General features: G+C 36.3%; 3 protein-coding genes across 4 annotated transcripts; 2 read left to right on the top strand and 1 right to left on the bottom strand.

Moving 5' to 3' along the window:
• The first annotated feature begins 36,837 nt into the window (after window positions 1-36,837).
• On the top strand, window positions 36,838-68,446 carry LOC123666702 (protein hu-li tai shao). The gene is made up of 18 exons (XM_045600765.1): window positions 36,838-36,936; window positions 38,523-38,696; window positions 40,805-40,937; window positions 41,333-41,503; window positions 41,905-42,072; window positions 43,627-43,847; window positions 44,530-44,667; window positions 45,433-45,527; window positions 45,852-45,972; window positions 49,358-49,468; window positions 50,340-50,471; window positions 50,943-51,102; window positions 51,828-51,926; window positions 52,466-52,537; window positions 53,617-53,670; window positions 62,406-62,473; window positions 62,815-62,957; window positions 68,357-68,446. The coding sequence occupies exons 1-17, from the start codon at window positions 36,838-36,840 to the stop codon at window positions 62,953-62,955; spliced, it is 2,157 nt and encodes a 718-aa protein (XP_045456721.1). The 3' UTR covers window positions 62,956-62,957; window positions 68,357-68,446.
• Window positions 68,447-71,169: 2,723 nt separating this feature from the next.
• LOC123666871 (zinc finger protein 182-like) lies at window positions 71,170-87,711 on the bottom strand. The gene is made up of 11 exons (XM_045600895.1): window positions 87,640-87,711; window positions 81,786-82,652; window positions 79,894-80,023; window positions 78,618-78,685; window positions 77,786-78,143; window positions 77,056-77,336; window positions 76,346-76,418; window positions 74,527-74,662; window positions 73,737-73,904; window positions 72,961-73,172; window positions 71,170-72,483 (listed from the first exon to the last, which is right to left on the bottom strand). Exons 1-11 carry the CDS (start codon window positions 87,674-87,676, stop codon window positions 71,928-71,930), a joined length of 2,886 nt encoding a protein of 961 aa, XP_045456851.1. The 5' UTR covers window positions 87,677-87,711; the 3' UTR covers window positions 71,170-71,927.
• Window positions 87,712-92,847: 5,136 nt separating this feature from the next.
• LOC123667057 lies at window positions 92,848-140,674 on the top strand. 2 transcript variants are annotated; one of them, XM_045601056.1, is made up of 10 exons: window positions 92,848-92,890; window positions 100,991-101,076; window positions 122,893-122,975; window positions 123,825-123,953; window positions 131,225-131,738; window positions 132,098-132,225; window positions 132,753-133,037; window positions 138,649-138,792; window positions 139,188-139,328; window positions 140,511-140,674. In XM_045601056.1, exons 2-10 carry the CDS (start codon window positions 101,015-101,017, stop codon window positions 140,666-140,668), a joined length of 1,644 nt encoding a protein of 547 aa, XP_045457012.1. In that variant the 5' UTR covers window positions 92,848-92,890; window positions 100,991-101,014; the 3' UTR covers window positions 140,669-140,674. The 2 variants fall into 2 exon arrangements, 1 of the variants encoding a protein (XP_045457012.1); XR_006745369.1 differs by lacking the exons at window positions 92,848-92,890; window positions 100,991-101,076; window positions 122,893-122,975; ... (4 more) ...; window positions 138,649-138,792; window positions 139,188-139,328 and adding an exon at window positions 139,775-140,112 and having other exon boundaries at window positions 140,511-140,668.
• The last annotated feature ends 3,505 nt before the right edge of the window (window positions 140,675-144,179 follow it).

Here is a 144,179-nt window from a genome sequence, read left to right as displayed (position 1 = left end):
TTGGTTTTTAATAGGAACTAAGCGGAACTAAACGATAAAATACGTACAAACTATTACATCATCACGCAAAGACCCTCATTACAATCGAAATGAACACGTTAAAGAGCAATTGTTGTGTCATTAAACGCGTCCGCTCCCGTTGAACGTCGGGCGTGGAATGAGCAATGAGCGAGCGAGCGTACAATTTTTGAATATTTTAAATTTCTAATAGGGTTACTGAGAATAAAATGAGCAATAATTGAGGGTAATTTTAGGTTTGTATATTTTTTTTTAAGTATAATAGAATAAAAAATCATTATTTACATATTAGATGTCACTCATGTTTTCACCCTTTTATTTTGGTACTTTTTGAAGTGATTGGGTTGGTGTTGTAATTCCCGTGTCGTAGTGGGATTTTATATGACCTGTAGCTATACAAGTGTATCTTTCAAACAGCGAATAATATCTTGAACAGGTGCTTGCTGCGAGTTCCTTTCCTGAATTTCGAATATTATTTTCCACAAACACAGTAAACATTTTTTTCTTTGCACACTATTGTTATGGTAAAAATAATTCTGGAAAAAAGGAAAATTGCAGGAAAACTGTCTAAATATGCATTATAAAATAAAATACATGTAGTAGGTTTCCAACCGTGTGTGTGTATGTTAAATATATTCGGGTAAAACTAAATTCTATGAGTCTACTACAAAACCTCGTTATTCGATGACGGTTAGGAACACAGTTCACCTGACGGAACCACGCCGCCGTCGTTCCGGATACGGACGCGGCCAATTGGGGACGGGAAGTCGCAAGATGGCGGCGAATATTTAATATTAGCGCGTCGATTACTGTGATTTATTTGATGTTATTACGTTAAATGATTAAATATCTTTAAATAGAAATTTTTCTTTGTCAATTGATGATTTTTTTTTTATCAGTAGCAATAATTAGTCCAGAAAAACATACAAGCCCATTATCATAAACGCTCAGGTGACAAATAATATTAGTGTAAACAATTATGATGGACGAGGTTGAAACCATTTAATGTTTTCGATAAAGTTTTATTTAAAAGGTCTTATTAAATTGATTTCGGTATGTTAAAGTCGGTTTTTATTTTATTTTATTAATAAACGCTTCACACTCAACGGATCCCCCAGTAGGATTTTTTCTTGTGGTTGGGGGTCCGGAAACACACACAATCACAAACACTACGCCCAAACCACGACTAACATCTATATGTCCGATACAAATGTCTGTCGTGAGTGGGAATCGAACCAGCGTAACAGCCAGTGCTACGACCGCTGCGCCAACGCGTCGTCGGTTTTCAAATTGATATCTAGATGTGTTCATCAGTCGAACTCAATGCGTAATTTTATATATTATATACTTTATTACGCTGTGTGATTACGGCATTAAGAATATAGCCACCCCCTCCCTTCCTGTGAGTGTAGTAAGAGGCGACTAAGGGATAACACAGTTCCACTACCACCTTGGAACTTAAAAAACCGACCGATGGCGGGATAACCATCCAACTGCTAGCTTTGAAATACACAGGTCGAAGACGGACAGCAGCGTCTTCGGCGCGACAAAGCCAGCCCTGCGGTCACCGACCCGCCTGCCCAGCGTGGTGACTATGGGCAACACACATGATTTCACGTTATTTTTGGCGTAATAATACTTTATTACACTAAAAATAATGTCCAAAAAATTACACAAAGTTGATGGCAAAGGTGGTGATATATAGATATACATACACACATGGTCGTCAATTCCTACGGTAAGCAATTTAATTTAACACTTGTTAATGCTTGTATTATAGGTAACAGCCGTCTTGATATAGCTAACACTTTTTTTTATAAATATTCATAGATATAATACATAAATAAATATACTACACCCAGACTCAGGTGGGAATCAAACTCATAACCCGCGGAGCAGAAAGCAGGGCCACTACAAGCTGCGCCAACAGGCTAGCCTAACATTAGCTTAAATGTAAAGCTCACAGACAAACAAATATACACCGTCACACATACTCTCTCACACTCCCACACATTGAAGTTATATAAGCCTTGACACATAAAAGTATTATTACATGAAACGGAAGCGAGGTGAAGGTTTCCGAGTAAAGGATGTTGCTAATTTGTAATGGGATGCTGTGATCTCGGAATGTGGATCATCTGCATGTACGGATTTGGTTTCAGTTCTATTTTATTTCTTTTAGTTTAATTTTTTATTTTATACCAAGGAATCATTTTATTCAGCCATGTTATAAAAATTAAGGCTAAAAGAACAAAAGAAAAAAAAAAACTGGCAGCAGATTTAAAAAAACTGAGGAAGATAAATGAAACTTTTTAAACCATTCTTAAAAAACTAAATTTTTTTTAATTTTTTTTTTTAAATTAAACCTTAACTGAATGCTATAATCGCATTCGACGATAAGCTTATTAGGTATTCAGACATGATTTATCCGTGACGTACCGCGAATAACCGCTCTGGTGTAGTAATGCCTAGTACTAGTCGCCTAAAACACCGACGGTTTGCGGGTTCGATTTCCGCTTGGGATGGATATTTGTATTTGTACAAATATTTCTTTCCGGTTTGGATGTCTGTCCTTGTGGGTCTTCCCACCGTGCCTCGGAGAGCACGTTAAGCCGTCGGTCCCGGTTGCAATCATAAAAACCTGATAGCGATCGTTACTCATAGTATATCTCATATCATAAACATATCATAAACATATCTGCCAACCCGCAATGGAGCAGCGTGGTGGGTTAAGCTCCAATCCTTCACCTACATCGAGAAAGAGGCCTATGCACAGTAGTGGGGATTATATGGGGATATTACAGGCTGAATTGTCTATCCGTGACGCAAGTAAACAGCTCCACCCAGACTGCGGGCGGGATTCAAACCTATGTTCTGGAGCGGAGGGTAGGGTCACTGTCGGCTACGAGTTTCTTTGCTTATCATATAGGTATATGTAAATACTAGCTGTGCGGGACAAAAATAACCGACATCCGTCCTTTGAGTGACGAGTCACTCATCATTATCATCATCATCATCACTTCAGCATATCGCAGTTCACTGCTGGAAATAGGCCCCCACAAGCTAGCGTCAAAAAATGGCGTGAACTCATGTGTGTTGCCCATAATCACTACGCTGGGCGCCTGACCAGGGTTGGTGATCGCAGGGCTGGCTTTGTCGCACCAGAGCCAACAGTTGGATGGTTATCCCACTATCGGTCGGCTTTATAAGTTCCAAGGTGGTAGTGGAACTATTTTATCCCTTAGTGGCCTCTTTACTGCCGTAACCACACAGCAGCCTTTCTCGATAAATGAGAAATAATAATACAAAAATAATTTTTCAATTCGAACCAGTAGCATCCTGAAATTAGCACGTTTAAACAAACAAACAATCTTATCGGCTTTATTAACCGACTTAAAATAAGAAGAAGTAGCGCTCATGTGCTACTCAATATAATGATAGTAAAAAGATATTCGATTTCCGAATCGAATCTACTATAAATATAGTGTTTCTGTATCACTATGAGTCAGTTTAAAAGTTTCTTTTTAGATGATAATTCTCTGCGAAGGCCGTACACATTAGCGGCTTAATGTATCGAGTATTTCTGGCATTGATTGTGATGTATAGGAAATAATAATACGTGTGTTTTCTTATGTAAATTGATGTGTGGACTAAGTGACGCTATATTTCGTAAAATATATTACTGATTTTGTACTAAAACACAGTTTATATATTATTTTCAAAAGAGTAACTGCGGAGTTTCTTTTTTTGCGATTCTTCTCTGCAGAATCTACATTGCGAATCGGTGGTAGCGTAACTATTAAAAATAATATTCACTTTAAAATTTTAATTTGTAAAATCAAGATTCGAACGTGTGAAGTCTATTTGAATAGTTATTTTTCATTTTGATTTTGACATTTCTAGATAATTAAGTTGTTAGGTATTGTGTTCGATGCTTTAATTGGGGCTATGGTCGACAGTGAGAAAAAATGGATTGCAGTTTCCTCCTTCTGCAATTCCATTATGCTGCAGGAGGTAGCGGCAGAACGGGAGCGAGAACTAGATCCAAACTCGCTTCTGATTCGTCGCGGAAGGCGCGGTCGGCGACGCAGGCTTGACCTGACCTGGTCAATTTGCCGCCGTAACGCCGGACCAGCGGGCGATAGATCGGGGGTTGTATCGTCCTCATTGCATGGTCCTGAGAAGGGAGGCGACCTTTGTGTTCGAGGGAGCCTCTCAGGAGTTACGAACCGCGTCGAGCTTTTAAGGCAACCGCTAGCGGTATCGAGGAAGAGCAACTGCGTCCCCGTGATTCCGCTCAGGCGTGTTGAAGGAACACCCCAGAGGTTTTAGTCCGTTCGAATTGGACATACCCTCCAGCTCCCCCGGGATATTAGGTATTATATAAGGTATTGTGTTCGATATGAAACGAAAATAACTTCTACCACATCAATAACCATCTTCCCACCTCAATCCAAAACGTCGATCGAACCTATCTACTTCAATACACATCGATAAGTAATAAAACATTATTACGTTGATGTCAATGTCGACGTCAATTAAATACGCATTATTACATATACGACATTATTACATAGAGGCCGCGTTGGCGCAACGGTTACAGCCATGGATTGTACCTGTTGCGCTGGCGCTTGCGTGTTCGATCCCCGCACATGACAAACATTTGTATTGGCAATACAGGTGTTTGCCGTGGTCTGGGTGTTTGTGTAGTCCTTGTGGGTCCCACCGTGCCTCGGAGAGTACGTTAAGCCGTCGGTCCCGGTTGTTATCATGCACACCTGATAGCGATCGTTACTCATAGTAGGGAATATATCCGCCAAACCGCATTGGAGCAGCGTGGTGGATTAAGCTCTGATCCTTCTCCTATATGGGGAAAGAGGCCTATGCCCAGTAGTGGGATATTACGGGCTGAACCGTATTACATATAACTCGTAAAAAGTATTCGTCAGATCTCAATAAATTAAAATAGGACATGACAAGCACCAATTTTCGAATATAAAAAGAATCATCAAAATCGGTGTACCCAGTAAAACAATTATTTTTAAATATAACAAACACGCGGTCGTCTTTTCATACGGTAAGCAACTTGATGCTTGTGTTATAGATAGCTTGCTAGATAGCTGTGTTTATGTCTCTAATGCATATACCTGACTACCTCCTGACTTTAACTGAGGTAGGGCACAGCAGGAATTTCCTGCTCAAAATATGGAGCAGCCCGACTGGGGTAGTAACCTCGACCTTATAGAAGATCACAGCTAAATAATACTGTTTTCAAGCAGTATTGTGTTCCTGTTGGTGAGTAAGGTGACCAAAGCTCCTGGGGGGATTGGGGATCGGGTCGGCAACGCGCTTGCGATGCTTCTGGTGTTGCAGGCGTCTATAAGCTACGGTAATCGCTTACCATCAGGTGAGCCGTAAGCTTGTTTGCCGACCTAGTGACATAAAAAAAAACCTATATGAAAATTTTTTGAGTACGAAATGGATTCTATCGCCAGTACAGTTAGTTGTCTTATGACTTCTGCGTCAACCCTTGAATAATACGCAAAAACAAAAAAAAATGAAAAAAAAATCTACCGTATAGTACAAGTACATGGTAAAGAACGTGAATAAATAAGAAACGTCATACAGCGCAATAGAAAGCTTAAGTAAATGGTGTTTTATTTTCTATCTGTTTGTATGTATGTATGTATGACTTTCGTATTTTCTACTGTGAGAACTTTACGGTAATTTGTTGAGTACATATAAATCTTGTACTTGTCCAATTCTTGGTAAAATTATTACTTTTTGTGTATTAGTTTTTCTGTGTGTGTTTTATTTTTGTAGTGTGTTAATGTGTTTAGCTAGATATGTATGAATGTGTGATGGATTCAGTATTTTGTTATAAGATATGGCAAGGTAGGAAACATCTTTCTCAAAATCTGGAGCAGCCCTGACTGGGAAAATACCCCCAACTTTATACGGTCGCAGACTAAACTGAGGTAGGGCACAGCAGGAATTTCCTGCTCAAAATATGGAGCAGGCCGACTAGGGTAGTACCTCGACCTTACAGAAGACCACAGCTAAATAATACTGTTTTCAAGCAGTATTGTGTTCCTGTTGGTGAGTAAGGTGACCAGAGCTCCTGGGGTGGATTGGGGATTGGGTTGGCAACGCGCTTTCGATGCTTCTGGTATTGTAGGCGTCTATAAGCTACGGTAATCTCTTACCATCAGGTGAGCCTAACGCTTGTTTGCCGACCTAGTGACATAAAAAAAAGTGTTGTGTTCCTGTGGTGTGTGAGGTGGCCAGATCTCTGGAGGATCAGGGTAGGGTAGCGGTGAACTCCTGGTTTTACAGGCGTCCATAGGCTATAGTAATTGCGTACCATCAGGTCATCCTATACTTACTATAATTATTGCCATTATCAAAGTATAAATAATGTATGTGTTTACTTATGTACGCACGTAAGGTGTTATACTTAATTGACTAGCTAATTTCACATTGCTAACTTCAGGGTGTCGGGTTTTTTTCGTGACGGTGTGCGCGCGCATTTCTCATAATTTTTCCCTAGAAGATATAACTTCAAAAAGGTTTAATGTAACAAATGTTAAAGCGTGATTATTTTTAAAGTCTAAATCGGTAAGCGTACGGCAACCTAATGGTAAGCGGTTACCGTAGTCTTTTTTTTTTTATTTATTTACACCTCCGACATGGGGATCGGAGTCCTTACTTCAGCTACTCGTTCATACCAGTTCTCGCATTTATTCTTCTCGCACTTTCATCCTGCATACTAATTTTCTTTCTTTCATTCTTCCACATTCAAACACTGGGTGGGTTCCCATCTACGCTAGTCCTAATTTCTAATTTTGTTTCTTATTTTTTTAACACGGTACCGTAGTCTTGCAACGGCAGAAGCATCGAAAGCGTGCTACCGACCCTAATATCAAACCTCCCTAGATTGTTTAGAACGTACAAAAAAAAAAACATCAAATTTCTAATACCATAATTACAGATGTTATCGCAAAAAAAACAATCTTTAACGATATCAGAGTACCAGTAAGACCAGTGGTAACGAATCTCGAACGCCCACGCAATCCGTACCTTGTAGGGCCGTGAGTCACCGGGTCGACGGCCTGCGCGCGCGCAGCCTAAAGCTACGACCCGATTTACGAGTATCGATGTAGGCTTCGAGTGCTAAATGCGTTAGTTGGGTTTGGGAGTTACTTGGTTTTTTTTTTAGTTGAAAAGGAGGGTGTTGGAGGGGCTAGAAATAGGCATTTTTGCGTACTTTGTAAATTTTACGCAGTAATCACTGATGCAACGATGATTTTTTTTGTTTTAATTTTTTATTTGCGTATAATGTCTGTTATGGACCATAGAAGTGTAAGGAGGTGGTATCGTGTGAGTCATCTGGTCTTGTAAAAGTTGACCTTGTCCTCGTTGAACTAAATCATATATTGTTTATTAAAAAACACCAAAAACAAAAAATGTTTTAGGCATCATTTTGCTAAGTATAGACAGTGTATCGCCTTGACATTAACGTCAACCAGTCAAGCGTGACACTCGATACGCTAAACAATCTCAACGTGACCTAGATCGTGTTACACTAGTTGCTACAATACCAGACGATATTTGCTATCGTATTGCACAATCGGGATGCAAAAATTTTGCAATTTTGTTTTACAAGTCAAATGATTTTTATGCTATAAACATTACTTATAATTTTAGTTGCGTTTGTTTCTTAGAAAAAAATTTTTTTTTTCGGAAATTATCTGTTTTTGATTGTATTGGCGTAGTTTTTTTTTTCTTTGAATAAATTTATTTCGCAAAATATCCGTTTTCAATTGTTATGACGAGCAAAAGATTAGTGTGGATTCTTCTAGGGTATAAAATATGATATGATCTCTTAATAAACATATTTGGGATTTCAATTTGATGGCTATAAAATCGCGAGAAACCTATGAGAAAGTTACACGAATATAAAACCTGCCTTAATTAGTCAGTCTTAATTCATAGTTCATTAAACTATAAAGCCTCGGGTCAGTACAAAGATAGGCTTATTAGCGTCTGAGTCAGTGCGGGTTCGGTTCTCGGCCGTTAATTGTCGTAATGAGGTCAAAACTGGCCGAATGCCAGCGAATCAATGGCTCACTGTGGAGGTGAGCCAAGTGTGAATGGATTATAAACTTAATAAAAAGGAGAAATAGTGAGTGCGTGTGTTTCGTTCTGACTTTATTACGGCCATCGTTGTAGATGTAATTAAACAATTTGCGATTATCGCGCTGTCATTGCGCTGTCATCGCGCTGTCATCGCACTATTGATCGCTATATGTCAACACTAACTTTATTAGGTTACTTACAAATTGCTGGACGGTCCTTTTTCATATGGGGTAATGAAACCTGCTGAATATCCCGTTTTTGAACATAAAACATTTTACATATGCACCTAGTTTTATTTGTAATACGATTAATATTGTGTATGCGTGTTCTATTTTATTAAAATTAGACAGACAAAAAATACTATTGAATCACACGTTAAACGTCAAGTAGTTAGAGATGGCGGCCGTCATTTGACTTTGGCATTGTGACACGGCGTCAGACCATGGGGGTAGAGGGTCATTGAACTGTATCGATTTTTTTATGGTGCTGTGTGCTTAGGCGTTATTACGTGCCTGCCTCATTACGATCATTACGTTTCTTATGCATAGTAATTTTATTATAATTTTGTGTAATTTTAGTTAGGCAGTAGTTTTGTTTGTAATTTTTACCGACGTTAGAAATAAGGTGGTTCGTTATTATGGTTGTATGTTCTTTCTTTTTTTTAATGTATTTTATTTATTTTCATATGTATGTATGTATGTATGTATCTATTGCTTTTGTTAAAATATGTTACGTGTATTTTATAGTTTAACTAGCTTTAAAATATTTTAAATATATGTCACGAGTTTTGATAAATATTCGGGTCACGATAAAACCTAGACGGTCTATGCAAATGTTTGTCTTGAGTAAAAATGGAACCTGATTCCTTCAGGCTGGCGCCAACTTGTCAAAAACCGCATAGTAAATGTAACAGATTATTCATTGAATTGGCAGAATTCTGTACCAGATTGGTTGACTGTGGTGATATCTATTGCAAAGCTTAAGAAATTATAGCGAAATTTTTTTTAGCAAAAATCTGGTAACTTGTAACTTAATCGATATCATTCATATTTATATATATTATGATAAGGTTTTTCTAGACTATAAGTAACTGATATAGTATCAGAGACTTTATCAGCAAGTTGTAAAACACTCTTTGGGCTTGGTTCGCTTCTACAAATGAATTACAACTTTTATTTTCACAGATTGTGGAAAGAAATATCTGTCAGATAAAGAGAAGTTTGATGATGAGAAATAAAAATATATCATGTCTAAAACAAATCATAAAATTTTATCTGTTGGATAATGTTTCTATATTTAACACTTTAAAATAATCTTTTAAAAGGGTATATATCAGCGGTTGCCGATAAAGCTATCTGACGTATAATTGTATGTGACGAAAAAGATCTATAAGCCTTACATCCAACGTGTTGCTAGCAGAGTATGAGACTAATACAGTTATCTTAGAATCTTTTCTTTACGGAACCCTAAAATTACCCCCCTTTTCTTTTCAAGTAAAGAACAAGTTAAACACGAGACAAGTTTCGTACGATTTTCTTTTGTGCGCCATTTTGTTTGTCTCTTTGTGGCAAGCAAATGGCGGGGTGCAATTTCAGGATCTCGGCGAAACTCCGTCTCGAGGAGTGTCCTTTTGTAAGATGTTAAGCTGTAGGTACTTGAAGGATTTCTTTATAAAAAATGTATATGTATAGCTATATCTCTTGTCTATCTTTGGTTCAATATCGATAGTATATTTTGTTTATATATGTTATTTATTTTACAGTGTATTCGTAAAGATATATTGAGCGAAGATATTATCGGCGCACCCAAAAAAAAATGACCACACGAAAATATAAAGCTTAAAATAAGTTAAATTAGGGTTCAATCAACATTGCCTTAAAAAGCTATTTTAAAATATTGTTTATATAATACACAAAAACATATACATAAAAAGGTTCGGAGGCTTATGTACATTGTTTAGCTTCGCAGGTAAAACCGGGTCATTTATCTAGTATTTTGAGGTAGAGAAAAATCGGTAGGCAATGTTTGAGACTACAATAGTTGACTATAACTGATCTAATTAATATAAACATTTTGTATGAATAATCTTTCTGTGCTGTGTGGCTACGGCACTAAAGAATTTAGCCACCCCCTCTCTTCCCGTGGGTGTCGTAAGAGGCGACTAAGGGATAACAAGGTTCCACAACCATCTTGGAACTTAAGAAGCCGACCGATGGCGGGATAACCATCCAACTGCTGGCTTTGAAATACACAGGCCGAAGACGGGCAGCAGCGTCTTTGGTGCGACAAAGCCAGTACTGCGGTCACCAACCCGCCTGCCCAGCGTGGTGACTATGGGCAAAACACACGAGTTCACGTTATTTTTGGCGTAAACTTGTGGAGGCCTATGTCCAGCAGTGGACTGCATAGGCTGTAATGTAATGTAATCTTTCTGTTAAGTTTGTAGGCTGTGAAACATCTTGCTATCATTAAAATTAGCCGTATCTAATAATTATAACTAATGTACATATTAAAAGCGGCAGACGAAGCTTAAGAAAGATAAAGGAGGATAAGACAAAGGCGCGGAACGTTTAGCAAACTACATTAAAAGTACTAGGGAAGTATAAAACAGGAGGAGCTTATAGCGCAGTAGTTGGAATCGAACGTAGTGTTCGGAATGCACCCGTATTCACAGAACATAAAAATTGTTAAAGTGACATTACCAACGACGAACACTATAGCCATTCACACGAACCAACTTTAAGCCGGGAAAAAAAAAAATTAATTCCAGTCTGAAGGACACTGAAACGTCTACGTATTCATGTTTTTTAATTTACTCTCAAAACAGCCCTCACCAAAGCAAACCGATGCAAATGTTGAACTACCCTACAGTAATTAAGAGATTTCAAGTGCGATCTTGTGGTTTCGTAATAAAGATCATATTTGTACAGCAACGCGATTCTATTGAGTTTTTTTTTTTTTTCGTATAAATTATTCTAGAATGTTCTGTAGTTGAGGTTTTACAGGATTCTGAGTTCTGTTTTCAATGCATAGGGTTTGTATTTTCCATGTAAATTGGTAATGAATAGTTGGATTTTTAATCTTATACATTTGTATTAAGTTTTTTTTTTTTTTTTTTTTTTATATAATAGTAATATTAATCTAATTATAAAATATATTTGCTTTTATTGTTATCTTGCTACTTAAGCATTATTCGTTATTATAGCCTTTGGCCGCGGTTCTAAATGAGTTGTTTTCCATTTTTTTATTTTATTAATTTATTATGATGAGATTAATTAAATTAATCGTATTTTGAATATTCATTATAAAGTAAACAAATAATTTCTCTACCAGATGACATACGCATTTTGTGTGAACTATTTTTTACAGTATTATGAATAAAGTACCCTCAAGTAAGTCCCTGTTAGGGCGCCATGATGTCGGATCGATGTCCTTACAGTACTCTAGTATCTCGAGGAAATGTAACAAAGGGTGACGTATGATGGTTTCGGAGAATATAAATTTAGCGTGTAATTAGTTTTGGGGGTAGTTGAAAATTGTTGTTCAGTAATATGATATCGTATGATAGATCGGGCGTTTGAAATTGCGTGTTTGGCGCATTCGAAATGGTGATTTTTTTTGGGGATGGCTTGTTTCGTGGTATTTGGTTAAATTTGATGGTGGTATTAAAAAATTAGGGTTGATATTTTTCGTCAGGTAATGTCTAATTCAATTTTTCATTAGTAAAAATTTTGAGGGAATTACCCGGCTTTGATTTATGGATAATTCATGTTTCTTGGTATTAAGTTAAATTTGGTAGAAAAAAAAAATGTTATGGTGTTATATTTTAATTGGGTTTTTTGTTTTTTTGACTTGGTTAAATTTAAATATATATATATACATTTGAGTTTTACTCAACGAAAATTATAGTGTACGTACATTAAAAAAATATATCTCCTTATCACGTGTATGACTACAAATAGTAACTATTTCATTTAATTCCAAAAAATCACGAACTATGTATGGTATATAAATAGTAATGAGACACAATTATTATATCAGCGTCGGCATTTGAAATATTTTTGTCTGGACGTGTATCGACGCGACATGCTGGCGCCCGACGCGGGACCGGCGGGTGTTATTATGACTGTAACTTTGTTAAAGGTATTTGTGTTTTATTGTGTTATTTTATTGTATGAGACATTGTCACATTTACTTTCATATACATTACTAGGGTTGAAGTTGTCTCGTTTAGTGAACTGTCAAACGTGTATAGTTTAATTAATTGTTACGTTTTCTCATTTTTTTTTTTTTTTTAATTTACTGACAATTTTATTAATTTTATCCCATTAATTTAATTGTGAATATAAGTATACAAAAATGTTATCAGTTTAAATACAGTCACAAGTTACGAGCTCATCCATACGAAATTTCTACTGTTCGAATTTTTTTTAAAAGTAATGTTTTCGAGTTTTGAGCTTAACAAGGTGCAGTGTTAAAGCAAATATTTACAGCGCAATATTTAAAAAAAAGGTGCAAGACTATTTTATGTATAATAGTAGACGTATGATATAAAGTCTAATTTCATTAGGTTTTTTTTACGTTATCATCCCCAATTCTAAACCTATCTGTATTTACATCTTATTTTTTGCGGTACAGATTTGTTTTCCATTTCATTAATAGATCTACTGTGTACATGTTATAAATACTTTTATTTTGACTGCAAATTAATGTTCATTATTCAACTTTTCAATAAAGTTTTAACATAAAAATCTGTATTTGTGGCATCTTTTCAACGATACCGCATTGCAGTACGACAGGATAGTTACGTGGCTAAATTAAATTTTGCCACAGAATTGTTATAGCTTCAAAGAAATTTGTCGTGCGTGCGAACTTTCGTGTGATAGCGAAATATGGATTTAATGCGGTGATAAAAAAACGATTTCGTTGTTTTCTAGAGCTTAAATTATTGATGGGTATATTTATATATTATATATTCTTTATTGCATGTAAAAGTATGTAAATAAAAATACCGTTTTTGTAATTTACAATATTATAAAGCTTACTAAATAAACGATCTTTTTTTGACTTAAGGGAGATTTAGAGAGGGTTAGATCATTGAAACTGGCCGTTAACAGACATATGACATAAAAAAGAATATAGCGAAGCAATATAAGGTACAAAGGACGACATTGTCTCTGAAAAGCAATCTTTTCCAGACAACTTTTGGGCAGAGGAATTTCGAAATACGTGGACAAATCTTTATTTATTTATAGTAATTATAAAACATCTGTGAAAATTGTCTGTTACCTAAAAGACAGGTATTAATTTTCCTACCTTAGGACTATGTTAAAGATATTTATTTATACATTATCAACACTAACATTGTTATAACAATATGGCGCAGTTTAGTAGTTTGTAGCCCTCGTTTCCTTTGGAGATTGTGGGTTTGATTCCCTATTTAGTCTGGGTTTAATATATATTTATATATGTTTTCTTTAATGTATAATTATTATAAATAAACTAGCTAACCCCGCAAACGTTTCTTTGCCATATATGTTATTAACCCGCTTAATCCCCCCCTTATAAGTTAGGGGTATGAAAAATAGATGTTGGCCGATTCTCAGACCTACCCGATATGCCCAAAAAATTTTATTAAAATCGGTCGAGCCGTTTCGGAGGACTTCAATATTTAACACCATGACACGAGAATTTTATATATTAGAGATAAATAAATAAATAAATAAATCAATAAATCAATATTAAAGATATTTAAAGATTTAAAATACGAGCATATAAACTGTATACACAAAGCTAATACATAAATAGTACATATCCAGTACAAAGTACATAGTGATATCCTTCAAACAATGACCTGAACCAAGCGAGAATGTTTGACGTGGCGTATCGATCCGCAGTTGCTAGGGCAGGTGGCGCCCGACGTGGGACGGATTTTTTACTACCTCCCGAGTGATGGAATGGGATATTGAATTTATATTGTTCATTATGGGGTAGTGTAGGAGTATTTTGTTTTATTTTATGGTTTCTTGATAATTGAGTTGGATAAGTTTTTCTTTGGTAATGTTTGTCATTTTTAACCGACTTCCAAAAAAGGAGGAGGTCCTCAATTCGATTAAATATAGACTGGCGTTGCTTGCGTTTTTATTTTTGCCATAGATAGGTATGTCTATTATTTTTTTATTGTTGTGTGATGGTTTGTAGTGTGTTTTATAGCGTTTCTCAGATATAGGTCTTATTTATTTATTTTATTTTACCACCAATAAGTTTACATTAATCATCATTATCGTCATCACAGCCTATACAGTCCACTGCTGGACATAGGCTTCCACAAGTGTACGCCAAAAATAACGTGAACTCATGTGTGTTGTCATAGTCACCACGCTGGGCAGGCGGGTTGGGTAAATTAATACATGCAAAAAACACATTCTTAATATAAACTATTTAGAGTTAAGCTTAGTTACAGGTGACAGTATCATGTATTCATAAAACAGATATAAGTCTTATAAAATTTTCGTTAAATTTTGTAATTTTTAAAATAGTAAGTATAGAAATCACGTGGTACCACCACTCTTGTATAAAAGCATTCAAGGGATTGACTGCTTATGCCCAATTTGTACTCTTATACCGAGGTTAAGTATAAAGCTATGCTGACTCCTAATCTGACGCTGCTTTGTCAATGTCAGGTGTAATATATCCACCTTTAAAATATTAAACTTTGTTATGTTCAGTATTTTTCGAATCTTTTTATACGACTTCCAAAAAAGGAGTTTCTCAATTCGATTGTACTTTTTTATGTAATGTTACGTCGGAAATTGACTGGGTGGATCGATTTCGTTGATTTTCTTTAATTGAAAGGTGTTGCGTGTCATGTGATCTCCTTTAAATTTGATCGAGATCTGATGATTACTTTTTGAGTAATCTTTGATAACGCGTATTTACTTGACTATTTTTTCGTTTACTTTGTAATTGAAATACGTTTAGGTAAGCCCCCGTGGTTTCACATGAGTAATTTGTGATTCCGTGGGAATGTCGGTATATGAAATACCTTACGTGTTATACTGGCTCTCCAGCTACCTACCTACCGAGTTTCATTACAATCATTCAAGTAGTTTTTGTGTGAAAGAGTGACAAACTTCACTTAACATTTACCTTAGGAACATATAGCCGTGTGTTTGTTGTATGTATGTTCACTTACGAACGTTTTTATATGTTAAAAAATGAATTAACTTATTCATCATGAGTGATGGATCCACATAAAATGCATGAAATAATCGTAAAATTTTTACGTTATCGTTCCAATAGCTATTAATAGTTCGATATAGGTTTATAGCTTGCGTTCGTTTGTTTGTGTTACGTTAAAAGCTGTTAATTTTAACTTGGTAAAAATGTTTTCTATTCCGCGAACGCCGTCCCAGAGCCGTACGCGGATATTACGCATGGGAATGAGATGGTAATTCGATTGGTATGAGAGGTTTGTTTGTATGTCTGTATATTGAACTGTTGTTTATGATATAGTGGAGTCATTGTATAATAAAATGCCTCGCACCCAACGTAACTCAAGTACCCAATTTGGATAACACTTTACCGACACTTACCATACTTCGCCGATCAGGCCGGCGGGAGTGTGTAGTACATAAACCCAGCGGTCCCGTCATCGTCATAGTGGAGTGCCACGGGATCGCTTTCGCATGATACCGTGTAACAGTTGGTTGTGCGGGCCGCTTTTACCTATAGCCTATATGCCCGCAAGCGCTCTATTACCCTGGTTGCCAATGGGAGGACCCAACTTGAGCAACACCTACCTAATAAGAGCCTACTTGGATTCACTCCTGTCGGTGGTCCGGAAACACATAGTAAATGTGAATGACTGATCAGAAATGCGCTCGTCCGTACGATTCAGCCTGCAACATCTAACTGTTGGGCATAGGCCTCTTTCTCCATTTAGAAGAAGGATCGGAGCTTAATCAACCATGCTGCACCATTGCGAATTGGTGGATATATTCTCTTCTATCAGTAAGATTGTTTATTATGTAAACCGGGACCGAACGCTAAACTTCTTCTCCGAAGCACGGTGGGGAGACCCACGCGGACAGACAACCAGACCGGAAACAAATATTTGTATAAATACAAATATCCATCCCAAGAAGAATTCGAACTCGTAATCGCCGGTGTTACGGTACCGAGGTGAATGAAACATGGTAATCTCACCACTATACGACTTTGCTCGTACTTTTGCAAATTATGTTTGAAAGTAAAATCCCGTCATTGCAAATAAACGTTTGAACGATTGTAGATAAATCGAAGGTGCGTTAAATAAGTATCGTATCGTAAAAACTTTAAAAGCTCACAGCTAAAGACGAAGCGAATTGTTGCAAAGACCGTTGCGTAATTTTAGCGTTACAAGTTACAGGCGTTTGACTTGAACTTTTTTTTTTTTTTTTTTTGATTCTTCACGTGACAATTTTTCTTAAATTACTTAAATAAATATAACATAATTTTCATCCACTGAGCAGATGTGTGAGGTTCGTCTTCAGTTCGGATCTCCTAATATATATTTTAGGGTTGATTGATGTGTTACCGATAAAAGCTATCTGACGAAAAGCGATATCCAACGGAGTCCAGTGTATGATATTTTTTACCTTCAGACGTCACTTTATCTGTCAGTTACAGGCAACCATAACATGCGACTCAAATGTTTTTAATTTATTAGTTGATTGTGTAAAGAATGCTTAAAAGGTTATCATTGTATTTTTTATTTAAAAATCAGAAAATTGTAAATGAGAATGCGGTACAATCTGATGGTTAGAAAGTTAAAATACCCATATAAATGATAGCACTAGAGTACTGACTTAGTAATGATATCGATTTAAATACGAAACGTAGCTAAACATTATGCAAATTTTCTTTGAGTCTTTAGTACACACACACATCAGCCTATCGCAGTCCAGGACGTAGGCTTCGCCAGGTTCGCGCCAAACGAGTTTTTAGTATAATATACGTATATTTTGATCAAATTATATGTATACGAACCGTTGTCAACTATCGACAGCTACATAAAGTCTAACCACGTTTAAATTAAATGATTGATATATGGCTAATCATAATTTACTTTTGAAGCCTACTTAAACAATAAATTTTTGATTAAATAAAAATAAAAATCGCTACAGCTTATGAATGGCACCACACAATCCGAGTTAAATGATTCCCCGAGACGTTCGCTGCATTAAGTAACCGAAGTGAAACTTGTTTCGACGTGACATCATCGGTCACAGATATGGAATGACCTTACGAAGTAAATTAGCCCGTTCGAACAAGTATATAATATGGCATAGGTATCTGGTAACTTTTAAAGATTAATTTTTCATAATCGTTAGTGTAGTGTTCGAATCGACTTAACGTCGGTGATTGCGGGTTCTGCTTCCGTTACAAGATATGTCGCTCATGACTTAAAAACGTCGGATGTGAAAAACAGCAACTTTACAGGAGAGCGATTCAAAGTGTAAATTGCGTGTATCTTGTTACTTATTTTAAGCAGGATCATGAAATTTTAAAGTAATGCTGTACAGGCTATTTATGTTGAATATTATTACTAGCCGGTATTTAATGTGTAAATATTAGAAAAGTCACTTGTTACATTTTTAACAGATTAAGACTAATAGGTACTGATTTGTCAGAAGTACCACAACTGAATAATATATGCATAAAATAAAAAAAATTCTCTTCAGCTGCTGATATTGGTTGGTTGGTTGATTGGTTATTTGGGAACGTTTTATGAAATAAACAAAAAAATGCAAATATGCAGTTCCGACGATGTTAATAGTCACTAGCGATGTGTATTTGTACGTTTTGAGTTAACGCAAGACCAGATTATTGAAGCAGCTGGAAATATCCTGCTCTAAAGCTGTAGCAGCCCTTTACGTAGACAGAGCTCTCCTTTGGCGTAAACGCTTGCCATCATATGGACTGTTAGGCTTGTTGTTTGTCAATATAATTGAATAATAATAAAAAAATAAAAAATAACGCGAAGCCACCAATCTCGGTTGCTGAAGCTGAATATTACTGTTCCGATTCAAATGTGCTTGTATACTCTTCGTACATAGAGTTTTTAATGCAAAATGATCGTGAAAATTACAATTTTTTTTATATCACTCATCATCATCATCACTTCAGCCTATCGCAGTCCACTGTGGGACACAGGCATCCCCAAGTCCTCGCAAAACATCCCGGTTTTCCGCAATCTTCATTCAGCCACCACACGATCATCTTACGTAGATCAACCTAAGGGCACTTGCAAGATCAGGAACATTGGCAAAAGCGCTGCCGACCCTACCCCCGAGGGTCCCAGGAGATCTGTACCTTACTCACCACAGGAACACCAACATTATTTCAGAGCAGTACTATTAACTGCTATCTTCTGCTAAGTTGAGGTATTTCCATGCTTCGTCAGTCGGAAATCGCCTCTATCCAAGATTAGGACCTGAAACCGAATCTCGTCAACTTTATATTCGCCAGAATCAATCTCGTTGTAAACACAATTGCGATACGTGAAGTTTTCTTGAGTGTTTCATGGTCTGTTAACGAGGTAATTGATAGTGGAATAGATGGATATATAAACATACGTCAGGGATCGTTAGAGGCACGTGTCTTAACACTTGAGACGTTATTAAGACGATTGTTTACAGGCTGACAGATTGAGACGATCAGAGGAATTAATAAAATGTATTAATCTTTTATCTATAATGATACAAACTGACCAGGCGAACTTCGTACCCCCTTATTTTTTTTTTCCTTAAATATAATAATTAATTAATTATATCAAAATATATTATAGTCTATCTTTCAAGTTGGACCAAACTGCACACGTTGCGTAAATTTGATTAAAATCGGTTACAAGTTTAGTAGTCTAGTTTAGTAGTGTAATTTATATTATATATATATATATACACATATATATATATATATATATATATATATATATATATATATATATATATATATATATATATATATATTAAGATTATAAAGCAGAAGAGTTTGTTTATTTGTTTTGTTTAAACACGCTTATCTCAGGAACTACTGGTTCGAATTGTAAAATATTTTTGTGTTTAATAGTCCATTTACTTACCGAGGAAGGCGTTCCCGACTGGGGTAGTAATAGTGGCTATTTAAAGAATAATGAAAGAAATACATTTATTTGAGACACATACACTGCTTACAGACATATAACTAATAAGACAACGAGAGCACAAATACAATAAAGAAAAGTCAAAATTAAGTACATTTTTTTCTAAGTTTAAAGTGTTTAAATTAAGAAAACGAAGTTCGCCAGTTCAGCCAGTGATAAATGCCTTGCAGTTAAAAGAATTAAAATAAAATAAAAACTGATACCCAAACATAAACTCCTCTGTGTAGCCATTGCAAATATTTGTCATAGGTGGGGACCGAACATACTACACTTACCACAGCAAGTGGTCACAACCGCATAGCCGCTACTAATCGTCATTAGAGCGGGTATTATTAAATTTACTTTAGTCGGTTAAAATTCACCAAACGTTAAGTCCATCGTGGCTAATTTTAGCTTTCTCTGATAAAGTTACTGATAGTGATCTGACATATAACTGTATTCAAACATTTAATGAAATCGTCTCGTTTCGTTGTTTTACCATCGAACTTCAGTCAGATATTTCTGTTGCAAAAAATCTTGTTAGTCTATCAGTAACTTAAGTGCCAGATAAAATAAAATTATCAGTCACATGTCAACGTTCATTTAAAACCAATTTATTCACTGAGCTTTTTCGGCTTTAGTATTGTATTCAAATTTTTTGGACGTGTATGTATGTATGTGTATTGTGTAGGCTTTAACAAGAATCGCTGCTATGATTTACCGTTATGTACAGACGATCAAAATGATTCGTAATATGTTATATTGTTTCTTTGTGTAATATGAAAGGAAGTATATTTAGATACACACCAAGCAGCGGCCATAGTGCATAGAATGTTGAGCTGGAGGTCGCGAGACCGATCCCCGTAAACGTCAATCATTTAATTTTGTATTGGCTATACAGTTAATTGCCGTGGTCTGGGCGTTTGTGCTTGTGTTATGAATATTTTCGGACACGGAAGAAATTCCTAAATTTTCCTAAAATCGTCACTTTTTTTTTATGTCACTAGGTCGGCAAACAAGCGTACGGCTCACCTGATGGTAAGCGATTACCGTAGCTTATAGACACCTGCAACACCAGAAGCATCGCAAGCGCGTTGCCGACCCAATCCCCAATCCCCCCAGGAGCTCTGGTCACCTTACTCACCAACAGGAACACAATACTGCTTGAAAACAGTATTATTTTGCTGTGATCTTCTGTAAGGTCGAGATACTACCCCAGTCGGGCTGCTCCATATTTTGAGCAGGAAATTCCTGCTGTGCCCTACCTCAGTTAGGTTAGGTTAGGTAGTCATATAAAAGACAAGTTTAAGATCCCCAAACCGTTGGTTTATTATTTGTCTCATAATCAAAAAAAAAAAAATAATAATACATTTGTGTGTATGTTTGGTCCCCACATCTTATGACGGTCGCTGCTTACGTAATAGTTGTTTGTATGTCGTGTTGTTAGTTAGTTCAGCCTATTGCAGACCACATCTGGACATCGGCTTATCCAAGTTCGCGCCAGACATCCCGGTTTTCCGCAATCCTCATCCAGCCTTCACCGGCAATCTTACGTAGATCGTCGGCAGTTCGTGTTGTGTTGAGTACAATTTGTATCCGAGACTGTCTGATGTCGAAATCGAAAAATAATATTTCTTAATTCAATAAAGACTGGTCAAAACAATCTTATTTTTATAATAACATCCTTAGTACAGAGCAGTCGAAATAAGGAAATACGCCCACGCTAATTGTTTTGTTTATGCTCTCATTTGGAATATTACAACATACATACATACATACATACAGGCATAGATGTAATGGTGTAGTAATCTTAGAACAATGGAATTTATCGTTTCTGTTATTATACAGAACATTTTGAAGGTTTTAACCGGTTCTTAAAAAACAGGATAGCTGAATATGTATGTATGTTTTTTGTGTGTTATTATATATATTTTATATGACATTGCTATCCATTTTCACGATCTATTTTGTTTCTTAGTAGCGAATTAGTTAATTTCCTAATAAACAGGGTCATAAGGTTAGTACATTTATACAAACAAACAATGTAAAAACAATTTTTTTAATGTACGCTGAAAAGTGTTACTAATATCCTACGGAACGAACTTGAATTTGAACCAGCGGCCTTTATTCCTGCGGAACAAACTTGAATTTGAACCAACGATCGTTATTGTTAAAGCTGCACGTACTATTTTCTATGGACCATCTCGTCTAAATTAAAGCGGGGATAGAATTGCACAAACAAAAACTTGATAATTTCGATTATGATCAATTATTAAAAATTTATGATCACGAAAACCCAAAATCACCAGCATCAAAGCGAAGACACGCCGTTAAAGGCGGTATTTATGAATAAAACGAAAAAAAAAAGTTGTGAAAATTTTAAAATTGGAACGACGGAAGCGCATTCCACACTCCCGCGCCGTCTATTTCGGACGTGTCTACAGCGCCGCTCCTTTAATTCTTTTTTTATTATTATTTTTATTTTTCGCCGTTAACTCGTTCGTGTATTGTGATTAGGGTGTTCGAGACAGGTGTTTAGTAGTCTGATGGATATATTAATATTTTTTTTCGTTGGTGTTTTCCGTGCGCCACGTGGCGCTCAGAATAGATTCTGAGTCACTTCTCGGTTCATTGTTGAGTTTTAGAAGTTATTGAGAAATTGCTTGTTAGTAGGGTTTTTTCTTCTAGACGCTTCTATTTTAAACGTATTTGGAGAATATTACTTTAATTTCTATTAAGCATTAATTAAAGGTTTTTTTTTTTAAATTTGAAGTAAAAAAGGAGAACAGACGAACAAGTTTGACGGTTAAGGGTTGACGGTAAACGTAAAAAAAAAATATATAAATTTTTGTTTGTATTTAAGTTTAAAAATAGTATTAAAACAAATTAATGTGATATAATAACATAATTATAACTTATATGTATATCAATCAAAAATAAATCAATAACTCAAATATTTATTGACAGATTCAAGAGAGTCTTCCGACGTTAGCCACTTACGTGTCATAATTTGCATGTTGGTACGTGTGTTCTATTGATTTTGAATGAACTGTTAGAGAGCGTTGCGCTAATCGCTTGCCGTGAGATAATCGCTTACCATCAGGTATAAGCCGTACGCGTTTTTTGCCTTCAATGTGTACTAAATATTATTTAAAAAAAAATCTGTACTGAACAAATTATCTACGTTTGCGACCTCATCATCATCGTCATCATCATCATTTCAGCCTATCACAGTCCACTGCTGGACATAGGCCTCCACAAGTTGAGCGCCAAAAATGGTGTGAACTCATGTGTGTTGCCCATAGTCATCACGCTGGGCAGGCGGGTTTGTGACCGCAGGACTAGCTTTGTCGCGCCGAAGACGCTGCTGCCCGTCTACGGCTTTTGTATTTCATTGCCAGTAGTTGGATGGTTATCCCGCCATCGGTCGGCTTTTTAAGTTCCAAGGTGATAGTGAAACCGTGTTATCCCATAGTCGCCTCTTACGACACCCACGGGAAGAGAGGGGGTGGCTATATTCTTCATTGCCGTAACCACACAGCAACCTGCGACCTAAACGAAGCGATTCCCTCAGTTGCCGAGCGCTTATATAAATAACTCCTATTGTAATTTTGAACAATACAACTTACATATGAATACCAAACAAATGATCGACTTCCTATGCACTTGGTAACTGATCTCGTGTTTGTATTTATGTGTGCGTTGTGTGTCTGTAATAGTGATGTCAGTGTGACCTAATTGTAGTGTCACGAGCCGACCCGACCCGTTTCGCGTGTGACCTAGAATACGTCGACGCGGTGTGTTTCTGACTAAGACTCTATAGGCTTGGGGGCTATATACTGGAGTCCATGGAGCCGGTTTACAAGTTAAAGAGCTTTATTTACAATATATTTATGATAAGTTTTTATTGCATTACCACACCCATTCTTAAAGATCTTACTTATTTTTCCTTACACTATATGACATATTTTTCCAAGACATATTTCATGTCATGTGGTGTCCTTGGTACAACTGTGATGTCGACTACATGGTGTCCCCATGGCCCAAACAGAAAAACTAAAGAATCAAGGCGGCGTTTGACGTGGTAAGAGTAAATTTTGAACGAGTCAAAAATGGTTGTGTGTGTACCGATAATTTGTTTCGTCTAGTGTCTTGATAGAGTAAGGAAAACAGAGAAGCTTGTCTACAGTGTACAGAATATTTTTTTTATACAAGAAATAAAATTAATTATTGAATGTATATCAAAGCGCTAAACGCGAGAAGAAGAAGCTTTCTAGTATGCTGTCGAAGGTTCTTACGGAATCAATAATTAGGAAAATTGCGCAGAAAATTGTATAATTTCATAAAACTCAATTTTTATTTAAACTTCCTGTATTTAACACTTTGCAAGATAGGGCAGCGTCTGCCAAGTCAAATTGACGATGCGATTCAGCCTGTAATATCCCACTATTGGGTATAGGCCTCTTTCTCCATGTAGCAGAAGCATCGGAGCTTCATACGCCGCGTCGCTCCACTGCTGGTTGATAGTATTTAAATATTAATTATTGATGTGGAAATTCTTTAGAGTCGTTGTGATTTGAAACTGGATGAAACGAAAAATGCCTCACGACAAAGAAAGAAACACATAAATGTATAGGAGAGAATGAGATAGAATACATAACTGCCAAAAAACCGTAAGCGCTGCGTTCAAGCATGGCGCTTACGATGTTTTTCATCGTCAATAGAACAAATCATAACGGCCTACCCTTCCTACGACTTTTCAGAAGTTTAACTTCTGCCATGTGCGAATGGCACGCACTTTTTTCGGTATAAAATATACGTGTAAAGGGTTCGATTCCCGCTATGGTTACCATGCCCCAAAGCTGACCCATGCGGTCGTTAATGGGATTACGAGGAAGTGGAGCGCGGGGCTTCATTGCGGGTGTAGTGTGTCACGACACCGCTGTGTGGGGGTTTGATGACTAAGCTATTGCGAAAATTCAGTATCAATTTTTTTTTAAGCTAGTTGATGCTCACGGCTTTGTCTATGTTGCGTATATAATATAAATAAACAGAATATTTTTCTATTGCTGATAATTTATTAGTCAGATAAGTTGCTGATATTTTTTATAGGAGGTGAAAAAGGCTTGTTGACGTTTGATTTTACGGGTTACTGATTAATAAAAATAAGTTTAATCAACAAAATCAAATATTCATGGAATTAGCGCGTTTAAAAAACCAAAATCGTAGTGTGTGTGTGTGTGTGTGTGTGTGTGTGTGTGTGTGTGTGTGTGTGTGTGTGTGTGTGTGTGTGTGTGTGTGTGTGTGTGTGTGTGTGTGTGTGTGTGTGCGCGCGCGCGCGTAGATAAAGATATCCCAATATTTTTAGATTATGTCTTATTTTGTAAAAAAAAAACTTAAAACACCTAATTGTTATATTGTATTTATTCGTAGTTATATATCATTAGGTACTAGTCTCTAGGACTTGCTCCTTTCACAAAGACAGACTTTCTAACAGTTTATTTGGCGACGCTATGGCGCAGCAATCACTGCACGCGAATAACCATCCAACTGCTGGCTTTCAAATACACAGGTCGAAGACGGGCAGCAGCGTCTTCGGTGCGTTAAAGCCAGCCCTGTGGTCATCAACCCGTCTGCCCAGCGCCAGTTCTGCGACAAAGATGACCAGCCCACTGCCACTTCAACTTGCTAATTCTGAGGGCTATGTCGGTTACTTTCGTTCTCTCGCGGATAGTCTCATTTCTAATCCTATCTTTGAGAGAAATAAATATCTCGTAGTAGATGTTGTGAAACGAAAAATATTTCTTAAATGGCTTCCGAAGTGTTCTATTTTTGATTACACCATCGTTTTATGTATTTTATTGGGATTACTCATAGTAATACTGAGCTTATTATACCTACTAATATTATAAAACCGAAAATTTTGTGTGTTCGCTAACGCTTCTTCTTCTTAAGGTGCCGTCTCCTTGCGAAGGTTGGCAGGTTGGCAATCATTAGGGCGATTTCAACTTTTGAGACCGCTGCTCTAAAAAGTGATCTTGTACTCTTCCCGAACCACTGGCGCTAGTTCTTAGCCACGATGTCCTTCTGCGGCCAGGCCTCCTGCCTGCTACTTTCCCCTGAATGATAAGTTGAAGTTCATATTTTTTGGTGTTGCACATAATCGCTAACGCTAATCGCGCTAATCTCAGGCAGTACAGGTTCGAATTGAAAAAAAATCTTATTGTGTTAGACAGCCCGTTTACCGAGGAAGGCTAGAAAGGCTATTTTTTCCAAAAAATGCGTGTCAAACCGCGGATCACAGCAACGTAATAATCTATTTTATCTATTAATTTTAATGCAATGTAATTATATTTAAGTTCCGATGGAAAGTACCAGAGTCGAACGGAAAAACAAGTCGTTTCGTTATCGGTCTATAGCAAGTTGTGACTTGTCCTATTTACTAAGATTGCATTAATCGCAAGACGTTTCCTGAAAGCCACTCTATTTGATAAAACTTGTATTGAAACCATGTTTATTCTGTTGCCGTTAAAAGTAATCCGACGTATGACGGTATACACAAATGTTTGTTTTTACAAATTAAAATATTAATTATATATTCATCATTACAGCCTATACAGTCCACTGCTGGACATAATTATCATCATTACAGCCTATACAGTCCACTGCTGGACATATCATACATCATAAATATTCGCTTAAACCGAATATAAAATCATCATATCAAAAATTTCGATCTAACGGGTACATCGTTCCATAGCTTAATTGGCTAGAGCGCCGATACGGTCAGTAAGAGATGCAGGTTCGATCCCCGCTCGAACGGTCGATTTTTGATATGATATCTAAAAAATGTTTATTAATTATATATTTAAAAGTGAAGCTACCTCCAATTAAGAATGCAGATTCTGCAGAGAAGAACCGGCAAACTAGGTAATTTTCTTGTACGAAATACAGCGTCACTAAGTCCACACATCTTTATCAACTATGTAATCCTGCACCGAATAATACGCTTTATCTATTAATTTCTTTTTAATAAAAACTTTTAAAAAAAATCTCAGACATTATTTATACCTGCGATGTAATATGATGTAACATACCTCCTTTTCCTAAAGTCGGTTAAGAACGTAAACAAGACACGGCTTACATTCAAACATTCGTTCAATGAAGATCGAATTGGAATATAAATAGAATATTTGAATATGTTACCATATTTATTATGTGACATTCTGATCTGACAGACGTGGCTACATAAAACTGCGTTAGAGTAGTGTTGCGTTCCTGTTTGAGTGAGGTACAGAGCTACTGGGGAGGCAACGTGCTTGTGATGCTTCTGGTGTTGCAGGCGTACCTCCTCAGGAAATATCTACCTTACTCACACAGGAAGATAACACTGCTTGAAAGCAGTATTATTTAGCTGTGATCTTCTGTAAGGTCGAGGTACTTCCCCAGTCGGGCTGCTCCAGATTTTGAGCAAGATATATCCTGTTGCGCCCTACCTCAGTTAACACAGACACTGATAGGCCTTATCAGTAGTAGATAAAATAATTCCCAAGATCCCTTTTCACTTTATGTAAAGACAGTTACAGAAATCGTTACATTGATAAAACATAAAGTCAATTAGTTATATATGGCAATACGAAGTTCGCCGGGTCACCTACTATTCGAGTCAAATTTTTCTTTGCAGACCTATGTACGAAATGATTTATTTTTGAAGTAAAACTTTACGCACGCTTGACTTGGGGAGCAAGATGGCGAATGCGTGACGAGAGCGTTACGAAAAGTGTGATCGGGCGAGACGAACGGAGCGAGGGAGAGAGGTGCGAGCACACATTTTCTTTCTCTCTCTCGTAGCCAGTTACGCTTCGTATATCTAAGACACAGTGCAGGCCGATTGCTAAAGAAGTCTTACTTCAGTCGTGTGGTCTAAAGCACGCTCGTGTTTTTTTTTTATATTACTTTATTTTTATAAATAATATTTAATATTCGCGTCGGTTACGCGAAGCTGTGTTGCGTTATGAATATGGCGTCGTGTCAGTTGATACGTCTATTCCGTCTTAGAACTTGACCGCGAAATGTACATATGTTGCGACTTGCGGTTGGTATGATGTTTTTATATTAATATAAATATGTCTATTTTTATCCAATGCGAGTTTATCTAATGTCAGTATGTACTTATGCGGGTATTTTTTTTTATTTATGACAAAAAAAGACGTTTTTTTTTTTTCATTCTTTCTGTATTTCTTTATCTCAGGAAGTGTCAGTTAGATATCTAGTATTTTAGCATTTGATTTTCTGTTTAAGTATGTAGTATAAAAGGATCGTTCTTAAATTTTTTTTTGCCATTGTAAGTGGCTATAGTAAAAAAAAGACTGCTTTAGACTACACGAAAGAAGTAAAGCTTTCTATCTTCACTAACTTATATCTCCCAAGTTGCCTGATCACACTTTTCGTAACGCTCTCGTCACGCATTCAACAGCTTACTCCTCAAGTCAAGCGTGCACAAAGAAGTTTTACTTGGATTGTATTTTGTGGAGAATTTTAAGTGACTACTTTGGTTATGTACTTTCATGCCGTCTAATTCTTTGTCATGTCCTTTTCATGCTTGAGGTTGTCTGGAAGAGATCGCTCTTATAGCGATGAGACCGCCTTTTGTACATGTTTATATTTTCCTTTCGATGTGAAAATTTGCCCTTTTAGTGTACAATAAGTAGTATTTGTATTTATACTTCCTCTGTCGTGCTGTTACAAAAGTCTTTCGCCCTACCTAAGTTATACGATACTTTTCACGTTCATTACAGCCTATACAGTCCACTGCTGGACATAGACCTCCACAAGTTGACGCCAAAAATAACGTGAACTCATGTGTTTTGCCCATAGTCACCACGCTGGGCAGGCGGGTTGGTGACCGCAGTACTGGCTTTGTCGCACCGAAGACGCTGCTGCCCGTCTTCGGCCTGTTATTTCAAAGCCAGCAGTTGGATGGTTATCCCGCCATCGGTCGGCTTCTTAAGTTCCAAGGTGGTTGTGGAACCTTGTTATCCCTTAGTCGCCTCTTACGACAACCACGGGAAGAGGGGGGTGGCTAAATTCTTTAGTGCCGTAGCCACACAGACACATACTTTTCACGTACGGAGCACCAAATGTGTGTTAGCTTTGCAAAACCCAATTTAATTTAAAAAAGAAGGCCTCGTATCGATCCCGTTTCCAGTTAGCCGAGCACGCGGTCAAGTTATATCGGTCATAGCGAAGCCGCATGAATTATGACTCGGAACCTCGGGTTCGATGAACTTTCATTAACTAACTTTATAGCCCGGCGATGCTTGGTTTTTATGATTCGGTTTTACTCGATAAGAAATGGTATAAGGTGGTATGAAATATATATGTATACCAACTGACCCCACAAACGTTGTTTTGTATATATGTTATTAAACCCCCTTAATACCACGCCTCTTATAACCTAGGCGTATGAAAACTAAATGTTGACCGATTCTCAGACCTACCTAATATGCACATAAAATTTCATGAAAATCGGTCCAGCCGTTTCGGAGGAGTATTGTAACTAACATTGTGAAACGAGAATTGTATACATAAAAATAGAGAGAGTGAAGTCGATTGAAATGCTCAACATTGAAGTCTGGTCTCTCTCTAGTTTAGGGGTGAGAGTAGTCGCCTAAAACACCGACGGTTTGAGGGTTCGATTCCCGCTCGGGATGGATATTTGTATTTCTACAAATATTTCTTTCCTATTTGGGTAGCACGTTAAGTTGTTGGTACCGGTTATTATCATAAATACTTGATAGCGATCGTTACTCATAGTAGGGAATACATCCGCCACGCAGTGAAGCAGCGTGATGGAGTAAATTCCGACCCTTCTCCTACATGAAGGAAGAGGCCTATGCCCAGCTGGGGGATGTTACAGGCTGAATGCGTATGCGTATTTGTATCGTCGTGTTTTCGTGTCGCGGTGTTTGTAGTTAAACTCCTCCGAAACGGCTTGACCGATTCTCATGAAATTTTGTGTGCATATTGGGTAGGTCTGAGAATCGAACAACATCTTTTTTTTTCATCCCCCTAAATGTTAAAGGTAGTCCGCCCCTATTTTTTTTATTTTTAGATAAATTATTCTTTTATTATGATTTGGCATTGGAAAATACGTACAACCCTAAATTTTCACCCGTTTTACCACCAACCCCTATTTTTAAATAGCGTTTAGCGGCAAGACAACCTTTGCTGAGTTAGCTAGTATTATATATATATAGATGTAGGATAGGTAGGGCAGAAGGAAATATTCCGCTCAAAATTTGAAGTATCCAATCTGGCGATGTATATATAAATATATTGTATATTATATTTTAAATCGGGGAAAGAGAGGATATTTTATATGGAAGTTTAGATGAATAAATTTGTGAAAATAAATTAGAGTGCATTCACCTATCAACTATCTTTAGTTAATGAGATAACTAGTTTCTATAACTTCATAAAATTCTACCATAAAAACTAAAAACATGTTTTACTTTTAAGTATCGATTATGAAATAAAACACGTATATATTATTAGTATTTTATTAAATAAAATTAGTCTCTTTCGATCAATTTTTTATCGGTCTACTCAATTCGTATCAATGTGTATAAATAAAATTGAAAATCGACGACGATGGATGGGACAGTCGCGACTGTTGCGCTGGTCGCGTGTTCGATCCCTGCACATTGAATACATTTGTATTGGCCATACAGATGTTTGCCGTGGTCTGGGCGTTTGTGCAGTCCCTTGGGGTCTCCCCACCGTGCCTCGGAGAGCACTTTAAGCTGTCGGTCTCGGTTGTTAATATGTACACCTGATAGCAATCGTTACTCATAGTAGGAAATATATCCTCCAACCCGCATTGGAGCAGCGTGGTGGATCAAGCTCTGATCCTTCTCATATATGGGGAAAAAGGCCTATGCCCAGCTTTGTGTTTGTGCTTGTCTAACGTGTGTCCGGATTCCCGACATTGGAGAGAATCGTGGAGGGCCTATGAGTGTGAACAGTTTATTTATAATTATTATTGTAAAATGACAGTTCAATCGTCGATCGGTCAGAATCGAGTCCACAATCCCTGGTAGAAGAAAGCAAGTAGTAGGTAACCCTATAAACGGCGTCAATAGGGTTGATTGATCATAGGATTGATTCAGCCTGGAACATCGCGCTACTGGTCATAGTCATAGGTCTCTATCTCGATATAGGATAAGGCAGTGGTATAGATTAGAAGATTAATAAATCTATAATTCATACCCACATCTCGTGCATAGCGTTTCAATGGGTATGTGTCAAAATGTCACGGCGTCGGTCGATGACCGCGACGTGATTGAGTAGGGCTGGCGATGATCGTGAAAAATGTTTTTTTTTTTTTTTGATGTTATTGATTTTTTTTTGCGTTTTTAAATCGAAATTAAAAACATTTTTTAATCATACAGGCTTAAAAAGCACCTTCGAGTCGTCATTTTACAAAATAAAATTTTTAATCAATTTTAAAAGTGAAGCTACCACAGGTATATTTGAGATTATTTATTGTAAATACACAAGATGGGTTGTTTATTTTATTGGTCAGTGTAAAGCATATAAATTTTCATCTAAATTAATCATTAATTAGTCAGTATATGCCTAAGTATACACTAGAAAACGATTTTTAATTACGATTTAGTTAATATGACATTTGTAGCACGTGCCAAGAAAGCTTAAATAATACTGCTTTCAAGCAGTGTTGTATTCCTGTGAGTAGGTGACCAGAGCTCCTGGGGGAGTTGGGATTGGGTCGGAAACGTGCTTGCTGTGCATCTGGTGTTGTAGGTGTCTATAGGCTACGGTAATCGCTTACCATCAGGTGAGACGTACGATTGTTTGGGGACCTAGTTGTTTATAATATATATACAACTAATACTCATAATAAAGCATTTGTCTTTTCGCTAAACAGAACAACGTCTGCTTGGACAGTAAGTTGTAAATATTTGATATTTTTAATAGACTTAAAAGGAGGTTCTTAATTCTCTATGCACTGATTTTTATAAAAAAAAAATCAATTGAAAGCTGATGCTTTTCACGCGGTCCCATTTAAATTTGAACGAGATAAGACGAGTAGTTTTTCAGTTTAATTGATTATATTTTGATCTACCCTACTTTGTATTACTTGACGATGTAAATTAAAGTCGATTTATTTTTTCGTTATCGAGTAAACACAATCACTAAAGAAAATCATCACCTAGCCGAATAAAGTCCACTGCTGGACATAGGCCACCACAAGTTAGCGCCAAAAATGGCGTGAACTCACGTGTTTTGCCCATAGTCACCGCGCTGGGCAGGCGGGTTGCTGACCGCAGGGCTGGCCTTGTCGCACCGAAGACGCTGCTGCCCGTCTTCGGCCTGTGTATTTCAAAGCCAGCAGTTGAATGGTTATCCCGCCACCGTTCGGCTTTTTAAGTTCCAAGGCTAAAAATAATAATTAAGAAGAAATTAGAAATTTGATATTGTATCATTTTTGTTTGTTTTAATTAAAATTACATAAGCATAAACATATATAACATATATACACACGGTCGTCTGTGTCTAAGGTAATCGATTTTTGCTCGTATTTTTTAAGTAACAGCCGGCCGATATATACATACATATTAATTGAGAGTGTGTGTCGTAATTAATTCATTTATCAGTTACATTAACGGCTAGTAACCGTATTTGTATAGGTTCGTTTCATACTGAGATTAAATATTAAATATCTAATCTAATATATGAAATTCTTGTGTCACAACGTTAGTTACAATACTCCTCCGAAACGGCTGGTCCGATTTTAATGAAATTTTGTGTGTATATCGGGTAGGTCTGAGAATCGGCCAACATCTATTTTCATACCCCTAAGCTATAAGGGGGGGGGATTAAGGGGGTTAATGATATACATGGCAAAACAAAGTTTACAGGGTCAGCTAGTAACATTCTAATGTGTAGATTTCATGGTTTCAAAAAAAAAAAGACTAAATTTCATCGGTTACTGTTCCGAAGTAAAACTTCCTTACGCACGCTTGACTTGGGGAGTAATTGGTGAATGCGTGATGAGAGCGTTACGAAAAGTGTAATCGAGCGAGGGGAACGAAGCAAGAGAGGTGCGAGCACATGTTTTGTTTCTCTCTTACTATCATAGCCACTTCAGTTTTTATTTGAAGAAAATCGGCTTCTAGCGCTTGATTCAAAACGCCATGTTAATAAACAGAGACCTAAACCCTCCTATACTTAAACATACAACCTTGCGGGTCAGCTTTACTGTCGCACTTGGTCTAGGACATTTAAAACTAAATGTGGATTAGCGAGCCATATTAGGGCCCATCAGAGAAATTAGTCGTGACTCCCTGGGTCGCCGTCATCGAAATCGATGACGAGGACTATACTATATGGCCAGTTACGTTTCGTATATCTAAGATAGAGTGCAGGCCTATTGTGCTGAAGTTTTACTTCAGTCGTGAGGTTTAAAGCACACTCGTTTGTTTTTTTTATACAACTCCGACATACACACAATACAGATGACTTAATATCCTAATAATAAACACAAGATGCACAACAAGGCGACAAATTATGTACATATTTATGTAACGACTAACTGTCTCGTACATAATTACACACATATGTAATAATTAGTGCTCATTATTAGAAAACGTGTACCATCTGTTTAAAAATATGAAAAGTAAAACATTTAACGCTTGTTTTACTTCCGGCTGACAAAGTACCTGGTACTATATCGAGTTGCGAATATAAATACCCGACGAATGGAGCTAAATTCGACGGTTAAAGAAATTTATCAGAGACTTATCTATCGGATATCTAAAAATTTTTATTTTTTGTAAAAATATATAATTTAAAAGGTGAATATACTACACACAGTATGACATGTATTTAATATGCTGTTAAACTGCTAGAGATATTTAGGTATTTTCTACAAATATATATATGTATAATAATATATATACATATATATATATATATATATATATATATATATATATATATATATATATATATATATATATATATGATAAAACTGATCGGCATCGTGCGACTACTGAGAAACTCTGCCAGCTGGAAGACTATAAAAACGGTTTCCTTTGTCTTATGCCAATCAATTGTAAGCTACTGTATTGAAGTGTGGGGCGCAGCGGCCAGGACATCATTAATCGCTCTGGAAAGAGCTCAGCGAGCACTACAAAAAGTGATATTAATGAAACCCTATCGTTAGTCCACCAACGATCTGAACATAGAGGCAAGAGTTCTGTGAGTGAGGCAATTATTCATTCTCCTTGTCTGTCTAAGCGCACTCAAAACAATCAGAAACTCGCCACTGTATGGTGATAGTAAGTCTAAAAGCTTCCATAAGATACCTCTACTATACATTAAAACTTTATTTGCAAAAAGATTCCCTTCTTACAGTCATCCATTCATATACAGTAACGTATCATCCAAATGCTCTCTCAGGGACTGCACCATGTTCACAGCTAAAACCAAAGTGACTAATTTTCTATTAGGCCTGGATTACATCGAGACTGAATGTTTAACCTCTAAGATCGTGCCATAGTGCTGGGATAAATATTATTACTATGTTCTGATACATTTTAGTTACCTTTATATTATTATATTATTTATATTCCTTGTGGCTGTGTGGTTACGGTACTATAGAATTTAGCCACCCCCTCTCATCCCGTGGGTGTCGTAAGAGGCGACTAAGGGATAGCAAAGTCCCAATACCACTATGGACGAAGACGGACAGCAGCGTCTTCGGTGCTACAAAACCAGCCCTGCGGTCACCAACCCGCTTGCCTAGCGTGGTGACTATGGGCAACACACATGAGTTCACGCCATTTTTTTTGGTGCGAACTTGTGGAGGCCTATATACAACAGTGGACTGCGATAGGCTGAGATATATTCCTTTCGTTTAGTTGTACCTTTATGCACGTTTAATCCACTTAATTATCAAAATGTATCCTGCATGCGTCTACTTCCGTGGTAACCTGTCGCTATTATGGCGGCCCAAGATACAAGCGTAGCTTGGTTTGGGTATATTCTATGCGAATGTAGTTTACTTGTATAAATAAATAAATAAATAAAATAAGACTAAGCCATACTGTTGCTAGTGTGCTTAGAGCCTATCGTGTCCAATCGATAGCTTATTAATAATTCAATCTCATACATATTGAGTGCGAACGCATATCTAGGAAGAAACTTCACTGGAATTGTGATACATATCTAGATTACTTGACTTACATTACAATTGTACTTTTATTATATTATTCACTAACCGACTTAAAAAAAGGACGAGGTTTTCAAATGGGGACTGTATTTTTTCGTGTTTTACTTCATAACTTTTTACTCGATGTATCGATTTTGATGATTCTCCTTTTTTAACCGAGAGCTTGTTGGTTTTGACCTATTTCTAGAAATGCGTGTTTGATAAACAATTCTTTCGACTACCTACGTTGTATTTCTTGTCGATGTAATTGAAATCGGTTATTGTTTTTCGTTTGCTAGAGACAATTATGCTATAACAGTTATTTAATTATGACAAGAAAACTGTTTTAAATTTAATCGGTGTTTTTTTCTACAACTACGGCTTAGGACATTTCTTTCATCTCCTTATAAGGTAGTAAATTAATTAGACGTCAATTTTTTTTATTCAAGTACGCGACAACCCTAATGATATTTGATTGAATACTTGACATTTGTAGGACGCGTGTGTGACAAGGACAGATGTATGTCGATATGTAAGCGTGCGAGTGAGACGGGGATGTGGTCTTGGATTTAAAAGCTATTTAGGCGTTAAATGGCTTACATGTTGAGTGCATGCCATATAAAATGGCAATGGAGGATCATACTAGGACACGTTTGTTGTTATATTAGTCTGTTTTTGTTATAAATATGCTTAGGGCCGGTTTCACAGGTTGTGATAACGCTATTTGACGGATGACGGTATCCATCGGATAAAACTTTTTAATATACAATTCTTATTTACCATCGAATTATATCTAAAAGTAGTTTCTTGTTTACCGATTTCCAAAAAAGGTTCTCCATTCGATTGTATTTTTTTTATGAATGTTAACTAATAACTAACTGGGTGGAACGTTTTCGATGATTTTTTTTTAAATCGAAAGGTACGTTTCATGTGGTCCCATTTAAATTTGATTGAGATATGACTAGTGCTTTTCGGGTTATTTCTAATAATGCGTACTTACGACATGCATTATCTACCGAAGTTGTACGGTCCAAGAAACGCTGCGTTGGCGCAACGGTCACAGCCATGGATTGTACCTGTTGCGCAGGCGGTTGCGGGTTCGATCCCCGCATATGACAAACATTTGTATTGGCCATACAGGTGTTTGCCGTGCTCTGGGTGTTTGTGTAGTCCTTGTGGGTCTCCTCACCGTGCCTCGGAGAGCACGTTAAGCCGTCGGTCCCGGTTGTTATCACGTACACCTGATAGCGATCGTTACTCATAGTAGGGAATATATTCGCCAACCCGCATTGGAGCAGCGTGGTGGATTAAGCTCTGATCCTTCTCCTACATGGGGAAAGAGGCCTATGCCCAGTAGTGGGATAATACAGGCTGAAGCGTTGTACGGTCCAAGCAAACTAAAGTCGATTTTTTTCGTTTGCAAGCAAATACATGCATGTACAAGCAAATTATACATGACCTTATGTGCAACAATTGCATAATTCACTTTCACTGTGTAACCGAGTTTTAGCTGTTTCGCAATCCAGTCTGTGAGAAAGATGAAGATAGATCCAACAATGGCGAACTTTGATGGTCGTTACCTAATTATAGCGTTACGGAACCGATGATGGATAGATAAGTCAGCCCTGTGTAGAACTAGCCGTGGCATGCGGTTTCGCCGGCGTTAGATTGACACTATGTTTCTGAACCTAATTCAAAAAAGGATGGTTCTCAATTCGGTTATATTTTTATGTGTGTTAGTTACCTCATAAACTTTTTAGTGGTTGTACCGATTTTGATATTTTTTTTAATCGGAAGTTAGTGCTTGTCGTATGGGCGGTGAAATCACTGGTATAGTAAGTCACAAAATTAAAAAAAAAATTATTTCAATTGTAATAAATTAATTGTAGATTAAGTGAAGCTACCGCCGATTCGGAATGAAGGTTCTGAAGAGATTTTGTCAAACATTATCTGTCTGTAATAAGATTTAGAAATAACATGGTTATTTTTATTACTAAACTTATTTATAAATGGGACATTTTCTGGGAGCTCGATATTTCGACATTTTCGACTGTGATTGTCTTGGGGGGAATTGGGGATAGGGTCGGCCATGCACTTGCAACGCTTCTGGTGTTGCAGACGTCTATAAGCTACGGTAATCGCTTACCATCACGTGAGCCTTACGCTTGTTTGCCGACCTAGTTATATATATTTAAAAAAAAATTGGTAAATCTAGTCTGTTAACGTATATACGTAGTTATAATGTTATTTCTTATTGTCCACAGCAAGAGTTAACAAAATGGCCGACACTGACACGGAGACTTTGCCGAACGGCACCGGAACACTCTCCGCTGAAGAGGAGGAGAGACTGAAGCAGCGTCCAGCGGATATTGATGCTGTGAGTAAATCTTAGAACAATCTCTCTGATAGCACATGCTCAAATTAGCAGTAGTAGTATTTAAGTAGCGTGTTTCATTGAGGTAGGGCTCGGCAAGAAATATTTTAGAAATAGAAGTAGAAGTATTTTAGGAATAGAACTGAGGTAGGGCACAGCAGGAATTTCCTGCTCAAATTATGGAGCAGCCCGACTGGGGTAGTACCTCGACATTACAGAAGATCACAGCAAAATAATCCTGTTTTCAAGCAGTATTGTGTTCCTGTTGGTGAGTAAGGTGACCAGAGCTCCTGGGGGATTGGGTCGGTAACGCGCTTCGATGCTTCTGGTGTTGCAGGTGTCTATATGCTACGGTAATCGCTTACCACCAGGTGAGCCGTACGCTTGTTTGCCGACCTAGTGACATGAAAAAAAAAAATTTGCTAAAAATCTTGAGCTGACTGACTGGGGAAGTACCTTAACCGCAAGGAACCAAGCTTCTTTCTTTGATCCAAACATCTCCAAGTGGTATTGCTATTTAACTGGCGAATTTAGGTATGTTTTTGGTAAGAAATATTTTGCTCAAAATCTAAAGCAATCCGCCAGGCGGTTGTACCTTACCTTTAGAGAAGATCACAGCCAAATAATACTGCTCTCCCGGAATCGGAGACGAGATTCGTCTACTAGGGTCAAAATTGACAACATGATTGTCGGCGATCAAGCGTATAGGTCACCCGATGGTAAGCGATTACCGTAGCCTATAGACTCCTGCACCTCCAGAGCAATCGCAAGCGCGTTGTAGGCCCTGCCATCGATCCTATCCAGGAACTCTTGTCACCTGCTGCTTGAAAGCAGTCTTATTTAACTATGATCTTTTACTGAAACGATTGATCAGCAGAATGTAATCTAATATATAAAATTCTCGTGTCGCGGTGTTTGTATTTAAACTCCTCCGAAACGGCTTGACCGATTCTCATGAAACTGTGTGCAAATTGGGTAGGTCTGAGAATCGAACAACATCTATTTTTCATCCCCCTAAGTTATAGGAAGGGTTAATAACATATATGGCAAAACAACGTTTGCGGGGTCAGCTAGTAAATGTTATATAATAGTATGACAGGCTCTAAGCTCCTAAACCAACAAAAGTAAGAATAAGCTTAACTAATAAAAACACAGGTTGCAACTGTGTGATAGATAAAGTGGTGAAAAAGAAAAACTTTTATCTGTTAGATATTATTATATCTCAGCTAACTTCAACAGCTACAACTGTAAAAGTTTTTAGAGTTATATAATCAGTCATGTAGTAGTAGGACTGCCATTGTGCAAAAACACAATTGTTTTGTTTTTTATAATATTTTTCCACACACTTATCTTTTGTTTATTAAATTGTACGTTTTTTTTTGTAATCGTAATCTCTTAAAGCTTCTTCATTATTTTAATTTTGAGATTGTATGTATTTTATCATACAAAAGGTTGTTCTTAATTCGAAATTAAAGTAATCGTAAAGTTTTACCAAAATTTCCAATTTCCAACGACTGATAAAATAGATATATTAAAATAGATTAAACAATAACTTATCTCAAACTTAAGGATGCTTGTCTTATTTGCAGGATGTCCGCGAAATGGAGCGCCGGAAACGAGTCGAGGCCCTGATGTCTTCGAAGTTGTTCCGCGAGGAGTTGGAGCGTGTGCTGGACCAGCAGATACACGACGGGAGTGATGCTCCGCTATTGCAGCGCATCAGGGAGATGGTGGGAGGGCGGCTGCATACTGGCAGTTTGAGGGTATGTCACCAATCATGTCTGTTTGGCAAAACACCAGGTCGATGAGGCGTCGGTAACTGAGATTATTAGGTAGATAGAGAGAGAATGCTAGATAGAGAGGATTTAAGACTAGATAGGTAAAGAGATAATTCAGAACTGTTGTTTTGATCAGATGTAGCCTTAACCGTTACCATCGCGTCAGCCTAAGATAGTATCTGCAAATCAAAATCGACTTTTGGAACTTTTTAATCTTAATTTCACCCAAATATCAGACAAATAGAAGCAATACTCTGGACACAAGATAGGTTTACAACTGAATTTAAACTATGGCACTTACTTTTTTTGCTCAAAAATGGTATAAGGTATACGTGATTTAATTTAACGACCCTCGAATATTCACCTCGTGTATTTTTTGTAAAGGTACGACCGGATTCGGAATGCCGAGTAGAATAGACAAGAAAATCGAACAGTTACTCTTTAAAGAAATTGTAAATACATATTTAATGACTATAAATTTAGTAACATATCCCAAAGTAAAGCCAGCTTTACTGGACCCGTTTTTATTATATAAATATTCACTAATGTATGCCACATTTTGCTTAATCTTTGCTCCAATTATTCCTTCTTTAGTTATCAAATATTTAGAGCGAGAATTATACTAGGAGTCCGAAATTATATAACGCAATGGAATTGCTTGAGAATCTTTTTACAGTGTAAAAAAGGATGTTGTATATTTTATGGCTGAGTACGATCTCTACCTAAAAAAATGTGGTAATTTTGAAGGGGTTGTGGTAGGAAAAATAAAATTATTTAGGATACGTGAAACCGTAAGAGGAAAATTAATTACTTTTCTTTCCTTTGTGTACGTGATCTTTTACGAATTTCAGCGTTTGGATATCTAAGTACTACTCGACCTACATCTGTGTTTATTTAGTAGATTATATTGGTTCCTAAAAAATATATTTTTACCTGAATCGTCGTAATTTATCGATTCAGTAAATTTAATTAAAGGGACATATTATTTTATATTGACGCCGCGTTGGCGCAACGGTTACAGCCATGGATTGTACCTGTTGCGCTGGCGGTTGCGGGTTCGATCCCCGCACATGACAAACATTTGTATTGGCCATACGGCAGGTGTTTGCCGTGGTCTGGGTGTTTGTGCAGTCCTTGTGGGTCTCCCCGCCGTGCCTCGGAGAGCACGTTAAGCCGATCGTTACTCATAGTAGGGAATATATCCGCCAACCCGCATTGGAGCAGCGTGGTGGATTAAGCTCTGATCCTTCTCCTATGGGGAAAGAGGCCTATGCCCAGTAGTGGGATATTACAGGCTGAAGCGATTATTTTAGGTTCTATTACCGGGTCTCAGAAAGCGTTCGTTAGTCTAGGTAGATAAATTATCCGTCTATCCGAAGTAAAGCAGTTCGGAGGATTAAGTGCCAATCCTTCTTCTAAATACCTAAAAGTGGGACGGTTGGATGCTAATGTGGGAAAATTTGCTGTTTCTATCATACTAATCGTGGCAAAAGTAAGTGGAGATAGATTTTCAAACGACATGTAGAAATAGAAAATGCCTAAAAGTCGAACTTTCCTGACTCATGTAATTCAGTTCATGTTTTAAGGGAAAGTTGTCCGAGCTGGACAAACTAAAGAAACAGCAAGTAGAGATAGAGTTAGAACGAGAAGTGTTAAAGAAGAGTTTCTTTTTATTATTTATTTTAATATTTATATATCTTCTGTACGTGTGTTTATCATTGAACTTCTAAATGGCAGGACCGATTTGATTAAAATTTTATATGTATATTTGTATGGTTTGAAAATACATTTGGCCCGGTAGTTGGCGCTGCTATCGTTATGTCAGCAATCAAATTTGGTAGCTGTATTCCGGGCAGGACAACATTTGCTAGGTCCGCAGTTAAAATATAAAATCTAAATTGTTTGAGATATTTCTATTCGCAAATATGAATCTAAAAGTTGTAGATTGTTGATTGAGGAGAAACAGGCCTTAAGGCTATATTCAACCTCTTGCAACTCTGGCTGTCAAAGTATATTCATAACTTATTTGCAGGATAAACCTTATTCGTAACCGATGAAACCTGTCCCAAATGTTTGTCTTTTTCTCACTCCAGGGTCCAAGCTGCGTGCTTCCCATCAACGACATCCGCGGTATCGAGGGTGTCGGCTATGAGAAGGGCGAGAAGATCCTTCGTTGCAAGCTCGCAGCCGTGTATCGGCTGGTCGATCTGTTTGGTTGGACCCAAAGTGAGTTGGACCCTTTGTCCTAAGTTTTTTTTTCCTTTGTTTTCTTGTAAGTTGTCCTGTACAGTTTATCTTCGCATTTTAGCTGACATGTCGGGTTAGATTTCGAGTAAATTGGAAAAGAGAGAGAGAGAGAGAGTATTTGTTTAGTGCTAACCAAGTATCAAGATCAAGCTACGTCTACGATCAAACTCGTAGTCTGTTGTTCGACAGGTTTTGCCTGATGGTTATCAAAGCGCTGAGCTGTACATTGCCATAACCAAATATAAACTTAATAATAATACTATAACATTTACTTAAGTTCATAATTCCATACTCGGAAATAATGAGTATTTTATAAAAATTGTGATATTTTAAAAAGGTTGAGAACCTCTGTCTTATAGTGACGTATCCCACAGCAGGTATAGCGGGCCAGATAACCGCTCGCCTGAACACCGCCGTGGAACAGGTGTTGACCACGCCTCGCGGCCTCCTGCCGCACGAGGTGACCGCCTCGTCGCTGGTCAAGGTGGACATGCAGGGCGTGGTCCAAGATCAGGGCACGACCAACTTCCCTGTCAACGTCGAGGGTGAGTTTGGGTTACTGTTGTGTTTTAAGAGTTTGGGAGTCGTAAGATTGACAAACGTCATTGCTGTATGTCAGATCATTTTTTTTTATTACTAACTGGAAAAGGTTCTAAAGGTTTTTGGTATTTATTTTGATTTTTTAGTTTCATGTTCAATGATTGCTGAATCGCTTGATTCGTAAATGTGATGCAATCATCATGTATCTAACGTAATGTTTAATGATTTTAAAAATTTATTGTACATAATTACTTTTTTACTATACTAAAGCCAATTGTTTCTTTTAAGTACAAATTTGTGGTTCAATGACATTAGCTTGTTGTGTAAGGTTTCGTGGTTCAATGACCTCGGAGATACGAACAGTAGTGACGTCGACTCACCGTGCGTTGTGGTTGTTGTTGGGCAGGTTTCTCGCTGCACGCGTCGGTGCACGCGGCGCGGCCGGACGTGCGCTGCGTGCTGCACGTGCGCTCGGCGGGCGCGCTGGCCGTGTCGTGCGCGCGCCGCGGGCTGCTGCCGCTGTGCGGGGAGGCGGCGCTGCTGGGCGACGTGGCCTACCACCGCGCGCCCACCGGTGAGTGTGCGACACGTGCGCTCCACTGCAGGCGGCGCTGCTGGGCGACGTGGCCTACCACCGCGCGCCCACCGGTGAGTGTGCGACACGTGCGCTCCACTGCAGGCGGCGCTGCTGGGCGACGTGGCCTACCACCGCGCGCCCACCGGTGAGTGTGCGACACGTGCGCTCCACTGCAGGCGGCGCTGCTGGGCGACGTGGCCTACCACCGCGCGCCCACCGGTGAGTGTGCGACACGTGCGCTCCACTGCAGGCGGCGCTGCTGGGCGACGTGGCCTACCACCGCGCGCCCACCGGTGAGTGTGCGACACGTGCGCTCCACTGCAGGCGGCGCTGCTGGGCGACGTGGCCTACCACCGCGCGCCCACCGGTGAGTGTCCGGCACGTGCGTTCCACTGCAGGCGGCGCTGCTGGGCGACGTGGCCTACCACCGCGCGCCCACCGGTGAGTGTCCGCCACGTGCGCTCCACTGGAGGCGGCGCTGCTGGGCGACGTGGCCTACCACCGCGCGCCCACCGGTGAGTGTCTGGCACGTGCGTTCCACTGCAGGCGGCGCTGCTGGGCGACGTGGCCTACCACCGCGCGCCCACCGGTGAGTGTCCGGCACGTGCGCTCCACTGGAGGCGGCGCTGCTGGGCGACGTGGCCTACCACCGCGCGCCCACCGGTGAGTGTCCGGCACGTGCGTTCCACTGGAGGCGGCGCTGCTGGGCGACGTGGCCTACCACCGCGCGCCCACCGGTGAGTGTCCGGCACGTGCGTTCCACTGCAGGCGGCGCTGCTGGGCGACGTGGCCTACCACCGCGCGCCCACCGGTGAGTGTCCGGCACGTGCGTTCCACTGCAGGCGGCGCTGCTGGGCGACGTGGCCTACCACCGCGCGCCCACCGGTGAGTGTCCGGCACGTGCGCTCCACTGGAGGCGGCGCTGCTGGGCGACGTGGCCTACCACCGCGCGCCCACCGGTGAGTGTCCGGCACGTGCGCTCCACTGGAGGCGGCGCTGCTGGGCGACGTGGCCTACCACCGCGCGCCCACCGGTGAGTGTCCGGCACGTGCGCTCCACTGGAGGCGGCGCTGCTGGGCGACGTGGCCTACCACCGCGCGCCCACCGGTGAGTGCTGACCGACACCGGCGAGGGTGAATACCAGTACCAGTTAGTGAGAGCAGCGGCGATGGTGAGTGGGAGTACTGTCACCGGCGATGGTAAGGTCTGCTCCCAGCGAGCTTGATTACAAATATCGGTGAGTGTGAGCACCAGTGCCAGTTTGTGCGAACACCGGCACCGACGAGTTCATACCAACACCGTCGAGATTGAATGCCTCTGTCAGCGAACGTGAACGTTGGCACTAGTACGAGCGAGACTGAGTACCAGTACAAATGAGTGTGAGCGCCAGTAGCGATATGTACGTTGGTATACCGGCGGGAGGTAAGTAAACAATTTTGAAGAGTTAATGAAGATCCACAATGGAATGGAACTTCCATTTCGATGTGTATATTCTGCTTTTTGGACATTTAACACCATAGTCGGACTAGCTAACTAAACGAACAATTCCAGGCGTCCTGGATAACGAGGAGCGCGACAAGCTGGTCCGGGCGCTGGGCCCACACGCCAAGGTGCTGATGCTGAGCGGCAGCGGAGCCCTGTGCTGTGGAGCTACCCTGGAAGAGGCCTTCTTCCAGGCGAAGAACCTGAACGCGGCCTGCGAGGTTCAGCTACGTCTAGCTGCGATGCCTCTAGATGAGCTTACCCTGCTGGATGACGAGACCAGGAGACAGGTGAGGTTATGCGAGGGTCAGGGCTTTGAGGTTAAAGGAAAGTTCACCAAGTAAGTTTTGCTTGGTATGATGATATTGCTGTTCCAACTGTAGAAATGAAAACAAGAAAAAACCGTATATGTGTTTGTAGATTATGAAGAGTAATAAGAATCGAATGTATGTTTATTTTTTTTTTATTTAGAAAATTAAGTTTTTTATCCCAAGCGTTTGAAATATCTATACTTATAATATATCTGATCATGAAAATTCCTTCAAGAACAAAAAGCTACACTATTCAGTAGTAATATAGGCTATATTTTATTGTTATTGAACAAAAAATTCAGTGAAAAATAATAGTATATGTAAATCAAGTCGGAGATGTGCGAGCGAGATGAAATCTTTACTATATATTTACATCACAAAAATAATTAACGCCCAACGAAGTGGGCACGGGTCGGCTAATCTTCTATAAAGATGACAAATTATTGAAATTTTAAATTGCTCTCCTAGCATTCTCTACTAGCATATGCATTATTAACTATCTGATCCGGCAAACTTTGTGACATTTTTGTTATTTCCGTGTATACATCGATTTTTTTATTTAATTTTTTTTACACAAACTTTACTAAAAACATTATCCAATTCAGTGCAGCCTACATTCCCGCGTTTCATTTTTATTTATATGGGATGTTCAACTTTCCAGATGTACGAGGCATCTCGCAAGCCTCCATCGGACTCCGCCAAGTGGCGAGTTGGTGGCGAGGAATTTGAAGCTCTGATGCGAATGCTGGACAACGCCGGCTTCCGCACCGGGTATATTTACCGTCATCCACTTGTCAAGGTGCGTGGATAATTGCTGTCTATTGAGGGTATCAAAATCCAAAGTAGCAGGACTGGGGAAGTACCCGACCTTACAGAAGATCACAGCTAAATAATACTGCTTTCAAGCAGTGTTGTGTTCCTGTTGGTGAGTTAGGTTACCAACTCGCCAGAGCTCATGTGGAGGGTCACAGGTAAGCTCCCTTATTTGTCATTGTTGCTATAGTGCGTTCATCGAGCCGAGATACCAAATGTAAACAAACCAAATGAGAGGTCATTCAACTATGCAGGGTTTTGTAACCTTTTTTTTTTCACTTACAAAACTTTTAAAACGTAAAATATATTTATATTTTGATAATTACTGAATTAAATATAATTAATTAAATATAATTATGTATATAAGATTTGATACTTCTTAAATAATAATTATCGAAATCACCCGAGCGTTTCAGGACACGGAATGAATTAAAAATAAATAATACAAAATCAAAGGGCCGTCTGCGGTCCGTTTGTTTTCAAGGCCAGTTAAAATATCGTTTGACCTTGCAGAGAGACGTGCAGCAGATAGCAAACAAACAAGATAGAAAGAGATAGACTACATTTTGTTTGTTCCGTCGTCGCTACGAAAAAATGATGGGCTTTGTTTACATTTGTTATCTCTTCTCGTTGAACAGACTTTAGCTTATTTGTCATCTTTGAAGTATAAATCCTAAAGTTATATTAATTATCTATCTTGTAGATAATTTGGACAAAGCAAAGGTGTATTGATTGTATTCTTTGTCAACAGAACGATGTGCCGAGACCTAAGAACGACGTAGAAGTACCGCCAGCTGTTTCTTCTCTCGGTTATCTTCTGGAAGAAGAGGAGCTTTACAAACAAGGGTATTGGAACTGAATTATATTTTATTTAAATTTTTCATGATTCGCGTAAATCTTTTTTCTTGATTTTAATGTGTTTGAGCCAATACAGAACAGAATAGGGTGGACTCTTTTATAATCTATCCATCTTTATATTCTCCTTTATATGTTGTTTTGCATTTATAATCTATGAACAGGTAGGTTTCTAACTTATGTACAAAATATCAGTCAAATAAAATAGAAAAACCCTAAACTTTGAAACAGCATTAAAAATTCTTCCTATGTTGCAACCTCTAATTTACGGTTGTCTAAGTTGTCTGAGACAAAGTTACATAAATTTGTTCACAGATTCTGGAAAAAGGGAACAGGCAAAGCCGGCGAGCGTACCCGTTGGCTGAATTCTCCAAACGTGTACCAGAAAGTGGAAGTCCTGGAGACGGGCACCAATGATCCCAAGAAGATTACTAAGGTAGAATATCTTAGAGTTGAGGCGGAGTAAACTAAAGTTCTGGGGGGTCGAGGGGGGCAGGGCAATATTTTAAAAGATCCTTGGATTTTTATTAGGACAGAATAAAGAATAGATTTACGTAATTTTTTTTCGGATATATATGTCGATTTTAAGAGTTATTCTTCGATATGTCCTATTTTGAAGAATTTTTGTTGAAATTCCGTAAAATTGATGTATATTTCTTTTCATAAATAATTGTGTAGCGTTAAAAAAATTGGTGTGTAACTGACTATCTGTATGTGGGGTTATAAATTTATTTTATGTAACGGTAATTTAGACATAGTCCAAAGATGTAATTTTTTTTTTGTTTATTAACTGGACTAACACGTGTGTTGATTTTGTTTGGTTGCCTGTTTTTGTAATACCAAATATTAAATTACATTAATAAATGAGACAGACACTGTTTAGGCTATACTGAATCTAGGCTTTTAGGCTTTTAAAGTAGGACTAGGGCATTACCAGAAATCTATAAATTCCTAACACTCAAAATTCACGTACATTCAAGAAATCTATAGTAGTAACATCATTGTTCCATAAGTTTTACTAAATCGAAAATAACTATTTAATGCTTGAGAAATTATATTCTAAATATGTGTTAGTGATTATATAATATGTATAAAAATAAAATAAAAACGATTTGTTCAAAAATACCATGGTAAAAGTTTTGCCATTTTTGAAGTGTCAACACTTGATTCTTCAACATCGAAGCCAATGAGATTTAAATGTTAATTGAATAAAATTTATAATCGTATTTTTTTGTCATACACTTTTTATTTCTTAATTTAAAAAAAATCTAATCCAATTTTTTTTTGTTTTGTTGTTTTTTTTTTTTTTTGGTATTTAAATTATTGTTATTCGTTTACAAATTATAAAAAAAAATCGATTAAATATTCCATATATTATTTTATTTTTTTAGTATAATAAGAGCATTCTATAAGTAATGAGCGGCGTTTATGTCAAGAAAAAAAAGAAAAGTAAAAAAAAAAAGTGTTATAGAATTCTTCATATATTATAATTGTTAAAGTAATAGGCCATATTTAATATACTCATTGAAAACATTCCTTTTAATATTTAATAAAGAGTAATTTTTCGTAAACGCGCAAATTATTAGATTTTTTACGTTTAATTTTTTTTTTATTATTAAAAAAATGTTAGCTGTAAGTTAAGTAAACATCACAATTTTTTTTTTTTTTTTTGAATATATTATTGTGTGTATTTAAAGTTTAAAATAGTTTTTTTGGCAAAAACTTTTTTCGAATTTATTTTTACATATTTATTGAAAGAAAAAAAAGTTTCAATCGTCGGCTAATTTATAATATACTTGATTATATTTTTGTCTACTGTTAAAATTGTTATATAATAATAAAAAAATATTTTTGTTAAACTTTTTAATTATCATAGTTTATTAATCAATTTATTTTATTTACATTAATTTTCTAAATTAAAAAAAAAAATTTAAATTTAAAAATTAAAAAAGTTTTTGCCAAAAATCATTAATTAAATAATCGCTTTCATAATATTTTAGCGCTTATGAATATTATACATTTAGAAATCATATTAAAGATTTTATTAAATATAAAACGAACTTCTTTATTTTGTTCTACACACAAGTGAAATGCTTTTGATTAGGTTTCTAACTAGGCTGTGTGTGTTTGTGTGTTGATTTCTTGTGACTAATATAATAATGTTTTGCAGTGGGTCGACGCTAACACCGAAGAGGTAATTGCAAAGATATTTATTTTTCTCTCCTTCTTTTCTATCGGTCGGTTAATGGGTCTCTGTTGCTTTTATGGGTAATTGATTTTTTTTTATAAAATAAAATGTCAAAAATGAAATTTAAAAAAATCAAGAAGTATACAAAATAGGGTTTCCAGGAATTTTTTTAGCTTCTGGTAAATTGAATTTCAAAGTCTAATCTATACTAATATTATAAAGCTGAAAAGTTTGTTTAAACGCGCTAATATCAGGAACTACTGTTTCGAATTGAAGAATTCATTTTGTAGTGGGCAACCCATTAACCGAGAAGGGCTATAGTCAAATAAACTAGCAAGCCTTCCTCGGTAAATGGGCTTTTTTCTCAAATTAACGGAGCATAGCTTGTATTATGTATATTACTGAAAACAATTTTAAGTTCGTCTGCTTTAAAAGTAGCGTGTTTTATTAAACTGGAACTGATGAGTTTAGAAAATTAACTCCCGGTATGTGTATGTATTGTTCATTACATGATAGCGGTAAAAATATGCTTCAGCCTGTAATATCCCACTGCTGGGCATAGGCTACCTATATATATTATTTACTATGAGTAATGATTGCTATCAGGTGTACATGATAACAACTGGGACTGACGGCCTAACGTGCTCTCCGAGGCACGGTGGGGAGACCCACAAGGATTGCATAAACACCCAGACCAAGGTAAACATCTGTTTGGTCAATACAAATGTTTGTCATGTACGGTGATCGAACCCGCAACCGCCAGCGCAACAGTCACAAACCAGTGCTGTGACCGTTGCGCGAAAACACAATATTTTCTTCCTTAGTCTGTATAAATATTTCAATCTATTTAGTCTTAATAATTGAGAGATTAGTTAAAATTATTAGTTTCTTACTCATTACGAGTTTACAGCGTCATGTAATACAGCCTATAGAAATATTCTTAACAAAAAACGACTTGATTTATTTAGTATATTTATAGATTAGCTAATTTTAACAAATAAACAAATTTTTATATTAATATAGATGTAAAAAAAATATGTAAAAAAATCAACTACCCATATCATATACATCCGTCGGTTTAACTTTTATTTTTTTATTTTTACAGGATGTTTATTTTTGTAATCTATTAATTTTATTAACATTAACATTAAAAACACAGCAATTAATACCGCTTCTAATTCAAGAGCATTTCACAATTACCCTGGTTTAAGGATAAAATTGTTGATTTTATCCGTATTTACGTAATCGAGTCTGTACAGTGTAGGGTTGAGATAAAAAAGAAAATTAGTAAAGGTTGCCATTACAAATCCCTTCCGTGCACATTTTGTTTTTATTTCTCCTAGCAACATTTTTGTTTTTCGTTGTGAATGTCATGGCTTAGCTCCGATTGTTTTATGCCTAACGCTTTGCATGATAAAAAAAAAATTTGAAGAAAAAAAAATGCTATACTGTACATTCTCGATTCGACCAGGATATCTTTGCACCCCATATCATCCTCATCGCAAGCTAACCTAACCTAAAACCTCAGCTTTTTTTAAACTGGCAACGTTTTACTAATTTTTTTTCTTCTCTCTCCCTACACTTGGGTACTACCTCTACTATCCGTACTACACGTACTACCGGTACTACCCAGTGGGTACAAGATGGATCGCCAGCGCACTCGAGTACACCGGTCAAAATAGATACACTTCAGTTCGTGCCCAAAAATACGAATCCTAAGGAGTTCAAACAGTTGCAGCAACAGGTATGTTTTTTTAAATCTGTATTAAAATGTTATATTTAATCTGTATTTGTAAACAGCGCGCGAAAGGAAGGTTTAGTGTTTTATGATAATTGATGAGAGCCAAAGTGTTGCTTTTTAAAATTTTTATAATAGTTTTGTAGTATTTATCTGTATAAGGGCCTGTTTCACCGTTTGTGGATAATGTTGTCCTGCAGATAAGTTACGAATAGACTACAACAGTACGAGGTAGAATCGACCATTAGGATCTGTTTTGCATCAACTAAAAAACTAAAACTATTCGTTTCACATTTGCGAATAATATAATGTCATAAATATAGTGGAATTCGATCATAAAAAAGAATAATATATTATAAACTTTTATCTATTGGATACTATCATCTGTCAAATAACATTATGCAGAACCGGTGAAACAGGCTCTAAGTAAAATAAGAGAGTTGGGCTATCCTTTAGTATCCCTTTGGTAAGTGCATTAAAAACAAAGTTTTGAGAAACAGTTTAGGGAATGTATTAATGGCATAGTTTTCTCTATTATAAAATAAAAAGCGATTACAATTTATTATAACATTTTTTCTTGAGATACGCTAATTTTATTAATCGCAAACACTACTAGATTCTTCTATTCCTTCTTTCTACGCGCTTGTTTTATAAATCAACATAAAAATATCAGTATATAAATATGGTTATTTTTTATTATTAAAATAATATTCAAAAGAAATGATTTATCAAAATCGGCTATCACATATTTGGCCTAATTAATTATAAATTTGATAAACGAACTACCCTCATAATATCAAATCAATTAAATACTATTATTTTAGGCTATACACACGTATGTTACTATATGTTGTTATCAATAATATTATAATGATAGATTAAAGAGAACCGCCGTGCGGACAAAATTAGCGCCGGCCCGCAATCCCACATCCTCGAGGGGGTTACGTGGGACGAGGCGTCCAAGATGGTGGGTGAGGACGCGGTCAACACTCACACTGGTGATCATGTGGTGAGTGAGATTTTATTTAACTTGTTTTTGTTTTTTTGTTTTTGGGAATGTCCGGGTTCATGGTTATGTTTGGGTGGATGATTAAGTTTTTGTTAAAAGATGTGTCATAAAAATATTCTTAAATGTAAAACAAAGTAAAAGAATTTTATTATTTTGCGATTGTTGTCTTAATCTTGTTTTTTAGTTCATTCAATATGTTTTGTATTGATTGTATATTGAAATATTTTCTCACAGACATTAGAAAAATAGGCCGAGTCATTTACCCGACTCACCTGTGTCATTTACCCGACTGACCTGTGTCATTTACCCGACTGACCTGTGTCATTTACCCGACTCACCTGTGTCATTTACCCGACTCACCTGTGTCATTTACCCAATTCACCTAAGTCGTTTACCCAACTCACCTGCGGCGCTTACCCAACTCACCTGAGTCAGCCGCCCTAAACACGTATACGAACAACGGTGGAACAGGTGCTGATGGGCGCCGCGTCCAAGGGCATCATCCAGCGCGGCTACCAGCACAACGCGACGATGTACAGCGCGCCCTACGCCAGGAACCCGTTCGACCACGTCACCGACAACGAGATCGACGAGTACCGCCGCACTGTCGAGAGGAAGCAGAGGCACGACTGTGAGTGGGGGGGGGGGTTGAACTTTTAACTTTTCTCTTTTTTTTTTGGAAAATTGTTAATGTTGACCGGCATTATCCGGCTCAAAGGACCGTTTTAGATGTTTTTAAAGTGAAACTTCTTTATAACTATAGGAGTTAGCTGGTAAAAGCATGACGTGAGCATTCCGAAAAGTGTGATCGAACGAGGCGAACGGAAGATATATACGTATAGATGGAGCCGAAGTAGTTTTACTTCAGTCGTGTCGTCTAAAAAGCACACTCGTTTTTAGGATATCCAGCTCCTAGAACAAAATTTTCAAACTTTAGTCTTTGCTAATGTACTCAATATTACAAAGTTTTGGTTTGATATGTTAACGGTCTAACGTGCAGAAGAAGAAGTACGAGTGATTTACACTTTCTTCAAGCTTGAGCCGATTTTATCCGGCTTGAATATAATGTTTCGAAAAAATATTTGGTATGTTTTTTTTTAGAGTATATATTATATTACAAGAATATCAAAATTAAAAAATACATCACTCAATTAGGTTTTTTCGAAAGTGCTTTAGAATCGTCATTTTACAAATTAATATTATATTCGTTTTAAATAAATTAACTACAGCCAACACTCCACACCACAGATTCGGAATGCAGATTCTGCTGAGAAGAATCTGCAACCATCTTTGCAGCACTCTTAAAAAAAAAAGTACTTTTATTGTCAAATTTTATAGTAGTCACTTGATCTCCAGATGACACAGACATATCGGAGTCGGAGGCTGTGAGCGCGGCGCAGGTGACGTCACCCAACAACACCGCGCCCTCCGACACCGAGGAGGACTCGCGGGATGGTGAGTGATGGTCTTATTATATATACATTGGACATATATATTACATATCCATTGGACTTGACTTTTGGTGAACTTTGTATCGCCATTTTTTTTTTCAACCGACTTCAAAATAGGAAAAGGTTTTTTAATCGACGATTTTTTATCTGTAATCTCATAATTTTTTACTGGATGTATTAATTTTGCTACCTTTTTTTTAATCAAAAGGTGGTGCTTGTCATGTCTACTTATGTTTGAACGAGATTAGACGAGTTCGTTTTTCTTTGTTTGAAACTGACAATTTTTTAAATTTTGTTTCATAAAAACCTTATTTGTAATTTGAAACCTTATTTAATTATTCTTTTAGCCTTAAAAAAGGATTATCGAATTCGGTGTAGCCGTTAAGAAGTTGTGCGCGTATGGACGTACATACGTGTGTCGGCGATTCATGTTATTTATATATAATGTATTTAACAACCGTGAAGAACAGCGTTAATCATATATTTTGACGAAATTCCTAAGAAAATTGTTTTACTGAGTCGATTTTAATGCAACTCTTACAGAACAACGCGTGCTACGGATAGAGACTAAGCAAGTACCGGTACGCAGCCAACCGGAGGTCGTACTCAGCGATGGTATGATTTTTTTGAGATGGATACATACATATATAAAATACAGCATTTGAACCATTTTAGTACCGCATGTAAATAATTACGGCTAAAGTAACCAAGCTTGTTTTCAATAGTTGGCTAGACTAAATATAGTGCCCTGGGGGGTAATGGGGGTTTTAAAGCTAGGTAGGGTTAGACGAGAGTATTTTTCAATTTTAAATGACGTATTAGGTAGGTAAGGCGAGACCGTTTTTCAATTTTTAATGACGTACAAAATGTCACGTTTTGGTCTTTTGATGAAAATAAATAGTCAGGTTTTCCAGATTTTCTATAAACCTCCCTCTTAAAAAAGAGGGTTTAAAAAGTTTAGGCATGTATCGTTTTTTTACGATAATACTTTTTACTTTTAAGTGAGGCAAATAATAGACGGTTATCCCCCCGTGAAATGAATATATATGAATATGAATTCCCCCCCACCCACCTCCCGCCTAAAAAGAGTGTTAAAGTTTTGGAAATTTTGTCTTTTTTAAAATAACTTTTTAAACTGAGCGTAAATATTTGTGAGTGAAGTCACAGAAAAAATAATTACTATTTAACTAATTAATATTAAAAAAAAATTACAGAAATATGTAATTATTATATAAAAAGAGTTCTATATATTTAGTGGAGTCAGCTTACATATTGAATTAGCCGTAGTTAGATTTTTACTTTTATTTTCCGTTTGTTTGTTATGTTTTCTAACGATAGTTTGCATTTAATGACTTTCTACCCCCCTTTTAGATTTTTTAGGAGATATTTGACTAAATATTAATGATAATATTGATAATAATTTTTATTTTATTTTAAAAATATTTTAACAATGAAAAATTTGAAATATTTAAATATATTAATATTTTAATAGATTGGAATTAGTTTTAAAATTTGTAAATAATTTTTTATTGGATAGTAATGTTAGTGACAACCCTACAATATCTCTTAGGGTTGTCGCTTTAATTATTATGATATACAAAATTATTTTATTTTCGATTTTTTATTTAAATTGAGTCAGATACCTCGCCCTACAGTAGTGAACTTAGTATCATGCATGTTTTTCCCTCCCTTAGTTGACACGACGGATTTCTTGAACATGGAGAGAGAGCACGCCGACCGGACTAGAGGTTAGTTGTTGTAACATATAGACAGACACTCATCTTGTATATATATAATTTTGATGCTCGCTTGCGACTTCAATATATATATGAACTAGCTGCGTCAGGCGGTTTCACCTGCGTAGTTTCCGATCCGAATAACAAACAAACAATACATACATACATACATACATCAAAACTTTCTCATTTATAATATTAGTTGAAGTGGATGATAAGCTTTACATTTGTCAGTAGTAAACTTGCTCGATTGTACCGCTTAGGTTAGTCATAGCGAGTTGTTTTATAGCCTCCTTCCTCAGTAACTAGTTATTTTAATGGATAAGACGTTTCCAACTAATTGCAAATTCCTATAAAATTATAAAGAGAAAAACTACTAGATCTATTTTGATCATTCTTTTACCAGTAGAATGCTGTCACTGATTGACATTTATATTTCAACGGTTGAAAACAGAATAACTAAAATTAGTTATAATTATGTGTGTATTGACGTTGCAAGCGAGTGTTTACTATATAAATTTTAACTGCACGAAAGCATGTATTTGGAGTCTGTTTTTATATTAATTTGCCTAAACATATATTTATAAAAGTTAAAGGTATTACTCACAAAAATGTACTAATTGAGGGTCTACGCGCACGATGTATTAAACGCACTGTTTACAAATTAACGTTTTCGATGCGTTTTTAAATCGCAAATATGAGTGATCTTTAGAAAAAATTGTTATATCTGTTTATTAAATAATAATGTGGATTCTTCTCACTCAAGCACTCATCCAGTAGCATTTTCTCCTGTGTCAGGAGTCCAAAAGTACACATAATACACAATCACGAACCCCTAGTCAACAACAAACATCCATGTATCTGGTGAAAATAATTACTTTATTATGTGCGGAAATCCAATCCGTTAGCGCAACAGGCACTGTTGTGACCGCTGCGCCAACGCGTCGTCTATTGATTATAGGAGTTTATGTTTATATTATAGTTTTAAGATAGTATCAAATTATGTGTAATAAGGGAATACTTGTGACTTTAGCCATATCTTCAAAACAATTCACTTTTTATGTTTTTAAATGAGATATTGTATAAAGAAATGTTTCATTTGAGATTAGTGAAAGACCTTGCATCTTGCAAAGTAGTTAATATTATATTTTCATACCGCTAGATTCCCTGTAACGAATTTATAAGAACTACTTTATTTATTTCCCAAAACATAACAATATATTAAATGTATATTTAATTTATAAACATTTAATAAGCTTAAAAGAATTATGAATAATATGAAAAACGCAACTCAACAATAAACGCATAAAAATAATGCGTAAAAAATTCGTGCGCGTAGACCCTAAAACCATCAAAAGTATGGATCGATTTGCTCATATATTTTCATGCAACAATTCAACATCTGAGGTATCACTTGTATCTCCAAATACCCTTATAAAATTGGTTGTCGATAAGATTCGAACCGGGATCCGAACTTGCTGTCCGACGACGAGGTATTCCTCGACTCGACGTCATCAGTACCGTCTGGTACATCGTCAGTACCGATCCAGGGGCCGGTGATAGTACGCGCTAAGTACGCGGAACAGGTTACCTTGAAAGGTGAGAGTGATTTGTGCGTCTGTATGTGTGTCAGTGACGTTTCGATAGAGTTTGTATGAAATTGTAATGAATTAAATTTGATTTCGTTTAAGGTAATAATGGGTATATACAAAAATATGTTGTCAATTAGCTGATTTTCTTGAACCAATTTAAACCAGAACTTAATTCACCACGCTGCTTCAATTCGGGTTGGCGGATATATTCGCTACTATGAGTAACGATCGCTATCAGGTGTACATGATTACAACCGGAACTGACGGCTTAACGTGCTCTCCGAGGCACGGTGGGGAGACCGGTTGTTATTATAAATACCAGATAGCGATCGTTATTCATAGTAACATATCCGCCATCCCGCTGTTGGGCAGCGTCTTCTCCTATATGGAGAAAGACATTCATTTCCAGCAGTGGAACGTTACAGGCTGAATCGTATTAAAGGAATTTCGTTTGCTGTGGAAGATATATTATTGTGGACACTATTATTTATAAACATTAAAGATGTTTGTATCGACTTAGGTCTTGTTTCACTGGTTGCTTTGACGTTGTCCAAAAGATAAAAGATTTTGACATATTTTTCTTTCTGATAATTACACTCCCCTTTATCTGTCAGATATATATATGTATATCTACTCACACCTGTGACCCTAAAAGTTTTTGCTTATTAGTCGAAAGCAAACAAGTCCTATAGGACTGCTTTGCTGACAGAGTCGTCAATTATTCATTAGTAACCAGTGACAAATCATTAAATAAGTAATAAATACGATGAGTGAAAGAGACAGCATATGAAGTTTTATATGTGATAGTGTGTCTCTGTGTGTTGTATGTGTGTGAATGTATCTGGTGTATGTTTCTACGTGTGTGTTAATAATATTTTTGGTGATAGAACTGTACAGTATTGTCTTTGGTTTTTTTTTATCGCTAGTTTTGTTAAGTAAATTTTTCCAGCTTCGTAGATGAGGTTAATTTTGTATCGTCCGTTTCGATGTAAACGCCAGGGTCATTGTGTTGTGACGTCATAAGCTGCGTCGTATGTATATGTATGTAGGCGTCGTTCAATCATGTTCTCATCAAATTTTTGGTACATTTTGTTTTTATTCCATCCATTTATTATTGTCGACTCATTTTCACCAAATTATTTAATATTTTTGTGCTTAATGTTATTGTTCGGTAGTTTTAAGTGCTTGATGACTAACAGCAGCTAACTCTCCACTAACAGGTACAAAGCTAAGCGAAGCTAACGAAGCTTTAACATCGCACAAACGTACAATCCACAAATACCCAAGAAACCCCAACTTTGTTAGCGTCAAACAAGTATACGAACCAAACAAACATCCAAAGTGTAAAATGAGCCTAAATCCCAAATTATTATCGACCAACGAAATCGTGTTATACAATCCAGGTAATCTGAGCAGTAGGTCTAGTCTGTACTCTGTACCGTCTTTAGAGTGGGATAGATGTAGGTACGATTATCCTTTGCGCACACGTTCGCTGCCGAGGCAGAGGAAAAGAGACTGCAATAGGTTGTATAGGACGCAGTCCCACAGTGGTTTTATAAATTCATACATTAAAGATCCAGAACCTGTACACTATCATGTTCCTAGGTTTGATTCTTGTGGTACTATAGCTACGTCTTATCTGAGCGATAGAGATGTGACAGATAGGTATGGTTCCTTTTATCTGTCAGCTAGTAGTATACCCCAGAAATGTCTAGACGAGATCGCTTTTAACGTTGTCAAAGTTAAAGAGGTTGTTGTACCAAAATATAAAATCGAACAAGATGAATTCGTTGAGAGTCAAGAGTTTAATGAAGATAACTATTTAGGTGATATAGATAATAATTTTTCATCTAATAATAAAACAACAGTAGAAAATTTTGATAAAAATAATGCAATTGATAAAGTTGTAAGTACTTCTAATGACAAATTATCAGATGAAAAGTATAATGAGGATCAACAAGGTGTATATCGAGCAGAATGTGCTGTAGTTAACGATGATCAAACAGACGAAATGAAAGATTATAATATATCTATAGAATCACCAGATGGCGAGTACCACAGTTTCTCAGATGACTTTGGGGAAGTTGACTACGAGAGCCCTGTAAAGGATTTAGTTGAGAAGGACATTAGAGATTACTCGGTACCAATAGGTTTATACTGTGATGATTATAATAAAAAAGAAATAAGCCCGAAAAAATCTCCTACAAAAAGAAAAGATATCGTTAAACCGAACATACTTGAACCCATTTTGGAAGAATCCAAAAGCTCGTACGATGATTCATCGAACGATAGCAATGTCAATAAAAAAATTGAAACGACTACCGATAATTTGATTGAAGAAGTTGTAGGTGAAATGTTAACTGATATTGTTGATGTAGATAAGGGAGATAAAGATGCTGTTACAGTTAAGCAAACAGAACCTAAAAATAAAGATTTAGAAATTGATGAAAATGATACCGAAGTTACAATGGATACTTTAGCTTTTTCTGATAATACTAAGAGTCTTATAGATAGATATAGTTCATTAAGCACCTCGGTTGGTGAAGCTAGCTGCGATTCAACCACCGAATTCGAAAAATATGAAGTCATAGCTGAAATAATTTCAAACATTTTATCAATAGTCGATACAAATATTTTAGAAATTGAAATTCAAGTAAATGATGATAAACAAGATACACAATCTGAAGGAAACAGTCTAGAAGTTGCAGAAAGTTTCTCGATAACTCAAATTATTAATAACATAGAACAAAATGTTAATCTAAATGATACAACAATTACAGAAACTAGTGACTGTGATACAAATAATACAAATAAAATAGTTGAAAGTATTATTTACTATATATTCGATACAGCGCTACACATTTGTGTTAACAAAGATAAAGGTGATAAAAAATATAGTAAGAAAGTAGTAACAGTTGTCGATCCAGAGGATATTTTGTATACAACCTCATTTGATTGGCTTTACTTTGAATTAGATAATTTAGATGAACAAATATTTGAAATAAATATATATAGTGATGATAATAACAATGATCTAAATATTGTAGACTTTGATAATGAAAATATAGATATGAATAGTTTAGCGGTAAATAATGATAATACAGATGACCGTAACACAGCGTTCATTGATGATACACAAGACGTATCATTTACATATCACGACATGTGTAAAGAATTGAATGAAACTAAACACTCGAATATAGATGATGACACTACTGAAATAGCGGCTCAAATTATATCCTATTTACTAGAAAAATCTTTTGAAACCCACAAAACGAGTGGTAAAGCGTTTGACGAAACATATACAGTAGTAGAGGAAGAATTAAACACGGCGTTTGTCGAAAGCGATTTCTGTAGATCATCATCACCACATCGCGATGTCTTCGACGTGTGTACGGAATCACCGATCAAACACGTCACAGATTCGTTTATCGGTGATGATCTAAGTGTGTTCTATGAAAAAGATGATGCGATTTTAGGATCACCGTTTGTCAGAAAAGCCAACGTACTAACAATGTCTCAAACAACACACAAAGGTGGTATAAAATACTGGGTATCTTTTGACGATACTCTGCAAATCGAGAAATGCAGCAGAAGACCTAAATTCTCGGAAAACCAAACGCCAAGCTTTCTGGTGGTCGATTTTGATGATAAAATCGAAAAAATTGATCGTTATAAAGATTGTAAAATTGATAATTCTGATAAATCGAATTCTTACACAGAATATAAGTCAGAAGTAACGGATTCCGCGTCTAATTATATGACATGTGATTCTGAATTTAATTCAAAGTTGGAAATAAGTGATCGTAAAGAAATTCTGTTGTATAATTCACAGGTTGTAAATAAGAAACTGCATTCGACGTGGCCGCCGTACGAACGTACATTGTACTATAAAATTGTTTCTAACTTTAGACTGTCACAAAGTCTAGATCTTAGCTAATTTTGAATAATATTCTTAGAATTGATGGAACTTGGTTGTCTTGATGGCGTCTAGACCCAAAGACAGACAAATAAATAAACAAAGTAACAGTCTAGACAAGGTGCCGACCTCACAATATTCGCTCATTTTTAATGTATAATTATATCGTTGAAATGTTTGTTTGGTTCGTAACTATTTACATAAGTATGAATATACTTCTTTTGCATTGATCCTGCGTTAATATCAATTTCATTTTAGATTTTAAGTTTTTTTTAATTGTTATTTTTTTTCGTTTCAATAATTGATTATTTTTTTATCTAACTTTTAAAAGTTTTAATGGGATTATATTTATATAACTAATTAAATAATTAATTGAATTAATTGTTTTAATAATATGTTTGCATGATCTTTTGCACATATATCACTTGATATATATATATATATATATATATATATATATATATATATATATATATATATATATATATATATATATATATATATATATATATATATATAATATATATATATATATATATTTTTTTTATTCTTTTTTTGTATAAATGTAGGTTTCATTCGAGTCAATTACTGCTTTCTCGTTAATTTAGTAACTACTACTAAACAGCTACTAATTCTTACTAAATTACTGAGAACAAATTTAGTTCAGGAGATAATTTTCAAGTGGTCCAAATTTAATTCTGTTGTTATTTTAATTAAAATTACACAACTCGCACGCGCTAATGACCGTAGAGTAGAAGAGAGACGAGATGAGTCTGTGTTACAAGACGTACAATTGAAATATATATTTTTATTTTATTTTTTATTTTGTTTTATTTATAATATAATAATAATAAATGAATATAAAAATAAAAAATATATTTAACAAATTCCTTTTAAACCAAGTCTAATATAATATAAATATAATTAATTACCTAAAAAAAAAAAAACACTATTTTACAAAATATCCTATTAAGAACGAGTTAAAATTCAAATGTAGTTTTTTTGTGAATGATTTTATTTGACTAGTTTTGAAAATTACCTTCTGTGCTGTGGTGATAAGGTAAAGAAACATGGCAAAGGAATAATAAAATGATATTAGTGTGCAACTTAAAATTTTAAAATTTGTTTACTAAGTTTTATCAATTCTGATATGCTGCTGTTATTATATATAAGTCAAACAGGCTGTATATTTCATATGTGTGTGAACGTAAAGGCTTTGCATATTAAAGCGTAAAAAAATGTGTTTCGGTCGGTTTTACGTCCTAAGAACCGTTATACTATTACGTTTAAACGTTTATACATGAAGATACAAGCGAGATTTAAATTAAACCACATACAATACGTACCATTTATAAGATACTAGCTTTTACCAGTGGCTTCGCTCGCAATGATTTTTTTTATATATAAAAAGTATTGAGTGTTACTTCTAATACCTCCAAGAATGTGTGTACAAAGTTTCATGACGATCGGTTAAGTAGTTTTTCGAGTGAAAGCGTAACAAACGAACCTACATTAACATTTATGATATTAGTAGGGATGTATAGAACATCAGTCAAACAGAGAAACTAATGCTTGTCTTCTATTTGACTCCTGTCCTCTTGAACTGAAGAGTTTTTTTGTTTAATGGTGATAATCTCAGGAACAACTGGTTCGAATTGAAAAAATATTTTTGTTGTGGATAGTGCATTTACCGAGGGAGTCTATAGGCTATATAACATCACGCTACTACCAATAAGAGCGCGGCGTTAATAAGTCTTTTTTGAGAGCATCCTTTGCGTGCGCTGCTTAAACAGTTAAAGATACCTAAAAAATAATGTCTAATAAAATTGAACGCCATTAAAAGTACTAAAACAGGTCCACGGGGCACAGCTAGCGTCTTATAAATGGTGTGTAGTGTATGTGATTCAATTGAAGGCGTCTATCTTGTGTATATTTTGTATAAATGCTTATCCTGTTCGACTGAGAGTTTATATTTTATTATTATTATATATATATATATATATATAATAAAATATAAACTCTATAATAATATAATATATATATTTGTCTTGTTTTTTCATGCTTATAATATGTGTTGCACTCATCTGCCAATGTTTGCTTGTGTTGCTATTTTAAATAATAAATTTCATATAAAAAAATAGTGTTTGTTGTTTTTATTTAGTAATTTAGTGCCTTGTTTGTTGTGCGATGTGTTTTTTTGTGTGTGAAGGTTTGTCCAACGCTGAGCACTATTCTAAATTATTCTAAAAAAAAAAAAACAGTTATCCAATTCGGTAATATATAAAAGTATATTCAGATTTATTTCGATTATATCACTTCAATTTTTTTATTTATTTAAAAGTTTTTCTAAGAACTTGTGGAGGCCTATGTCCGGCTGTGGACTGCGATGGCTGAAGTGATTACAGATTTTAGTTAAGTTTTGAATGCAGTTAGGTGTTTGGGCTTTGCATGATTCAATATGCAGATTCAATAGATAATTATATAGTAGTTCCCCCCTTAAAATACACCTCCCCTTTACCCATAAAATATTTAATTATCTAATTTTGTATGCGCATGAAATTAAAGCGCATGCTTGGTAAAAGAAGCTTAGAACTGTGCACTATGAAGGGTGAGTCTGCGCTTTTGTGCTTTTTAAAGCTACATTTTATATGTATATATATTTGGTGTTTCTCGTGTAACTTATAAATAGTTATTATTGATTATTAAAATTTAAAAGATATTTGAAAAATAAATTAATATAGCGTTGTAGAATGTATTCAGATTTTTAGTAATAAAATTGCATTATTTTAAATCTCTCTATATTTGTAGATTTTTAAGTTTTTTTTTGGGCTGAATAAAAAGTTCAAATTGTTTGTTCTACGCCTGTCATTGTTAAATAAATAAATGTCTACGTAATAAAGGTAAAAATTAATGTTCAATTTTAGCTATTTTTGAAATCACACCTTAAGTAAACTTTAGACAACCTTTGCCCTAAATTTCAATTTTTTCAAATCAATTTTCGTCAAAGGCTATAAATCCTATGTATTTTAATTTTCTTACAAAAACATTAATTCAATATATTTCTTACGATATTTACATAATTAATATTATTAAATAGTCTCCATAATTACAAAAAAAAAAATAGGAATTTTGTATAGATTACAAACTTGGTAAAAAAGTGAGTCAAAAGAACTTATACATAGCAACTTCTACACATATATAATATATTTTTAAATGCATGTCTGTCTGTGTTCCAGGCGAACACACTGTCAACGGAGATCACTCTGATGCCCACCAGAGTACCTTCTCCCACAGCAGTAAAGAGGTAAATGGATCCTTCTCTTCACTTCTTAAATTTCGTAATCCGTAATTATTTTATTGCTATAATATTTTTAGGCCCTGTGTCACGGTATAACGGTATCCAACAAATAAAAGCTCCTGATATGTTTTTTTTACTAGCAAACTTCGTCTATTTGCCTGCGAAATCAAAAGTTGTAGTTCATATTTCACATAAAATATTGAATCACTATTACCGACAGGCTATCAGAGACTTTATCAGCAAGATGTGAAACAGTTTCTTAAATTCTTTATTTAGAAAAGTTGGTCTTTTCTCATCAATGGGTCAATTATAACAGCATTAAAATATTATAAATATAAATTTTACAGGGTTCACCCTCCAAGGAAGTGTCAACGGAGGAGTCCCCCAAGAAGGACAAGAAGAAGAAGAAGGGCCTCCGGACGCCCTCCTTCCTCAAGAAGAAGAAGGAGAAGAAGAAGGACAAGTCCAGCACGCCCCAGCCCGCCTAGAGGTAACCTACGATAAAATATTACATGGCACACTAGATTTGAACAATGTATCCTTAAGTAAAAAGGCGGCCTTATCGCTAAAAAGCGATCTCTTCTAGGCAACCTACGTTTATTTATTTTTTAAGAATGGTACCATAGCGATTACCATAGCCTTATATATAACTTGTCTAAACCTGATATAAATATCATTTTTTTTTTCTTATAATCATTGAAATGGGTTTGTTTTTCTCCACAGATAAACTCGAAAACAACACTGCCATCTCGCTTTCAAAATAATTATAATGTAAGGATTCCAAAATTATCGCAAATAATTACCGCTTCTTAAAATTATTTCTGTAAAATATGTTCGCGTGTAACCCACCAGGCGTCGATGTTGCGTCACGGTAGATCGGGCTCAGAGCAATGAGTGGCTGAGCGTTTAGAGTTAGGAGTAGATTCAGACAAATTTATTATTTATTCAACCGTAAAATTAAATATAATGCTCTTTTTCTTATGACTTGCCAGACTTATGAAACGTTGATATTTTATTGTTTTTTTTTTTGTCTTTTTAGTTCTATTTTTTCATCTTATTTCCGACTCGTTCGTGAATTTTGAACGGAGATGTTGCAAATAATGAAAGTAATTTTTCACTGTGGCAACTATTTAAGAAATAAATTGTTAATCAAATAAATACTAGATTACGGAATGCTCAAGTAATTCTTATGATAGTATTTTACTGGCAACACTTTCGTTTAAAATTCGGGGACTCTGTCTGGTGCGTTCTTTGAATATTGTATTTTTTATAATGGCATGTAATGCTTTCCATGTTAGGGTGAATACCCGCGCCATTCGTGCTTTTATAATATAATTAAAAAATAGTTTTAACGCCGACGCGAAAGCGCGCCAAAACTGCAACAAAATGGCTGCATAGCGTCGAGCAAATATTATTAAAAAAATATATAATATATAGCACTATCGATGTAAAGTTAAGAATTTATCGGCTAGCCTACGTTTGTAGATTTTTTAAATTATTATTTTTTTCTTTCGAAAACAATGACGAAAGTGTTCAACATGGCGGCTTGGAAATGAAATTTACCGCGAAATTACAAAGATACCTCACGTCTGCCATATTAATAATTCAAATATCCGCCTGTGCAGATCGTCGTGTTGGACACATATAGAGCCGTCTTATTAATATTTTTAGCGATTAGGTCCGGTTTCACCGCTTGTGATTAAAGTTTAACCTGAGGTACAAATAGCTTTTAACAGAAGGAGGTAGAATAGAAAATCAGACCTGCTTCTCCTAAATTAATAAACTTTTTAAAAAATTTCATAAATATGATATATCAAAAAAAATTGTTGGATGCCGTCATCCGTCAAATAGCGTTAACCACAAACGGTGAAACAGGCCCATAATAACGTACCATCACTGTTACAGATAATTAAGAAATAATAAACATTTTTTTTTTTTATATAAGGCGGTGAAAGTACACGTTTGTTTTAGATATAAGGCCCGTTTTAAATAAAATTTTATTTTTAATACTATGTTTATTTTACCTTTTTTTTATTATTTGGGGCCTTATCAATTTGACATTACCTAGAGGAGGTCTAGCGTTGTTAAAATGACAAGTTGATTTTATTTTTATCGAATGAAGACGTTGAAGAGAATGTTTCGAGAAACAAAAAAATTTTTAAGAATATTTGTAATCTTTAAATTTATGACACCAGCATTTTATGCAAATTTTTTTTGTGTATTTGTAACGAAATAAATTATTAGTTTTAAACCTGGGGACTTTTTCATTTACACCTCCGTCACAATGTTGCCAGGACTGGCTTTAGTTTTAAGTTTTTTAGCTTAAAAGAGTTTTATTTGTATCATGTATTTTTTTATTTCTACAATATATGCTGTTTGAAAGTTTATTATGGACTTTCGTGTTTTATTTTAAACCTTTTTGTTATTGTAATTATTGAAAAACGCCAAAGAAAATATAAAAAAAATTTACATCTAGAATACGGATACAACCGAATCACATACACTACATACCATTAATTACCAATACTAATATTATAAAGCCGAAAATTTTGTTTGTTTGTTTGAGCGCGCTAATTTCAGGAACTACTGGTCCGATTTGAGAAATTCTTTTAGAGTTATATAGCCCATTTATCGAGGAAGGCTATAGACTATATATCATCACGCTAAGACCAATGGTAGCGGAGCACCAGCAGTGTTTCAAAATCGGGGTTTGTTCCCTTTTGAAAGCTTTCCCAGTTAGCCCAAAGAAACTCTTCCACGCGGACGAAGTCGCGGGCAGAAGCCAGTAAGATATATACAGAACATCTGTCAAACAGATTGACCTTAAATTTATATTTTAGTATATATTTATAAAGTTTCATTTAATGCGCTTGTATGTACGTGTAGGTGCATAATTAAAGGAAAAATTTACAAAAAAAGAATTTTTTTTTTGACAAACTTGTCATCCGGCACAGTAATTTGTGAAGGGATTTGTCAAGAAAATTACTTGTGAAAAATATAAACAAACATGATTTTGTGTGGATAAATTTATTGTAAAAACATGGACGGGGCAGTTGATGCTTATAGAATTAAGGTGATGTATTGTTTTTATTTTAGTATTCTGTCCATGATAAAGGTCCTTCCTTCCTTCGAACCTTTTCAGCAAAGGTTACTGTATGGTAGTCTCTAGTTGAGTGGGAGATGACATGTGAGGGAAGGTCAAGGTTGTGAGGGAAACCCAAACCCAATGAAAGTCGATTTAACACTAAGTTTATTAAGATTATTTTGAGTATATATAGGCAGAAGTACAGATGTCATCCGTAGCAAACAAATAACAATTTCATTTCTGCATCAGGCAAATAACAATTTCATAATAAATAACCTAATTTAAGGAGGTTATTAGTTTGCAAGACACTCATTTCATCATCACGTAGTCATAGAGTTCAAATCTTTGATTTTGTGGTCCCCACACGTCTAATAGAAGTAGATTAATTTTATAGGCATTTTTTGGGTTACTTGTTAATCATATTTAGGTATCCGTCTAACTTTTTTTTTGTCTAGAAATCGGCATACAAAATAAACTGGAATAAAACGAGTGTGCTTTAGACCACACGACTGAAGTAAGACTTCTTTAGCAATAGGCCTGCACTGTGTCTTAGATAGATATACGAAACGTAACTGGCTACGAGAGAAAAACATGTTGCCTCACACTTTTCGTAACGCTCTCGTCACACAATCACCAGCTTACTCCCCAAGTCAAGCGTCCGTTAACGAGTTACTTCAAGACTCAATATCAAAAGAACCCACAATATAAAGTTCTTCAGTAATGTAACTCGAAAATTACTGTTTTAGTTTAGCCAGTATAATTATATTTGTAGGATTTAATTTCATTTTTATCAATCAGTCAGTCAGTCAGTTCAGCCTATTGCAGTCCGCTGCTGGACATAAGTCGCCCCAAGTTCGCGCCAAACATCCCGGTTTTCCGTCTCCTCATCCAGCCTACACCGGCAATCTTACGTAGACCGTCGTTCCAGCGGGCGGGAGGACGTCCCACACTGCGTTTGCCAAGACGCGGTCCCCGCTCCAGGACCCGTCTGCTGCAACGGTCATCAGTCCTGCGATACAGACCACTGCCACTTCAACTTGATAATTCTGTGGTCTATGTCGGTTACTTTCGTTCTCTCGCGGATAGTCTCATTTCTAATACTATCTCTGAGAGAAACCCCAATCATAGCCCGTTCCATTGCACGTTGAGCGACTTTAAACTTGTGGACCAGTCCTTTGGCAGGACGCATTGCTCGAAGACTTTTGTCTTCAAGCATTGCGCAATTTTCGAAATCAAGACTCGACGAAGCCGGCCAAACGCCGCTCAGCCAGTCTTGTGTCTTTTGAATAATCTGCAGAACAGTATGGATGTGGTCTACGGTGCTGTAGCCATTTCGAAACCCAGCCTGCTCTGGTGGTTGGAATTTGTCGAGTCTTCTAGCGAGACGATTCGTAACAACCCTCGAAAACAGCTTATAGACGTGGCTCAAAAGTGAGATCGGTCTGTAATTCTTCAATAGATACTTATCGCCTCTCTTAAAGAACAGCACCACCACACTACTAGACCACGTCTCCGTCGTGGTAACTCGGTGGATGACGGCGTTAAAGAGCCTTGCCAAGGCTTTTAGGGCAGATCGCCCTGCGGCTTTAAGGATCAATTTTTCAATTCAATTTAATTTTTGATTCAATTTAATATCAAAAGTACATGACCTTGCTTTATGATAAAGACTAAATTAAAGTATATTTTAACGTGCTTACATGAGAATTTTAAAAAATCTCTCCGAAGGAAATACTCGATTTCTGGATAATAAGTATTAAAGAGTCTTAGCTCGAAATATAAACTCAAATCATGTCATGTTTCATTAAAATTCATTCAGTAGATCTGAGTGACATGCAGCTAAAATACAGACAAATAAAAATAAAAAATAAAGTCACATTTGGCTTTAGAAAAGATATTAGAATGACTTACAAATTACAGTAAATTATCACTGCTGAAAATACAACCAAGTACCTCTAGATTTTTATTTATAAATACTAGCCAACAATAGCGAATAGTTAAGGTTACTATAACATACACTTAATTTTCAACCGACTTCAAAAAAGAATAGGTTCTTCGGATTGTGTCGCCCAAAAATTTTTTAAATGTGTAACAATTTTTACGACTTTTTTTACCGAACCTTACCACCTGGTGTTTGTCGTGTGGTGCCATTAAAAATTTGATCGAGATTTGATGAGTAGCTTTTGAGTTATTTCTAATAATACGTCTACGTTGTGTCGATGCAATTAAAGTCGGATTTTTTTCGTTTGCGAGCAAACACAATTGTTTTAATATTTCGAAACTAAGACGTGTACTGATTTGGAATTAATTTGTTGTCATTTCATAACTTTAACGTAACTTATGGATTTCAAATAATAAATTCGATCTGTTTGATAGTGATACTTCCATCTGTACAATTTAAAAAACTATTGTTATGCTCTGATCCACAAATTAAAAAAAAAAGTTTAACAAGTGGAAAAGCAAGTCGTAGGCAATATAGTAAGATTTTGTTGTAAGACATTTAGAACAATTGAATCAAAATGTTCAATTAGAAATCTAATACTATCTATTGTATAAAATTTACACTTAAGAAATTTAACAGAATACAAATGATTTTGATATTAGTTAAACCACTACCGCCACAATCTTGTTTATAAAGCTATCAAAATAACAACAGCGAACATATATATCCAGTTCACGATGTAACTTACTTCTTCAACTTTATTTGTGAAATATTTGCAACCTGTAAATCCAAAAGTTGCACAGGCCGCAGAACTAAATAATCACTTATTGAATTTCAAAGCCAAATCAAATTCCGATGATTTCAGGTACTTTCCCGAAAGAACAAAAATGGCGTCCCTTCATGCACCACGTGTCGCTACATCAAATCTAAAACTTGCGGCAGCGACAAGAAGAACTTAAAATGCAACAAACCATCCCCCATCCCTGAACCATCGGTCGCGTCATTGAAAAAATCTTTAAGTAAAAACTGTTGCGCTTGCTGTTGCATATTTCTAGAATTTGTCAAAGAAGCTTACAAAACAATACAAGGAGATCCTAACAGCAGAGTCTGTGATGTTCTGGGCGAGATTAGCGATTTGATGCTGGCTCTCGCTAATGACTGTGTTCTGCTGTTGAGACGAATTTGTCGCTGCTTTTTCGAGAGTCTTCATTGAATTATAATTGTTTATGTTCGAGAATTGTTTTATTTTAAATACACAAAAATTTACCTGCTGATTTATACTACTAGGATCGCAAACAACTGTTTCGTCTGCCTAATGGCAAGACGTTACCGTAGCTAATTGTAACTTACAATACCAAGAACAGTATAAATAAGCTTGTTGCTGACTTTAATCTGCTGTCAGTAAGGCGTATTTTTCTAGTTTCGCTAACTATAGCGATTTATGTCATCTCTGTGGAAAAACTCCGAAAATGTTAAGTTCCATTGGGGATCCTGATATATTTATCTGTGTTGAAAAATTCTCAGATAAAAGTTGCATTTTAACGTATTAAATTTGAATACAGTATTTAGAATCCCCGTTTCAAACACAATAGTTTACAATAACTTGCCATCAATCATAGTTTTTTATTTAGATCTATCTGGAACTTACAGCAGGGGGCAGCTTCATTATATTTCGTAATTTTATTAGAAAGGTATCTAAACAATCCGTGTCCGTTAACATACGATTTTGAACACAATAAATCAAACTAAAAATAATCATCAAAATCGGTCAACCCAGTAAAAAGTTACAGATTAACACATTAAAATGAGTAGGTAACGATCGCTATCAGGTAAAATAGCAACCGGGCCCGACGGCTTAACGTGCTGTCCGAGGCACGGTTGGGAGACTATAGTACAAATAGTCATCCCGAGCGGAAATCAAACCCACAAATCGCCGGTGTTTTAGGTGACTACTCGCACCACTACACCAAAGCGAACTTCCGTAAATAACGAAGGTATAATCTTATGGCGAAAAAAGTCACGTTCATAGAGCCATACCAATGTTATATTTAAAAAAAAATCAACTGTTTTTCCTTTCTGGGCAATTGATAGTTTTAAGAATATTCTGTGAGTTTCTCGCTCAATCGATCAATATGGAGTGAAATATACGCGTTATATTGGAGACTTATTGAATTTAAATCCGTACGACGAGCCTATAGAAAAACTACAATAACACGTAAAAAAAGGAATGGGAACGTATTGCCCCATTCTCAACAAATAAATCAAAGGATCCAGGATGGAAGGGAAAAATACTGTCGGGCTAACTGATAAAAGTTGTTAACAAACTCCGGAAATAGTATGGATTGGCAATTATCAGCCATCAAGATACGACGGCTAAGAAATGACACAGTTCCACTACCACTTTGGAACTTAAAAAGCCATTCGATGGCGGGATAACTACCTAACTGCTGGCTTTGAAATACACAGGCCGAAGACTGGCAGCAGCGTCTTTGGTGTGATAAAACCAGCCCTGCGGTCACCAACCCGCCTGCCCAGCGTGGTGACTATGGGCAACACACGTGAGTTCACGCCATTTTCGGCGGGGACTTGTGGAGGCCTATGTCCAGCAGTGGACTGCGATAAGCTGCAATGATGATGATGAGTCATCAAGATAATGTTGGTGAACTGCATAAAGAAATTTGGGCTACCTGTCATCTGCTTCAAGCTGCAGGTAAACTTAAAACAACACTAGAATTGAGAGCCCCCTCTTTTTCATAGTTAAAAATAAATAAAACAAACATATAAAAACTTAATTTATTTTATTAATATATCTTTTTCTTTATACAAAATCAACAACCTTTTAAAAAGTGTGAAAGACAATTTACAACATCGAGTTTCGTGTGATACATTATTGCTACACCGCAGACGTCTGCAGTGTTTTTCAAGTCTTATTCTAGAAATATTGTGTCATTAAACTATAAACCTGAGATCACTAATAAAAAAAGGCAATTAAAATTCATAAAACAATGTTAAGTCACAAAAATAATAAATATCACAAAATTGTGATGATTACCATTTACTAAAGATTAAAAAATGCTCTTGAAGCCTACAAATACTATTTTGTCTTCTGTTAATCGATTTAAACCCGAAAAGAAGAGATGTTAATCGACTTTGATTAAAACAATACTTTTTAAAAAAATGCTTAAATACTTGATGTTATAATAAGCAAAAATTAGTTAAATAAACGTCCATCTTGTTTAAACTTTTCCCTCTATTTTTTTTGTGTCAAAAATTTTACAGATAAAAGATCTAAAACATCAAATCTTCACAGATGACAAATGGACCACTATACAAATCTTTGTCACTTAAAAACAATACAAAAACTTAATATTGTATCTACATATAAAAGATTACACTAAAACGAACCGTCCGTCCGTACGGCGTAAAAATAATAATTACGCGATCATCTGTTTAACAGACCCTTACATAATAACATTTTAAAAACACCTAATTTTTTTTAATCACCTCCAATGTTGCTAGATTAAATAAAAATTAATAAGTACAAAAAAACCGACACCGATTCGATGAACTAAAATATTTTTTATTTTATTTTAATACAAAATAATTACAACACACGTTTTTAAAATTGTTTTTTGAGCAGAAAAAGACAAACTATTAATAATAAAAAAACACAACACATTGGAAAATGGACGTTATTTTTTTTTTTTAAATTAAAAAAGCACAATTTTTTTATGACAACCGAAGGTTTAAAGTAGAACAACCGAAAATTAAAAGCTAAACTATATACCCGCATTAAGGTACCCACTTTTATTACTAAAATACATAAAAATATAACACTTTATTTCCATACAACATATAATATTCACCAGATTTCTCTTTTCTAATATATTTTTTAAAATTTGGTCTCAATCTTTCATTTATTGTTTATGTTACAATAAAAGAAAAAAAATTGACGTTATTTTAAAATTTCAAAAAACAACTCAATTTGAGTTTAGTAAGTAACAACTGACTCAACTCAAATGTTACACTTCTTGACTCAACTCACAAGTTACTCTTCGACTCAACTAGTAACCTATATTTCAGCAATGAGTTACACTCAACAATAACTTTAGGACCTGTATCATCTTCTGATAAATTCCAGATAGTCAATCAGTAAGTTATATGGTATATACTATTATTTTCTGATCACTTAATTATTTGAAAATTTTAGTTGATAGTGATCATTCAACTCAACTCATAAACTACAACTTGTTTATAGATTTCGCAGAAATATCTGAAGGATAAAAATTCAGATACTTATCCGTTTTAAATCAATCTATATCAAATAACTATATGAAAATGTGTCAGACAGGCGAAATTTATTTAGACTGTAATATCTCACGGCTGGGCCCAGAAGGGCCAGAAGGGTTCAGTGAAATAAGCCTTTACAACTCAACTCAAACGCTATGCCCCACAACCGGTACAGATGACAACCCATACTGTTTCTCAAGCCTAAAATTATAATCCTGAGTCCCGTGTATCGTCCTAACATGAATCCTTAGATAACTCGGCCTAGTAAAGAATTTATAACATATATGACATTGATACTTTTTAAGTCCAGTATGAGTTTCTAAGTGCCTTTTGAGTTTGCCCTTAGTTATAAAACCTTTGCCGCACTGCTGGCATATGAAGGGCTTTTCCTTTGTATGTGTGAAGCTGTGGAGCTTCAAATAGTAATGCAATTTGAATCCTTTATTACAGACTTTGCATATGTGTTTTTTCTCGCTATTTTTTTCGTTGTCTTCGATCGCTATTTTCGAACCGTGGCTTTTTAAATGTTCCTCTAAGTAGTAGAAATGTTGGAAAATCTCCCCGCATATGTTGCATATGCGACTCCGCTCATCTGAAGGTACTATGTCTGTTAGCGCGGCCGGTGCGTCTGGGGTTTTAGGTATTTTTCTCGCGTTTTGTAAAACCATCGCTAGTATTTCGTTGCGGTTTTCTTCTTGAATACTGTTGAAATAAAATTGAATTTTTATTAACGTGATTATTTGAATTTTAAAAAAATACACTTGAAGTTTTTAATGTAAAGTGGGTTTGTACAATATAATAATATTAATAATTAGTTTATAATTATTAAAATTATTACAAAAATTTAAAGGAAAACAGTACTTTTGTTTGAACGAAAGTAATAAAAAAAATTTAGGACTCGACTAATTCAAAAAGTTTTCATCATAATAATTACAATTTAATTGTGTGTATCTGTCTGGGTTTGCGTATGCGTAATGCGACGTGATTTGCATCAGCGTTTGTTTTTGTGCGTGTATTTATGTGTGCGTGCATGTGTGAATCTGTGTGGATATGTGAGTTTGTGTGTGTGTGTGTGTGCGTGTGTGTTTTTGTGTTTGTGTGTTTGTGTCTGTGTGTGTGCGTTTTTGTGTGTTTGTGTTTTTGTGTGTTTGTGTGTGTGTATGTGTGTGTGTTACTCACAGGCCCTCCTTCTGGTGCGTGGCGAGGTGCATCTGCACGTGGTACTTGGTGTTGAACATGTGCGCGCACACCGGGCACTCGTAGCGCAGCACGAAGCGGTCCGCGCGGTGCGACACGATGTGCCGCTGCAGCTTGCACTGCGCGTTGAAGGTCTTTGTGCAGATGTCGCAGATGTACTCCTTGTCCGGCTTGTGGTTCTTCCTGTGGTATATCTGCGCACGATCACATATAATTAACGTACGTCTGATGTCTTCCTGCACCGTCTAGGACGAAAACTTGGCGGAAATATATCATAAACGCCAGACCAGACTTCGGTTCCTTATCGGGAGAAGAATGCAGAGAGATTGAGTTCCTTCTCCATGAGGTAGTAGAAGTGAGTGATGCACTACTTAAAGGGGCGCAAAAACGCGATAGTGGTTTCTTTTTATATAACTAGGTTGGCCAACAAGCATACGGCTCATCTGATGGTAAGCGATTACCATAGCTTAGACGTCTGCAACATCAGAAGCATCGCAAGCGCGTTGCCGACCCTATCCCCAAATCCCCCAGGAGCTCTGGTCACCTTACTCATCAATAGGAATACAACACTGCTTCAGAACTGTTTGTGTTTTATTTAGCTGTGACCTTCTGTAAGGTCGAGGTACTTCCCCAGTCGGGCCGCTCCAGATTTTGAGCAGGATATGTCCCACTGCGCCCTACCTCAGTCAAATTAGCATTAGACCAGCGCGTTCAAACACCCTTTCAGCTTTATGATATTACACAGGTGAGTCAGTCACCATGGTCTCCCGCTTCTTGTAGCCCTTGCCGCAGATGGTGCACAGGTAGGGCTTCGGTCCGCAGTGCGAGGCCTCGTGCCGCGCGCGCGCCTCCGCGTCCGGCAGCTCGGCCAGGCAGAACGTGCACTTGTGCACCAGGGCTTCGCCCTCGTGGGACTTCTTGTGCACCTGGAAGATGAGTGGCTGGTTTTATTCACTATACACGTTATAAGCCTATGTGTATACAGTCGCTTGGGACACGACCTCTGACCGACATTGTCCATACTATAACATTAATATACATAAAATTTATACATTACAGCATAATCTGGTATAATTAAAAAACAAACTGACAAGGGCGAAACGGTAACATGTTTTTTTTACTATGTGAATGTGTTTTACCGTGTCTATGTAATCTATATATATATATATATATATATATATATATATATATATATATATATATATATATAAAAATTTCGTGTCATGATGTATGTTCCAGATAAACTCCAAATTGTAATTTGGTCCAACTTGGTAGATAGGTAATTTTTATCTCAATCGGACCCGGTAGGCACTGTTATCGGTATATAACTCCGAAACTACTGAACCATTTTTATCAAATTTTGTAAGCATCTGTAATTTTGGTCCAACTTGGGAGACCGGGTAGTTTTTTTTCTAAATTGGACCCGGCAGGTGGAGCTGCTATCGGTATGTAAGTAATCAAATTTGGTAGCTGTTTTCCGGGCAGGACAACGTCTGCCAGGTTCGCTAGTAAATTAATAAATAATATTTTTTTTTACATTTATCTTACCTGTAACGTTTCCAAATGTAAGAATCTCTTCTGACAGAACTCGCAAGCGTGCGGCCGCTTTTGATAAAGCTTCTTTTTCTTTTCCGAATTTTTCGATTTTTTGGAGAACTTCGCGAGAGCCTTTTTCATTTTTAATCTGTGGAACAGAAATTAATTTATTTAAAATCAGTAAAAACACAATTTCTAAGTTACTAAGCTATCAATGCTTAAGAAAAATTAGTGCTTATTGCTACGCTTATTAATGCTACATGTACGATTCGTTGTTTGTATGTTTATTTGAAGTTTTTTTTTGGAGGCGTTCTAAGCCTTGCATGCCTGCGTAACCCCATTTATAACCGACTTCCAGATAAGATAAATTCCATTGTACTTTTTTTTGTACAAGACGTTAAATCAGAACTTTTGACTGGGTGGATCGATGTCGATGATTTTTTTAAAGGTGTTGCGCGTCCCCATGTGGTTCCATTTAAATTTAATAAAGATCTGACAAGTACTTTTCGAGTTATATCTAATAATTCGTATTTACTTGGCATTTTTTTAGTGTATCTACATTGTATTACTAGTCGATGTAATTGAAATCGGTTTTTTTAAGTGTAAGTTCTTTAGGCGCATGCGAGTAAAATTTTTACGGATGAAACGTCACGAAGATATGCGACGTTTTGATGTGCAACGTTTTTTTTTTAAATTATGATGCCGCCTACTTCATCCGGTAAAGGCGTCACCCGCCTCGTGTCCCGCTTTACTGTAGTTTTCAATTAGTTTTTAATTATTTTGTTTACTTATTTTTTCCAATTAGTTTGCGAAAGAAGATTCACTTCTGATATGTGTACTTTGTACGCACACGCTTTTTCGTTTGAGAGGAAACTCAATTATTTCTGTATGCAATCAAAATCGGCCAAATCAAAGCAGTAGTTTAGACACGAGATAGGTTTACAACAGAACTTAAATTAAGGCAATTAAGTATTAAATTCTATTTGACTGGTGTTTTGTATGTGGTCGTCGCGTTGGAGCAACGGTCACAGCTATGGATTGTGCCTGTTGCGCTGGCGGTTGCGGGTTCGATCACCGCACATGACAAACATTTGTATTGGCCATACAGGTGTTTGCCGCGGTCTGGGTGTTTGTTTAGTCCTCCTCCCCACCGTGCCTCGGAGAGCACGTTAAGCCGTCGGTCTTGGTTGTTATCACGTACACCTGATAGCGATCGTTACTCATAGTAGGGAATATATCCGCCGACCCGCATTGGAGCAGCATGGTGGATTAAGCTCTGATCCTTCTCCAACATGGGGAAAGAGGCCTATGCCCAGTAGTGGGATATTACAGGCTGAAGCGCGTTGTACGTGGTATAATTTAACGGCATCCGTTCCATATTTTTTTTTTTAACTATAGACTAAAGATCAGCCGGTCCTAAATATTGCTATAGAGATAAAAATATGGTCCAACACTGACAGTGTTTTTGTCTTGCTGTTTCTCATATTTTTCAAAGTAAATATTCTTTACGCACGCTTGACTTGAGGGAGTAAGCCGGTGAATGCGTGACGAGAGCGTTACGAAAAGTGCGATCGGGGAGGCGAACGGCATTTGAGAGGGAGATATAAGTTAGTGAAGACGGGAAGAGAGTTACGTTTCGTAAGTTTAACTTCAGTCGTGTGGTCTAAAGCAATCTCGTTTTTTTTTTTAAATCTAAGTACAGAATATAGCGGTCACCAACCCGCCTGCCCAGCGTGGTGACTATGGGCAAAACACATGAGTTCACGTTATTTTTGGCGTAAACTTGTAGGACTAGGCTGCAATGATGACATAATATAGTTTGTAGACTTACTTTGTATCTTCGTCTACCGCATCGCCTTCCTTTTCCAACTTTATATCTATATTTTCAGTTTTCACTTGATCGTCTGTCAAAAAAGAAATCCACTTCAGAACATCTACTTTTCAACCAAAATCAAAAATTACATTATTCAAATAGGCTTCAAAGGCAACTTCGAATCGTCATTTTTCATATTAAAATTATATTTGTTTCAATTAATTAATTATAGTAAAAAGTGGAGCTACCACCGATTCGGAATACAGATTCTGAAGAGAAGAAACGGCAAGAAACTTCACAGATACTTTTTTTAAAACTATAACTTTATCACACACTATACTAAAACACTCAAATGCCTGAACCAAAACTTAGACAATACAGACGGTGTGTTACTAACTCTAGCATCCAACACACCCATACTAATAAGTCTTCTTCGAAAAATAATTTATATTTTCATATATGTGTACAATATTATCCTTTTAGTTATAAGTAAGCCTGACTGTCACTACTGCCGGTCAACAATCACAGTTGGTAGACTCGGGTAGAAAATAGGTAAAGCCGCCAATTGTACAAAGCTATGACTAATTTCTGTATTTAAATATATTGTTTTTATAAATAAATATGATAATATTGTCTTGGGGGTGTTTCGGGTCCTCAAAAAAAAAACCCTCTAAACCTTTAACCCACCCAACACCACAACAAAAAAAATTAAAAAAAGCCCTACTCACCTTCCCAGCACTGAGGATGCGTCAGAACGTGCCGATGCATCTTGCTAGACGTAATAAAGCCTGCTCCACACACGTAACACTTATACGGCCTTTCCCCGCTGTGGGTCCGGATATGGACCCTTAAGTACGAGGCACTGCTGACCCTCTTGCCACATTCACCACACTGTAACCTGTCGACACCCGCCGAACCCCCCGTAGTTGACCCCCCCGTGGCTTCACCCCCCGGGGACAAAACAGGGACCGCCCATGTGTTTGAAGGGAAGTAGTCGTCGTCCGATGCGCTGAAATAAGGGAAGGGGATTGGGTTAGTACCAGTTTGTTTTATTCATTTATTCACTCTAATATAAATACCATTACAGAACCATTACCTAATGCGATAGTTCAAAATACAATAATTTAATCCGATCTATAAACTTTAGGACTCTGATATTGGCAAATCCGCAAGGGAGCCATTTCAAGAATAACATAACATAAACTTTAGGTAGAATAAATTGGGGGGGTAGAATAATTTTTAAAAATAATTTTAATGCATATCCTCTTTTTATCCTCTTCTTTACGCACGCTTGGCTTGGGGAGCTGGTGAATGCGTGACGAGCGCGTTACGAATAGTGTGATTGGGCGAGGAGAACGTAGAAAGAGAGAGGTGCGAGCACATATTTTCTTTCTCTCTTTCTCTCATAGCACACACTAGACACATAGTCACAGCTATTTTAAAAAGAAAATAACTTACTTTTCATCCTTAAAATCATCGTTGAAAACATCTTTAACTTCATTGATATCATTTTTAACGTCATCCTTAACGTTATCCTTGACGTCATCCCCGAAGTCATCCCTGAAGTCATCCCTATCCTCAACCTCCTCTTCTTTCACCTGGACATCCCCCATATCGACCTTGACCTCTTCAATCTTTAACTCTGTCTCCTCTTTTATCACCCTTTCTTTCAAATCATCAGCGATACCAGTAACCTCACTCGGCGGCCAGTCACTCGACCAAAGTTCTTCGTCTTTAGGTTTCGCCTTTTCACTTTCAGATTTTTCACGGAGCTGTTCTTCTAATTCTTTTAAATATGGCAGAATTGCGTTGTAATCTGGAATGTAAAATATTAATTTATTCGTATTTTATTAATATATTTAGATCGGCAAACAAGCGAACCTTGGCCTTACGACAGAAGATCACAGCTAAATAATACTGCTTTCAAGCAGTGTTGTGTCCCTGTGGTGAGTTAGGCGACCAGAGCTCCTGGGGGATTGGGGGTAAGGTCGATAACGCACTTGCGATGCTTCTGGTGTAACAGGCATCTATGGGCTACAGTAATCTCTTACCATCAGGTGGGCCGTTCACATGTTTACCACTGTTATTTAAAAAGTATAACATCTTCTTCTTCTTTAAAGACTATGGCTCCATCAGCTTTTCGCCGATGATTTTGCCAATGACAAGTGCTGAAAGTGTATAAGTCCGGAAACGGTCCGTATTTGACCGTACAATAGTGGGATAAGCCCCTTAAGCTGCGGATAGTTGAAAATGTTTGACAAAAAAAAAGTATAAATTAAACATAACATACCGTACGGTTCACCTTCTAATTTATCATCCGGATGTTTCTTGTCAAAGTGTCGAGTTAAAAATTCAAATCTGTGAAAGAAAAATTATTGGACATATTACATTGAACTTAAAAATATTATTTATATGAATATATTGCTGATAAAAAAAGATTGTGCTTTAGACCACACGACTGAAGTGAAACTTCTGCACAATTGGCCTGAACCGTGTCTTAGATATACGAAACGTAATTGGCTAAGAGAAAAAAAATGTTTTTCGCACATCTCCCTCTCTCTCTTGCTTCCGATCCACACTTCTCGTAACGCTCCCGTCACGTTTTCACCAGCTCAGGTGCGTAAAGAAGTTTTACTTCGAAATTATTTACCATTTTTACCGACTGATTTTTTTGCACATATCATATAATTAGTATGTAGGATCAGTTCAGCCTATCGCAGTCCACTGCTGGACATAGGCCTCCACAAGTTCGCGCCAAAAATGTGTGAACTCATGTGTGTTGCCCGTAGTCACCACGCTGGGCAGGCGGGTTGGTGACCGCAGCTGGCTTTGTCGCACCGAAGAGGCTGCTGCCTGTCTTCGGCCTGTGTATTTCAAAGCCAGCAGTTGGATGGTTATCCCGCCATCAGTATGTAGGATATGCAGTTTAATTTTGTAAAAAGCAAACAAGTATTTGTGACTAGCCAGCTGGCGCAGCTGTAGTAACCCTGCTTTCTGCTTCGAGGGTTGTGGGTTTAATTCCCGCCTCAGTCTGGGTTTAATATTTGAAAATATACCATTGGCCTTAATCCGTCTATTGCAGACAAGTTAGACAGTGTCAGAAAGACACTGTCTCCTAGGACACTCTTCAGGAAAACGTATTTGCCTAAGCTCTGCGCCACCTTTTCGACCTCTCTGGCTAGGCCCACAGGAACGACGAGCCGATAAGTGTGGAGCCAGTGCGGCTGCAGGAGTTTTTCGCATTTCAGAGCTATGTCACGAATGCTTGACGGAGACTCCATTCTGGGTTTCAAATGAAGTTTTCCTTCTCCAGGACCATGATGATTTTGACCCAGGTTTATCCCTCGGTCGCCTTATACGAACCCCACGGGAAGAAAGGGGGTGGTGCTATTTTACTCGGCCACACAGCTCATCGAAATATAATATATATATACAAATAATTATTACTACAGTAAGCAACTTAATGCTTACATCTCTACAAATAAGCTTATCAAATATTATAAAATCAGCGTTAAACAGTTACCGCTACCTAAGCATGGCGGAGTAGTATTTATTGAAATATTTACCTCGAAAAATATCTGTAACATATCCGACACTGATATCTGATGGCTAGGTGAAACCTCTTATTGTGCCGACCGAGCTTGCTAGCGGTTATGAACGACTGACCGCACTCTGCACAGGTGTAGGGCTTTTCATCTGGAATATAATAATAACAATTACAAAAAAGCGGGATTTAGAAAGGGAATGGGATGTACGGATCAGGTTTTTTCTTTGCGGTGCATTGCCGAAAAGTGTTTGGCTAAAAACAAAAAAGTCTATTGCGCGTTCGTGGATTTAGAAAAGGCCTATGATAGAGTGATGAGGAACGAATTGTGGTCAGCATTGTCCGTGAATGGTGTGAGCAGTGTTCTCATACGAGCATTGCAATCTCTTTATAGGGATTCTAGTGCTTGTGTGAGGATAAACGGGGCATACCCTGAATGGTTTAATATCGAAAAAGGTGTTAGACAGGGATGTGTAGCGTCACCGTGGCTGTTTAATCTGTTCATAGACAATTGTTTGACAGATTTAAAAGAGAATGAAAGTGGGTTGAAAATGAATCAGTTACTCGTCAAATGTCTTCTCTATGCTGATGACCAAGTATTACTTGCGTCTTCGCCCGAGGAGTTGCAGGAGATGGTACCTGCTATGAATCGAGTTTTTGTAAGAAGGGGAATGAAGATGAATGTAAAGAAGACGAAAGTGATGGTGTTTGAAAGAGATGAGGCAGTGACAGAATGCAATATCGTGATTGGAGATGAACAAATTGAACAGGTGAATGAGTTTGTGTATCTGGGTTCAAAGTTTACAAGAGATGGAAAGTGTGAGAGTGATATTGAAAGAAAAGTGAATGCAGGAAACAGGGTGAATGGAGCTTTGCACTCTTTTATGAGCAGTCGGGAGGTGTCTAACAAGGCTCGTTTGGCTGTGCATGAGGGGTTGTTGGTTCCGACTCTCATGTACGGAAGTGAAAGTTGGATATGGCAGAAGAAACATGAAAGCAGAATAAATGCAGTTGAGATGAGAGCGTTAAGAAGTACGATAGGAGTTAAACTGAGTGATACGATAAGAAATAGTGAGATAAGGAAACGTTGTGGTCTGAAAGAAGATGTAGTGACAAAAATTGAGAAAGGTATGCTCAGATGGTTTGGTTATGTCGAGAAAATGAGTGAAGAACGATTAACGAAAAAAGTGTATAAGGCGAGTGTGAATGGAAGGGTTGGAAGGGGTAGACCTAGGCGGACGTTCCGAGACCAAATAAGGGACGTCTTGAAAAAAGGTCAGGTCAAGAGTCAACTGTCAACCGAAGAGCATGTATGAAGGGAATAATGACAGTGGACGAAGCGAAAGAAGTATGTAAGGATTGTAGCAAGTGGAAAGAAGTGGTCTCTGCCTACCCTTACGGGAAAGAGGAGTGATTATATGTATGTATGGATGTAATTACAAAAAGTCTATTCTATAACAATTAACAAGATTATAGGTAATTGTGTTTGATTGCAAATGAACAAAAAACTGACTTCAATTACGTCGACCAGTAATAAAACGTGGTATGAAAAAATAGTCAAGTCAATGCGCATTATTATAAATAACTCAAAAAGGCCTACTCAGATCTCTGACAAAAAATGAGACCACACAACAATCATCAGCTTTCGATTAAAACACAAGCATCTCTAGGCTACGGTAATCGCTTACCATCGGGTGAGCTGTACGCTTGTTTGTCGACATAGTTATATAAAAGAAAAAAAATTAGTATACAAAACAGTTTAGTGGACTAAGCTGTCATCCCTCTCCTGTATAGGGGGGAAGTTTCACCCAAAAATGGAGTTTACAGGCTAGTTTGGGAAACTTCAATTACACGCAAGCAGAAAATCAGTTACATTAATATTTCAGTTACCTTATTTGGTACTAAAATACATACCTGTGTGTGATCTGACGTGCAATTTCAAATAATAACTTAACATGAACTGTTTCTGACAGGCGAAGCACTTATATATCTTCTGTAAATTCTGCAACTCCTGTTTATTCGTTAAACTATCATTTTTCATTGCTTCCGTTCCATTTTTATCATTTACCTTGCCATTTGTTTTGCCATTCTCATTCTCTTTCGAGCTCTGGTTATCTGACTCCGTGTTATTCAAGAAATCCGTTGCCTTTTCGTTTCCAATGTACCCTTCTTCCGGCTTTATATCTATCTCAATCTCCTTCTCCATTTTGACGATATTCTTCATTCTCTTCTTATTCTTCTTCTGTTCTTTTTTCAACTTCTTCTTTCTAATTTGATTCTTTATCCTCAGATCGTAGCTCGTTATTCTATCTTTATGCTTGTTCGTCACGTGCGCGTCTAATTCATGTAATGTTTTGTATGATATGTTACATACCGAGCAACCATAGAATGGGTAATCTTTATCCGTTATTTTCTCGGAGAAGTATTTACTTCTTTCTTTTTTTATTTTCCGTTTAGTGATATTTTGGGTTATTTCTGGTTTTATATCTATATTTTGGTTTGAGTTATCGTTATTGTTATTTGGTTGGATTTGTTCTTTGCTTGCATTTATATCGGTACTCGTGTGTGTATTGTCTGGTTGTGGGTCAGGTTTAGCGCTACTCTGTGGTACATTGTTGTAACAATTAAAAGGGTTCTGATATTGTTCTAATTTAACGTGGTATGGGTAAGTGTTTTCTCCGTATGGTACATTTTCGTAACTTTCGAAATTGTGAAAAGAAGTCAAGTTATACGTGCTCAATGGGTCAACCTCGGGTGCCATGTTTTCATTCATGTTGAGACCTGAAAAAGAAAGAAAAGTTATGTAACTACACAAATCCAAAATAATAACTGACTTCAAAAAAAGGAGGAGGTACTCAATTCGATAACCGATTTTGATAATTCTTTTTTTGTTGGAAAAGAGATATCTTAAAGGAAACCAGGATCTGATGATGGGATCCCAGAGAAATCGAGGGAAACTCTCGAAAATCCGCATTACTTTTTACTGGGTGTATTTTGATTTTTAATTTAATCGAAAGCCGATGTTTATTATGTGGCCACATTTAAATTTCATCGAGATCTGATCACAACGTTTGGAGTAATCTTTGATAATGCGTATTTACTTGACTAGTTTTTCGTCTACCTACGTTGTATTACTTGTCCATATAATTGAACACAATTATTCGTTTGCGAGTAACCACAATTATAGATCGTTCAAGTCATCATTCATCATCATTATTATTCCATCCTATTGCAGTCCACTGCTGGACATAGGCCTCCACAAGTTCGCGCCAAAAATGCGTGAACTCACGTGTGTTGCCCATAGTCACCACGCTGGTCAGGCGGGTTGGTGACCGCAGGGCTGGCTTTGTCGCACCTAAGACGCTGCTGCCCGTTATTGCCCTGTGTGTTTCAAAACCAGCGGTTAGATGGTTATGCCACCATTGGTCGGCTTCTTAAGTTCCAAGGTGGTAGTGAAACCTTGTTATCTCTTAGTTGCCTCTTACGACACCCACGGGAAGACAGGGGGTGGCTATATTCTTTGGAGATGCCTATTGCATCCATTATTTAAAATATTAGGATTTATTTCTATATCACAATTAAGATGCACATAAAAAGACATTTTTCGAAAAACCCAAAGAATTTAACAGAGTTCCCAATGTGTTAGACATTTAGATACAACCACCTACATTAGGGTCCATTCATACGTCAAATCATGTCATCATCGTCATGGAAGAACTTCAGATCCTTGTAGATAGTATTGAATCTGTCAGTTCAGCTTACGGCCTCAGTATCAACGTGAAGAAGACAAAGTATATGACAGTTTGTAAAATACCACCTGCTAACCCCACTCTGTTTTGTAATGGAGAACCACTAGAAAAAGTCAGCAAATACAAATATTTAGGATGCTGGGTCGACGATACGGGGAGCCACGGTCTGGAAATAAGGTGCCGCATAGAACAAGCCCGTAATGCTTTCTTTCGGCTTAAACCACTTCTATGCAATAAGAAGGTGAACATCGAGCTACGAGTACGATTAGCACGCTGTTACGCTTTCTCCACTCTCTTGTATGGTGTTGAAGCATGGACCCTCACTCACCGAATCGACCTGTAAGAAGGTTGAAGCTTTCGAAATGTGGGTATACAGGAGAATGTTAAGGATATCCTCGAGAGATAAAATAAAGAACGTAACTGTGTTAAGTCGTGTGAAGAAGAAAGCGGAAGTTGTGTACGCGGTTAAGAAGAGAAAGCTTGAATACTTCAGCCACATCATGAGAACCTCTAAGTACCAGCTGCTTCGACTTATTATCCAGGGCAAGATCCAGGGCAAGCGCAGTGTGGGCCGTAGAAGAACATCTTGGCTAAAAAATCTACGCCAATGGTTTGGGAAAAGCACCCGTTCGTTATTCAGGGCTGCGGTATCAAGGATACAAGTTGCCAAAATGATCGCCGAACTTCGTGAGAAGATGGCACTTTAAGAAGAAGAAGAAGAAGAATACGTCAAATGGATTTTAATAATTTGAGACCCTTGTCACAAAAGATTGTCTTTTCCCCATAAATGATTTCGTGATTAAAAATAGTAAACTGATATACGGGAAATTTCCTGCTCAAAATATGGAGCAGCATGACTGGGGTAGACCTCGACCTTACAGAAGATCATAGCGAAATAATACTGTTTTAAGTAGATAAAGTTGGTTTATTAGAATAGCTATTTAGTTTATAGCCTAAATAACTATTTGAATAAACCAAGGTTATCAACTTTTGTTCTCATTGCTATTAGTTTATATCTTGCTGTGTGGTTACGGCAGTAAAGAATATAGCCACCCCCTCTCTTCCTATGCGTGTCATAAGAGGCCACTAAGGGATAACACAGTTCCACTACCACCTTGGAACTTTAAAAGCCGATCAATGGTGGGATAATCATCCAACTGCTGGCTTTGAAATACACAGGCCGAAGGCGAGCAGCAGCGTCTTCTGTGCTACAAAGCCAGCCCTGCGATCACTAACCAGCCTACCCAGTGTATAGTGACTATGGGCAACACACATGAGTTCACGCCATCTTTGGCGCGAACTTAAGGAGGCCTATGTCCAGCAGTGGACTGCAATAGGCTGAAATGATGAATATCAGTGCATTCTTATTAAATAAAAGTTCATGCAAGATTATTTAGATAATGCAATCATTACATGTCTTATCTGCATATATTTCTTGTATAAATATTACATTTACACTGCAGGCCAAAAGTTTAAGACAACGTTAATTAAAGTACGAAAATTAAATTAAACTCCAATAAAATATTAAATGTTTAATTAAACTGTTAAGTTATCCAATAAAACACTTTTTGACAATTAATATAGTTGAAAAGCGTTAAGAAATATTAACAGTCCACGCTACTAAAAAAGGCTATAGTTAGCTAAACTGATTTTTCATCAAAAAATCCTCCTTTACACTCTATGACTTTTTTCACAAGTCTCGGCATACGGGCAATCAATTTGTTAATTGTTTCTTGTGATATATTGCTCCAACTTTGGCACAAAGCATTCCACATTATTTCTCCCGAGGATGGACCACAATTACGGACGTTCCGATCAAGCTCTTCCCACAATGGGATTGAGATCCGGGCTCTGAGGAGGCCAAACCATGTTTTTTAACAGGCCTTGTGCCTCTTTCTCTTCCAAATATTCTCTGCATAATTTTGAGCTATGCTTAGGATCATTGTCCTGTTGGAAAACGAATCCATCTCCAATTAATCTCAACCCCGAAGTTGACAAATGCCGTTCGCATTTGTTTCTAAAATTTTTTTGTACTGTTTCTTTTTCATGATTTCGTCAATTTTTATCAAATTGCCAGTTCCTTGGCTAGAAAAGCAACCCCGGACCATAATTGAGTCACCAACCATTATTATTGTGCCATGAATACAAGTCTTCGATAACTTCAATTGTAAAGCAATCTCACGTTCGGATTTTTTTTTTTTTTTTTTTTTTTTTTTTTTTTTTTTTTTTTTTTTTTTTTTTTTTTTATGTCACTAGGTCGGCAAACAAGCGTACGGATCACCTGATGGTAAGCGATTACCGTAGCTTATAGACACCTGCAATACCAGAAGCATCGCAAGCGCGTTGCCGACCCAATCCCCAATCCCCCCAGGAGCTCTGGTCACCTTACTCACCAACAGGAACACAATACTGCTTGAAAACAGTATTATTTTGCTGTGATCTTCTGTAAGGTCGAGGTACTACCCCAGTCGGGCTGCTCCATATTTTGAGCAGGAAATTCCTGCTGTGCCCTACCTCAGTTAGATTTGCCTTCATTATATAAAACAACAATGGCAGAACGCACTTCACTGCTAATTTCGCGTGTTTTTCCCATTTTTAGACGTCTTCACTGTAGAAACCACAATTTTAGACTAATTGAGATTGTTTGTGAAAAGACCCATGTAAACTCAGATAATAATAAGTCGGAAACATGTGTTTTTAGAATCTAAACAATACTAATTATTTGCTAATGGGAAACAATAGCAAAGCAATCATTTATTAGCATATCATAAAAATATTGTTACGACTCTACCATTTGGCTCTAACGTAGCGTTTGTCGGTGTTTGAAAACAATACTAGTTTATTGTCTAATAACTTGAAACTAAATAAAAGAATAATTTATTTAGATATTCTATATTAACAATAGATTATGCAGGTGTACATTTCTTTTATTTATATCATGAGATTTCGTTACAATTGAGAGATAACTATGTTGTTTAAGTGTGGTCTTAAACTTTTGGCCTGCAGTGTATATGTATATAATGTGAAGTAAATACTTTTCAATGTGTTACATACATAAAAAATTGGTTTTTTCAATTATAATAAAAAAAAATATTCTATGTAATTATTTTTTATGCATATTATTATGTAAATATATGTATATCTATGTTTAATGTGAATATAGTTTTTGGTGTATTGTATATGAGTCTTATACATAGTATATTGTTGTAAATTGCACGGTGTGCCTATTATATGTTACAAATGTTTCCTTTATAGATGGGTTGTCTGTAAGAAATCACCGCCTTAGTCCGCCTTTGAAAAAAAGCATACTGAATAAATCTAGTTTGTTTTTTTTTCTCTTCTTTTTAATGCCCTTATTGTAAGTGTACAATAAAGTATAAATAAATAAATAAATAAAATATTGAAAATGGTTCAATACTGTTTGGCGCTCTTGTGAGAATCCCATTGCTGGGTATGAATATTCTTTAAGAATAAAGAAACAAAAAGTAACTACACCATTATCTCAAATTTTATTGTTTTTTTGTATTGGTAAACAAAATTAAAGTTAATATTTTAGTGTATTTATATCAAATTTGTATTTAAAACAAACTATATTTATACGAGAGTTTTTTTATACTAAGGCTAAGCGTTACAGATTGTAATTTATAATGTATTTTGACCAAAACCTTACGCGGTAAAACACGCTTAAAAATTTCAAAGTTAATTTTAAGTTCTTCAACAAAAATATAATAACATCTTTCATTCGGCTTAAGTATGACAGGTTACAATTGCGTCGACGAAAAATAATCAATATGAAAAAATTTATGTACCTACCAAAGCGGTTGTCGTAACAAAAAAAAGTGTTTTTTTAATGAACACAATATTTTAGACATTAAAAATTGCACATTACAACACTAACACATCAAATATCACAGCCTTATATTATTCTAGAGGTTCATTGTTAATTTTTTTATAATTTTATGTAATTGTATTAATTTATTTACTTTGTTAAACAATGGTTTTAAGAATTACAAATTCACATTTTTTTTCTCGCGTGACTGGACTTCTGACTGGCATTGATGTTTAGTGTTGCTAGCTGTAAAAGTAAATATGCCATATTGTACATTATTGGATTGGTACAAATTATTTGTACCAATCCAATAATATACATCCATATATAATCCATATATATTTTACTTGTTTCTTTTTTTTAGGTGCAATAAAGAATATTATTATTATATTGATGAATTTGATGTAACTTTACCGGATTTTACCGTCAAATTATTGTATATTCTATTAAATTATATGTAATGATACATTTTTGTTGTGAAATTAGATTATCACTGAAACTACTTATTATATGGTAGTTCATGGTTTTTAATAAGTAATAAAACCGAACGTTTAATTTTCGATGACAAGAGAGTAGCTCTTAGACTTGCTTATAATGACTTTCCTAATCAAGTTTAATTATATTGCGATTGTAATATTACACATAAATACTTAATTTTCGTAAATTATTAATATTTTTGAGGACGGAAAAACCAAAAAAGCTAGTCAGTAGAAATTGAATATTCATTTAGCTTGGTAATTAAAGAATTAACATTAAAATTGGCTGGAACTGTCAAAAAAGATAAATTGTGGCCGCTTTTCAGTAATAGAAATATTTTAACCTTAACTTTTAAGTATATTAGGAGTTTTTAACACAAATGTTTTATATAATTTAATGTCTAATAATTATATCAAAGGAAAATATTTAGGTAAACTGTAGCTTATTTTAGTTTTATAAGTATAAAATTTAGGCGGGCAATATAAAAAGCTATTTAAAAAAAATTATATTACATTTATTATTATTATGTTATTACAATTATCTGACAACGAAAACATATCGATACCTCAGGGCTCAAAGGGCGTAAGCACCAAAACTCGATTTTACAGGAGAGCCAAAAAACAAAAAACAAAAAAATATTTTCGACATAACTTTCTCAATTATTGTCCTAAATAAACCATTCTAGGACCAAAAGTTTTATTTTTTTTTTATGCAGAACTTTGTATAATTATATTTCAAATAAATTTAAAAGTAACAAAAATAGCTTGTCTATACGCCTCGGAAAATCGAATGATTGGGGCGTTTACGCCCGAAAAATCAATGGATATTTGATTAGTGATGGTTGTAAGCGTATTTAAGTGTATAATCTATGGTTGTAACGGTCAATTTTCTCACTATTTCTATCAGTTTGTAGACAGCTGCTTTGTTTTCTTCATTTAGGTAATCGATTTAAGTGCAATTTTTATGAACTTTATTAACTTTTGTATATAATTATGTACTTTATTAACCTTTTTATAGATTTTATTACCATTTATCGACTCAGATAACTAATTAATTATACAAATACCTAATTATTGATTTTATCTATACTTAATAGCCTAACCTATCTAAAACCATGATGATGACATATCCTGCTTTACCCTTCCTCAATAATTAGGCTGCTTCACGTGTGTTCCCGTTTAAATTTAATCGAAATCTGACGAGTCTTGATGAGTTTTTGAGTTATCTATAAAAATGCGAATTTAATAGACTTTTTTACCGACTAAGGTCGTTGTTTCTATTCGACAATGTCTTCCTGGGTCCTTGGGTTTGTAGTGAAGCACATACGCATTTAGGGGTGCGTGGTGGCGTACATAACCAGCGCAAATTGTGTACAAGAGCGTACGTTAATTAAGTGGGAGATTGTCCCAGGACGACAGTGCGGGCATTGCACCTTGGCACCCTGGTACCCTGCCGTCCGAAACAGTAGTTTTGTTTCGTTTGCGAGCTAAAAAATACAGATGCCTGATATGATGACTAATATTTAACTTAGTGATACTGTTATTGTAAGCTTTTTAAGTGTCCTTAATAACCCAAGAGCCCGTGACGGCCAGATATTCGTCATTTTATAAAAGCTAAAAGTTTCTCAGTGGATGCTCCCAACACAGGTTGAAGCAATGGCCAAATATGTAGTTTAACTCATAGTTACTTTGGCAGATACTAGGTAGAAAAAAAAAAGTTTTGGCTGCCACTGCCAGTCCCACCCATGGAGTTGCAGCTGCCGGTCGGGAATATTCGTAATATAAATCCCTAATGCATTTTAAAAAGTTTCGAATTGAGGTAACAATTGACCAAATTTGTACCTGGCTCCCGGACCATTACAATCGCGCAAATGTGCATAAATTCCGTTTAGTCATCTGAGGTACACCTTGTTCTTGTTCGTGAATAAGGCGACCATAGCTCCTGAGGGTAATTGGTAGTAGGGTTAGCAACGTCCTTGGGATGCTTCTGGTGTTTCAGGCGTCTATAGGCTAAACGGTAAACGCTTACTATCAAGTGAGTTGTACGCTTCTTTGCTGACCTAGATGTTAAAAAAATTAATAGAAAAAAATCTAGAAGTTTACTTTGCGCAGTCACTCTTCGTGTTTACCTTGACGCTGGCAATATACTTATTTATATGCAAACAATATTATTATTATATCATCGAAATAATTTGGCGGTCACTGAGACCGCATATCGGCAACCGCATGACAAAAAAGTATGAAGTAAAAAATAATAGGTTCACAAACAAAAAAAAAAAAAGATAAATTAGCCGAATTGAGAACCATCACTTTCCTTTGAAGTCGTTTAAAAAATGTTTTATGGCACAGACAATATTTTAACATCATTGAGGAGACGATAGATTAGCGAGTAGTACGCACAAAATTTTTCACCACAGAAATTTATAAATAAACATCTATATACGTATGAATTTAAATTATTTTTACTCATAATAACTTAATAAATGTGCGTCCTATAATTAGTTAAGAGTACGTAAGTTTTATTACCTCACAAATATTGATGTTCATCACAATAAACATTGCCAAATAACCCAAAACGTGTTTGACCTAGATGCCAAACAACTACTGAATTTATTTTTAACTTCAAAAAGGAGGTTTCATTTCGATTTTTTTTTTATAGGTACATGTATTACCTCATGACTGTGGTACTACTATGTACTAGGTGTACAAGGAGCTTGGAAAAGCTCCAGCTCCATGGGTGTACTACATTTGACGTTTTTTTTTTTAATCGAAAGCTGATACTTGTCATGTGGTCTCATTTAAATTTGATCGAGAAGGAGATCTGACAAAAAGTTTTTGAGTTTTCTTCAATAATGTATATTGTACTAAACTTGGTCGATGTAAGTGGTCGGTTTTCTTTTTTTTTGTTTTTGAACAAACACAATTATACTATAGTTACTTGGTGTTTTTTTTTGAGTTATCCTTAACAATGCTTGTTTAATTATTTTTTATCGAAGTCGGTTTTTTCATTTGTGAGCATACACAATTATTCTTATTATTAATTATATTGTCATTATTTTAAAATTATAATATTATTTGTATAAAATTTTTACTTTTAAAATTTATGCTACGGTGATTTTATTTTATTTTAATACTTTTTTTTATAACATTGTAGAATATGCTTCAGCCTGTAATATCCCACTACCGGGCATAGGCCTCTTTCCCCATGTAGGAGAAGGATCAGAGCTTAATCCACCACGCTGCTCCAATGCGGGTTGGCGGATATATTCCCTACTATGAGTAACGATCGCTATCAGGTGTACATGATTAAAATCGGGACCGACGGCTTAACGTGCTCTCCGAGGCACGGTGGGGAGACCCACAAGGACTGCACAAACACCCAGATCACGGCAAACACCTGTATGTATGTGTATGGCCAATACAAATTTTTGTCATATGCGGGGATCGAACCCGCAACCGCCAGCGCAACAGATGCAATCCATGGCTGTAACGGTTGCGACAACGCGGCGTCAACACTGTAGAATCATAAAAGTTAATGGCAAAGATAGTTTGACGATGCTTTGGCGCAACGGTGACAGCACTGGTTTGTGGCTGTTGCCCTGGTGGTTGCGGGTTCGATCCCCGCACATGACAAATATTTGTGTTGGCCATACAGATGTTTGCCGGGGTCTGTGCTGTGTGGCGTCTGTGCAGTCCTGTGTATCTCCCCGCCATGCCTCGCATAGCACGTTAAGCCGTCGATCCCGGTTGTTATCATGTACACCTGATAGCGATTGTTATTCATAGTTGGAATCATATCCGGCAACCCGCATTGGAGCAACTTGGTGAATTAAGCTCTCATCCTTCTCCTACATTTGGAGAGAGGCCTATGCCCAGCAGTGTGATATTACAGGCTGTTCAGAACGTCTAACCAATATTGTGTATGATTAAATATCGTTGTATGTAAAAGTTGTCCAACGCTCGGATAGATGGCGTGCGGATCAAAATAGATCGCGCTAAAACTTTATTTACGCCGTATACCTAGTATGTAAGATTAATGAGTTGAATAAACGAGCGATCGAGCAATCGGACGTCGCTATCGGTGGTCGATATGTAGATCAATACTGTCGTGGTTTTATTTATTCAACCGTTGAGTTGTCAACTAGTACAAAAGTCGATTCCCATCCGCCATAGCACGCCAAGTGCTTTACACAGGCTGAAGCGTATCTAGTGATTATTGACGCTGTATTTCGTACAAAACATGACTTTTATATTGGTTCACGGTTTTTAAAAAGAGTATCTATATTTTTTTACACACGAAGGAACACTTACTTTGTACTGTGTGGCTACGGTGCTCAAGAATATAGCCACCCCCTCTCTTTCCGTGGGTGTCGTAAGAGGCGACTAAGGGAAAACACAGTTCCGCTACCACCTTGGAACTTAAAAAGCCGACCGGTGGCGGGATAACCATCCAACTGCTGGCTTAGAAATACACAGGCCGAAGACAGGCAGCAGCGTCTTCGGTGCGACAAAGCCAGTACTGCGGTCACCAACCCGCCTGCCCAGCGTGGTGACTATGGGCAAAGCACACGAGTTCACGTTATTTTTGGCGTAAACTTGTGGAGGCATTTGTCCAGCAGTGGACTGTATAGGCTGTAATGATGATGAATAATGATGAAGGAACACAACAGTACTGAAGAACATTATTTTACTCCGCTTCGCATCAGTCTACAGCAGTTCACTGCTGAAAGTTCCAAGTTCGCGCCAAAATTCGCGGTTATCCGCAGTCTCACACTGCGTTTGTAATGTTATTTAGCTGGGATCTTCTGCAAGGTTGAGATATTACTCTATAAGGCTGCTCTACATCTTTGCAAAACATATCCATCTGTGCCCTAGCCCAATAAGAACTGACAACAAAGAACTCAACTAAGATAATTATCTCATTTGACGCAGTCGTTTGGAAGCTGTGCACGTGCTTATATTTTGGCGATAAATTTTATTCATAAAAAGAATGGGTAACGTATGTGTGTGTGTAGATACTCGTGGCAGTTATGATTCATACAACTCCAATAACGTTTGAAACTAAAACTATTACGTTCTGTGATAAAATTTATACGTTTAGAAGAAATTATATTTAATTGCATTAAAAATAAAACATATAATCCTTCATGTCTGAAATGATAATTTGATAAAACTCGTTCTCAATAAGATTCCAAGCAAACGTCATTTCTTAATGTTATATTATAAAATGAAGCCTTAAAATAGGCGAATTACAGTTGATTTTCTTTTACCATACAATGTAAACAGTAGCGAATTCCAAAATATCCTAAGTATGATATGAATTATTGCAAAATAAACTTTAAAGCTAGTAAACAAAGTGTTAATTTAAATGTAGTGTATATTTCTGTTCGTGGGCCGTATCATTTTGAGAAGTAGTAGCGCGGGAAAGCGCAGCACGTATAGTTGGCTGCTTGTGTATCAGTGACTTAGAAAAATATTTTCTTTGTTTAAAAGAAGTTTATCTAATTAGTTTTTAAATATATTTTTAATACGTTTATTGTTAAAAATTTTGACTGTTATAATTGTGTTTTTTTTTAATTTTTTTTTTTATGAAGTTATTGTTAAGTATGGCTAAATGGGTGCTATTGCGTGAAGGTAAATATTGTTACTCAATTATTGGGCTCTTAAAATTGTCTCGTTGATTAATTTGACTTAGATTTTTTTATTCTTTTTTTTTTAAATTTGAAATATCTATTTTTTATCTTTATTAATCTTTAAAAAATGATTATCTTTTTAGAAGGGTTTTAGAAGTTTTTTTTTTAATTTTATATTAGAAAGAAAAGAAAGATTTAATATAATAAACTTCTTTATTAAAAAATAATAATAAAAGTAATCACAATGATTACAATACCAAAAACTGACGTACGTACAAAATGAAGTAGATATAATAAAAGTAACCATTTAATAGTTTTTTACACCTAATTTTGTAATGCAATTTATGTTTATGTTTTTAATTTATGTTTTATTCTTAGATCAGCGCGTATAAACAAACAAACCAAATCTCTTTGGTCTGTTACTATATATCTTATCTTAATATTATCTTGAAACAAGTAAAATATGTTTCATAAGATTTTTGTAAGGATAATCGAATGACTTATTAACGAAACTAGCATTCTCCCCGCGATTTCGCTCGCGTGGCTTACACTACGATTTCAGCTGTTCCGTTTCTTCACGTTTAAATATAACGTGTCACTCAGACGTCAGACGATAACATTGTGTTCTAATGGGGTAAGTGTTGTCGAAATAAGTTATATAGTTTTTGAGTTAGTCCATAAAAAAAAATTAAATCCTGTTTATAATATTTGTTACTTTTTTATATATATTTTTTAATTTCAAGTATATGCTTATAAGAAAGAAGAAAGAAGAATTTTTTTAACGTGTTTTATAAGTAACTAGCGATCCGCCCCGGCTCCGCACGGTTGCGAAAACTGTCATTATTGCTCTACAATATTATGCACGTATTATTCATATAAACCTTCCTCTGGAATCACTCTATTTACTTAAGAAAACCGCATCAAAATCCGTTGCGTAGTTTTAAAGATCTAAGCACACAGACGGCGGAAAGCGACTTGTTTTATTCTACTTATGTAATGACTAGCTGTACTCTGCGCGCGTTGCTACGCTTTTTTTTAATGGTCGTACCAACTCAGAAACCTCTCATGCAGAACACTTTGCTGAAGATCATGACATGATCAAATGCATAGTTTACGATTCTTCAAAGGACATAGAGACAAACATTCATTTATATACATAAATATAGATTAAGTTATAGTAATCGAATACCTCTTTTTTCCCATATTTTGATAGCCAGATAATAAATTTCAATTTTTTTTTGAATTAATAAGTACTTATAGTATGTTATTATTTTTAACCGACTTCAAAAAAGGGAGGAGGTTACTCAATTCGACCGTATATACCGATTTTAAAGATTTTTAATTTAATCGAAAGCCGATGTTTATCTTAAGGTCACATTTAAATTTCATCGAGATCTGATTACAACTTTTGGAGTAATCTTTGATAATGCGTATTTACTTGACTATTTTTTCGTCTACCTACGTTGTATTACTTGTCGATGTAATTGAAGTCGGTTTTTCTTCGTTTGCCTGCAAACAAAATTATTGTTTATATTACATACAAATATTTAGTTGATATGTGTACGTTTTCTTTTATTATATAACTCGGTAAGCAATCAAGCGTACGGCTCACCTGATGGTAAGCGATTACCATAGCCTATAGACGCCTTCTGTAAGGTCGAGGTACTTCCCTGGTCGGGCTGCTCCAGATTTTAATTAGGATATGTGCCCTACCTCAATTGAAACTTGTAACTTGTACAAATTGTAACATGTAGGAATCGCGTTATATAATTTGTATGTGTCTATTTATACCGTTTTTGGAACGCAGTTCCTTACGGTAGGCTTGACATTTGGCTGGGCGACCGAACTGAAAAAATGTGATACTAAAACCGTAAGAAAAATATATAACGGAAGTGACGTAATATCAGTCACACGACTGTATAATATGACGTTTGTAAAATTAAATATTACACGTTAACTTTTTTTAAAATTAATTATGTGATTTTATACTATCGACAAAAATAAATAAAGACATATTATTGTTATTTTAAGGACTACCCTTAACATTTAGGGGGATGAAAAATAGATGTTGTTCGATTCTCAGACCTACCCAATATGCACACAAATTTTCATGAGAATCAGTCAAGCCGTTTCGGAGTAGTTTAACTACAAACACCGCGACACGAGAATTATATATATTAGACTAGCTGACTCGGCAAACGTTGTCTTGCCGCTAAACGCTATATAAAAATAGGGGTTGGTGGTAGAGGGGTGAAAATTTAGGGTTGTATATATTTTTCAACGCCAAATCATAATAAAATAAAATAAATAATTTATCTAATAATTAATGAAAATAGAGCAATTTAGGGTTGGACTACACTTAACATTTAGGGGGATGAATAATAGATGTTGTTCGATTCTCAGACCTACCCAATATGCACACAAATTTTCATGAGAATCGGACAAGCCGTTTCGTTTCGGAGGAGTTTAACAAACACCGCGACACGAGAATTTTATATATTAGATGAAATTTGAAGATTAACTACTTCAAAAAATGGTAACTAATACCCAAAGATATCTAATTATTGGTTGTTCTTTCTCAGGAACCGAACAGATGCTTAATTTTCATGTCCGATAGCATACGCTATACACGTGTGCCAAATAAAGATAATTAAAAAAAAAAATAGTTTCCGGCTCTGTAGAATTAATGTGTAAAACAATTTTTAGGACCAGTGATAGATTTACAAATTTGCTGCCAGTAAGCTATTAAATTTTTGCCGCCCCTACTGAGCTCTAAAATTCGATACCCTATTCCCTAGTAGGAATACAGTACTGAGATATAACAGCAATGATTAGTTTTTGAGGCTTATTTCCTGGATGTGTATAATATAGTTTTTTTTTTTATTTCTGCCAGACAAAAAAGTCACCCTAGGCTCCAACCTACTCAGCCTACTGGGAAACCCGCCACTGTTTATGACTATAGAAAATAACTGATGGGTATTAAAAACTTTAAAGCGACTTTAAATATCTGAAACAACAGACGTTGTCTTGTGTAGAAAGTATTAAAAAACGTTAAAAAAAGTTGACGAATCCCGACCAGCTGTTCTCTACTTTGTATTATATCATTTATTTTTATTTTTATAGATAAAAATGTCGGAATATTTTTAGATAAGTGTCAAGTGTCTCGATAAAACTCAAAAGACGCAATTGTAATATATCCAGAGATGAGTATATTTATGATAATTGAAAGTTTTTGATGTGAAAATTCTTTAGATTGTTTAGAGTCGATTCGGAACTCGACGAAATTAAATGCATCATCACTTCAGCCTATCACAGTCCACTGCTGGATATAGGCCTCCACAAGTTCGCGCCAAAAATGGCGTGAATGTGTGTTGCCTATAGTCACCACGCTGGGCAGGCGGGTTGGTGCATCATCAGTGATGAAAATGCACAAAAAGAAACAAACATATAAATGTATAGGAGAAATTGAGATCGAATACATTACACAGTATTTTATAATCTGTGAATTGCACACACACACACTTTTTTATTTTTTAAAGAGTAACTGCTGAGTTTCTTTCAGAATCTTCTCTGCAGAATCTACATTCCAAATTATTAGTTATTTCACATTAATTATAATACATTTATTAAAACAAATATGTATAATTTTAATTTGTTAAACGTTGCTTTTGAAGCATTTTTTTTTAATTTTGATTTTATATATAAAGATTTTTCTCTGTATGTCTGACAATTTGTATTCTGATCCATACGACTTACGTATTTCTTCATTCTTCATTGTATTTAAAATGGGTCAGACGTTAAAGATCAATTGGATCGGTTCAATTGTATTCAATGTTCAGACATACATACATTTATTTAGGTTATTATATAAAACAATTAATAAGGCTAATTAAATCCTATTTAAAGGAAGATATCTTTATTAATAAGAATAATAGATATTATTACAAAAAAAAAACCCTCATCATTTTTGCCTAGCGCGACAAAAGAACTACAAAACCAAAGCAAAGGAAAGGAAACCTCATCCCCATTTTTTCACGTTTACTTACATATAATAATCACGCCTCTTTCCCATAGGGGTAGGCAGAGACCACTTCTTTCCACTTGCTACGATCCTTACATACTTCTTTCGCTTCGTCCACTTTCATTATTCCCTTCATACATGCTCTTCGCTTAGCATATATAGTATAATCCAACGTCATATATGTACTTACAACGCTTGTATCGAATATATATTGTACTCGAACTTACCATAGTCACACATTACAAGATATAAACCCAAATAGATTACCTTTCACAGTAAAGTTCCAACCGTTCTCCTTCGAAGGTCACATACTACTTTATAGGTACTATACTTTTGATGCTAAAAAATACTTTAACAAACAAAAAGTACACTAAATTGTTTTTTAATACGTAAAATAGAATATTTACCATGTTTATAAGGGGGCGTCCATAAATTACGTGAGGTGTTTTTTAAATTTTCTGTCCCTCCCGGGGGGACCCTGGTGAGATGTCCTAAGATTTTATTCAATCCCTTTCCCATGCCAAAGCGAGGGCAGCCTCTCAGTTGCGACCCGTGTGGAGGTCCAGGAAGCTGACACTAAGAGTGAAACTCAAAATCTTTCGCTCCAACGTTAAGACCGTTCTTCTGTACGGATGCGAGACTTGGAAGGTTACTAAATCTCATCACACAGCCTATCCAAGTATTCATCAACCGATGCCTACGTCAGATCATTTGCCAATGATCTTGGTGGCCCGAAAAAATATCAAACGACCACCTGATGAAACTTTGTAAAGAGACCCCAATCGGCCACCAGATAAAGCGGCGTAAATGGGTATGGATCGGTCACACCCTCCGAAGGGATTCCTCTCACATACCGAGACAGGCCTTAGAATGGACTCCTCAAGGGAAAAGGAAACGTGGCCGCCCCAAGCAAACGTGGCGTCACTCCGTCACCGCAGAGATGAAGAATGTCGGGCTTTCCTGGCCCGAGATTAGGCTGATAGCCCAAGAACGAGTGAGATGGCAGCGCACTGTGGACGCCCTCTGCCCCATCCAGGGGACATAGGACTTGATGATGCCCCCCTATCCCCCAATCTCACGTGACATTTTTCAAAATGTGTGTTTTTTACGTAAACGCGTTGGATTGTTATTGAAATTATTTTCTTTCGAACGAATTAGTGGATGATCTTAATCGTATTACGAGTACGCTTAAGATTAAATCTTAAACATGTACAATCTGAATTAAATGGACCAAAATAGTATATATTTTTTTTGTTTCAATCAGAAAAACAATTGCGTGATATTTGCCGAGGTCTTCCTCTCTCCAACGTAAGATTAGATGAGATTTGACTCGACCCTCTCCCCCCCTTAAACATCTCATGTATTTATGAATGCCCCCTAAACAATAATTGTGGGAGTTTTAGGGTAAATACAAATACAAGACAGATACAGTATTTAAAATGAAAGTTTAATTGAAAAAAGAAAAACTTCGTTAGAGACTGTAATACGAACTCAAAATACAAACATATCGTTACTTTACTATGGATAAAATTTCTTTTTTACTCGACTTCCAAAAAGGAGGAGGTTCTCAGTTCGATTGTATTTTTATTATTTTTATTTTTTATGTATGTTACTTCATAACTTTTGACTGGGTGTACCGATTTCGACAAAACCTTTTTAATCGAAACGTGATGCGTGTCATTTGGTCCCATTTAAATTTATTTGAGATCTAACAACAACTTTTCGAGTTATATCTAAAAATGCGTTTTTACTTGACTATTTTTTCGTCGACCTACGTTGTATTATACCGCATAACTATTTACTTGGTTTGTACTGATTTTGTTGATTATTAATTTAATCGAAAACTGATGTTAATCATGAAGTCACATTTAAATTTCATCGAGATGTGAATACAACTTTTTGAGTAATCTTTGATAACGCGTATTTACTTAACTATTTTTTCTTCTACCTACTTTGTATTACTTGTCGATGTAATTGAAGTCGGTTTTTTTTCGTTTCCGAGCAAATACAATTATTATCGAAACTGTTGGCCCTAGCAGCCTTTACTGCGTCACTTTTGGCACCGTAAAAATTATACTCTCTGAGGGGGTCAAGAGCACAGAATGAATGTCCGAAAAGTGTCTCCTAGTGTGGTCGCACTATAATCAGGACAATGTCGGAAAAATAATAATTGCTAGACAATGGAACATTGCAGTAAAAGTCAATGAACATTATATTGAAAATTACTTTTTCCTCATAACAGTCAATTAACAATCGCTATCTGTTAACAAAAAAAAAAAATGTTTTCTTTTATATCACTAGGTCGGCAAACAAGCGTACGGCTCACCTGATGGTAAGCGATTACCGTAGCTGCACACCTGCAACACCAGTATCCCCCCAGGAGCTCTGGTCACCTTACTCACCAACAGGAACACAACACTGCTTGAAAACAGTATTATCTGTGATCTTCTGTAAGGTAGAGGTTACTACCCCAGTCGGGCTGCTCCATATTTTGAGCAGGAAATTCCTGCTGTGCCCTACCTCAGTTCAGTTTCTTAAACGTCTTGAAATTCTCCGTCTTTAATCTCTTCAACATTAAGCCCTGAATATTCCATCAATTATTTATTTTTAGAATGTCTTTTTCATCATAACAAATCGCGTACAACAATAAATATTATCGACGGAATTGCACATGTTATTTAATTAATTTGAAACAGAGACATGGTTGAGACAGTCGTCTTTTATTTTCTTCTTCTTTTATTTTCTCTTTTATTGCAACAAGTGTACGAGTGAGATCTTTTATCAAAAACCGCCTTATATCTATATAACGGGCACTAGCACAAATTTTGACTATGTGAGGGTCCGGAAACACATACCTGCAACACACAATCACAAAGGCCCAGACCACAGCAAACATCTATGTGTATATATGGTCAATGCAAACGTTTGCCATGACCGGAGATTGATCTCGTCTCCGCCAGTACAACAGCCAATGCTATTAGGGTACTGAAATAAATATTTTTTTCATTTTCATTTTTCATTTTATTAACTGTGACTGCTTCGTCAATGATGCTAATTTATAAAAAAATAATGTCATAATAATTAATAACTGCCTCATACTCAACGGTTAAAGGGCTGAAATCCCCCGTGACAAGATAAGGAAATACACAAAACAAAAATAGAAACGCCTAGACCACTATATAGATAGAAAAATCATCCGTTCAATAAATTTATGTAAAAATACACATATCCAACCATAGCACCGTTGTCTTTAAAGTCGGCTAAAAGTTTAATACTCTATTCTATATCAATATGATTACGTTTATTAATCATTTTCGATAATCTCTAAAAAATACAATTTATAATCGATGGTAAAACAATTAATTGTTGACCCCTAAAATGGTCATTAATTTTTTTTAAATTTTGTTTCAGGTGACAATAAGAACTGAGGACAAAATGGCGACTAACATTACGTTTCAAGATGGCGACTTCAAACACCCGTATTTACTTGCATTAATGTGAGTAGTTTTTTTTACGTTATTTAAATTCAATTTCTGTACATACAAAAAAATACAACGAAGACTTAAAATTACACAGATTAAGAAGCAGTTTTTTTTTTTGTAATTATTGTTAAACAAGGTGACCCCGCAAACATTGTTTTGACATATATGTTATTACCCCCACTTCTAACTTTATTTTATGAAAAATAGATGGTCGATTTTCAAACCTAGCCGATATGCACACGAAATTTCATAAAAATCGGTCCAGCCGTTTCGGAAGAGTATGGTGACTAACATTATGACACGAGAATTTTATATACAAGACTATCTGTGCCCGTGACTTCGTCCTTTAGCTATAAAATAAAAATATTTCTAAAATAAAACTAGCTGAAGTTACTCCTTATTACATCAACTATCTGCCAGTGAAAGTCCCATCAAAATCGGTTTCAGAGATTAGCCGGAACAAACAGACAGACAGACAGACAAAAATTTAAAAAAATGTAATGTTGGTATATGTACCGTATTTACATCCATTTAGTATAGGTTATTTGAATATTACAAAAAGACACTCCAATTTTATTTATTTGTACAGATAAGTGATAAAAACTATTTTGTTTTTAGTTATGATTGATATAAATTTTATAAGTAATAGGCATGAATGTTTGATCTCTTAGATCAGCAAAGGAAGTATTTTTGTATTTATAATTCAAAATATATTTATACAGATGGATACAAGCGAGAGACATTACATTTAACCACATTTACTACATACCATTTGTAGGATATCTACAGAACATCAGTCAAATACAAGCAGTAGTTTAGACACGAGATGGGCTTACAAGTGAAGTTAAGCTACTAAATACCTACTTCTATTTGAGTTATGTTTTGTAAATATAATTGAAGTGCATATAGTTATTTGTACTATACTAAAACACAAACGAACAGCTTTAAAAAAAAATCTGTCTGTCTGACTGATTTTCTGATTGTGTGATCTAATCTTCAGGATGGCTAAATAGATTATTATCGGACTAACACTATAAGATAGAAAAGGTTGTGAAGCAACATATTGGATACTCTTTATACCAGAATTCCCGCGATATCGGGATTTGCGCGGAAAAACCGTGCTTACCGCACCCGTGTATCAACCGCCCAGATACACATGAAAAAAAACCAAACTTTTTCTATTAAATACGACAATTCTAGCGAGCAAATCTATACATCTATACTATTGTAATCTATACTAATATTATAAAGAGGTAAAGTTTATAACTTTGTTTGTATGTAGGGGGTAATCTTCGCAAATACTGATCCGATCATGAAAATTCTTTTACTAACAGAAAGCTACACTATTCAGGAGTGACATAGGCTATATTTTATTGTAATTGAACAAAAAAATTCAGTAAATAAGAAAAAGATTAAAATATAATATCAAAACGGTAAATAAACTAGCGCCATCTATCGCTATTAGAAAACAATTTATTAGTCTTTCGACGTTATTAATTTAGTCTTATTTTAGTCAATCGACGACGTTTTCTCGATTTTTAATATATGCCGTTGGAGCAACATATTATTTATTTAAGTGCTATAAAATTTGTTCTTTAAAGTATGTTATTTGGTTAATATAATAATAATTAACGCCCAACGAAGTGGGCACGGGTTGGCTAGTAATATACATTAGTGGTCGGCCAGAGGTCGAAATTCGCCCATAATTAAAAATTTACACTAGGGAAAACAAAAAAAAAATATGAAAATAAAGATGAGAAAAATAAGATTTCAATTTGACTACAGATTTTGACAATCAACAAAAGAGTATAGTATGCGTACACACACACACACACATCAGTCTATCGCAGTCCACTGCAGGACATAGGACTCCACAAGTTCGCGCCAAAAATGGCGTGAACTCATGTGCTTTGCTCATAGTCACCACGCTGGGCAGTGCGTGTGTGTCAAATACATGGTAGTGTGTAATGTTTTTTTTTTTTTAATTTGTTTTACTATATTTTTATGCATAATTTAAAAAAAAATATTAGCATTTTGCACTCTTTATATAAACTACAAGTGAAAAAAATTTCATATTCATCCGTCCGCGCAATCCGCGCGTAAAAAGGGGTACGAAGTTTTTGCTTCACGTATTAAGTTATAGATAAAGCTGATAAGTTTGTTTGTTTGTTTAAACCCGCTAATCTCAGGAGCTACAGGTTCGAATTGAAAAATTCTTTTTGTGTCGGATAGTGTATTTACCGAGGAAGGTTAGTTTTGCTGAACTTTGAGCTACTCAAATAAGAAATAAATAATTTGATTTGATTTAACCTCCTTTGTACTCCTTTTAAGAAAAAGAAAATTATCTCAATTATTAAATATGTATTTTTCATTCAAATATTTTAATCTCTCAATCATTTAATGACTTTAATTAAATTAAATTAAATGAGATAAATTACTTTTGCACAATCCCACACTTTGTTACTAATAATCTCCTTGTACCCGGGGTTGTCTGGAAGAGATTGCTTAAAGCAATAAGACCGCCTTTGCATGTTGTCATTGTAACTACTTTTTGTTTAATTTTATTTCTGTACTGCAGTTTTTTTTCCTTTTTTTTGCTACGTAAAAGTGTTTGATTATATTTATGTAATAAGTAATAAATAAATAAATAAATTAATAAATAAATAAATTAATAAAAATAAACTAAATTAAATGAGTTTTTAATTTTAATATTCATATTTTCACTAGCTCTCCTAGCTCCGATAGTTCTGGGTTCGATTCCCGCCCTGAGTCTTGGTGTATAATATATTTTAGAAAATATATATTTACATCGGCCAACTGTTACCTAAAAGGCGTGCATTAAATTGCCTACAGGCCACCGTGTGTGCATACGTATTTATTGATTTAATATTTAAATCTCACTACATTATTTTTAATTTACTACAGAAATTAGCTTTTACCCGTGACTTCGCTCGCATCGATTTTTTTTTAAATAAAAATTATCCTATGTTACTTCTAATACTTCCAAGATGATGTGTACAAAGTTTCATGATAATCGGTTAAGTAGTTTTCGCGTGAAAGCGTAACAAACACACTTACATTCACATTTATAATATTAGTAGGGATAAAACATATAAAAATCACAATTAGATCATACGACTGAAGTAAAACTTTTTTAGCTCCAACTAACCTATATCTCTCTCAACTTCCGTTCGCCTCGCCCGATCGCACTCTTCGTAACGCACTCGTCACGCATTTACCAGCTTACCCCCGAGTCAAGCGTGCGTAAAAGAAGTTTCACTTCACAAATCTATTCCGCCCTCAATACACACAGGGAAATTGCGTAAAAAATTAGTCATTCCTATTATCGCTTACATAATCTGTGACCGAGTTACACGTGCGCGCGAAACGTGATGTCAATTTATTATCTGTTTGAATATTTTTTTCTAAAACGGCCGCCACGAGACTTCCCTTCTTACGAGATGTTGCAAACGTGATATATAAATCATATGTAATTATATACCTACTATCGTTGTTTAGTGATAAGACCGCCTGTTTGTACATTTCTTTTTTTTATTCTTTTCTTTTTAAGGACTTTCTACACAGACATGCCAGCCCCATCATACCCTAATTCCCACTATGTCTAAGAAATGGAGAAAGAATCATTGATGATATAAGATCATATTAAACATTTCTTTTTGTGAATTGTTTTATAATTGTAAATTTCTTTTTATGTGTACAATAAAGAGTAAATTAAATTAAATTATCTACCTACTATCCATTCCGGTCGACTCCTACAGCCATATTTTTTTAAATGTATAATTTTTTTATGCAAACCTTGATCTGACAATATGAACAAAAAAAAGGAATAACATATTGGGAAGTTACGCGCGTAGATATAGCTTACTAGCTTTTTACCCGCGACTTTACCCGCACAAGTAACTTAGATAGATAGATACTCTTTATTGTACACAACTACAATCAACACAATAACATATTACAAATTAAAAAAAAAAACAGCGTACAAAGGCAGTCTTATCGCTAGAGTAGCGATCTCTTCCAGACAACCTTTGGGCATATAGGACACAGCGTAGTGAAAAGCGGTAGAGAAGTGTACACAGAGAAGTGACAATTAGTGTCACCTCTCACCTAGAACAATATCAACTATGGAGATATCGGCTGTTCTGTTTCCCCTTTATAATTGATATTTTTCTCAAACAAAAAAAAAATCCGCCTTTAATTTAGATCGATAATTATAATACAATACACATGATGAAAGAACTTTTTTCTCGAACTTGTTTGACGTTTCGGATACTTTACAGCGACCATGGTCACGGGAGTACTCACGTCCGGAAAAAAATCCGAAAAAGTTGTTAACTACTATTTTAATGAGATATTTCCATTCGCAAGTATGAATATAAAAGGTTTAATTTATTATTCGAGGAGAAATAGGTCCTAATGACCTATTCTACCTCAGCAGGAAATTTCCTGCTCAAAATATGGAGTAGCCCGATTGGGGAAGTACCTCGACCTTACAGAATCATCATCATCATTACAGCCTATACAGTCCACTGCTGGACATAGCCCTCCACAAGTTTACGCCAAAAATAACGTGAACTCATGTGTTTTGCCCATAGTCACCACGCTGGGCAGGCGGGTTGCGGTATAATACAACGTAGGTTGACGAAAAAAGCGTCAAGTAAAAACGCATTATTAGATATAACTCGAAAAGAAGTTGTTAGATCTCAAATAAATTTAAATGAGACCAATTGACACACACCACCTTTCTATTAAAAAAAATTGTCGAAATCGGTCCACCCGGTCAAAAGTTCTGATCTAACATACATAAAAAATGCAGTCGAATTGAGAACCTCCTCCTTTTTGGAAGTCGGTTAAAAAATACAATCGAATTGAGAACCTCCTCCTTTTTTGGAAGTCGGTTAAAAAAGTAGCCGAACTGATCCAGCCGTTAGACAGCTGGCGATCTAGAATAACACAGGCTACTTTTGAAAATGAAGGCAATTGTGCAGGTGGAACCGCGAACCACAGATAGTGCAATTATTATTACAGCCTATACAGTCCACTGCTGGACATAGGCCTCCACAAGTTTACACCAAAAATAATGTGAACTCATGTGTTTTGCCCATAGTCACCACGCTGGGCAGGCGGGTTGGTGACCGCAGTACTGGCTTTTTCACACCGAAGACGCTGCTGCCCGTCTTCGGCCTGTGTATTTCAAAGCCAGCAGTTGGATGGTTATCCCGCCATCGGTCGGCTTCTTAAGTTCCAAGGTGGTTGTGGAACCTTGTTATCCCTTAGTCGCCTCTTACGACACCCACGGGAAGAGAGGGGGTGGCTAAATTCTTTAGTGCCGTAGCCACGCAGCAGATAGTGCAATATTAAATATAAAATAGATATTATTCTGCATTTTATTTCACAAACCGTCACCGAACCGATCGTTCTATTATTAAACAGGAGAATTATGAAAATCACGTGTGTCCATTTAGTTCGCACAATTGACGCCAATTCAATGTCACCGGGTCACTGAACTGAAAGATGGCCGCCGTGCGTTGTGAGCTAACTAAAAATAGGTAATACTTTTTTCTCAAGAAAACTGTTTTATTAATTTACAAATTAGTTATTATCACAAAATATATTTTTTAAAACTGTATTGTGATGGTTATTATTTATTTATTTTATACTTTATTGTACACCACAAATATATTGCAAACAATGCATAAAGATAGTTACAAACACTGAAGTACAATGGGCGGACTTATGGCTAACTAGCCATTTCTTCCAGACAACCCAGACATAAAAAGGAAACTTATTATCAAAATTGGGTAGGTGGTGTAGATGTATAATAAACTTACATACAAAGGTCTACATTCTAATACTTATAGAAAATACATAAATAAATAATAAAAAAAAGAATAAAAATATAATATATATTCTATCATAAACTAATAAAGTATGTAAGCAATGAACGTAAATTGAAGGTAAGAATTAATTGAAATGATAAAAGCACAGATAATATTATAAACAAAAAGAGAAAAAAATACTTTTTTTAAATTTGTATAGGTACTGAATTTTTTTTTTTTTTTTTAGATAATTAATCTTTATTTATACAAAATATTATACATATTTACAATTCACAACTTAAGAACTAAATATTTACAGATAGTTTTGGTATAAATCATGTCCGCGTGGAATTGTGCCAAGAATGCTGGCAGCATTTCCCCGTTGAATCGCTATGCCGATTCTCTGGGCAAAAAATGCACCAGCTCTCTTGTCACCAGTGGAGGCAATAAGGCGAGGTGTTATCTCATTTAAAATTTTTTTAGCACTGCTACTCCAAGGTCCAAGTGTTTCGACTGCAAACGGCACAAAGATGTAATTTGGAATTAGTCACGAATATTTGTGCCGTTTAGTCGTTTCAGCTTTTTCCGCTGCGGCTCCCGCTTTTAAGGCTGTTTCCCTGACATGAGACGGAGCAAGTGTGTCAACGCAGGTTGCGTCCCACAAAAGCGCCCGTCCCCTTTCCCAGGGAACCAACGTCAATCCATCAGGTCTCTTGCCATCATTGCGACTAATTCCAGTTGGCTCGATAAGAGCAGGAACGTCGATGGTGGCAAGAGCTCTTTTTATGGTATCGTTTAGGGAACCGTGGCGGGAAAACCTACCTGAACTCTTGTTACAGGAAAGACCGTGTAGTCCGAAAGAATCGACCTCTTTTCCGCACGGACATCTGTGTTCAAAGCACAGTGGAGCTCCCAACCGGAGACCGAGAGCAATTCTAAAACTTTCATTGTCTAAAAGTGTCCCAAGATTTTTTGACGGCATTGCGTGTAACCAGTGACCTGACTCTTTATTTGACACAGCTAGAAGCCTGGCACGGTTTTTGTCACTTGTAAGATTTTGCGTCTAACTTATATGAATATTGTGAACTATTGGTATATCCCAAAGTTTTTGTTTTGTAACGTCCTTCGGGATATCGCCATTAGGACACATTAACTTCCAGAAACTGAATAATACTACTATACCAGGTACTGAATTAATAATAATATGGTATTAATATGATGGGTTATGCAATTTTGGCTGTTTCGTTTTCTCCCGTTATAATATGTACCCTATGACACTTCTTATCAGTGATAACGTAGCAGACTCCTGGTGATGGTTTCTAAAATCGATCCTTTTTTGGTTTTAATCCGTTACAAATATACAAAAAAATAATAATAATAATAATAATAATAAGATTGTTATCAGTAGATTGTTCACCCAGATGGCTGAATTAATTTCTAAAATTTAATTATTATATATAAAATGAAAAGCATTTAAAAGAACTTAAGAAATTTTTTGATTTTATCTTTCATATTCTTAAAATTTATTTTGATACTTCACTTGATAGAAGAAGAAAACTAAAAATAATAGATTAAAAATATTTGTATTTAAAACTATCAAACCTGTTTTTTTAACTTTAACATAGGTATCTACTTGTAGATATATGTAGATTTATTATTTATTAAATACTTTTTTAGCCTAATTTGACACCCATATATTATTATCTTGTTTAGATAAAAACTGTTTTTGTGACTTAAATACTTTTTAATCTAGATTTTTTATCATTATTAATTAAAATAAATTAGATATTAAATTAATAGAAGTAATAAAAATGGGTGTGTCAAGATAAAATCCAGGGTACTCGCAACTTGCAAGTGTGCACAATATTCATATTTTATCAAGTGATAAATAATTGTGTTTGTTCGCAAACTAAAAAAAAAAATCGACGTCATGTAATTACGTATTATCCATACTAATATTATAAAGCTGAAAAGTTTGTTTGTTTGTTTAAACGCACTAATCTAATGATGTGCTGGCTCAAATCGAAAAATTATTTTTGTGTTCGATAGGCCATTAATCGAGGAAGACTATAGGCTATTTTTTCCCAAAATTAATGCGTGTGAATCCGCATAAGAGATATACGTATAGAGATAACTCAAAAAGTACTCGTCGGATTTCGATCACATTTAAATGGGACCACATGATTTATATACCTCTATGGCAAACAAGTGTACAATCTGATGGTAAGCTGTTACCGTACCATATAGACGTCTGCAACACCAGAAGTATCGCAAACGCGTTGCCGACCCTACCCCCAAACCTCCCCAGGATTTCTGTACAACACTACTTGATTGAGAGCATAATAATTTTGCTGTAGTCTTCTGTAAGATTGAGGTACCCAGAAAGGCTGTACCAAATTTTAAACATGGTATTTCCTATTGTTTTATCCCTTAGTCGCCTCTTACGACACCCACGGGAAGAGAGGGGGGTGGCTATATTCTTTACTCGTAGTACCGTAACCACACAGTACCTTGGAACTTAAAAAGCCGACCGGTGGCGGGATAACCATCCAACTGCTGGCTTTGAAATACACAGACCGAAGACGGACAGCAGCGTCTCCGGTGCGACAAAGCCAGCCCTGCGGTCACCAACCCGCCTGCCCAGCGTGGTGACTATGGGCAACACACATGAGTTCCCGCTATTTTTGGCGTAAACTTGTGGAGGCCTGTGTCCAGCAGTGGACTGTATAGGCTGTAATGACGATGATGATGATTTCCTATTGTTACCACATTAATCATTAATTTATAACACTTGTACGTTTTAATTAATATAATTTAAATTAATATTTTTATCGCAAAGTTGGCACGTTTTGTAAGAGCCATTGTGATAGGTCAAGCGTCGAACCTTGCACTTTACAGCGATAACAAAACAATAGAATTTGTATACTACGTAATGCTATGTATTAAAATACATTATCTATACTAATAAAAGGAGTGCAAGTTTTTTTGTTCGGTTATTCTTCGAAAACTACTGAACCTATCGTTATGATAATTAAAAAGGCTAAGATGTTTGCCTCACTTTTTAGAAAAAACCTCACAATTACTTCTCATAAATTATATATCATTTTATAGATAATTGCTTGCTCTACCGGCATTCGCAACTAAAAAATTTATTATTGCTTTTGTTCTTAGTAAATTACTTAATTATTAAAATTATATATATGGCGGGTGTAATTTTGAAACAACATTTTTATTAATTTCGTGCGAATTATTCGAACAGGTGATAGTAATATATACCATAAGATGTAGCGTGTTTCGGAGAAGGTTTTAGTGTATGATATGTTGGTGACTACTCGTGTAAAAAATATGGACGGGTAGAGGTCGCTAGTATGCATACCTATAACAAATAGGTACATGTGTTCTATGTATTATACCTATTTTTAAACTGTTATTTTTTTTTGTTCTACGTCTTGAAGTATACTGTTAGATAATATTTTAAGCTGCAAATAGGTTATGTTTCATTTAACTAGGTCGGCAAACAAGCATACGGCTCACCCGGTGGTAAGCGATTACCGCTAATAGACGTCTGCAAAACTAGATTTCAAATTGCCATCGTGTTGTTGAAGCTATCCCCAATTCCCCCAGGAGCTCTGGTCACCTTACTCACCAACAGAAACACAACACTGCTTAAAAGGAGTATTATTTAGCCGTGATCTTTTATGAGGTCGAGGTACTTCCCCAGTTGGGCTGCTCCATATTTTGAGCAGGCAATTTCCTGCTGTGCCTTACCTAAGTTAGGTTAGATTAGTCCTCTTAGGTAGCGAATGCTCAGGTGGCGAATGCTAGCGCGACCCCATCTCGCCCCACCCAGGCGGATGACTGCTAACACGTGGTGGTTTTTAGTCAGTAGGAGTCTGACATAACCCTCTGCCGCCCCCGCGCTGGAGGGTATCCATGATGGATTATCCCCACGTACAAAAAAAAAAGTTAGTCCTCTTTCCTTATTGAAATTCGTTAGTGTAAATAATTGAATGAATATTATGATTAGGTACAGTTAATTATTTTAAAACTTTTCTTTGTCTGTAATCATGAGTCAGTGTGTTGTGTGTCGTTAGTCAGTTATTTAGACTATGTTAATGATTCAGAAGCATGTTTTGTTCGTGTACTCGTCGCTTCAATTGTTTTGTGACAGCGGTTAAATTATTACTCTTTTGGGTTATTCAAAGACGTTTTGGTAATATCCTGCTCAAAATCTGGAGGAGCCCCAGTCTAGGGAAGTACCATAGCCTTAACGATCACAGCTAAATAATGCTGCTTTCAAGCAGCGTTGTGTTCCTGTGGTGAGTAAGATGACCAGCGCTCCTGGGGGGGGGGGTGTAGGTTTCATACGCTACGGTAACAATTTACTGATATAAGGAGGATCTTACATTTTTTTCACCTATAATAAGATAATAATTGTGTTCGCTCGTAAACGAAAAAAAGCCGACTTCAATTACATTGTCAAGTAACGTAACTTAGGTAGACGACAAAATAGTAAAGTAAATACGCATATTTAGATATAACTCGAAAAGTACTTGTTAGATTCAATTAAATTTTAGTGATTTTTTTTATTGATTTGATCACGATTAAAAAAAAATATCAATATTTGTCCCCCCAGTCAGAAGTTCTGAGGTAACACGAAAAAAAAATACAAACGAATTGTGAACCTCCTCTATTTTTGGAAGTCGGTTAAAAATATTAATCGAATGAATGAATAAACCAGAATGTATTATAGGATGTCCGTAAAACAAAAATATAAAATATTTACTGTCTGGGAGAAATGGCTAATTGGACATACGTCCGCCCATTATACTTCACTGACTGTAACTGTCTTTGTGCTTTGTCTATACTTCTATACTTATATTATAAAGAGGTAAAGTTTATAACTTTGTTTGTATGTAGGGGGTAATCTTCGCAAATACTGATCCGATCACGAAAATTCTTTCACTAACATAAAGCTACACTATTCAGGAGTGATATAGGCTATATTTTATTGTTACTGCGCGAAAAATTCAGTGAAAAATAATTGTATATGTAAATCAAGTTGGAGAAATACGAGTGAGATGAAACTTTACTATATATATACTATATATATTAGCATCACAAAAACGCCCAACGAAGTGGGCACGGATGGGCTAGTTTGTAATATATTTGTGGTGTACAATAAAGTATGAAATAAATAATAATAATTTGCCATATTTTACCCTGAACTGAGGTAGGGCACAGCAGGAATTTCCTGCTCAAAATATGGAGCAGCCCGACTGGGGTAGTACCTCAACCTTACAGAAGATCACAGCTAAATAATACTGTTTTCAAGCAGTATTGTGTTTCTGTTGGTGAGTAAGGTGACCAGAGCTCCTGGAGGGATTGGGGATTGGGTCGGCAACGCGCTTGCGATACTTCTGGTGTTGCAGGCGTCTATAAGCTACGGTAATCGCTTACCATCAGGTGAGCCGTACGCTTGTTTGCCGACCTAGTGACATAAAAAAAAAGTATTGTTCTATTCGTTAATACTCGCTGAAGTAAACGTCATCGCATCATATTTTTGCGGGGAAATATCAACGTGAGGGAAGTAAAACTTCTCCACGCACGCTAGACTTGGGAATTAAGCTGGTGAATGCATGATAATGGCATTACGAAAAGTGTGATTGGGTGAGGCGAATGGAATTAGAGAGGGAGATATAAGTTAGTGAAGATAGAAAGAGAGAGAGTTATGTTTCGTAAGTTTTACTTCAGTCGTGTGGTCTAAAGCACACTCGTTTTTTTATATTTAAAATTGTTGTCCTTAAAACCTTTGCCAATATAGTAGATATTAAGAATTAAATACTCAGTTATGTTTAATCTTTTGGAAGTCGCGCGCTGTACATTTCGGGGATTAATTTTATATCTTAAAGAGTTTCCTACAGCATAACTATCCTAAAGCGTAATAATACCTTTATATAACCAACTAGCTGTGCCCTGCGGTTTTACACAAGTTAATTCAAAAAAAAAATAGCCTACAATAAATGGGCTATCTAACACTGAAAGAATTTTTCAAATCAGACCAGTACTTCCTGAGATTAGCGCGTTCAAGCAAACAAACGAACAAATTCATCAGCTTTATAATATTAGTTGGTATGTGTATGCGCGTTGTACTTATCAAGGTTCAATTCTCAAGGTCCAATTCTCAAGTGCATTAAATAATAATAAAACTATTAGGTCGTTTGTTTCGCTTATTATCGCTATCGCGTAGAAAACATTTATGATTTTACTACAATAGTCTATACGGTAATGACTACACCTCTAGACGATGTGTCAAGATGAAACCTACATCAGATTATAAGCTAGATCTCCAAAATCACAAATAAAAATAGCGTATATAATTTCAACTCCCTGTAGAAAAACTCCGATATAAAATGTTAAGTTCCATTGGGTATCCTGACAGATATATCTGGATCGAAAAATGCCCAGATAATAATTGTATTTTAACGTATTAAAGAATAAAGTATTGGGAATCCCCGTTTCAAACACGCGATTGTTTAATAATAATAATAAATCATCATTACAGCCTATACAGTCCACTGCTGGACATAGGCCTCCACAAGTTTACGCTAAAAATAACGTGAACTCATGTGTTTTGCCCATAGTCACCACGCTGGGCAGGCGGGTTGGTGACCAATAATAATAAATAATAAATAATAATAATAATAAATAGTTTTTATTTGCTCAAATTATGTAGTTTACATTATCAAGAAGTTCTGCGACCCGTGCTAGCTTAAAAGCTGTGTTACAGCCACAGTGTCTTCCCCAAAAATTAGTTTATTGTTACATAATCAGACTTTGCGTTCAGATAGCGAAAACATAAATAATACTAGTCTGTATACAAAGATGACAACACAATAATAAAACAAGGATTATAAATACAAAATTTGGAAAAAAACAAAAAAGGTTGACAATTATTAAAGTTTGGAAATATTTACCATAAAAACATAATTGTTTTTAAAAATAAGTTTAAGTTTAAGGTTTACAATAACTTGCCATCAATCATCGTTTTTTATTTGTATCTATCGGGAACTTTCAGCAGGGCTAACTCGCTTGAAAATAGGAAAAAAAATCATTAGATTATTTCAACTGACAATTAGGTCACAAAATCATTATTAATAAAATCAATAAACAAGAAAGTTAAGTGATTCAAATTGAGGCTTAAAATAGGCCTCTTTCTCTGTATTGGAGAAGGATCGGGGGCTTAATCAACCACGCTGCTCCACTGTCCATGTTGGAGGATATATTTCACGATAACAACTGGGACACGGTGGTGAAATCCATAAAGCCATCCACCCAGATGAGAAAGTAATATCTGTACAAATAGGAATGTTTCCCTGTAGCGGGAATCTAACACGCACCAGTGATCCCAAACAAAATTTCATGTCTACAAACGATATACGATTGTACCCTAGGATCGTACGCGATTTGTACGATAATTCTGTCTGTCCTACCGAAATACTGAAATGTTATTCAATGTAAATTCACTTAAAAACTTGAATTTTAATTTTTTTTGTTGGGTCTACGATAATTGTTACGAAAACACGATAATTTCACGGGATTGTGTCGATCAGACGGGCAAAAATTTCTGGTAACACTGCTCAGAACGGTTATCAGTACAGCCTATACAGTCCACTGCTGGACATAGGCCTCCACAAGTTTACGCCAAAAATGACGTGAACTCATGTGTTTTGCTCAGAACGGTTGTTTTGATTGTTTTCTGATGCTAGCTACTAATACATCTTTGATAAAATCTTCTGTAAATTATAGACAAAAAAATGTTTTTATTATTAAACAAAACATTATTATTAATTTCTATTCACTCCTAAAAATATAATTAATAACTAATTGTAGTCATAATAATGGTGAGCGTTTACCACCTGTTTATACCCCCCGCCCCCTTCCCCTATCTCAGCCCATATTGTGAGGGTAAGCACGCGTAGTTACGCCTACATAACCTAAAGGGATTGCCCTTGACAATGTTACGCATTCGTTACGTAGAACGTATTACGTACTTAAAAGATTACGTACGGTTATTTTTAACAAGGTTTTTATTTACTGAAATAAAATTATATAACTATTTTAGAAGTAAAACTTTTTTACGCACGCTTGGTTCGGGAAGTAAACTGATGAATGCGTGACAAGAGCGTTACGAAAAGTGTGATCAAGCGAAGCAAACGAAGCAAGTTTCTTTCTCTCTTACTTTTACAGCCAGTTACGTTTCGTATATCTAAGACACGTACAGGTCTATTGTGCAGAAGTTTTACTTCAGTCGTGTGGTCTAAAGCAAGGCTCGGATATCGGTTAAATTTTCAAACCGTTATCATGTACTTGTAGCAAAAACCTTTACATTCGGTTTCGTTCGCATAAACCGGTTTTTATAAACCGATATTTGAAAGAGTATATACGTAAAGGTTTTTTCGGATTGAACGGTTTCGAGCAATAAAAACCAGTTAATACGGAAGCACGATAAAGGAACATCGCGCGCTGTTCAGTTTTTATTCAGTAAGATTTTTGTTTCGGGTCGAACGTTTATGTCATTGCATCAATCAGCTCCGCTGCAAAATCATGAAAAAATGGGTAAGTATTTCATATTTTTGGTGAAATTAAGTTGATAATATCGATAAATAATCAGTAAACATAATATTATTTTTCACAGATCCTAAAAAAAGCTCTCAATATCTCGGTAAGTAATAGCTTTCTTCTAAACTGATCGTATGTTTGTGTGTCAATGTGGTATAGAAAAACTATTTCAGTGTTTATTTAATTGAATGCAATACTTTGTAACAGGTAAATCACGAAAAAGAAATATGCAATATTCTGATGATGAAAATCAATCCCAATCATTGCTAGCACCTAAAAACCGTATCATCAACGCATCTATGAATACGTATAAAATAAACACCCAAACTATAAAAGAGGATGCAGATAATAGTTCTGAAAACGAAAACAAATCAAGCGATGATAGCAGTGATAAAACAGGAGAAGATACTACTTTGTATGTCAAACAATGTGTTTTATGTAAATTTGATGAGGATCTCGATAAACGAAACTATTATTTTGGAAATTTGCTAATAGGTGAATTACAATTTTTGCCGCCATGTATGCGCTCTGAAGCATATATCAATATTTTAAAGTATGTAGATGTTTTAAAACATCAACATCTTGAGAAAGCAAACAAATAAATATTTAATTTGTATAATATGCCTGGACGAACTTGCAAAATGTCAATGTGATCATTCGTATTGAAAAGTTACCAATAAAAAATAACTAAAGGAAGATAAGAGCAAAGTTTAATTTATTTATATTCAGGAACCTATTAATCTGCTTAATGTATGAACACCATTTTGCATGTCGAAGTAGTTGAAGTACTTAGATAGATGAAATTATTCATATATACCTACATTTTTTCTCACGGTTAATTTGCCATTTTGACAAATATTTGGAAAAAGAAAAATGAAATGCTTTTTCAATTTAATTATTTAATCAGTCTCTTCGTTTGCAAATAGGTACAATTAGGCGGTTTAATTAAAAAATAGTAAAACTATTTGCTATTTCAACTGCACCCTAATTGCGTAACACACGATCAATCCGAACAGACAAATCTTTGGAACATATGAAGCAATGGAGTATCAATCTGTTTCAGAATGATTCAGACTCTGGTAGATCGCGCGTTACGTAATTAGGGTGCTGTTTAGTTCAATCGTTGAACAAGTGATTTCTTCCCAGTTTGTCAACTTGGTACATTCCTTTTGACGGTTGAACTACTGAGACAAAAAAAGTTGAACTCACCTTTTTTTCACAAAGTAGAGTAGTTAGTAAGCAAAGTAGTTAGTAGTATATTCGATTGCATTACGTAATCAAAATGCAAATAATAATATGCGGTAGGTATATTATTCATTAGTGCGTTTTGATTGCGTAAACAACCAAATTTGTAATATAGGTTCAACTATCAAACCGAATTGTTAAACTAGTAGTAATGTAGTAAATAGGGAATCCAAATAACAAAGCAAAATATCTGGCTAAATCAGTAATAAACACCTTTTTGATTATTTCTTAAAATTTCAATTTCGACTTTTTACACAAAAAATGAGTTAATTTGCGTAAAAAATCGAAATTAAAGTAAAAAAAAAAACTCATTTTTGTGTAAAAAATCGAAATAAAAATTTACCTGAAACAAAAACTACCTTAATGTGTTCGTATAAAGGTAATTTTTGTTAATTAAAATAAGTAAATTCTTTTTTATTAATTCTTAAGTAAGTACTATAAAAAGAACATTGTCTGGGACAACATGAAAATGTTATTTTATGGACTTATTCTAAGTCCTTCATGAAAAAATATATCTAAAAATGAACTGAACAATAGACCAATCAATCTACCACATAATAACATTTAATTTGACAAAATCATTTGTGATACCAATTGTTATTTCTAACAATCAAAATGTCGTCAATGGTTGTATCCTTTAACGACATCCTTAAGTTATTCATTATAAATTTCAAAGAGGAGAACAGCCTCTCCACACTAACCTGGGTCGCTGGTGCAGCCAAAGCAATTTTAGATAACAAGTATAATTGTGGATAAGTAATCTTCTTTGATTCCCAATAATTTAAAATGTTGGTATTAGAAGGAAGCAACGGTTCATTAAGAAAAGCAACCAAACTAATTTGTAAATTATCACTATTATTTAAATGAGGTAAATCTTGGTACCGTTGCCTGAACTGCGTTTGTAAAAAATCGTCAAGCATGGAGGATGAAGTTGATGGTATGGGGTTATCTGGAGTTCCATTTTCTGTTTCTCTTACATTATCACTCGAATTCAACCTTAGATAACTTTGATAAGTTTGAACTAAATGGGCACGAGCTGATTCACGCTGTTGATTTGATAACATCGAATTTACTCTCGGATCTAGGTATATTGCGCCCAGCAAACATTCATTTTCAAGAAGAGCTTTCTCTCGTTCTCTCAAACAAATGACTAAAAATATGGCGAAAACCGTGTTCATTTTTTCTATTTCTAAGATACATTTTAGCCAGGCAAGATAGAAGTCTCCAAACGTCAATTGTTCATGTTGTATAGTTTTCGACAGAACACGGCACGGTTTTAAAACATCTAGAGTTTCATTAAGTTTCTGCCATGTATCTTCTACAGCAAATGTCTGAAACACCGGTTCTATGCGTTCACTCAAAAAATCCTTAAATAATAATATGCGCTCAACCATGTCTGCCGTAGAATCCCATCTCGTAGGACAATCGATGATCGCTTGCGGTAAGCCCTGGACTCTTAACTGAAGAGCATTATTTGGTGAACGGAGTATACGAGCTATCTGGCGACACTGTTCTAACAGATCACGAAGCTCGTTGCAAGCATCTCTTATAGCGAGCTGTAACGTATGCGCTGCACAACGTACTGTAGTCAATTTGTTTTGGCCTTGATTATCAATATTGAGATTTAAGCTACTTACTTCAGCGAACCACATCTCATATCCGGTCTCATGCTCAGAATCTTCATCGTCAAAGTAGTCATGTTCCTCAGAAATATTCTCTTGCATCTCTTCATCTAACTGCTTTGACATTCGAATCATATTAGCTCCATTATCAGAGGTTATGGAATATAATTGTTTAAGCTCAATACCAAAGCGACTTAGGACTATCATCACCGTTTCTTTTAGAAAATCGGCAGTGTTTCTCTCATGTAATTCATGGACAGTAAGGTTTCTAAGCACAATTTTACCATTTGCAATATACTGAATGTTTATACCAAGAAATCTTCTAGATTTTACCGAGGCTACATCTATTTTTAACGATATAAGTTGATCCTTTAACTCATCATGGATATTCTTGCGTATATCATAAGCATGTTCTTGTATCATTGTTTTAACGTTTTTGATATTAACAGATAGTGGACTTGAATTTGGGATTAATGATAATAAGTTTTTAAAAGCGTTATCCTCTAAAAGAGAAAACGGCCGACCATAAATCGTAACTAACTGACAACAATGCTTCATTACTTTTATATGGTTATCATGTTTGTGCGGTGATAAATTTTCTTTATTATTATTATTTACTTGAAGGATTTGGTCATGCAGCCGTCGATGTTGTGTATAGAAATGCCTCAGTAAATTAGCACCATGATTTCCCTTAAACAAAAATATTGTATTTAAACAACATATTTCACCTTAATATTGACATCGTGAAAAATATCTATACATTCTATAGCGTACTGACCTACGGTTTCTGGAAGGCTGATAAACACAAAAATTTGTTAAAAATAACTGTCAAGCACACAACACAGCTCGTATCAATTGATACACTCACACAAATGCAAAGCTCATCTTATGCCTCGCGGACTGTGCCTACTTTAATAGTTACTTAAGCTATTATACTGCTGCTATAACATAATATTACTACCTATCGGACTACCAATAATAAATAAATAATTAATTATAAACATTTAAGCAAATAATTTTATGGTAATCAATAGTTTACTTACCCGTAAAACTTGTTCACAGTTTTCTATTAGACACTTTGAAGTTTTATTGTTTTCATTGTAGTCAAAATATGTATATATTAAATTCCTTCGCTTTCTACCCATGTTAAACACAAATAATAAAATTAACTTATGATTTAATCCACTGCGCAGCAGACGTCGCCTCACGAAGTTACGAATCGAATGAAAAGAAATAGCGTAGGTTCGTCTACGACCTATGTGCCACGCCGTCTTGCGCACGGCATCCCTACCTTGTAGGTAGTCACAGCTGTAAAGTTGTAAACGCGTTGAAACTTGTGACTTACAAGTTTCAACGCGACATGCCGCTCTTCGAATAAACCGGTTAATTTAGGTTAAAATTAAGTTCTTAAAACGTTCGCGTTCTTAAGAAAAGTTCGGAGGAAAACCGAAATAAACCGGTATTAACCGGTATTTTTTAAACCGGTTCCGAGCCTTGGTCTAAAGTACACTCGTTTTTATTTTTTATTGGATTATGTCAGCAAACAAGCTTATGGCCCACCTAAAGGTAACCGGTTACCGTAACCTGTACACATCTGCACATTGGAGACATCGCAAGTGCGTTGTCGATCCTACCGCCGACCATCCCCAGGGACTCTCTACCTCACTCATACAGGAACACTCACTTAGGACCAGAACACTGCTTGAACGCAGTATTATTTAGCTGTGATCTTCTGTAAGGTCGGGCTACTTCCCCAGTCGGGCTGCTCCAGATTTTTTTCCTCAATGAAGTATTGTTGTTGTCGAGCAATAACACTGATCACCAACCCGCCTGCCCAGCGTGGTGACTATGGGCAAAACACATGAGTTCACGCTATTTTTGGCGTGAATTTGTGGAGGCCTATGTCCAGCAGTGGACTGTGATAGGCTGAAATGACGATAATGATGATGAATGATGAGAGCAATAACATTGCGGATACAAACGAAATGCATTTAATTACACCATATACACTATACATGTATTATACTATTTGCCTACAAAGAGTTATACAACTACGTAACTTAAGCTTGTGATCGTTGGTCACGATTCATATATTATTTAATTTAGTTTTTTAAATTAAATTTTCAGTCCTATTTAGGGTTCCGTACCTCAAAAGGAAAAACGGAACCCTTATAGGATCACTTTGTTATCCGTCTGTCTGTCAAAACCCTTTTGATTAGGAACTTTATATCAAATACTCAGGTCTACTGTCCCTTGTAACTGTGAAAAAATCAAACTTCTAAGCCAACGCAATCAAAAGATACATCCGTTTATGCTGCAAATTTTCGGCACTCGCAAGGGAATCAAAACCTACAGGGTACTTCCCGTGAACTCAGAATCTTGAAATTAGGTACGAAGTAACGTCTTGTAGCACAGATAAAGGAAAATTTTCGAAAAACATTAATTTTTAGTAACCATCATATCGCTGGCCCCGGGCAATAAAGCGGTATACGCCGGTTACACCCTTATTAATGTTATTTAATTTTTGGCTTCTCTGAGTATCAATCTATCACTCTTATTTTTTTCAGTTTTTTTTATTAATATTTCGTTAGAATAAATGACAATAACCGTTTTATTGCATGGATAATTCTCTTACGACTAAGCTATGTATTATTGCATTACTCTAAGAAAAATAACACAAAAAACCGGTGAACATCTTTACAGTAATTGTTAATGATCTTGCAATTAAAATAGTATCATCTATGAATTGTATTATACATTTTTTTAATTATTTCATTAAAAAATTATACGATTTGTTTTTAAAAAAATATTTTTAAAAGCTTAAATTGGTAAAAAAAATAGCTTTCATTTGACATATTGAACGTCTGTTTTGGATCACTGTACACTGCACTATAAACAAATTAGCTTCTTTTATTTCTCCTGTAAAATTTGATTTTTGATATTACCGCTTTATTGCCCGGGGACAGCGATATAATAAAAATATTTTTAATAATTTTGTTTGTACGGAACCCTCGGTGGGCAAGTCCGACGCATTTGGCCAGTTTTTTTTTTCATTTCAATTTCTCACTCCCGGCCAAGAGTCGCCTTTTGGCACATAGTGGTTTTTTTTTTTCATTTCAACTGCCCACTCCCGGCGAAAAGCCGTCTTTTGGCATATAGTGGTTTTTTTTAATTGAAAAAGGCAAGTGCTGCAACTATAGCGGTATAAAAAAAATTACTCAACCTCAACTGGTGTAAGAATTGCTTTACTTTGAATATATATATATTTCTAAATATATAAATTCTGTATATAGACGAAACGGTTAAAGTTATTTTTATACTGACGGACATCATTGTAACAAATAGAATAATAGGAATCACATCAATTGATTCTGAACGCTGCCGGCTTCGAGTACTTACTGCATTACTGACACTCGCTAAGCACTACAGTTCAATACTTCTATACATATTTATAGACACTAGCGACCCGGCCCGGCTTTGAACGGGTATTTAAACCAAAATTTCGAAATAATAAATTATAATACTCACATTCACCTTCTATTTGCGTTAGGTTCCTAAAAAAAGGAAATTATAAAAAAACGGTAGGTGCTGCCTAGCTAGCCGAGCAGGGTGAGCTGCGACCACGCAATGTTTTTTTTGAAAATGTGATATAGTCTATGTCACCCGCAAATAGTGTAGCTTCTCAATGAAAGAATTTGCCTATTCGGAACCTATTCAATGCAAACAAACAAACAATCAAATCTTTCCTCTTTATATTTTAATATTAGTATAGATATATATACATAAACTATACCTACCACCCAATGTCTATATTTACGAATTTTGGAAAAAAACTAAGATTAATGGATTTTTTTAAATATAACTAGCAACCAAGCGTACGGCTCACCTGATGGTAAGCGATTACCGTAGCTTATAGACGCCTGAACACCAGAAGCATTGCAAGCGCGTTGCCGACCCAATCCCCTATTCCGGTCAGGAGCTCTAGTCACTTCAGTCACCAACAGGAACACAATACTGCTTGGTAACAGTATTATTTATACGCTTCAGCCTGTAATATCCCACTACTGGGCATAGGCCTCTTTCCCCAACCACGCTGCTCCAATGCGGGTTGGCGGAACAGTGTTATTTAGCTGTGTGCTGTGTCTAAATTACATATTTGGAACAGCATAATTGGAAATACCCATATCTTACAAAAGATCACAGCCAGGTAGCCCACACTGTTCTCTACTTGAGAGCAGTACTATTTGGGTGTCCATTTGATAACATAAAGCTGACACGTTGCCGACTTTATCCTCGACCTCCTCAAGGTGCTCTGGCTACCTTACCACACGAAGACAACACTGCAGATGTACTGCTTGAAAGCAGAAAATCATCTGATTTCTGTAAGGTTGAGCTACTTCTCCACATAGCGTACGCCCAATTTTTAGCAAGGTCTTTTCTGCTCTGCCCTAACTCATTGTCGTAAGTAAGGTTCTAAAAATATTTTTAAAATATAATTTCAGGCGTTGGTGCGTCTCATCCTTTTGGACGACGGCGACAGTCATCTTACACAGAATCATCACAACGCCCATCCCACAGATTAAAGGTATCTATTTGATGAATAATTACCTAAAATATAGCCACCCCCTCTCTTCCCGTGGGTGTCGTAAGAGGCGACTAAGGGATAACACAGTTTACCTTGGAACTTAAAAAGTCGACCGATGGCGGGATGACCATCCAAGTGCTGGCTTTGAAATACACAGGCTGAACACGGACAGCAGCATCTTCAGTGCAACAAAGCCAGCCCTGCGGTCACCAACCCACCTGCCCAGCGTGGTGACTGTGGGCAAAACACATGAGTTCACGCCATTTTTGGCGTGAACTTGTGGAGGCATATGTCCAGTAGTGGACACCGAAAGGCTGCTGTTATGATGATGACCTAAAATGTTTTTTAAAATAGTAAATGCCAGTTCTATAAGTTAATTTCAAAGTTTCAGATAGTTATCTAACAATATGGTACTCAAGATATAAAAGATTCTGATAAGTTTTTCTGTTCCATCACCTACCTCCACTTTATCTGTCAGTTATTTTTATTTGCAATTGATGAAACTATATGGTAGTTTATCGCTTAAGGTGAAACATGTTGTTCTATAGGATAATTGTCTCTGGTAACCTTTCATTTACTTATCTACTAGACAACTTTATCAACATCAGATGACAGCTTTGACTGTTCAGTTATTCTCTGATTCCTGTCAGCATACTCTATATTTTTACTATTTCAAGGGTAGCAAACAATCATACAGCCCACCTAATGGTAAGCGGTTACCGTAACCTAAAGACGCCTGCAACACCAGAAGCATCGCAAGCGTGTTGCCGACCTTACCCCCTACTAAAACCTCCCAAGATATATGTGTAAATATTTCTTCGATGTAATTTGGGACTATATTTTTTTTAGCCCCAAAACCCGTCAAAACCCGACCAGCCAGCTCCGACCACTTACATCCTGAGCCAAAAGTTGACTGCGTCGTTTTACACTCGCCGGCCGAACCTACCATCGATGTCATATTTGTCCATGGACTCTATGGTAAGTAATGACAAAGCACAATAAAATAGACAGTGATAATATCTATACAAATAAATAAAATTGGAGTGTCTGTTTTTAACCGACTTCCAAAAAAGGAGGAGGTTCTCAATTCGACGCATAACTTTCTACTGGATGTACCGATTTCGATAATTCTTTTTTTTTGGAAAGGGGATATCCCTAGTTTAGTACCATGATAAGGAAACCAGGATTTGATGATGGGATCTCAGAGAAATAGAGGGAAACTCTCGAAAATCCGCAATAACTTTTTACTGGGTGTACCGATTTTGATAATTTTTAATTTAATCGAAAGCTGATATTTATCATGTGGTCACATATAAATTTTATCGAGATCCGATAACTACTTTTTGAGTAATCTTTGATAACGCGTAGTTACTTGACTATTTTTTCGTCGATCTACGTTGTATTACTACTCGTCGATGTAATTGAAGTCGTTTTTTTTTTCGTTTGCAAGCAAACACAATTATTAATATTAAAATAATATAATACGAATACGGTCGAATACCAAAATAAAATTTTTTACAATTTTTACCTGTCTGTTTGTCTGTTTGTTCCGGCTAATCTCTGAAACGGTTGGACCGATTTTGACGGGACTTTTGCTAGCAGATAGCTGATGTAATAAGGAGTAACTTAGGATACTTTTATTTTAGAAATTAATTTATTTTATAACTCTGCGAACTGAATAATAACTTTTTTGTTAAATTCCATGCGATCAAAGTCGCGGGCACAGCTAGTATATAACTATAAGATATATATCATTAAATAAACAATAGTTAATAGCTAAGGCTTATTAGTCGGTTCAAGATTATATTTAATGATCATTTATACCTGGTCATTAAATATAATCTTTATCATCATTCATGGTCATTAAATATAAGCTATTAACTATTTATTTAATGATAAAGATGTGTTAATACAGTGGACTGTATTTTATGCAAGGCATGGCAAATTTGCAGTAAAAGAATTTTTTTAGAAGCGTTACTTCGGAGTTTCATGGCGATTGAAAAGTGATTTTTTACTTGATAAAAAAAAATTCGATGCTTATAATTATTAATTTCTCGACGAATTAATTTCTCGAATTCGACGATCTGGTCAGGGTCGCGGGAAGCCGCTGGATGCGTGCTGCGCAGGAATTTTATTACTTCTAATTATTAATTTGGTGGCACTAAAAAAATGTTGTTTATAATTTTTATGTATTTCTACAAATCTTTTAGTCTTCAATAATAACAATTATTTAAATAAATAAATATCTACACAATACACACACGGTCGTCTGATCTTAAAGTAAGCAACTTAATGCTTGTGTTATAGGTAACAGCCGACTGGTATAGCTACATTTTTTTCCGATAAACATACTTATAAATAATACATATATAAATATATAAATAAATGTTTATATAACACCCAGACTCGGGGTGGGAATCGAACCCACTACCCTCGGAGCAGAAAGCAGGGTCACTAAAAACTGCGCCAACGGGCTAGTCAAATAAAAAATAATATTTGGTTGTCAAATCTTCGTAACTTGACAAACATGTAGTGGAAAGTAACAAAAGTTGTTAAATCGGGATATGGTGTTTTTTTTTTAATTTATTTTGTATTTAAGGATTATGAAACATAAAGCCGTACATGCCCCAAAGCCCTAGTATTTTTTTTTTGAATTACCTAATAACCAGAATGTCACGCACAACAGCTCAAATGGAGATGGGCTGGTCACATCGCCCGTAGTACAGACAAGAGATAGACTAAACGAGTCACTAAATGGAAGGGACCAGTGGAAAAAGGAACAGAGGAAGACCTAAAGATCGATGGGTCGATGAAATTAAAAACATAGCCGGTGAAGATTGGATGACGAAGGCGGCCAATCGAAAAATATGGAAACAGTTGGAGGAGGCCTATATCCAGAGAGGAGCCATGCCCTAAACACACCTTTTTGTCTTTTTATTATTATTTTTTACTTGAACCCAATGTAATGTGCATGGAAATAAAAAAGGCTTTATTATTATTATTAATAACCAGAATCCAAGATGTCTCCGACCGCTTCGGTGTGATGTCGCGTGTGCCGTGTCAGCGGTGCCTAAATACCGACGGTCACTTTCGATTCCCGCTCGGAGTGGATATTTGTGTTTATAAAACTTTTTTTTTCTGGTCTGGTTGTTAGTCCTTGTGAGTTCCACCGTGTCTCGGATAGCACGTTAAGCTGTCGGTCCCGATTGTTATACTGATAGCGACCATTACGCATAGTAGGAAATATTATTATATACGCCAACCAACAAAAAAGTAAAGTTGTTGGTTTTCTATATTTAATTTTAAATTTTTTATTTTATTTAATATCAGATATTATCACTTTATGTCTCAAAATATAATTCTGATTATTATCAAACAAAAATAACCAGCTTTAGTTTATATCGACAAATAATAAAAATTACGCATTATTAGACTAGCTATACCCGTGGGAATAATTCGCACCAATTAACAATAATAATTATCACTTAACAAAATTACAAAAAAGTATTTATACGTGAGTCGATTTGAAATTGAACAAAAAATTTACTAACATTTTTGCTGTATTTTTGCGGCATTGCTGTATTGTGTCTCAGTGTATATCTATTTATATAATTTTAATAATTAATTAATTTACAAATAATTGTGTTTGCTCGCAAACGAAAAAAACCGACTTCAATTACATCGACAAGTAATACAACGTAGATCGACGAAAACATAGTCAAGCTACTACGCGTTATCAAAGATTACTCAAAAAGTAGTTATCAGATCTCAATAAAATTTATATGTGACCACATAATAAACATCAGCTTTCGATTAAATTAAAAATTATCAAAATCGGTACATCCAGTAGAAAGTTATGCGGTATAATACAACGTAGGTCGACGAAAAAAGCATCAAGTAAAAACGCATTATTAGATATAACTCGAAAAGTAGTTGTTAGATCTCAAATCAATTTAAATGGGACCAATTGGCACACACAACCTTTCGATTAAAACAAAATTTGTCGAAATCGGTCTACCCGGTCAAAAGTTCTGATGTAACATACATAAAAAAAAAAAAAAAAAAAAAAAAAAAAAAATACAGTCGAATTGAGAACCTCCTCCTTTTTTGGAAGTCGGTTAAAAACAAAATAAATAATAATAAATCTTTTAGATGTGGATGTCGGTAGAGCAAGCAATTATCTGTAAAATGATATATAATTTAGTAATTGTGAGGTTTTTTTTTTATTTATTTTTTTTTTTTCTAAAACGGGAGGCAAACATTTTAACCTTAGCGTATTAATATATATGAATTACCTTTTATATAATTATTTTATATATCATATACGCGGTCAAAACCACGGCAAAAAAATTGTCTCCACACCTTAGGTAATAGAATAACACATATGTAATCGAAGCCATACAGAAATAACTCAATGCCGTATAGCCAATGTCACGGCCGGCTGGACATATGTACTAGAAAATTCTAAGTCAATTAAAAGAGTTAAAGGTTGCGTCAGGAACTAATCTGCTGCCGAGATGTGTGGTGGATTAAGCTCCAAATTTTCTCACATGGAGATTTTATTTTTATTTTTATTTAACAGGTTTACGCTTCAGCCTGTAATATCCCACTACTGGGCATAGGCCTCTTTCCCCATGTAGGAGAAGGATCAGAGCTTAATCCACCACGTTGCTCCATATATTCCCCACTATGAGTAACGATCGCTATCAGATGTACATGATAACAACCGGGACCGACGGCTTAACGTGCTCTCCGAGGCACTGTGGGGAGACCCACAAGGACTGCATAAACACCCAGACCACGGCAAACACCTGTATGGCCAATACAAATGTTTGTCATGTGCGGGGATCGACCTGCAACCGCCAGCACAACAGGTACAATCCGTGGCCGTAACCGTTTAGTTTAGTTAACAGGTTTACCCACAGCTATTTACATTAATATTACTTAAAAATAATTACAATTATTACAAAATTAAATGTTATAACTACTTACAGGTAAACACCACATGTATATACATAAAAATTACACAATCAGCAAACATGAATTACTAAAAATATTCAAAACAAGAAAAAAAAAGTTATCTTTTGACGATACTAGACAATTATAAAATTACGAAAACGTTGTCAAAGACTGTACATATATTTTAACAAATTTTTAACCGACTTCCAAAAAAGGAGGAGGTTCTCAATTCGACTGATTTTTTTTTTATGTATGTTACATCAGAACTTTTGATCGTGTGGACCGATTTCGACAAATTTTTTTTAAATCGAATGGTGGTGTGTGTCAATTTGTCCCATTTAAATTTATTTGAGATCTATCAACTACTTTTCGAGTTATATCTAATAATGCGTTTTTACTTGACGCTTTTTTCGTCGACCTACGTTTTGTATTATACCATATAACTTTTTACTGGATGTACCGATTTTGATAATTCTTTTTTTGTTGGAAAGGAGATATTCTTAGTTTGGTACCATGATAAGGAAACCAGGATCTGATGATGGGATCCTAGAGAAATCAAGGGAAACTCTCGAAAATCCGCATAACTTTTTACTGGGTGTACCGATTTTGATAATTTTTAATTTAATCATAAGCTGATGTTTATCATGTGGTCACATTTAAATTTTATCGAGATCTAATAACTACTTTTTGAGTAATCTTTGATAAAGCGTAGTTACTTGACTATTTTTTCGTCGATCTACGTAGTATTACTTGTCGATGTAATTGAAGTCGGTTTTTTTTTCATTTGTCTGCAAACACAATTATATATTATTACGATGATACGAAATGGTTGAATCAGTTAAACAGTTAATCAATCAATAGAAATCATAGCATTGTCACTAATGACTCAGAATTCAAAAACATCCAGGTCATGATAAACAGCTGTATGTGTACAATTGTCACGAGTGGGAATCGAAGCCTCGCCAGAAAACACCAGACCACGAAATAAATCCGAAGTGGCATTTACTTACCTAATCGAGTCCAAGATATTTCTTAATAAGCCAGTTTCAATATTCAAAAGCCTTGAATTAGCCATATAAGGGTAGTTTACTAAAGCGGGGCTATAATTATGTCAACATAACCAAATCCATCTGGAACTCTACTTTATTTTTAGGGTTCCGTACCTCAAAAGGAAAAAAACGGAACTCTTATAAGATCGTTGCGTTGTCCGTCTGTCTGTCAAGACGCTTTTTATCAGGAACGTGTGGACGTATCAAATTGAAATTAATATCAAATAGTCAAGTCTGTGTCCCTTGGAGCTGTAATAAAATTAAACTTCTAAACCAATGCAATCAAAATATACAGCCGTTTGTGTTACAAATTTTCGACACTCGCAAGGGAATCAAAACCTTCAGGGTACTTACTTCCCGTGAACTCAAAATCTTGAAATTTGGTATGAAGTTACTTCAGTAGTGCTATTCTGTAAGAACATTTTCGTGTCTCGACAGCGGAATCCGCGGTGAGATATCAAATTCGTATTCATTAAAACTCGACAGTCCCGTAGCGCCACAATTGTGTGTGCGGTGACGAGACGAATCCTGTTGTGTGAGAACGTTGACATTTAATAGTATGAATTCGGTATTCTGTAAGGGGATTTACCGCTTCACACATCACAATTCGAGACTTGATTCGACACTTGACTTCATGCACATATTCTAAAATAAAGTCATAAGAAAAGAATATCGATAAAATAAACACAGCTCTAAATTGACGCTCTTCGATTCGACACTCACTTCACATCGCTTGTGCGTACGGAATGTTTACAGAATTCCAAACCAAGGTCAAGTGGATTCGCTTTCGAAGTGAGCGCTGTCACTCAGGTGAAGCTCGATATCGAAATGGTTATTTACAGAATAGCCCTGCAGCACAGATAAAGAAAAAATTGCGAAAAGCATAAATTTTTAGTTACACCATATAATAAAAATATGTTTAATAATTTTGTTTGTCCAAAACCCTCGGTGCGACAGTCCGACTCACACTTGGCGGTTTTTTTTTTCTATATTTAGTAGATTCAGACAGTACTTATGTACATGGAAAAAATTTTTTCTTTGTCCGTCTTTGTACGTAATGTAGCAGTTGTTCCTCATAACGGAATTAAGAATACTAATTTAATGACCTTGACGATAATTAATTAAACGTGACATATAATAAACATTTCAATTATAGGAATATTAATTAGATAATGTTAGTAAGTAATTAAATCATATATTAATAATGTATAACTAATTCAATGAAACTATGTGGTGTCATGGGACACCAGGTAGGAACGAAGATCCTTCGGATAGTATAGAAGCAACACAATTGGTAAAAAAATGTTGAATTTTATATATATTTTCTAGTTCTTGATTTTTTTAATGTTGTTGATTGGTTTTTATTAAGTACGTAAAAGTATTTAGAAAATTTAGTATTTTAGAAAATAACAAATACCGTAAAATAAAATAAATCAAACAAAATAATAATAATCATATTAATTCAAACTATTAAGTGAAATAAAAAAACACATGTCTTTATTTATTTTTGTCGACAGTGTATTACATAAATAATTTAAAAAAAAGTTTACTAATAATATTTAAGTTTTACAAACGTCATATTATACAGTCGTGTGACTGATATTACGTCACTTCCGTTATATATTTTTCTTACGATTTTAGTGTCACATTTTTCTCAGCTCGATCGCCCAGCCAAATATCAAGCCTGCCGTAAGGAACTTCGTTCCAATAATTCTATTGTTAATAGTGTTAAAATAATTCTATTGTGCCTCATTAATATTTAATATTTGCACACGGTGAAGTAGAATATGTTTGGATTATACTAATGTTAACCTTGTACAACTACAATACCATGTTCTTGCAAATATATTATTATTATTAACTCTTCATTTTTTATATTTAAAAGTATCTTAGTATTTATTAGTAGTTATTAGTATTTACTCATCATACACGCCAACGCGCATTGGAGCAGCGTGGTGGATTAAACTCCGATCCTTCTCCTACATGGACAAAGAGGCCTATGCCCAGCAGTGGGGTGTTACAGCCTGAATCATCATTAACAAACAATTACACAAAAATAGTAAAACGTAATTATTTTTTATCAGTACATGAACTATAAGTGTGGTACAAATCACATCAGAATTCTCTTTCTAACGAACACAGAATAAAAAAATCATCATACAATTTATTGCATACCTTAAAAGTATGCTCGATTATACATTACAGGAATTGATTCTTATTTATATATATTTTAATTTTCAGGATCATTAGGCAACACTTGGCGACAAGGCGAATGGACCTCAAAGTACAACAAGCTACCAACGAAAGTAGCTCTACGGCGACCGCACTCCGTACCAACTTGCAAATGCGCGACCGACCAATCGAATTGCTTAGAAAACGCTCCAGAACTTAGTAAAACTGAAAATAATGATTTAAAAATATATGAAAATATAAAAAAAGTTTTACCAGAAGACAATTACTTTACAGAGGAAAATTTTTACAGTAATATTCAAAATGTTGATATGAGTAGTTACCAAACTCAGGCCCAGTTCGTCAAAGATATGTTTGATAATAACGCGAGAGAAGCGAAGTCGGGTGACTGTAGGTGTATCGGTGACGAGTGCAAAGGTTGCGGGTGTGTTTGTGACGAGTGCTACTCACCGTGTTGGCCGAGGGATTGGATCAAGGTGGATCATCCCGGCGCCAGGGTTATATCGATTAATTATACAAGTGATCCGTATCTTTGGAGACCACTTTGGATCAGGGAGATCAAAAGGTGAGTTATGTTATATTATACAATCGAAAAAAGGGGTTACTTTGGTCGGTTTAGCGACGATGAATTTTATTCAGAAATTATGACTAACGGCCACTTCCATTACTCTATCTCTGAATTTACTTACTAGAAATAGTAAAATAAAATATTGATTGAGTAGAGTTTACTACTTACGAAACGAAAGGCCCGGGGTATGATAAAAAAATTACCACTGACATCTCCTAAAACAGTAACATTAACCTGCCCTGGGAATGACGCTTTACCGCACATCATCTCTTACGAGAATTATATAAATATATCTAAAAACATCACGGTAATCCCATAAGCGTGCGTGTCAACACATACCTACTTATTTTTTTAAGGTTACGACTCTACGATCGCGCTGACCAGATGATATCACAGCTTTTAGCGCTTGGGGTTGGAGAGAGACCCATCATATGGGTCGGTCATTCCAAGGGTGGTTTGTTTATAAAACAAATATACTGTGAGGGTGAGTTTACTTAAGCATTTTGTTCCTATCCTTCGCCTACATAAAGAAAGAGGCCTATGCCCAGCAGTGGGATATTACAGGCTGAATCGTGATACAAGATTGATTTTACTAGTGACCATAGTTGGTATAACAACAAAAAACATAAAACCTAGTAACTATGAAGGCTTGCAATACCGCTTTTTATGCTTTGCTGACCTCCGACAGTGACGTAGCGAACTTAACTCGCCCGGGACAAAATACCTTTTTAAACTCCACCCCCCCCCTATTCTTAAACCATATATTATGTCAAGCAATTTTTTGGTAGCGCCCGGGGCATGATGTCCCCCCTTGCCTCCGCTACGCCACTGATTCCTGACCCTCTCCAAGAGCTGTCCATCTTACCACAGGAACACAACGCTACTTAATAGCAGCATTTGTTAGCTGCGATCTTCTGTAAGGCTGTTGTACTGCCGCAGTCGAGCTGCTCCAGATTTTGAGGAGGAAAGTACTTCCTGAATAATGTACATTTAATTTTATTACAATTTCAGCTCACGAAGCGCATCTGAAATTAACGAAACCTGATCGAAATACAATAGAAAAAACCCAGAACTCGAACGAATGCAAGAACGACAATCTAATTAACCATACGATAGACAGACAAACAAACGGACAGGGAAACGACTGTGATAATATCTGTGATACAGATATAATGAATAACTGTAATAATAATAATGCTTTAAATAGTGATAATTCAAATAATAATCGTGTTATTAATAATAATAGTGAAATAAGTGAAACTGAAGTTGGTGGTGATGGAAATTCGGATGGAAATGGTACGTTTAATAATATTGTGTTTGTTAACAAACTAAATTACGACGCCGTGTCACGTGGACGACGCGTTGGCAAACGGTCATCGCACATGACAAACATTTTTATTGGCCACTAGCTGTGCCCGCGACTTCATCCGCGTGGAATTTAATAAAAAAGTTATTGTTCAGTTCGCTGAGTTATAAAATAAATAAATTTCTAAAATAAAAGTAGCCTAAGTTACTCCTTATTATATCAGCTATCTGCCAGTGAAAGTCTCGACAAAATCGATCCAGCCGTTTCAGAGATTAGTCGGAACAAGTAGACAGACAGATAGACAGACAAAAATTTTAAAAAATATCATTTAGGTATATGTACCGTGTATACATCCATATGTATTTAGTAAAAAGCGGCTATTTTAATATTACAAATAGACACTCCATTTTTATTTATTTGTATAGATTCAGATATTTGCCGTGGTTTGGATATTTGTGCAGTCCTGTGTGTCTCCCCACCGTGCCTCGGAGAGCACTTTAAGCCGTCGGTCCCGGTTTTTATCATATACACCTAGCGATCATTATTCATAGTTGGGAACATATCTGCCAACCCGCATTGGAGCAGGGTGTATTAAGCTCTGATCCTTCTCCTACATGGGGAAAGAGGCCTATGCCCAGCAGTGGGATATTACAGGCTGAAACGTATCAAAATATAGAAAAAAACGACTTCAATATACATCAATAAGCTATTAGGAATAACTACAAAATTATCCGTCAGGTCTTGATCACATTTAAATGGCACCACAGAACAAGCACCAGCTTTCGATTTGGAAAAGATTGTAATAATCGGTACACCCAATACTCTCGGACGAACCATATAAAACACAAAAAAAAATACGATCGAATTAAGAAACTCATTTTTTGAAGTTGGTTAAAAAGTGATGGATGGTCATGGGATACTCATCCCAACTTACCTGTCCGGTAGTTGTGGTATGGTATACGGGTATGCGACCCCGGCTTCCCTAGCTATTACTGCCCTATCCCTTGCACTCCGGGGTGGTAATATCCTACATTTCCTATTTTCCCACTCTAACTTACCAATCTTCCTTGTTCACACCACCTATCCCTTCCCTTTCCCTATTCCTACCCTCCCCGCCAATCCAACGTCTGCCGCGCGGATGGATGCATGGCTAGGGGCAAGCCTAGTCGTAAGCGTGCCATATTGCCCTGGGACCGGGCGACCCAGAATAAGGCCAGCCTTACCCTGGCATGCAGGGCTCTGCCAGGGTGGACAAACTTTTCCCTAGCTACTCGTGGGAACGCAATGGATAACCGAAAAAATTTTATTCACAAAAATGGCGGCGGTGTGGTTCGCCACCCATCACGTCTCGTTTCTCGCGGGGGCGAAAAGCGGCCCATGGAGAGCCGCTTCGCTACGTTGAATGTAAGAGGAGGAATGGATGGTAAGGTAGATGAAGTATGTCAGATGATGGATGAAAGATTCATAGATATTTTGTGCGTGAATGAAACCAAGAGGAAAGGGTGTGACACCACGGTACATGGACCCTACACGGCATACTGGTCGGGAGTCCCCCAAACCAGCCGAGCCTGTCAGGGAGTTGGTGTGATCCTTTCCTCTCGAATGGTTGAATGTGTGATGGAGCATGAATGTGTAAGCCCAAGACTCCTCTGGATTAGGTTGAAAGTCGGACTCACTCGCTTGTTTATCCTTGGGGTCTATGCACCGACGGATCTGCGCGGAGGTGGGTCATTAAAAGACCAACAAGAGAGAGAGGAATTTTGGGATAGCATGAGAGAGGTCTTGAGTAAATGCGGAGAAAATGAACGGATCGTAATGTTAGGGGATTTTAATGGGTGGGTTGGAGTAAAGCGTGATGGGTATGAAAGAGTTCTGCGTACGTTTGGGGACGAAAGAGTGAATGACAATGGGAGAAGTCTGCTTGAAGTATGCTTGGAATGGAATCTTTGCGTGGTCAACACAATGTTTGAACACAAAAAGATCCATTTGTATACAAGAGATGAGGGTGAGTCTAGAAGTATGATCGATTTTGTAATTGTGGATGAAAGACTGAGAAGGAAAGTGCTTGACACTCGGGCATACCGCGGTGTTGGTCTCGACACAGACCACTTCCTGGTCATAGCCCGAATACGTGGCCTCTTTAAACGATGGCGCCACCGAGGGGCCGAGCCTACGAGTGTTTTAGCCAGAATAAAAGTGGAAAATCTACAAGGAAAAGAAAAGAAAGATGAGTATGTAGAGAAACTGAAAGAAAGTTTTAAAGGCATAGAAGAGATAGGGGTGATTGAGAATTTGTGGGAGACTTTTAAGAAAGGGGTCGTAAATAGTGCTATTGAGGTGTGCGGGGTAGCTAAAAGAAGGAAAGGAAGAAAGAACTATAATGTGTGGATGGATAGAGATGTACAAAAGGCTGTGCAAGAAAAGAAGAAAGCGTGGTTGGATTGGTTAGCAACAAAAGCTAACCAAAAGGTTCAAAAGGCAACGGATGACGAGGTAAAGGAAGCAAGAACGAAGTATAAAAGATTGAAATCAGTAGCGAAAGAAGTTGTGTCTAGAAAGAAAGAAGAACGAAAGGATGATTTTGATAGGAGGCTCACTGAAGATTTCCAGTCAAACATTAAGTTTTTCTGGAAATCCATCAAAACAGCCAGAGGAAAAATTTCTCCCTCGGAGCTGAGCACAATCAGGAGTCAAGATGGGAGCGTTATAAATGGAGAAGAATGTGTGTTAAAGAGATGGAAAGAGTATTTTGAAAGTGTGTTTGAAAGAGAGGAAGTGCAGGTACAACATCCGGCACCTTCCATTGAGAGTAGTATAAATGTCGATGAAAGTGAGATAAGCATGGATGAAATAGTGAAAGCGCTGAAAAGTATGAGATTAGGTAAGGCTGCAGGGTATGACAGGATCACCGTCGAGATGCTGAGGGCTGGACAGGGTATAGTGGCTAGCCAGCTGTACTGCCTTTTCAATTTGTGCTGGCGAAATGGGCAAGTACCGGAAGACTGGTGCAAAGCCGTAATCGTGCCGTTGTATAAGGGAAAAGGGTCACGGCAGGACTGCATAAATTACCGCGGTATAAGCCTTCTCAGCATCGTCGGTAAATTGTATGCGAAAGTGTTGATTGAAAGGGTTATGAATGAAACAGATGAAAAAGTATGGGATGCACAAGCGGGATTTAGAAAGGGAATGGGATGTACGGATCAGGTCTTTTCCTTGCGGTGCATAGCCGAAAAGTTTTTAGCAAAAAACAAAAAGGTCTATTGCGCGTTCGTGGATCTGGAAAAGGCCTATGATAGAGTGGTGAGGAATGAATTGTGGTCAGCATTGTCCGTGTACGGTGTGAGCGGAGCACTCATGCGAGCACTACAATCTCTTTATAGGGATTCTAGTGCTTGTGTGAGGATAAACGGGGCATACACTGAATGGTTTAATATCGAAAAAGGTGTTAGACAGGGATGTGTAGCGTCACCGTGGCTGTTTAACTTGTTCATGGACAATTGCTTGACAGAGTTAAAAGAGAATGAAAGTGGGTTGAGAATGGGTGAGTTACTCGTCAAATGTCTTCTCTATGCTGATGACCAAGTATTACTTGCGCCCTCGGCCGAGGAGTTGCAGGAGATGGTAACTGCTATGAGTGGAGCTTTTGTTAGAAAGGGAATGAAGATGAATGTAAAGAAGACGAAAGTGATGGTGTTTGAAAGAGATGAGGTAGTGACAGACTGTAATATCGTGATTGGAGATGAACAAATTGAACAGGTGAATGAGTTTGTGTATCTGGGTTCGAAGTTTGCAAGAGATGGAAAGTGTGAGAGTGATATTGAAAGAAGAGTGAATGCAGGAAACATGGTGAACGGAGCTTTGAACTCCTTTATGAGCAGTCGGAAGGTGTCTAAAAAGGCTCGTTTGGCTGTGCATGAGGGGGTGTTGCTTCCGACACTCATGTACGGAAGTGAAAGTTGGGTATGGCAGAAGAGACATGAAAGCAGAATAAATGCAGTTGAGATGAGAGCGTTAAGAAGTATGATAGGAGTTAAACTGAGTGATAGGATGAGAAATAGTGAGATAAAGAAACGGTGTGGTCTGAAAGAAGATGTAGTGACAAAAATTGAGAAAGGTATGCTGAGATGGTTTGGTCATGTCGAGAGAATGAATGAAGAACGACTGACGAAAAAAGTGTATAAGGCGAGTGTGAGTGGAAGTGTTGGAAGGGGTAGACCTAGGCGGACATTTCAAGACCAAATCGGGGACGTCTTGAAAAAAGGCCAGGTCAAGAGTACCCTAAACCGACGAGCATGTATGAAGGGAATAATGAAAGTGGATGAAGCGAAACAAGTATGTAAGGATCGTAGCAAGTGGAAAGAAGTGATCTCTGCCTACCCCTACGGGAAAGAGGCGTGAGTATATGTATGTATGTATGTATGTTAAAAAGTTAGTTACAGTTTACAATGCTTCCATTGGTGATTGTAAAATTGTTATCAAAATTGTTATTGTAACCTCATACGAGTAGACTAGGGTTAATATAGATTAACGTTAGACTCTAAGGAAGTCTTAAATTATCTTTTGATCTGAAACTTAAGGCGATTTATGAGTAGCAATAGAAAACCACAAATATTTGTAAAATTTCATCATCATCATCATCATCATTACAGCTTATACAGTCCACTGCTGGACATAGGCCTCCACAAGATTACGCCAAAAATAACGTGAACTCATGTGTTTTGCCCATAGTCACCACGCTGGGCAGGCGGGTTGGTGACCGCAGTACTGGCTTTGTCGCACCGAAGACGCTGCTGCCCGTCTTCGGCCTGTGTATTTCAAAGCCAGCAGTTGGATGGTTATCCCGCCACCGGTCGGCTTTTTAAGTTCCAAGGTGGTAGTGGAACTGTGTTATCCCTTAGTCGCCTCTTACGACTCCTACGGGTAGAGGGTTGTAAAATTTAAAATATGATAAAATATAAATTAATAAAAAACGAGTGTGCTTTAGACCACACGACTGAAGTAAAACTTCTTCAGCTCCATCTAACTCATATCTCCAGCTCAACTTCCATTCGTCGCACCCAGTAACACTTTTCGTACGCATTCACCAGCTTACTCCCCAAGTCAAGCGTACGTAAAGTTTTGCTTCAATAACCAGACTATTCTGGGATCTGGGTGTAATATTTAATAATAATAATAATAATAACTTTATTTGCAAAAAAATTCATATGTACCCATTTTTTTTACGTGGGGAAAATCCTTCATGGATACCCTCCAGCGCGGGGGAGCCAGAGGGTTATGTCAGACTCGTACTGACTAAAAAATCACCACGTGTGAGCAGCCTGAGTGGGGCGAGATGTGGTCGCGCTAGTATTCGCCACCTCGCCCTGGCAGTAGGCCCGGACAAAGCCTCCGTGCTCCGGCACAATGGTGGGGTGGCCTCGTTCACAACAAGGCCACTCCTCAGACGTGTGGGGTCGTGTCGTCCGGCCGGTCGAAGTCCCCCGACTATCGGCCGGCGACCCCACATATGTACCCATAACACAGGCATTAAGTTGCTTACCGTAGGAACAGACGACCGTGTATGTATGTTTAAGATATTTATTTATTTGTTCTAAATCCCAGAAGACCAGCTCGTCAAACGAGCTCGTCTCTACACCAACAGCGCTGGCTTCATGTTCTACTCGGTCCCTCACAGAGGATCCCCATTAGCTGATATCAAGACACCCATCACCGCCAGGAGTGTCGAGCTGATGGAGATATGCAAGGGTAAGTCGCATGAGAGTGTTATAGGTATCGGTGTGGATATTGGGCGATGACGTTCAACATTATTTCAAAGTTTTAAGGATATAGATGTTTAATTAGTAAAGTCGCTTTAACTAAACTGTTAGGGCGTATGCAAAACTGCATTTTTAAAAAAAAAAGTAACAATCTTTTGTCTCCCCTGACCCTTAATTTAATTTAAAATAAAAAAAAAAATATTGAAATAGGCGTCAAAAGGCACTTTCGAATCGTCATTTTACAAATTAAAATTTTAATTATCATCAAAAGTGAAGCTAGCACCGATTCGGAATGTAGATTCTGATGAGAAGAATCGGCAAGAAACTCCGCGGTTATCCTACGATACACAAAGAGCCCCTCACTAACCTACACCCCCCCCCCAGACTGCTCGCTGGTCCTGTCGCTGCAGGAGCGCTGGCTGCGGGCGGCGGAAGGCGCGCGGCCCGCCGTGCGCAGCCTGGTGGAGAGCTGCCGGACGCTCATGTCCGTGCTCTACCTGAGGATCGTCAGCGTGGACTCCGCTGGTACTGTATCACTCTACTGCTCCGTCTATCATATCATATCGCAGCCTGGTGGAGAGCTGCCGGACGCTCATGTCCGTGCTCTACCTGAGGATCGTCAGCGTGGACTCCGCTGGTACTGTATCACTCTACTGCTCCGTCTATCATATCATATCGCAGCCTGGTGGAGAGCTGCCGGACGCTCATGTCCGTGCTCTACCTGAGGACCGTCAGCGTGGACTCCGCTGGTACTGTATCACTCTACTGCTCCGTCTATCATATCATATCGCAGCCTGGTGGAGAGCTGCCGGACGCTCATGTCCGTGCTCTACCTGAGGATCGTCAGCGTGGACTCCGCTGGTACTGTATCACTCTACTGCTCCGTCTATCATATCATATCGCAGCCTGGTGGAGAGCTGCCGGACGCTCATGTCCGTGCTCTACCTGAGGACCGTCAGCGTGGACTCCGCTGGTACTGTATCACTCTACTGCTCCGTCTATCATATCATATCGCAGCCTGGTGGAGAGCTGCCGGACGCTCATGTCCGTGCTCTACCTGAGGATCGTCAGCGTGGACTCCGCTGGTACTGTATCACTCTACTGCTCCGTCTATCATATCATATCGCAGCCTGGTGGAGAGCTGCCGGACGCTCATGTCCGTGCTCTACCTGAGGATCGTCAGCGTGGACTCCGCTGGTACTGTATCACTCTACTGCTCCGTCTATCATATCATATCGCAGCCTGGTGGAGAGCTGCCGGACGCTCATGTCCGTGCTCTACCTGAGGATCGTCAGCGTGGACTCCGCTGGTACTGTATCACTCTACTGCTCCGTCTATCATATCTAAATAAGTAAAAATGCTTCGCCAAAATGTATTTATATTCTCATGCATGAACGACTGTACTCAATTTGATAATTCATTTTATTTTGTTTTCAAGGTTTTCGTAAAAGTTATTTCATGTCAATATCCGATATATTCGCAAAAAAAAATATATCGCTACGAAAGTAACCGGATCAGCTTGTATCTATATAAATACGAGAACATCTGGACCAATTCGGCTATTTTTTTTAAAGTTTACAAATACCACGTTGAAGGAAACTTAGACGATTTGCGTTAAAAATCGAAAAAATGTAATTTTCATTTTCGTTTGAATGTAGTATTTTAGGTATAAAAAGATTATAAAAGTAAATAAAAAAATTCTTTCAGACCCCGGTATAGGATCGCTCTACGGAGTGTCAGTAGACCACCGAGAAATCTGCAAGCCTTCCAGCCGAAAATGTCTGCTCTACCGAGAACTGATGACATTAATGGACGCCGCGCTTAATAGACAAAACAAAACAGATAATAAAAATTGTTGCCAGTAACAAAAATGTTTTTATTAATAGGAATATTCGTAAATTCATTTATTTTAATAGCATTTTTACTAAAGATGTAAGAAAGAAAATGTATTATTATGATATATTGAAGCTAGCTGGGCGTTGTGGCTTTACTCGAATAAATCTCAAATTTTTAATAATTTTTGTACAAAAAAAAAATCGGCTATCTTAATATCAAATTTGTAATTATTGTATATTTCTAATATCAAATAGTTACAAAAATCATTTTTAATAATATTTATGTATAGACACTGACTAATCATTAATAATATTAATATTATAAACTATGCCTTTAGGTTTCAATGGTAATAATTAAAATAATAAATAAAATAATTTACAAATCTCAATAAAAAAATTATACCTACTATAAAAAAAAAAAACAATGTCTGCCGAAAAGCAACGCCATATTGAATTTAATGGTTTATAAAGCCGTTGACATAAGCTAGTTATGCACATGAAAAAAATATCCCATTATTTTTGTATTTTTATTATATACACGATATAAAAAATATGAACTTTCATAATGTATTTTTTTTTTATTTTCTACTTTACATATATGTATGTACTCGTATAATATTATGACATATTTCGCAATATTAGAAAATATTTATTATAACTGTAAAAACTAAGTGTACCAACTATTGTAAATGGTAAAACCATTTATTTTGTTTAATAGATGTGTATGTCCAATATTGCTGAAATACTTTGTCAAATAATATCTTAATGTGAATTAAAAAAAAATATTACTATTTTTTCTGCATGATGGTTTATACAGAAAAGTCAATCTATACTAATCTTATATATAAAGTTCTCGTGTCACAATGTTAGTTAACATACTCCTCCGAAACGTCTGGACCAATTTTTATGAAATTTTGTGTGCTGAGAATCGGCCAACATTTATTTTTCATATCCCGAAGCTATAAGAGGGGTGGGATTAAGGGGGTTAATAACATATATGGCAAAACAACGTTTGCGAGGGCAGCTAGTAATTGTTATAAAAATCTATGAAACGAGGCTTCTCCTCCGTGTGCTACAGGTTTTGACTGTACTATTTTCTCCCGTTAAAATATAGCCTATGCCACTCAGTGACAACAACCGTTCTACTAGTGAAGTAAGTTCTACAATCGGTCCAATAGTTTTTGAGTTTCAAAAAAACAAAAAATTCAAATCTTTTCTGTTTATAATATTAGTACATATGTAATTAGTATGTACGTACTTATTTACAATCCATTACAGACCGTACATAACACATGTTACGTGGATTTTGACATTTTGGACCGTCCTTTGTCATAATAAGTCACCATTTAGTGATTCCTGTAACAAGTATTACGTCATAAAAGCTAGGCTTCCCCTCCATAAATGACTTTGTGATTAAAAATTGCAGTACCTGGGTGACCGAGCCCAGCTCGGTATTTTTAGTAAATCGTGAAGGATTAGTAGTAGAAGAGAGAGTTAAAATGATTCGCTGCCGGTTTGATGAAGTCTTTTTAACCGACTTCAAAAAAGGAGGAGGTTACTCAATTTGGCTGAAGTAAACTCAATATATATATATCCCACCTTCGGTGCAACAAAGTCACAATTCAGGACAATTTTTTTGTTATGTCTTTTATTAGGACTTTTTGGTTATTTAATATAAGATTTTTAAACTATAGCAAAGAATAGGTAGGTAGGGCACAGCAGGAATTTCCTGCTCAAAACATGGAGCAGCCCGACTGGGGTAGTGCCTCGACCTTACAGAAGATCACAGCAAAATAATACTGTTTTCAAGCAGTATTGTGTTCCTGTTAGTGAGTAAGGTGACCAGAGCTCCTGGGGGGATTGGGGATTGGGTCGGCAACGCGCTTGCGATGCTTCTGGTGTTGCAGGCGTCTATAAGCTACGGTAATCGCTTACCATCAGGTGAGCCGTACGCTTGTTTGCCGACCTAGTGACATAAAAAAAAAAAAAAAGAAAGTAAACTATTAATTTTATAAAGATTTCAAACCTACCATAAATAGTAATCCAGAAATGAGAAAGTAAAAGCGAAAAAAAATTTAAAAGTCCTCTCCTGTAAAATTAAGAAATGAGCTGTTTTGACTTTGTTGCACCGAAGGTGCGATATATATATATATATCACTATCACTACATAGTATAAAACAAAGTCGCTTTCTCTGTCCCTATGTCCCTATATATGCTTAAATCTTTAAACCTACGCAATGGATTTTGATGAGGTTTTTTAGTAGATAGAATGATTGAGGAGGAAGGTTTATATGTATAATAACATCCATTAAATAGTGGAGAAATACTGTTATTTTTGAGGTTTCTAATGTGATGTCGTAAATAATTACATTTTTTTCGCTTACATTGCAAACGCAGCCTGAACCCTACGAGATTTACCAAAATAATGTACTAAGTATTATACACATTGAAAAGTTCTACAGAAAACTCCGCTATAGTATATGTCTATCTCTTATGGATATCCCACAATAACATTTTTTTTCATTTACTTTTTACGATAAATAATGGCTAATTTTCAAAGCGATTTTAACCAATACAGCATTAATCCTTATCTAATTAAATACCTTAAATACATTGTTGATTTAATATAGATATATATGGCCCTTTACAGCATATGATTTAAATGAATATTTTTGAAGATATTATAGATTTAAAAATTGCGATACGTAGCTTTTGCGGCAGTTCCGACCGGCTTTTACTCTAAAGTTAACGCGTGCGGGCCACGGGCAGTAATGAATAAATCAAAACTACTGGATCGATTTTAATCATTTTTCAGTGAATGACATAGGCTATAATTATATTTTATACCCGTGCGAAGCCGGAGCGGGTCGCTAGTATATATATATTTTAATTTATGTTCGGGGATAACTTCGTCGTTTATGAAAAGATTTTGATAATTATTTTTTTGGTGGAAAGGAGATATCCCTGGTGTGGTAGCATGATAAGGAAACCAGGATCTGATGATGGGATTCTAGAGAAATCGAGGGAAACTCTCGAAAATCCGCATAACTTTACATTAACTACATAATACTTAACATACTACTGGGTGTACTGATTTTGATGATTTTTAACTTAATCGAATGCCGATGTTTATCATGTGGTCATATTTCATCGAGATCTGATTACAACTTTTGGAGTAATCTTTGATAATGCGTATTTCTTGACTATTTTTTCGTGTACCTACATTGTATTACTTGTCGATGTAATTGAAGTCGATTTTTTTTTCGTTTGCCTGCAAACACAATTATTAATAAAGAATTAACGCAAAATAAAAATAAAAAATAACGATAAATTAAAAATTGATACAAAATACACAATTACAACGCTTTAGTCTGTAATATCCCACTACTGGGCATAGGCCTCTTTCCCCATGTAGGAGAAGGATCAGAGCTTAATCCACCACGCTGCTCCAATGCGGGTTGGCGGATATTAAGCGAGTAACGATCGCTATCAGGTGTACATGATAACAACCGGGACCAACGGCTTAACGCGCTCTCCGAGG

Source organism: Melitaea cinxia, chromosome 27 (genome assembly GCF_905220565.1).
Source record: "Melitaea cinxia chromosome 27, ilMelCinx1.1, whole genome shotgun sequence".
Lineage (NCBI taxonomy): Eukaryota > Metazoa > Arthropoda > Insecta > Lepidoptera > Nymphalidae > Melitaea > Melitaea cinxia.
The sequence above is the reverse complement of the archived record's forward strand: the minus strand, read 5'-3'. Positions and strand labels throughout refer to the sequence as shown.

Bases quoted from the DNA above. Each gene is read 5' to 3' on its own strand.
- LOC123666702 (XM_045600765.1), top strand. From the start codon at position 36,838: ATGGCCGACACTGACACGGAGACTTTGCCGAACGGCACCGGAACACTC. The intron at 38,697-40,804 runs GTATGTCACCAA...TTCTCACTCCAG, and splicing joins TGCATACTGGCAGTTTGAGG to GGTCCAAGCTGCGTGCTTCC. The intron at 49,469-50,339 runs GTATGTTTTTTT...TTATAATGATAG, and splicing joins TCAAACAGTTGCAGCAACAG to ATTAAAGAGAACCGCCGTGC.
- LOC123666871 (XM_045600895.1), bottom strand. From the start codon at position 87,676: ATGCCAGTCAGAAGTCCAGTCACGCGAGAAAAAAAAT. The intron at 80,024-81,785 runs GTATGTATTTTA...ATTATATTCCAG, and splicing joins GCACGTCAGATCACACACAG to ATGAAAAGCCCTACACCTGT. The intron at 73,905-74,526 runs GTAAGATAAATG...CTCATCTTCCAG, and splicing joins TACATTTGGAAACGTTACAG to GTGCACAAGAAGTCCCACGA.
- LOC123667057 (XM_045601056.1), top strand. From the start codon at position 101,015: ATGGCGACTAACATTACGTTTCAAGATGGCGACTTCAAACACCCGTAT. The intron at 123,954-131,224 runs GTAAGTAATGAC...TTTAATTTTCAG, and splicing joins ATTTGTCCATGGACTCTATG to GATCATTAGGCAACACTTGG. The intron at 138,793-139,187 runs GTAAGTCGCATG...CCCCCCCCCCAG, and splicing joins GCTGATGGAGATATGCAAGG to ACTGCTCGCTGGTCCTGTCG.